This window comes from Tetrao urogallus (assembly GCF_951394365.1).
Source record: "Tetrao urogallus genome assembly, chromosome: 6".
NCBI lineage: Eukaryota > Metazoa > Chordata > Aves > Galliformes > Phasianidae > Tetrao > Tetrao urogallus.
The window spans coordinates 12,011,254-12,133,530 of NC_136819.1; the positions used below are offsets into that span (position 1 = coordinate 12,011,254).

General features: G+C 39.8%; 3 protein-coding genes across 3 annotated transcripts; 1 reads left to right on the plus strand and 2 right to left on the minus strand.

Moving 5' to 3' along the window:
* Positions 1–10,069: 10,069 nt before the first annotated feature.
* On the plus strand, positions 10,070–26,216 carry NUCB2 (nucleobindin 2; the record flags this gene model as incomplete). Its single annotated transcript, XM_079537359.1, has 12 exons — positions 10,070–10,213; positions 11,544–11,651; positions 12,955–13,081; positions 16,150–16,253; positions 17,863–18,048; positions 18,669–18,759; positions 20,282–20,340; positions 21,898–21,990; positions 22,979–23,068; positions 23,620–23,790; positions 24,116–24,197; positions 26,104–26,216. The coding sequence occupies 12 exons, from the start codon at positions 10,070–10,072 to the stop codon at positions 26,214–26,216; spliced, it is 1,368 nt and encodes a 455-aa protein (XP_079393485.1).
* Positions 26,217–43,881: 17,665 nt separating this feature from the next.
* KCNJ11 (potassium inwardly rectifying channel subfamily J member 11) lies at positions 43,882–45,075 on the minus strand (the record flags this gene model as incomplete). Its single annotated transcript, XM_079536928.1, has 1 exon — positions 43,882–45,075. The coding sequence occupies one exon, from the start codon at positions 45,073–45,075 to the stop codon at positions 43,882–43,884; it is 1,194 nt and encodes a 397-aa protein (XP_079393054.1).
* A 4,223-nt stretch (positions 45,076–49,298) lies between these two features.
* On the minus strand, positions 49,299–116,681 carry ABCC8 (ATP binding cassette subfamily C member 8; the record flags this gene model as incomplete). The annotated part of the gene is made up of 39 exons (XM_079537687.1): positions 49,299–49,436; positions 51,262–51,324; positions 52,657–52,790; positions 53,366–53,469; positions 55,020–55,128; positions 56,005–56,083; positions 56,772–56,902; positions 57,065–57,185; positions 57,802–57,915; positions 59,102–59,204; positions 62,640–62,732; positions 64,284–64,441; positions 65,022–65,091; positions 66,221–66,381; positions 67,506–67,753; positions 68,379–68,478; positions 68,955–69,080; positions 71,430–71,567; positions 72,672–72,752; positions 73,669–73,753; positions 74,627–74,725; positions 77,677–77,712; positions 78,969–79,004; positions 83,437–83,542; positions 83,632–83,707; positions 85,396–85,506; positions 85,725–85,827; positions 90,023–90,168; positions 90,483–90,523; positions 92,147–92,309; positions 93,751–93,885; positions 96,751–96,906; positions 98,605–98,769; positions 105,288–105,476; positions 106,287–106,529; positions 108,520–108,686; positions 113,264–113,385; positions 115,564–115,705; positions 116,486–116,681. 39 exons carry the CDS (start codon positions 116,679–116,681, stop codon positions 49,299–49,301), a joined length of 4,788 nt encoding a protein of 1,595 aa, XP_079393813.1.
* Positions 116,682–122,277: the final 5,596 nt, after the last annotated feature.

Here is a 122,277-nt window from a genome sequence, read left to right on the forward strand (position 1 = left end):
TGCTCAAACCAGAAGCTATGATTTCCAAAACCACTCCGGAATTTCAATGCCTACTGTAAGCAAGCACTGAAAACCTGATGGCAGCGCAAGTATTTCGCTGGGACCACACAAATCCCTGAATTTTTCTTATCTGCATTAAGTGCTGCAACAAATTCTTCAGAAGTGACTTTCAGATACTCTGTAAGCCAGCAGAGCAGGAACACTCTACACAGCAATACGAGTTCTCCAAGAATTCATACGCAATGCCTCTGCTCAAAAACAAGCTGCAGGCTCAGAGAAGTAAAACACTCTGTTGACACAACTAAGATCAAGGTTTATTCCAGAAATTTCAGCCGCTAACTACTCTCTAAAAATAGCTTCTCCTACACACGCTCCGCCCGCGGCCGGACGGCACAGCGCTCCCTCACAGAGCGCCCACCCGCGACAGCCTCCTCCCGCCGCCCGGCTCCCACACAGCGCACGAACCCCCAGGCCTAACAGCTATAGCGCCTCCCGCGCAGCGCGAGCCCGCCTCCCGCTTACGCCAGGAGCGCGCGGCCCCGCCTCACGGCGACCGCCACGTACCTCAGCGCTCAGAGTGGCGTCCCGCCTTCCGCGCTATCACGCCGCCGCGCGCGGTGCCGCCCAATCAGAGCCCTCCGCGACGCCCGGGAGGGGGTCAGGGCTGGCCAATCGCTGCGCTCCCGGGGGCGGGATCTGTCCCCATGGAAACGAGAGCCCGGGCCGCTGGAACGCCACCGGGCTGCCGCATCGTGACGCGCAGGTCCTCGGCGGGACCCCCGGGAGCTATTCCCTCTCCTCACTTCCACGCGCGGTTTCCATCTGAGAGGCGGCGGCTCCTCTCACGCCGCCGGGACGCAAGGTAACATCGCCCTTTCGCTGGCGGGCCTGCGGCGGGCGGGAGGCGCGGAGCGGAGGCCGGGCCGCGGGGCAGCTCCTGTCAGGAGAGCCGCTGGCCGCCGCGCGGGGCCGAGCCGGGCCGGGGGGGGGGCGCCCTCCGCGGCGGGCGGTTAACGGCCGCCACTCCTGTCAGGTTAAAAATAACGGTAACGCGGCGGAACGGCGCGCTGATGCAGGGGCTCTGCGACGCCTCCGGGGCTGAAGCAGTGGCGGGGAGGGGGGAGGTGTTGGTCCTCAGGAAGTAACGCGCCGGCTGCCCCGCGGGTGGGCGTGCGAGCGGCGCTCTTCAAAGCAGCGGGGGGAGTTGAGGCACACCTGGCAGCGGCGCGCCTCGATGGGCGGCATTGCGCAACCTCGGGAAAACGGCTGCTTCGTGCCACGGACGGGGATGGTCTTGCTAGAAATGCTTGACGTTGTGCCTGCTACAGTACTACTGGAAGAACTTAGTAAGATTCTGTAGTGCTAGCTCAAAAATAATTCAGATAGTGTGGAATCGTGTTGATAAAGACGAACGCGAGAAATACCTTCTGTTGTCTGAGTTGTGTTTGCTGTAGAGAAATAAAGCCCGGCATTTCTAAGATCAGACCATCACCGCACCAAAACTAGGGCAGCAGGAGTGCATCATGGCGCTGAGCTTAGCCTGGAGAGTTGCTGTGTGTTGTTTGGCATCTACTTTTCTCACACACTGAACAAAAATCCCGTAGGTGACTCAGTATAGAAACACTTCTACCCAGATTCTGCAGTGCCTTTCTCTCTCACCTAACCTGGTGAGCACAGGAAGGCTTTCTACTCCTCAGTCTGGGTAGGAGGTTCTTCACTCAGAGGGCTTTGAGGTCCTGGTACAGCTGCCCAAAGAAGCTATGGGTGCCCCGTCCCTGGAGGTGCTCAAGACGGGGCTGGATGCAGCCCTGGACAGCCTGATCTGTTGGTGGGTGGCAACTCTGCTGACAGCAGGGGGTTGGAGCTCAATGATCTTTAAGACCCGTTCCAGTCTAAGCCTTTTCATGACTATGAAAAGACACTCAACATTTATTTGAAAGCACTTTAATTATAACTTTTATAGACCTCTGCTTAAGGCTCAGGAAAGATTTTGAGAAATGCCCATGTTTGTGTGAATGCTTAAGATCCACTTATATCTCTTACCATCAGTTGCTGCACACTGATCTTGTAGTCACAGCACAAGATCTGCCATGGACTGAAACTATAAATGTGATTAAATACAGCAACTCCTAACTGTGATTCTCTATTTTCCCTTTTACGTGCTGCTATAATCTTTTGGACAGTGGGAATACTTTATTTTATAATTTAAAAAGATAACTAAATGTAAGAAGTAATAACATAAGTCTATTGAAAAAAAAATGTTTTGTAGTAGAACTATGTAGATCTCATTCACTTCTAGCCAAGTTAATTAACATAAAAAATGGGTGGACAGATGGACGTGACACAACGCTATCAATCAGTTAATACTGCCTATTGGTCTTCTTCAAACTTCTATTAGCAATTGTAGGCAAAGGTATCTACCGTAGGCATCAGGTGTGAATTTGCTTCTGCCCTGATGCTGTAATAGAGGTTGGCAACTGATTATTTTGGTATGTGAAATTATGTTGAGAAAAAAACCCTCAAGGAAATACAAACTAAGCAACAACAACAACAAAGGGTGCCTTCCAACCCCTATGATTCTGTGAAAAGATTATTGCTGAATGAGAATAAGGGTGACTTGTATCTTGGCTGCATAGTGATGGCAATAGTGCTAAACATAAACTTTTGAAGCATATTAAGCCAAGTTAAAAGTTTTATGTCTAAAGCTGCCCCCGTGTGATACATACATGATTTAAATTGGATTTGTGAAAGGGAAGAATGGTAGTTCTTAGTGATAATAAAAAATGTAGAATATTTTAGTATCAACTCAAATGTCGGAAGTGTGAAAATATTGACCCATACTTCTAGTGATATACTGACTAAACAAGCATGCTTTACAAAAGAAAGATAAAATCCTTAACTAATAAGTTGAAAGCCTGTATCAATGTTGCCTTGATATGAACTCCTGTGCAGCAGTGGTGTTTGTTTAATAAAGTCCTTCCCTATTCGTTTGCTCAGCAAGCAGCAGAGATGCTGGGAAGCTGCTGTAAGATACCTAACAGACAGACAGATGCCTTCTGCATAGGGATATTCTTACCTGTAGCTTAAAACATTGCTGAGTATTTAAGACAGATCAAATGAAATTAGGGGCAAAATTCATGTTAATTTTCAACAGGAGTAGTGTTGATTCTTATATGCATGGTTTGACAGTTGGTAAAATGAAATAAAATTGTTAGAACACTTTTACACTTGTAAATATGTCTTCATCATAGGTAATTCAGGAAACGTGTAGTCCATTTTTGTTATTACATTTCTGATACTTTGTGTTCTTTATAAAACAAGAGCGAGATCTTTTGGTACATTTGGATTCCTAAATGTGTAGAAATTCAAGTGAATTAGAAAATGATGGCAGCTATCATTAAGTGGTTGAATATTTTTACATCTCCAGGTTATCACAGAATTATTTTACATGGCTCCATGTTATCACAGAATCACAGAATGGCCAGGGTTGGAAGGGACCTCAAGGATCATGAATCTCCAACCCCCTGCCACATGCAGGGCCACCAACCTCCACATTTAATACCAGACCAGGCTGCCCAGGGCCCCATCCAGCCTGGCCTTGAACACCTCCAGGGACGGGGCATCCACAGCCTCTCTGGGCAGCCTGTTCCAGCACCTCACCACTCTCTCTGTAGAGAATTCCCCCTGACATCCAACCTAAATCTTCCCTCCCTCAACTTCAAACCATTTCCCCTTGTTCTGCAGTTATCTACCCTTTCACACAGTTGATTCCCCTCCTGTTTGTAGGCTCCCTTTAGGTACTGAAAGGCTGCAATGAGGTCACCCTGCAGCCTTCTTTTCTCCAAGCTGAACAAGCCCAGCTCCCTCAGCCTGTCTTCATAGGGGAGGTGCTCCAGTCCCTGATCATCTTTGTGGCCCCTCTTCTGGACCCTCTCCAACGTCTCCCTGTCTTTCTTGTACTGGGGGCTCCACACTTGGATGCAATACTCCAAATGGGGCCTCACAAGAGCAGAGTAGAAGGGGACAGTCACCTCCCTGTCCTTGCTGGCTACCCCTCTTCTGATGGAACCCAGGATCCCATTTGCTTTCTGAGATGCGAGGGCACACTGCTGGCTCATGTTAAGCTTTTCATCCATCAGGACCCCCAGGTCCCTCTCCGCAGGGCTGCTCTCAAGGACCGCTCCCTCCAGTCTGTATGGATGCCTGGGATTCCTTCGGCCCAAGTGCAAAACTCTGCACTTGAGTGCAAACCTCATCAGGTTCACCCGGCCCACCTTTCCAGCCTGTCGACTCTCTGAATGGCATCCCTTCCTTCTATCCTATCAACTGCACCACTCAGCTTGGTGTCGTCAGCAAACTTGCTGAGGGTGCACTCGATTCCATCATTGATGTCATTGATAAAGGTGTTAAAGAGCACCAGTCCCAAGACAGACCCCTGGGGGATGCCGCTCGTTACCGGCCTGTTAGTTCTAAACTTACTCCTGTTGGCTATATACTGTTTCCTCTCCAAAGAGGAAAAAGGCTACTGAAGTCCTGATGCAGTAAGTGTTTAATAATTTCTTGTTGTCTAGAGCAAAACATGTACTAGTGAGTGATCCCATAGACTTCTTGAAAGGATGTTTTACTTCAGGTGAGAGTAAAAGCAAACTTTTCCATGCAATACCTGTGTTGCAGGTGGTAGCATACTGGAAATTAGGTTGGTTTTTATGCCAGAAGTGGCAAAATTGCTGTCCTCATTTATACAAAATGGATTTGGATCAGTGACACTCCACGTTTGCTGGTGCATTTTGTTCTGTGTATTTCGTTGTAGTACAGGAAGCTGTATTGATAGTAGGTTTATTTTGTTTTGCTTTACTTTGCGTTTGAAGTGTGTAAGAGTTTTATCACTGAATTCAATGTAAATTTTTGCTTGCATGTTAGTTTCATAAATCTTCTGAGCCAGCTTTCCTGGTAAGAAGTGATAAAATCAAGCAGGTTCCTTTTGAAAACAAGACCAATATTTCAGCATTCTTCAGTTTGCAAGATAGCTGCATAGAAACTGATACTGTTCTTCTAAAACAATGTTTGTAGTTCCTTGGAGGCAAGTATCATATAAACATGTGCGTGCATTTGTGTGCACACGGGTTTTAAAATAATGGACTATTAATGTTGCAGGCTGTGTATTTGTGTGTATGTATATATGTGTTTTTGCTTCTCTGCCATCCATCATTGCTTCTGGATATAGTTGCCTTGTAAATAGTATTTGCTTCTTTCAAACTGGAACATTTGTATTTTCCTTCCCATATAGCATCTCCCATCATTTGGGTGACTCATTTAATAAAATAGCTGAGCTGGTGAGAAGAAAGGATTCTGCCATCTTTATGTACTTCAGTAATATGAAGTAAAGCTGTATTTATGTGCAGTCTTATTAAGTAAATGCTTCAAAAAATGAGAGCATGTTCTTGTGCAGAGCAAACTGACGGGGGTGTACTCTAGTAAAAGCACTGCAGATTGAAACCTGCTGGGAATTGATAGCGATGGATAGAGAAAAACTGAACATCTGAATCAGAAAAAGTAATGAAAGGAAAACTCTTCTGTCTTGTGTGGGAGGGACATTTACTGCAAGAGGAGTGATGGAAAAGAGTGCTTATGTATTAATTAAAGTGCTTAAATCTCATACAAGAAGAAAGTTATGCAGGTGTTTTTGTAATTTGGAAGACAACTTGTACAGCAAAAAGCAGTGCAGATTTTAGCTATTTCAGTTCCCACCTTGTTTTCTGCATGTCTTTACGAAATCTAGTGTTTTAGCATAGCCTTGTGAGCTGAAAGGGACTTTTACACTTGTTGCTCCAAGTTGTTGCCATATTTTAGCAGTGCTAATACCCATTTAACTTACGGACAGACTCTGTGAAGCAGATGCATTACCTTTAGATTCATTAACTTCTGTCTGTGGTTAAGGTATGATAACTTACAGTAGTCATGCATCAAGTCTTCCTGAAAGCACACGAAGGTACTGTTATGTCAGGTGTTTCTGAACAAACAATGTGACAGAATAATAATCTGTTTATGTCTATTTCACACATTTTAAGTATTTTATTAATGAATTGGTGAGCTAATCAACATATATCTTTTCAAATCATTTTTAAAGAGGTGGAAAAAATATGTGAAATTGAACACTATTTAAACTGCAAAATTGTAAGGCAAGGTATATTGTTGAGAGAGCTAGCTGAAAGTTCCGAGGGAGTGCTTTATATGGTTCATGTATCTACTTGTAATATTCCCATTCTAGTAGGGAGTTTAGTATATTCTTAGAAAGATGAGGATCATGAGATCTATTGTATCACCCATTTCGTTTCTGTTTTTTAAGGCAGCGCTTCCTGTGAAGAGTGTTGTTATCTCCCACGTACAGCATTAAAATAGGAAGTCATGGTACAGACGTGACTATTGAGAGTATTGCTATCATCCTGCGTGTGTGCACTGTTGCTCACATAGGTTTAATTATTTGCATATCAGACAGAACACGAGTGCATCAAATGTGTGAGTAGGTCAGCTTATTTTTGTATTCTGCAAGTGTGTGTTCATGATGACGTTACCCATCACAGCACACGGTGGTTTGGCAGGTACAGACATGCAGTGTAACAACAGCACTGTGCTGTTCTGCTTCGAATCATCTGCAGGCACTGTGCACTGATATCACTGTATGAGTTCACCCATCTCAGCCTTTGAAAATTTGACACGGACACTACTGATGTAAAAAATAATTGTTTTGCTAAGGTGATGGAGACATCAGCTGAATCTGTGCTGTTTTCTGGACAATGGTTATTAAGTGAATGAGAAGTACGTCTGAAGCTGTGTAAAATAGGTGCACTAATGCCATACTGAACTGCTTGTGCTCGTGTTGCAAGCTTTAGAAGCTGCATTTTGTGCATATCTTTCAAAGGCCATAGCTCTTTGTAATTCCAGTGCCTGATTCTGTTCCACTGAAACTGATAGGAATTTCTGATTATGTTTACTGGGATCAAGATCAAGGTTGCTGGCAGACAGCCTACTTCTTTTTTTTCTTTTCCAATTCTATTTTTCTGTCCAGGCAAGTACATGGGTAGCTCTGTTTTCTGCTACCTCATTCTTGTACCTCTCACTAAGAGTTTGTTGATTTTTTTAATATACTCCCTGCTTGGAGAAGTTTTGATTTTTTGTTTTCCTCCCCAAAATATTGGCTTTGTTTATGAAGTACAGTATTTATCACCCCTAGAGGGTTACTTTATGAGTAGTTCTCTTTATAAAGTATGAATATTTATCTCCCTAGCATTGTGGTGCTTAGCTAGTTTGGAAATTTAAGTTTGCTTAGTTTTGATAAGAGCAGTCTAGAGTTGCACTACCTTTCCATCTAGGTGAGCTGTGTGTTTTTCTCTAGAACTGCTTGGTTTCCAGATGAAAATTGGATGAAAATTGTAACATTAGCTCTGTTCACATATTGTTTACAAAGTAACCACTGGATTATTAAAGTCAGCTGGGCAAAATTTATGTTTCTATTAAATTATTAAATAGCAGGAAGAAAATAGTAGTTAATAATAGGCTAGAGCAAGGCACCCATGACAGGGCAAGAGGATATATACTCTGCATTATGTATCACTCATGACAGTGACCAAATTGACATGGCTTCTCTTCTGCAGCACTGAGACTGCTGATTGGCTTGGTGGCTCCTAGTCATGGTAAAATGCCTGGGAGGGATGGTCATCTCTAAGTGGGTTTCCCAAGAGTCAGAAACTGCTCAGGGTAGCATGCTGAAGATGGGTTGAACTCTTAATGGTGAAGTGTTAAGAGGAACAAAAACCAAAACGCCTCTTTTCTTCTCAACCTGCCCCTCGTCACTTCCCTCTGACTGCTGAATTTGCAAATCATGCTGAGTTGTCTGTTGCAGCTGATTAATGTCAGGCTTCACAGTGGGACTGACTTGTCTCTCCTAATACCTATCAGAGTAGAGCATGTGACTCAGTTGTGACTGTCACTTTGGGCTGTCACTGTGACTGTCTAAAGGTTGACACATCTTAGACATCTGCTTTTAGAGAGATAGTTTTGATGACTATTGTCTTGAATTACTGGAAAACTAAATACAGTAACTCTAGCTTTACTTAGTACTTATTTTTTTGTTTAATAATGTATTTCCAGCTTACTTGTTATAGCACAGGTTGTATAACCAGGTGAGTTCCTCAAAATGCTACTGGAAATCCTGACTTTAACGTAGTACTCTGCAAAGTCAGCTGCAACATCTTGCTACCCATTTAGATCTTCTCTGCTTCTGATTCTTTGTAGTACTTGTGGAATTTTTTTGGCCTATTTTATCAAAATGCTGATGATAAAGCCATCCTGTGGACAACCTGAAACAAAACTGTCTCATGGGTACTAGATAGTCTTTTTTTGTTGTTTTTTTGTTTTCAGAGCCGTGTATTGCATCAAATAGATGTAAAAACATTCTGTGGTATTGTCCAGTCTTTCCCATTGTGTATAACAGCACATAATTACAGAGGCTGGTACTTTCAAAGGAGCCTAAATTACCTGTGAGCAGAAATCCCACTGAAAGCTAGAAGATCCAGTGGCAATCAGTTTGATTACAGCTTTTGATAGACAAGCTTTGTGACTACTGCGGGGTAGTTGAGGATGATACAGCTCCAGCTGCCCATCTCAGGTCCCTTCTCTTGCCTACATGCCCCATTAATACCCTACAGAATTTCAGCTTTTTGGGTTTTTTTGTTATTGTTTGTGTGTTGTTTTTTTTTTTTTTACTGTAATACTTTCTGTTTAGAGAAGTTATTGTCCTGGTTATTCAACCAGAAACTTTCAAAGGCTCAGGTTTCTCCTAGTTATTTTTCAAATGCACAAGGTTGACAGATACCAAGTGTTTGCCTTACTTTTTCATCTGAAAAGGCAAGGAAAATGCAAAATCTGACTTACTCATAAATGTACCTCAGTCTGCTTTGGAAATGAACCAACACCTTACAAATAAATAAACAGGCAGCAGCATTCAGAGAGTGTCTTTAACACCAGGCATGGCAATCTACTTTTGGAGAAAAGAGGACAAGATTAGATGACCTTGGCTGTGCAAGACAGGTAACAATAAGTGATGGGAGGTTAATGGTTGTCTGCCTGCTAAAGGAGCTGAACTCCTGCATAACATATATTAATTTTCTAATATTACCCATACTAATGAGCTGTTCCACTAATAGATACAAAAACCCAGCAGATAGCTCTAGCACAGTTCAGGATGACAGAGTTTGAGGGCTTTTTATTTTTGCTGTTGTTAGTTTGAGATTTGTTTGTTTTAAATGAATGGCAAAGTCAGTCTGAGTTTCTAATGGGGAACTGACAGTAGTGCTGATGTTGAATCTGATGCTCTCAATGTGTTTTTTGTAGCGTAGCCAAAGACTGCACTTTCACACCACTGGATGAATTGTCTTCAGAGAAAGACTTACAGTTAGATGCTGCATTACCACGTTTACTTTTCTGCCTGAACTCATGCTGTTAAAGTATTTTATCTTAATAGATTTTGAATGAATGAATCTGTTTTCAATCAAATGCTTCTTTTGGGAGTCTCAGTCAACATGAAACAGACAATCTGGCTTATAAAATATTTTGTCTTGCAAATAAAATTTGGAGAGGATCTTGGCTCCAGATTAAGCACTTGCTTCACTGCTGAAGCCTAAGAACTGTAAGCATTACTACACTAGGATCTGATTCTGTGCCCGTGATTATCTGTAAGAATTTGCCAGTTACTTCAGCAAAGACAAATCAGAGTAGAAACTCTGGTATTATTTATCCAAGACTTGGCCATCCTAAACAAGTACATGAACACCTCTTCCTATTTGCAGTGCAACATTGCTGTGTGCACAACGGTCAGCTAATCTGCTTGTGTCATAAAAGCCTTTAAAAATTAATGCTATATTTAATTATTTGAGTTATAGTGTTCCCTGATAATAGCAGAACACATGGAAAGTAGGTTATTCCAGGTGTCATATAGGAACATCAAATAATTCTAATCAAACAGTCTGATAACAACATTCTTGATAATTTTTGTGACTTGCTCTCATTTCAGATGAAGCGGCGATCTCTCCTGCCCCAACAATGTATTTTGCTGATACCATGTCTCCTAGTGGCTTTGGAAGCTGTACCTATAGACATAGATAAGACAAAAGTCAAAGGAGAAGGTCACGTGGAAGGAGAGAAGATAGAAAATCCAGTAAGTGTAAAGAAATAAATCTTCAGTGAGATAAGTAGTTTGTTTTAATTATTAGTAGTCCAGCTATAGAAAGCTCCTATCCTGAAATTTAGATGTCTTTTACCGGAGCTGTATTCAGGGAAGAAAGGAATATCAGCTGGGATTATCAAACATGCTACTTTCTGCTGGGGTGGGGTTCCATTTATATTTGTTCTATTTTCTTGTCACTTCTCTGAGCTGCTGAAGGTGAGATAGCAAACTGAATTGAATTCCCCAGCATACAGTGGAAAGAACTGTTTATTTTTTCACAGGACTTCTTTGAAGTGACTGACTGAGTGGTGGCTTAGGAAATTCCATTCAGTGTTTCCAGTTCATTGCTTCCAATCGAAAAGGAAAATATTTGATTAGAAGAATTCAACTACATTTCAGAAAAAGGAATTTTTTTCAACAGCAGACATACTGTGTTTGTGAGTGCTACAAGCACATCAAATAAAGATGAGTTTGAGATCTCAAATTTCCTGAAGTGCCAACTGTTTTTGTCAAGAAACAAATCTCCAATATCAGCTTTTAATAGCTGAACAGCGATGTTGTGCTATGAAAGCCAAATAAATTCTTTTGTTGAAGCAGACTTTCTTTCTTTCCAGAATGGAATTATTCTGTCTAGCACAGTTGTATTTGCTCTGGATTGGTCTTTTGGAGAGTGTTTAATTTGCACCACACTAACATAGGAAAAATCAGAGCGTAGCATATGCCACAGGAATCTTAGCTGATCTAGTAGGCTAAGTCCTGGGTGTAGCTCTGGTTTATCTGTCCTCAGTGCAGATGAACTAGTGCAGTTTCAGTAATCTTATCTTTGCTTTAAATGTTTCCCAAACAGGCTATCAGCTTCTTTTTTTGAAAGATATGCTGATTAAAGCCAAGTAAAACTTCTGGCTGTTGCTTCTGGCAGACTGAAGGTGGCTGCCTTTAAAGGAGGTTTTCTAGGAAATGCAGCAAATAGTCTCAACGTTCTTTTGCATCTGGAAGAAAAGAACAGCAGTATTCTGAACCACTCTTAAATTCTTATAATTAATGAATTGCACTGTTTTAAAGCCCTACTATGCTAATGTGATAGATGCTTGCATACAACGTAGTTTCCTCAATGCCTTTCTCCTCTTTGTCATCAGTTGCTGAAACCAATTAATTCTAGGTTGCTACAAGACAAAGATGCAGATCACAAAAGTAGAAAATATATAAAAGAGCTGTAATGCTTGTATTGTTGAGAATTGGATTTCACTTATATGATAGTATTTACATGAAATGTATTGTTTGGCAGTATATTCTATTCTAAAGTTAACATTCTTTTTTGAAGGATACAGGGCTGTATTATGATGAATATCTCAGACAAGTAATTGATGTCTTGGAAACAGATAAGCATTTCAGGGAGAAGCTCCAGACTGCTGATATAGAAGAAATAAAGGTAAGTTGAATATATTAATTGAGGCTAATTAAGTCTGTCATAATGAACCCTGCAAGATGGATGTTGTATATATATTTAAAATCTTCAGACCCCTCTCATATTTTGTGAGACACATTTTCTGTTTACCTAGGTATTTAACTCTTTCTGAGCTTTGTCTTTAGTATAGGAACAGCAAGTTTTCTGTTAGTTAAAGAATATCCCATAGAATAATAATAATAAAAAGTACTCAGATGCATGGTTTCTGCCTTCTGCCCATCTATTTAAAAGGCTGTTTCAGGTTCAGCACAGGTAGATACATCCTGATGTATCACAAAAAAGCTGCAAGCCTAGTTCTCACTCAGTTTTTCCTGCTGGGTGATTTGGAGCACTGTTTCAAACAGAGGTTTATATGCCTTCTGAAGTGAAGATGGTGCATCATTTGTTGATATGAAGTCATGGAAGGGAATTACAAGAAAGGAACGTTTTCTAGTCTGAGGAAATTGAGAAGCTGTGCTGGAAGCATCGTCAGTGTGCTGAAGCAGGTTTAAGATAGACTTCTGGCATTCTCTGCTGCTGTCCTTTCTTGAGTACCAGTCCAAATAGCACACGCTCCCAAAACCTCATTGTGTTTTTGTCTTTGTACTCCAGTGGCTCTGTATGGTAGCTGTTCCACGTTCTCCTTTTATGAGCTAGAAATTTTGCACGAGACAGGCAGGAAACAGCCTAAAGCGACAGAGAGGAAATCCTGCCTTTTGCATTTCTTTTAATCCCTCATGTTGCCATTGGCAGCTTTCGATTCCGCTTTCTTCTGTGCTATAACTAGGGTTACTCTTGCAGATTACTATGAATTACCAGAGCCTGATAAATATTCGTGTAGTGCATATTAAAGGCTGTTGCCTTGCTTGTGACTTCTCTCAAGTGTTACAGCTGTCATCAGTGGCTGAAGAAAAAGCACTGTGCATTCAGCTTGCAGCTCTTTTGAATTAGTTTGAGAATGTTTGATCAAGAAATTTATTATTTGTGAAACTCAGAAAGTATTTCTGCTGCAGGGTCAAGCTTGTGCTCTTTAAAAGGAACAAATGTTTCTGGAGAGAGTTTCTAAACCTTTCTGGATTCTGCTCTGTGTCTATGTTGTGCTTATGTTCTGCTCTGTGCCTAAAGTTTTTTTAATATGTTCATTGAAAGACTTCTGAGATCCTTGTACGTATGGGCTACATTATGAGAAAAGCTAGAATTGGTCTGCTGTCTTGCAGCTCATATGCAATGGGAATAGTAAAGGCTGCTTTCTTTTATGTTTTTATAGATCAGTTTTGTTTTTTGACAGAGTGGAAAACTAAGCAGAGAGCTTGACTTAGTAAGCCACCACGTGAGAACACGACTGGATGAACTCAAGCGACAAGAGGTGGCAAGATTAAGAATGTTAATTAAAGCCAAAATGGATTCTGTTCAAGGTAAGAATACAAAATCTAAGAAGGTGAACTGGGCACATGTCCAATACAAGCTAGACAAAATCTAAGTTACGCTGTCCTTGATGTCAATAGTAATAACTGTTATCTGAAAGTAAGAGTGTCCTTTTTGATCTAGACTATGGACAACAAATACGTATCTTTATAGGAAACTGAGGAGAAAATAAAAGCCATCTGTATTTTATAAATAGCTAAACTTGATTTGGGCAGTGGATTTTTCAGATACATCTAATCCTTTCTTAGCTTTTTTGGGTATTTTTGTAGTGCATCAATTTACAAATAACTCACTGAGAAATAGCCACATTTTGATTATTTTAGAATACAAGACTATGTTCCATGTATTTCAGGTAGTTTTTTTTTAATTAATAGTCATTTGACATTATGTTTTCATTTTTTCTTTTTAAGTTCTTACTGGTGGGAAGGGGTGTGTTTTACAGATTTATATCAAATCTTTGATATAAGGATTTATATCAAATTCAGAAGATGATTTTTCTTATTTTTGAGGCAATTTGAAGGTCCTGAGTAAAGAGGAACGTTTAGGGTGCAAAAACTTATCCATAGCATTTTTTAGTTATTAATTAAATCACTCAAACTTATATAGTTTGTTAAAATGAATTAAGTATACATGTTCCTAAATAATCTGTTTGATGTGTACTTAGCTGGCAAATAACACATACTATCTCTTTTTACTTTTTACTGAAGAAGTTTTAAGATTTTTACTTAGAACAAAATCTGTAAGTTTCTTTTTAGGTATCACTTTTTGAAGTGAAATAGTTTCTCAGAGATAAAGATCATAACAAAGGACTGCATGTTCTTGTTTTCAAAATGGTGTTTTTCACAAAGATGATATAAGTACTGAATTTGCTTGAGCAGATTGTTTTCTTGCTCATTAAAAACATTACCAGGTTGCAGGGGGGATCCCACTAACTGGAATAGGTATTGGATCAATTTGAAGTCCTCCAAGAAGAAGGATCCTAATCCCATTAAGCCAGTCTTAGATGTGGCAAGTAGGCCAGAGAAGCACGTATATGCATATATGTCTAGGGGATATTATTGGAGTCAGGAAAAAAGTCAGATTAATTTGGGAAAGGAGGAATTTTTAGCACAGTACCTTTCCAATGAACGCTTTAGATGCTATCATAATACAGTGAATGAAGAATATAGAGTTTGCTGAGAACTTCAATATAACCTTCTTATCCTTTGCTTTCTTTTTCTGAAAGTTTTAGCTCAGAGAGTACAGTCCACCAGCAGCTGGACAGTGCACACCAGACCTCCACAGGAAGTGAGTGCATTGCCTCACATACCTGTCAGACCCTGTGGTTCTTTTTTCTTAAGTGGCTTTTTAGCTGCCAGGAGCCTAATCTCATGCTTATATTGCAAGCAAGCACTCCAGCAGCCGCCACAGATCAAGCATGTTTACACATTCTGTCACTGTGTAAGTAAGTGTGATATTATATTTGGAAAGAACCAGAGCAGATTGTACCTTTTCAGAATATTCAGATGGCTATTAATGTAATGCAATGCAATTCAGAATAATTCTATAAAGTTTATAGTGGGCCCTGCCACTGAATATATCACATCACATGTAATTGTATGGCCAGATTATCTACAAAGTACAGCTGCATCTATGTGCTTATGCAGCACCTTGGGACACGTACAAAAATGCATTCTGTAGTAACAGCAGGTAGAGCTGTTTGATTTCCTTGTATTTGTTCTTCTAATATTTTCCATGTGGTACAACTTAATATCTTGGTCCTTTATCTGATTAAGACCAGCTTTACTTGCACTCATATGGATCAGGTCCAACAGACTTGGACATATGTTTTTCATATATTCAGTCTTGATCCAGATGTGTTTTTAAACATTTGTACCAAGATCCTGCTAGACTGACTAGTACAGGACAAGAATGTTAGGAGTTGGATGACTTTCTCCAGGATCAGCTCTTAGATAATGCAATAATGTGACCAGTAAATACTGTCAAACTGAATGAGCTGTTTCTCTATAAATAGATTTGGGGGGATTTTATTATTTTGTTTGTTTTTAAAATATTCTAATACTCCACTTCCAAAAAACATTCCATGAACAGACTAAGGCGTGTATATTTCAGCAAAAATTATGATCTCATCAGGAATAAATGTGCCCTAGACAATGTTTGCTGCTCTGTGATAATATGAATAAAGCACTGAGTGTGAGAGTAATAGTTTGCCATAGGATAACAAGTTCAGAATTATCTTTTCCTTTAATTTATTTTTTAAGGCAAATCAAGTCTTTTTTACTAGCCCATTTAGTAAAAGCTGTTCACAGTTGTTACCCATAACATACCAAAGTGTATGCTGCTTAAGATAACATTATTATTTAGCATTAACAGTCAGAAAAAGGAACACTTGAAAAGCTTGTAATTGTAGAAATGTACTTTATTGTTAATGCAGTTTGTATTGATATTACTGGATGTCCCTGTTGTAAGAAAGGAGAAATGTTTGCAGCTTTTAGACAAAGGACTTGACTCTCTGCTGTCCTATGTTTCTTGTTTTGCACAAATGAGATTTGAATTTCGGGTTATCAGATTTCATTTTCAACCATGTATCTTGCCACATCTATCTATCTGTTTATCTATCTATCTATCTATCTATACATCACACACACAGCGTGAATGTTTCATTCGCAAAATATACCAGGCAAGTTAGAAGAGTTACAATTCTCAGATGCAAGTTGTTAGCTGTAATAGCTGAAGTTACATCTCATTTTTATAAACAAAAGAAGAACAAAATGTTTTGGTTTGTAGAGCTCAACTGATTGTACATTTCCTTGCTGAAAGGCAACCTCAGTATATTAAATTATTGTGTGCAGTGCAACACCTGGCACACTAGAAGGAGTACAGTGCAAATTGCTGTCAAGTGTACTGATCTCCTTCAGGTAAATCTGCTTTATAAGTACTAACATAGATAAGACACTCAAGGCACAAACACCTTGTGAAAGTGCTGAAATTCCTGATCTTTCTTGCTTTCAAACTTAGTTTAATGTTTTATGTTTGTACCTGTGCCTCCTTCTTTCAGATACTGGCATAGACCATCAGGCTCTCCTTAAACAGTTTGAGCACCTGAACCATCAGAATCCTGACACGTTTGAGCCTAAGGACTTAGATATGTTGATCAAAGCAGTAAGTGCTAAATAGAAAGTGCTGGGGGTTATATTTTATTTGCATTAATTACATTTTTTCATCTGTTAAAGGTGAATGCTTTATATATACTTTTTCTTTCTTTTTTAAAGGAATGAGTTGCAGTTTTCTGTTTCAGAGAAAAGTCAGTTGTCTGCATGGCACGCTTGAAAGCTTTGTTGCTAAAGAGACCATACATTTTGACATGGCATCCTTACAGGATTTGCATTCATGTGCCACTACGGCCAACTTTGGGAATAAAAAACAACTTTCTGAAATCATTTGAATTAAACATAGTATTAAGAGAAGCACATCCCTCCCAAACCTATTTCAAAGTGATTTAAGTGTCTGATAGATTGACATAAATAGTCATCCCTAAACTAGCCATTTGAATTTGGGGATCTGTTATACATACATCTGAAGGAGAGCAGAATTAAGATACCACTATCAAAAGTTGCATATATTGAGCATGGAATTTGATGTCCAAATAGCATCAACAAGTGACACTTTTTTTTTTAAATTCCAGTCAGTGTTTATTAAGACAGTACAGTTAAACTAAGCATGGAATAGGTTTTTTCAACTGCTGTGAAAAAATGTATTTTCCTGAGAGGGAAAAAGAGGACTTAAGTCTCAGTTGTATGACAACACTGCGTTTCTGAGAAGGCATTTTACATTTTCAAAGTAAATGGGAAGACTCTTTAAAAATAAAATCTGTTTTAAGCTTTGTTCATTTCTTGTAGATTTTTCTACCCTTGGAAATTTTAACTTCAATTTTTCTGTAAAATTACTCTCTCTATATATATTTACATATATAGTAAAGTTTCTTGCTGTTTTTGAGAGCATCGCTGCTGAGAAAATTCTTGTTGGTTAGGAGAAGCATATTCTCAGCAGGGCAGTTCTTTCTCTTAGGACATTGTTTTTCTTCTCTTATTGGCAGAGATATTGACCTATTGTAATGGGTAATGGGGGGTAGTGGAGGTGTTAGAATCATTTATGAGGAGGTCCAGTTGATCAAAAAATTACAAATAACAGAAAGACTTTATCAGGTACGAACGTGTTACTTTGAAAAGCACTAGAAGACTAGAACTTTCAATAACTTGAGCTGAAAATGGTACAGCTTTAAATCTTATATATGTCAGAAATTCTCACACTTTTCTCTCCATTTAAATGGTTTTGTTGATTTAATCTGTAATAAGCTGCTGGATAGTAGCATTGTAATACTGCATTAGTAATGGAAAGGTAAACTAGAAATTCTTATACTATTTGATGCTATGCTTATTTTGCCCAGGACGTACTTTATTGTTAACTAATGAGAAAGAATACCACCCCTAAGTGCTTTCTTACAGAACTGTAGTTGCAAAAGATTTCTAAGCAGTCAAACTTTTGCAAACTAAGTTCTTTGAAAGTAACAGAAGGAATGAGGAAAGATGTTTTCTTTCGCTGTCAAGTGAAGGAGGACCACCACCAAGTTTACTTCATGTTTAAGAGGGGAGTGGCAATATGGACAGCCTTGTCCATGTACCTGGACGATGGTTTTTCACATGGTAATGTATGACATGCATTAACATAATCACGTGGTGTTTTCATGTGTACATAATATCTATATTTATAGGCTACAAGTGACCTGGAGAATTACGATAAAACCCGCCATGAGGAATTCAAGAAATATGAAATGATGAAAGAACATGAGAGGAGGGAGTATTTAAAAACATTGGATGAAGAAAAGAGGCAGCGCGAAGAATCCAAATTTGAAGAGATGAAAAAGAAACATGGAGATCACCCTAAAGTTCACCATCCTGTAAGGCTACAGTCTATTCTTATGCGTTTGGAAGGAGGGTTTCCTTTCCAGTTGATAATGAGAAGGATGTATTATGTTTCTTCTCATGATTTGCTTCTTTTCACTGACGTAGAAGCAGAGAACAGGAGTAGTGCTGAGAGCTTTAGAAAACCCACCACTTAACTTCCTTTATTTCTGTATTCTATTTACTGTCAGAATTATTATTTACAAAGTAGCTAAAATTCACGAAAAGAGAAGAGGGGTATTTGAAAATGTAGGGATTCCTGCAGGGAACTGCATCACAGCACAGTTTGCTGTAGAAGCAGCAACTGATTGAATTTACTTCAGCTGTTGATTCTAGATGAATCTGTGTATCCATGACTGATAATTATAGGCATTCCTTTCCTGAGAATATAGCTTTTTTTTGCCTTGTCTTTTCCTTGAGCCTTTCTATCTAGTAAAAGTATGTGACCCAACTTAAAGGGAATTATAATGATTATATTTTGAACATTACTAATTAAAAAAAAAAAAAAAAAGCTGGTCAGAGAAATTGGAGAAACTGTAATAGAAGAATGCAAAGGAAGGCTGTAAAAATACACTTAATCATCTTCTGAATATTTTTCTTTGTAACCAATTTATAGGGAAGCAAAGATCAATTGAAAGAGGTATGGGAAGAAGCAGATGGGTTAGATCCAAATGAGTTTGACCCCAAAACATTCTTCAAATTACACGGTAAGAGATTTTGTTTAACATTAATTTAATTAGCAAACGCTGTGACTTTCTTTTATGTCCTCAGTAAAAGATATGTTCAGCAAATTTGCATTATGTGGGGAAAAAGACTTAGAACTCAAGCAAGTTGAGTGAATCCAGAGGTATAGAGGAGAAAATATCTGCTGTCGTCCACATCTACTGTGGAGTCAAATGGGGCCTACATGTTGAAAATAGAATTTTGTTTAAATGCTCAAAAAATGAAACAGCAATAACCAGAAGTAGTTGCTCAGTGAAGTAAGAGTATTTACAGGTCTGTCCACAGCCATAACTTTGCTCATACACTGTACACCAAGGGTAAGACCTCAGGGGTGTGTTGAGGAAGACCTGCTTTCTTCAGATCTTTGCAGAGAAGTACCAGACACCCCTTATATTTGAAGTGGTCTTGGAACTTGTGAAATTGCTTGACGCTTCTAACGCTGCCTTAAAACAAACAAAGTCCAAAGTGCTTCTCAACGCTTTTTGAGCAGTCTGCAGTTAGAAACAGTGAAATAGTAGCTGAGACAAGGATGCATCTCAGTAGGCATTTTGCTTTAAATGAGATTATTTAAATACGTAGCAGTCTAATGTTGATCAGTGCTTCATAATCAAGTATCCTTAAGCAGAACCTGTTATTATTGGGCTGTTAAGGGTTAGATGGTACAAAGAATTTGACCAATGCCAATGACGATAATTTAATTAAAGTGTTACAGATTAAGTCTAGTCTTTTATTTTGGTTTATAAATATATAGAAAGAAAGCCTTATTTCTTCTTTCTAGAAAGAGATTGTGAAACATAATTGTCTGAAAATTTTTGGTACTTATTTTATGCATGTTATATCAAAACAGCAGTAGCCAAAATAACCTTTTCCTTGGGAGCTTAGGGCATCAAAAACTTCGAATTAAACAAAAAATACTGCATAACAGTCATTTGAAGTAGCCATTCCCTTTCTATTTCAGAGGTTTTATAACATTATTCAGAATTGAATGTAGCATGCAAAGTATGTTGTTACCAAGTAGTCTCTTATTTGCATTGGTCATCAAGACTAATTTTATACTGCTATTTTTTTAAGCATTGCATGTTTATGTAGATTTTTACAAAATTCTCTTGTTATTTTGGAGCTGTACTGTCGGCTAACAATGTTTTTCTGTTCACTTCTGTTACTCTTGGGTCTGTTTACAGATTTAGTTGTTAAATTGGGACGAATTGTTCTCAGCTATGTTTTTTGGCAGTTGCACTGGGTGCAGTCTTGTGACCTAATTCAGCTTGCTGAGGACAAGGGGCAGTACTTCAGACTTATTCAATCACTTGTTAACAGCCAGGTAGTGAAAGGTGGTGATACGGATCAACTGACTCTTGATAAAAGCCAGAACAGAAAAGCTGGCCTATGAAACCAGAATCTCCTTAAACTGTATTTTTGATCTATGTGGGATGTATGCATTGATGCTTAATCCATGGAGACTTTCTGTCCATAATTAACATGTATTTTCAACACTTCTTATTTTAGATGTCAATAATGATCGTTTCCTGGATGAGCAAGAATTGGAAGCTCTGTTTACAAAAGAGGTAAAAAAAAAAGAAAAAGAAAAAAAGACCAACCTGAAGGTTCACTTGTTTAAAAAAATATTTGAAGGAATGCTTGTTTTTTCTTCAAATGCATATGGAGGTTTTGGACTACAAATAAAACAATTTATTTTGATATTTAAGCAGCCTTAATATTTATACGCAATTGTAAAAATATACAAAAGCTGGAAAAATAAAGTATTTCAATCTTAGGACTCAGATAATAGACATGTATTTATGGATGATATAGTCTTTTGCCAGAAGTTCAATTCAGATTTCATTATTAATCCTCTGGACAGTATACCTGTATAATTTGCAGTGTAGAGCTGCAAATCTGCTTTGGCTCAATGTGGTCTAGTAGGTTTTGAAGCTGAGTAGCTGTGCACATTCAGTGCCAGTCATAAACCTTATAGAGAGAGAGAAAAAGGGTCACACTCACTGGAAAATACCTAGGTTGTATTTCTTGACAAAGAATCAAAATGAATTCATTTGCCTCATCAGATGTAATTGCTGTACAATGATGGACAACACACTGTGGAAGTGGCAGCAGGGATTTCACATTATTTACATCTAGCTAGTTTGGATCACAGGTACATTTGGTAAAGCAGGCAATCCTCAGTTTCTTTAAGCTGCACTTAAAAAGCAAAAATATTAGTACTTTTTTGCCTCCCAGAGTGGCATCAAGATACTACAGAAACAGTTAGTAAACAGAAGGCCTTGGCTTTCATTTTATTGGTAGGTTCTGTCTTGTTGTAACAAAGAAAAGCTTCCCATGCAAAGATCCAATATTATAGCTGGCACTAATGAGCTTAAGAATTTGTTAGAATTCCTTTTAGATTTCATGAATCAGGGAGTAAATGTGCTTTAGCATACACATGCAAGATTATAAATCTGAACTACTGTAGAAGTGAAATTTTCAAAATACTATTTTTTAACAGTATGTACTGGTTGTTGTAATCCCTTTATGCTACAGAAATGTACAGCAGTCTTTTTTGATAAGTGTGTCCCAGCATTTCACAGTGTTGTGATTTAAAAATTAATAATCTGGGGCCTTTTTACTTATGACAAAGAAAGCTAAGCTAAATTGCTTAGAAAACTAAAGAGAAGCAAATAAATGTGTGAACTCACCAGAAAGACACTGTTTAAGAAAAGAAGTGGACAGTTAAGCTTAGCACTCAGTTTATCTTGTGATATCCTGAATGCTTACGCTGTGGACAGCATGCTCTGATAAAACAAAGAAGTGCTCTTTCCTGTTCAAGAAACTCTGGAAACTCAACTTGCATTGAATCAAACATGAATGCAGACTGCATGCTGAGGTCAATGTCTAAAGCACTGAATTTCAGCAGACCACATGAATTAACTGGGAACTTCTTCCTTACCAATGATGACGTGCTCACTTGTTACTTAAGTACTATGGTAAAAGAAGTGATTTATACTTATACACATGCTTGGAAAAATGATGAACTCACATTTTCATCTGTCTCAAACTACTGTTCCAAATTCATCAGTTGAATGAGCAGTCGTTTCTCCAAAATAACATTTTCTAAATTTGAATTTCAGCTAGAAAAGGTTTATGATCCGAAAAATGAAGAGGATGACATGGTTGAAATGGAAGAAGAGAGGCTGAGAATGAGAGAACATGTAATGAATGAGGTATAGACTAATTTTAACAAACCTGATGTTTTCCTACTATGTTAAAAAAAAAAATAGTCCTAATACTAAGGATTGTCTAAGTACAGCAAAAGGGCTTAACGCTGTTATTAGTGCTGAGATCAGAAAGCCACAATTTTCAGGCCCTATCTTTGGTTGATGTAAATGCCTGCAGACTGGATCTGTTTTCATTTAAAGAAATTCCAGAGGAAGATTTGTACTATAGCCTCACTTTGCAAGTACTCAGATTTAATACAAATTCCCAGTGAATTTTGTTAAACAGGGAGGACTGTGAATGTCCTCTTACTCTTGGCAATAGGGTAACGTTCTGTGGAAAGACAAAGGAAAAGCACTATCTTCAGTTTTTTGTGCCTTCAAAAGAGTCGTGAGCTCAAGGCATTATCTATGACTCTGAGTATCATTACTGGTTCTCATTAGTTTTTTGTTCAGGAGGCAGAGGAAAGGGAAGAGGATGTTTTGAATCACTCTTTTTTCGAATGTATTTTTTCTCTATTCAACTTTATTTCTTAAGCTTGAGGATTGGAGCAAGCCTGGACTTCTTTTACTCATGAAGGAAGGAATTTCTTCTATTCCCCTTAAGGGTTTCTGACACAGTTTCAGCTTTGTTTGTTTTGAAATCTCCCTATCCAACAGTAGAGATTGCTTTGACTCAAAATTACAGTGTTATTATCAAAAAGCTACAATTTTTTTTTCTCAAAAACATCAGGCATGCTACTATGAAGCACTGGGGCTGCAGCCACACGTTTTTCCGATTAATTGCCAAATGAAACGTGAGGATTTACTTTTTATTTCCATTTTTTATTAAACTATGTGAGCTTATAAGAAACATCTTTAGAAGATGTTACAGGCATTCATTTGAAAATGGGATAATTTAAAAATAAAATGGTTGTATTTGAAGGTATTTATGTAACAAAATTAAATGTTTTCTCTACCAAAACCCATCCTGAGTTTAATTTTTTGCTTCAAACAGGTTGACATCAACAAGGACAGATTAGTAACTTTGGAAGAGTTCCTACGAGCTACAGAAAAAAAAGAATTTTTGGAGCCAGATAGCTGGGAGGTAATGAGAACGTATTCCAAGTGCAACATACTGTACTATTACCATCAGTCTAACCAGGAAACCAAATGGCTTGTCTGACCTTTGCCTTTTTTCAGTCCTGTTTTGGTATGCGTGTGGTTAAATGCCCTAGCTAAATGCAACGTACAAAATGTAACAGACTAATACAATGCAGATGTAATCTTTGTGGTCCACACTCAAACAGAAACAGTCTTGCACTGCCACCACGTGGATCCTAGAAGATCTTGATCCACGTGCTTTTCAAAGATAAAATGCACATTTCATTTATGAATCACTTTAAAGGGGAAATATGAGCTCAGTTGGAAGCAAGAGGATTTTTTTTCCTCCTACCTCTGAACTTGTAATAGAATCTTGCTAAGAAAATAGCTGAGAAATAGCTATTTTACTGTTTAAGTGAACATACTAACTCTTTACATTATGATTTAGTGTCTTCTAGTGAACTGTAAAATTCAGCTAATAATTATTTCAGTGGAAAGATAATCAAAATAGATATGCGTTCCTACCCGAGTATTCCTGTTTGTGTTTTCTTGCAGACACTAGATCAACAGCAGCTCTTCACTGAGGATGAACTGAAGGAATTTGAAAGTCATATTTCTCAGCAGGAAGATGAACTCAGAAAGAAGGCAGAAGAACTTCAGAAACAGAAGGAGGAACTACAGAGGCAGCATGACCAGCTTCAGGCTCAGAAACAAGAGCTTCAGCAGGTACACTTGACACAACAGTATTTTTTCTCTCTCTTCTGTGTTGTCATACGTGTAAAGGCTTATGACAGTCCCCAGCTCTGGAGCATCTTTTATCTTGATTTCTCTTAGGAATCTCAGTTGAATTTTAAACAGCAGTAGTACTGCACCATGTCATAATCCATTACTTCAGATTATAGCAAACAGTGAAAGCATCTCAACTCAGTAGTTTTCCCGCTAACCAAGACTCAACGTAATGATGTGCCTATATTTCCTGTGTGTAGTCACTCATATCAGAGAAAGTTGACAGAGTGAAGTTTTTCAACTGTGTTACTTTGTTTTTCACCAGGTTGTAAAACAGATGGAACAAAAGAAACTGCAGCAAGCAAATCCGCCTGCAGGACCAGCTGGAGAACTGAAATTCCAGCCCCGTATGTATCTTTCTGTAAAGTTTGTGTACTTCAAGATCTCCGACATTACAGTCATTAAAAATACATTTTCTGTTCAAACTCTTAATATAATGTGGTTTTAATTATCTCTGTAGGGAGTGTTATTAAGATAGAAGTATGGAAGCCTTTTAAAATGTTACTGAAATCTCAGCAATTTTATATTTGTAGGGGAAAAAAAAAGTTCTGACTTACAGCACCAGATGGACAGAGAAAAGACTGCATTTTTTTTGGACTGCTTTGCATGTCAGTCTAAAAATAGTGAGATCTAGGATAACTCTGATATTCAGAGAAGAGTAGGGGCATACAAATGACCACGCCTGTCTAATGTCCTATGGCTGCATTACCAGAGATAGGTGCATTCAGTGTATTTTGCCTTGTGCAAACATGTTGTAATATACCTCAATTGAGTAGCAAGAATGTGAAATTACAGTAATTTAAGCTTCATTGCTTGTTGTACAACCATGCTCCTGATCCCAAGATGTCTGCACAAGCACTAATGTTGGTGCACCTATCATTTAATGGCTATCAGTAGTTAGGCAGCTAGATGAAAGTTGTCTCTTAGCTGTTACTCTCTTAGCTGTATCCTGGAATTCCAGATTGTAATCCAGAATTGTGGTCCCAGTCCCTGACTGGGAAACAAATCAAAACATTGAAATGCTTTCATCATGTCTGTCCTCTCTGGTCAGTTTATCTGCATTTGAGCACAACACGATGTGACAAGTTTTAGACAACATGAGCAACCAATTGCTTCAACGTGCACAGACAATAAGGTTACAATAAATCATTCCATGTGATTACTGATAACAAAAAAGTGGTCAGGTATATATTAACACTTCTTAGTTCTGTTCTTCCATACATGCAAACATTTTCTTCCCCATCTAGAAACTAAAGTGACTTTATTGGCTTCCATGTTTATGTGCTAACATTATCAGCACAGCTCAAAGAATTTTTAACATTGAACATGAATCTTTGGGCTGTATCCAGTCAGCCTTTTGAATATTGGAAGGACTTAACAGCACCTTTGGGGCCAACAGTGAGGTTTCAAACCTGAAATGCCATTTTCAGCGATTACAGCTCACTTTGCTGAGTATCCTGGAATTATATCCTCAAGGTACTCAGTTTATTGTGCAAAGCAAGAAACAATGGAATTTGAACATCAGTTTCATTTTGTCTTTCATTTGCTTCAAAGCTGCTTGGGGCTAATATCGATTTATAACCCATAGTTACAATAGCTTCTCTTTGTCTTCCCTTCAGTAAAAACACAGTTTGTGATAGCAGATTCCTTGGACTTGGTTCAGTGATACATTTTTTAACACTGGCAATAACTGATAACATTCTTAAAACTTTACACAAAAATCATACAAAAGTTTTTGTAAAGTCATTAGACAAGTATCCTAAGCTCTCATTTTATTAGTCAAAACTATTCACTATTCATTGTCTGAGTTAAGGAGGTCCCAACTATGAAAGCTGGCATTCTGAGGGAGGCAAAGGGAGAAAGTTGTAAAGATTGTCAGCGCAGTAAGGATTAAAATACAGAAGCAAGTTGTTCATTTTTTTTTTTTCAAGCTTGCTATGTTAGGATTAAAGGTTTCATAAACATGTAGTATGTTTTAGAAAGAACAGATTAGTATCCAAAAAGAGATTATATAAATAAAAACATTTTTACTGAAAACAGAAGCAACTAGTAATCTAAGAAATCCTGAATATTATCATTTTGCAGCCTGTTGGGTAAACTCAATCTGATTTCATTGTTAGTCTTCCAATTACAAAATAAAAACAGGTGGTTCAATTTGATTGTCTGTACACTAGAAACATTACTTTAGAGACTTCTCACATATGGAGCTCATTTAATTGAGAAATTTTAAGCAGTTTTATTCCTGTTTTACAGCTGGCGAACACAAAATTGAAGAAGCACCAAAACATCCTGCAGGAGGTGATCAGCCTTTACCACCAGGACATATCCAAGAACCAGCTGCTAGAACTGATCAAGTTCACCCTTAACCACTCGTGCCTCAACTTTATAGCATCTTTATTATTTTGGGGGGAGGGTAAAAGGCAGGAAAGGGAGAGGGACGAAAAAAAAAAAAAAGGGTAATGAACTCTCCACTTTCTTTCCCAGATTGTAAAATCACTGGGAATGTTAGAGATTAAATATCAATCAGACTTGAATCATAAATCAATTTTCTCTCCAGTACATCAGTAAGAAAGGCAGTGGGGATTATTTAGCAGCTATAATGGAGGAAAAAAAAATAAGGAAACTTATTATTAGAGGTTTTTATGGCCAGGGGACTCAGCTCTTGGACTTCTCTGTTATGAAAAGAGGGAGGAGATGTCTGCCATTGTGTGTTTAGGCATGAATTGCTACCTTTTCTGAGAAGCAGCAGCAAACTGAACTGAATATCAAGTTAGGTCTTGTTTTATGTAGAGACTCTTTCCAGAAATGTTGAGAAGCAAAGTACAGGGAAACAGATCATAGACAAAGGCCTACCGTTCCCAGTACTACCAACCCCTTTCTTTTGAGACCAAATAAAAATGAAAATTCTTACTCTTAACTTTTAGAAAAATTTGCACTTTCTAAAATTTAACCACCACAAACAATTGCATGGAACAGTGAATACTTTTCATGTTTACAGAAGCCTAAGAATTTCATTGTAAGCCTTCAAAAGGAATACTGTACTTCTAGTGGATTGGTCTGAACTCTCCTTGTTAAGATTAATTCTGTGTAGCGTTGGCTCACTCATTTGGCTCTGGGGATAGTTCTTTTTTTCCTGTTTCTTTCATCAGGTGCCAAGTGATCTCAAAATTTTGCATGCGATTAAATAAGCTTTTTATGTTGATGGAAATTTGTACAAAACAGAACAAGACTCACTGTCTTTTTCTGCGCAGATTTTCCTACCTCTTGTGGTAATACCAGATTTTTCAAAATGCACCATGTGCTTCTAAAAGCTGTTCTCAGACATGAATCTTCGACTTATTAAGAGTCTCACTGTTAATATGTACTTGTCTTTCAGCAGTTAGTTGATGTAGGTTTATGAAATGTCTAAAACAAGGGTGCTACTTGATTGTATTATTTTGGTTTAGAACCAGGATAGCTCCCTCATATCATAAGCCAAGATTTTTCAAAAACCAAACAAAAAACCAACAACAAAACAAAAACTCAGCAGCAAAAGTTGTCTTTCCTGTGGGTTTCGCTATAATGTCAAAAAGCTGTGTGATTGTCCTTCCTTGTCATTCACTTCAGACAGAGTGTAAAGCCTCCTTCTTTTTCTAGCTTTGTGTTTGTTTGTTGTTGTTAAAAAAAAAAAAAAAAGGATTGCTCTGATTGTATAACGTTGGCTCTGAACTGATATACACACACCTTGGCAAGCATCCTTTGTATTTTCTTCCACTTCCGTGGCTAATTGCTTACACTGTCATTCAAAGAGATCATTTGGGTTTTGAGCAAAGAAATAGGCACGCATCTCCTAAGAAAAGATGTTCCTTTCAGAGTAATACTCAAACATTTTAGGCAAACTCAAAGACAGGTGGCAGTTAAAGTTTTGTATTGATATTTGATATTTAAGTTTCTCACTGAAGACTTGTGATTGATAGAGGCTAGTCATATTCCTTACATGCTTAATGCTTCTTGCAGCAGAATTGAGCATATTCATGTTCTTTACACAATGTAACAAAACTCATTGCTGGAATAGATTAGGTTTCTTTCTCTGTTTAATCTTGTTAATTATGACATCACATTCATTTCTACCAGTCCAGCAATTAGATTTACTTTGTTGTTGTTCTCTCTGTGAGTTGTCAGTATCTTAATTTGTTTCTAATTTTAGTTTCAAAAAGCCACTGTTTGTTACTTCCATGTAATTCTAACATCAGTTTATATCTTTGTCAGGAGGCTGAAGTATGTTTCTACAACTGTTTGAGAGAACTAGACATAGTTACAACTACAACCAGAGTAACATCATTTCCCAGTGCAGAGTCTTGGCTTTAGGGCTGTAAGCATAATAATCAGGAGCAGAGCAAGGAAAGAGGAGAACAAAGGGTGAGTTATTCTAACATCACAAAAAAAGGAGGGAACGTTTTTCCTTCTCCTTGTACCACATGAAATTTTACAAAGACTGAGTGATGCAGCAGGAGTTTTCAGAGAATCAAGGACTGAAACTTTGAATGCATTTCTACCATACAAATCATTCTTCCTTCATGTTACATCTGCCTCATCACTAATGTTACTATAGGTAATGCAGCATATGCTCTCAAGTGCTTGCCACAGTTCAAGCTTTGTTTTCATTGCAGCATTACATTTCAGTTTTAAGAATCTCACTCTCCCTGAAATGGAAGAAAAGTATTTTATCCCCTTTACATTATTTACTTTTAAATACACGGAGAATTTTATAAAGAACTGTTGTAACATGGGTGCTGAACTCATCTCATGCTAGCCACAGGGTAGTGTAAGTTGTGTCTGAAGCAGATGCCTAGAAGAAGCCAGAGTTTTCATTTATTATTTCATCACGAGTTAACAAGAGTTCCCAGTTTTACATTTCAACTAACCACTGAGCTGCATTCAGCATAAAATAATGCATATCTTTCCTTCCATTGCTGTCTGGTACCTAAATGTTCTTGTCAGTGTTAATTTTATTGATAGGCTTGCATTTTAACAATATACTTAGGTTCATTTTTTAGAAGTAAAAACAGGCAGTTTTCTAAACTTTAGAATTATTGATTGGATTTATTTCTAACAACGATCAAAGTTGTAGTCCAGCTGTCAGATGTTTGTGCTAAATTGTGAGGAAGTCAATGCCTTAGTTCACAGTAACACTTCAGTCTCCTACTGAGCAGACACTAAATTTGCTGCCTAAACATTTTTGAGATGAGAGTTCAAATTACAAATTCATACTTGTCCGTCCAATTCAGAATCTGATATGAATCATTATCTGTTCCACGTGTCTGCATAGATAGCGAGGACTGAGTGGGTATTTTCCCAGAAGATGGTCAGTCAGGTCTGGTCTACCAGCAAACAGGCCTGACCTGGTACTGCCCATCTTGTTGTCCTCTAGGGAAAGGACATTATTCTTCAGACCTAAGCTAACGAGGTCTCAATCTGAGCATAATCAAATTATTTTTGAGGATTAATTCTGAGATAAACTTTATCTCACTGTAAGGAACATCTGACTTAGAAGTTATGCAACACGCTAAAGTCCTACCTACACATGGGGCATGTAACTGATTTGACCCTTCTTTAGCACAGCTTGTTTTCAACGATGACATCTTTCATTAGATTCTCTTGTCCACAACAGAGACTGAAAGTATTACATTATCCACTTAAAGCATGTTTTCTTCTATGGTATGGATTTCTCAGGAGCTTTTTAAAAGATTTTTAAAAACTTCACTTACAGCTATGTTGGAAAGTAGAATGCTACAATTGCAGATAAACAAGGGACTGGAATATCATGGGCACCAGTGCTTTGACCTGTACTCTGTTTTTCCTTTAGGAGGTGATTTACAGGAAAATTGAATGTAACCTCATAGAGGCATCACTTCCAAGATAAATGTGCAGATATTTTGTTCTGTACTTGGCTGGGATTTCAGTAGGAGGATTAAGGGGTAAGATTTGGTCAGTGGTGTATAAATTTTTATCTTCCAGTGCAATATATGTAAGAAAAAAAGCCCCAGTCCATAGTTTGTATTGATTAGTTTTTAACTGGATTAAACTGAATCTCAGTGCAGTCACAGACTTACAGTGTTTTATTTTAACTGGGTGAGAATGAGGCAACTGCTGCCAGCAGGCAGCACCACGGCCAAGGAGCATTCCCTTCTGCTTCCTCCTGTCGGCCCACTGGCTTGGGGACCAGAGAGGGGGCATGACTCAATGCAGCCCCAAGTCTGCTCCCAAGAGAGAACAGGTGATGTTTCAAGGTGCTGACACTGCATTGTTTTTGGGTTTGCATAGGGGGTGAGCATATCCAGCCAGGTATGGCTGGGCAGGCTTTGGGCTGTGCACAAGCATATGAAGTCTTTGTGGCTTTGATCTTGTGTATAAGCTCATTTTTGCCTTCCTGTTTGTTGTGTGCTTTCTGGAAAGACGTAAAAATATTTCACAAACAAATAGACATCTTTTATTCTTCCTGACAGCGGCTGCATCACCACAATAGCTATTCACTCACTAAGTATTTGAATGCTACACTTCCTGTATTCATAAAAAACTAATGAAACTGCACCACCATGAGAAACTAGGTATTAACTTCACATACTTCCCTGAGATGTTCCAGTTCAAAAGAGAAATCCTGGAAAAGTAGAAATACCACATGAGTTACAGTAGCAGATTTTGCTATAGGTTGCTTGTTTTTATTTACAGATCCTGTCTTCAAATCCAGATTTCAGGATGTCAGAATTGCAGGGACAGTGTGTATTTTGGGGAGATGCATGGGACATGATGGCTCATGGAACTTCCATTGTGTACAGTATGTAAGCATAGTGTTGGTAAGCACACACTGAATAAGAAAAAAACAATGTATGGTGACATTCTTCAAGGAAAGGAAGCTCTGAGGTGTATGGAGTGTCCTTTTGCAATGTAAGCAAATGCCAGGAGCTGTCATTAATGTTTACTCTAGAAGTCCTTTCTTGTTTGCATCTTCAAATATCTGTTGCTAAAATTAAGAGGTAGTCATAGCACTGAAAGATGAGTCCCATCTGGAAACACAGCAGCACTTAGCAGACCTAGTTTACATTTCTAAAAGATTTTATTTTGCTACTTAGTAGGAAATAGAGAAGTAGCTTGAGTCCCGTAATTTACACAATTGCAGATAGCAGGTACCAAAACAGTTTACCAGTGCCCTAATTTTTTATGTTTTAATGCCTTAAAGCTGCACTTAAATTATGTGTTAAACAGCCTGCATACTTGCTTATAGAGTAAAGCAAAATATGATGGAAAGAGGTTTTCTTTTTTAATTGTTTGTTTCTCCCCAGATATACCCAAGTTTCTAAACCTGGTACATTTATCATTGACGAATACACAGATAGAGCAGCATTACAATGCTGATCTCTCCACACACTGCATCTTTTCCATCATATCAAGAGACTCTCAGTCTGAATGACTGCATCGTGGCTGCTGTTCAGCTGCCATTTTAAACAGCTTACGTTCATTCAGACTTGCATTACTTTAACACATAATAGTTCACTAGAGCTATCTTCTAGGCAACTGCACATAGAGCCATTTCTGTATTATAGATGGAGGGAGCATACAGTATCCCTTCTAATACATCATTTTACACTTTCCCACTAACCTATAATTACTATCAACAGCACATTAAGAGGGCATCAGTTTCTAAGTTCCCCACAACAGGTGACACTGGAGAAAGCAGGATGGAGGCACAGGCAGCCATCTACTATCTGTATCATACCAAGCTACCCTGCTTCATGAATTCAGAGCCCCCGTAGTAGGAGAGGAAGTATTATTCAGCCATGACTTTGATACTCTGTGCAAACTTGTATGCATGGAAATTTCACAAAAAGACTCCGTATACTTTAGTAGTAATGAGCGAAATTCTATACTGCATCTATACTAGAGACTATTCAGACATTGCCAGTGCATTTAGTACCACGGGGGAGTGACACAGCATCTGTTATAAAATCGAGTGATTTCTAATCATGTATAGTCACATACCATTTTTTTCCACTAGAGGGAGTGCGAGAGTGCTCAGTAATCCTAATCTCAAAAGCACGTTAAAAAGCAGTCCGGTGGCATAATAAAACAGGAGGGTGAGAACTGAATGATCCCTCAGAAGCCAAATTAAAGCTGCCATGTTTTAAAAGGGCTCTTTCCACCCTTAGGGATTTCTTAAAATGTGCTGTTTCCTTTCTGAAGAGACTCTGAAAGTAAGAACTAAATGAACAATGTTTTTCCTGAGCACAGACATCTCTACGCTGTATCTGATCTCCAAGTACAATCCACCACATCTGGATATCAACACCATGTGAATCACCTCGTATTTTAAAAAGCCCAAGATGAGAATCAGGAAAGAATACTGTTCATGTTTACAGATGAAAGCCCTTGTCGTTCTAGCATAGGATTCTACTCATCAAACAGCAAAATAAAAAAAGGTAATGCTGCAACATTTCTGTCAAAAATACAGCTAGGAGATGCACATACCAAGTCATGTCATTCCCAATGCTGCTTAAGGACTAGCTTCTTCGGCAGTAGTTGGTAAGCTATTTCGTATCAGCATTTTGGGGGGAAATCCTAATGGTAAGAACTGCATACATCAGAGCCAGTTTAGGAAGGCTAGTTTGTTCAGTCTTTAAAGCTTGCCTGGAAGAACAGTTACCAATAGTCAAATGAACTGATAACATCATGATGTTATGAGAACCAGGATAAAGGGATAGAGTGTTGTGGTCAAAACATGCCTTAGGTTTTTGATAACATTTCCCTGTTTCTCTAGTTTAATTGGCTATGGTCAGTGTTACACTACTTAACCATAAGGCCACAGCTCATTTTCACCTACAATAGCTTTACATTTCTTTAATTAAATACAGTCTTTCTATGCATTTTACTTCTTTAGTGAGAAAGAATGAAAATCTACGCTGTAAGTGTTCACTTCTTGTTCACTGAATATTACAAATTTATCAAGAATTTAATATTCACATATGATATTCATGGTGCAAGTCCCTTTGCTATGTTCTTAACTACAAGAAAATGTTAGATGTAACGACTCCTGTCTTCAGTGCACGTATCTAAGGTTCAGCTCATATGTGCACGTGTGTACAAATGCAAAATCAGCATGCATGAAGAGAAACAGCTTCACTGACACTTATTTCCAGGCTACTCAGCCATCACAGTGGAGTCACAATAGAAAGGAATAAGACAGCCTTTGTATACCAACTCAGAAAAGGCTATCTGCATTCACCTGACACCAAGTTGACAAAGATTTCCAAGAAGAATCTGGTTACTACTGTGACTGTTATCTGCCAACAGTTAAGGGTTCAACTGTCTTTGCAAACAACAGCAGTGTTTAGTAGATATTGTGAATCACAGATCACTAACAGATAACATACTTGTTGGGTGCTATCTTGAAAGTCACATGTATTTGGGCTCTCAATTGCTGCCATCCACAGCTTATGTTCCTTCAGGTTGTACACCCAACACATCTGTTAGGAAGCTGAATGATTTAAGTGTTGTCACATGTTGGCCTGGATATCTTTCTTCAAAGAATTATTTTCCAGGCAGACAGAGAACATTCAGGTTTTGTTGGGTGGGTTCTGTGTTTTGTGCTCACTTTATTTATTTTAAGACGGTAGACGTAAGAAAAAAATCATAGTGAGCAAATAGAGAACTTTCAGGAAGGTTCTACTTGTTTTGGATCAACATGCAGCAAGTCTGCTTCCTCTGCTCATAAGCCACCCTGTTTTCAGGGCATGTGGCCACTGCATCCTTCAGTAAGGCACCTTTTTGCAGAAAACAGCTATGCTGTAGACAGTCAGCTTCACATCCACAGATGCATGAGGATGATGCTGAAGTGGATCATCCTCGTAACATTTCACAGGCTTTCTCACAAACTACCTTAATTAAGCATTATATAAATATATAATGGCATATATACATATATACCATCCCACCCAGATCTGATTCTCATTTTTCCCCAATGTAAAACACCTACACAGCACTTGCAAACTAAAACATGCAAGATAATAATAATATACCAGATACAGATTGAAACTTAACTTGAAATGTAGGTTCAGCTTCAAAGTTAGCTTGAGAATTTCAGCTTCCACAACATCTGTATTCCTAAATCTAGAAATCTGGGAACCACGTTCCTTGAGCAGACTTGAAAGGTTTTAGAGTTTTTAAGAAATGCTTCCAAACATAAATAACTAATTAAATGCATAATTATTTGAGTTCTTGAAGTATATTTTTGAACACATGCGAAGCTATTTTTGAGTAGTATGACACTGCTGCTTTACCAGAAACTAAGTAGACTGTTTCTTCTGCAGCAGGAAAAGTGCTTATACTTCATAACTCACCACCTTTTAAATTGTGCTGGTGTAGCTGTTCTGTGGACTGTGAGAAGCATTAGTAAAGAAACTTCATGAGTCAGATTAATTTCCAAGGAAAATGTAGCATGTAGTTACGTATTTTGTTACAGAAGCCCTGCACCTGAACAATTATTGCACTATTATGTGTTCATTTTCTTATATAAAGAACTAGAAGTATGTTGTGTTTAGGCTGCCAAAAGAACATCATGCCTCATGCTTATTGCATTTCTGAGTAAGACTGAGCAAGACTGTATAAATGCTTCCTGTATAAATACCCAAATATATAAACACCAAGGCTGTGAAGAGCTCTATATAATTGAGTTTCTTTGACCTCCTTTTCACATTCTTATCTGCTTATCTGGCATTAGAAAATACTATATCATCTGGGCCTTTTGTTTTCACATGTTTACTAAAAGCCACAGATACTGTTCTTGGTCTGTGAGCCAGAGTACAGAACATGCCTATCTCTGAAGTGATTCAAACCCAGTTTCTGAAGAAAGGCACAGTCAAGGATAATGTCAGCCAGGAGTTTCTGGGCAACTGAAATGATTGTTTCCACATAAAAGCCGTGCTTCAGATAATTCCTACAGCTTTCATGATTGACAAAAAAGAATTTGTTTCCAAAGTAACGCAGAAAGCCCTGGGAAAACTCATCACAAAAATCTACGTTTTTAAGACTTCCAGAAACGTATAGTACATTTTTAGGTCCTTTCCCTGCAAAGGAATTATAGGACACTATTAAATTTAACTTGAAGGGAAATTATTTTTTTCAGATGCACAGAACCATTTGGGACAGGAAGGTGTAACTCGTAGTCGCTGAGCAAGCACGACTGAGCCCCAGTTTGCTATTTAATTAGTCCACAGTGTGCTCAAGCTGATATATTCTCTTGGCATGTCATTTTGCCACTGAGACTCTTTGCAGAAGTTCCAACAACCAGTATAAACAGAAGTTGAAATGGATTTACCGGAATAGTTTAATTTCAAATGAGAGAAAAATGTTTTACTCCCTACTACAGAATTTGTGTAAGATTGTTGGTTAAACGTTAAAGAGCTCCAAATTGACACTGTTGTCTTTAATGCGGCCACTTTAGCACTAGTTTGCTTTCTGAGGCATTCCCCATTGACAGAAGCAATTTCACTTTCCCCTCTCAAGCCCAAGATCTGATTTCATACTGTAGTATTCTAGTATTGAGAAAATGATATTGATTTTAGATTTTGTACTTAAGAAACAAACTCAGGACAAGTGTACAGTGGTAAAGCTTCTTAACTAGCTTAGTGTCAAACTACAGTGCTTTCTCTTCACTCTTATTTTTAGTGAAGTAACAGGATATTTTGATTGGTAGAAGTGATGATGAGCGGGCTGGAAATAGCTTGCTCAAGGTAAGTGCTTATGTTGATACATAATTCCTACCTTCAGTCTTATTCCTGCTGCTGAGATGATGGAGGGATAAATGCATACATACATACATAGAAGAAACAACCACTCTTTAACAAAGAGCAAAATTTCTCTATTCTCACTATATGCAGTAATGACCATGCATGCATGTTCAGGACCTTACTGAGAAAGGTTATTGAGGACTCCAAAACTAGCAGATGAATCCTAACAAACACTCTTAGCTTAATGTCTCAGGAGTATCTTATTTCAGCAGCTTTCTAATGGAGCTTTTTCTTCAGCAGTCCCCTGTTGACTCAGAGATGAAATTCTTATACAAAGTACACCTAGTAAGACAGTTTTGAAGTTTGCATATGCTAGGATCAGAGGATATTAATCCAGCAGCACACCAATGTGTGAAAAAAGCTTTTCAACTCAAATTTGCAGGTAAAATGTTTTATTATTTATTATATAAAAATGTATTAGTTTAAATCTGACTTCTATTTAGCAAGTACTTCGATTTATTTTAGAGCAGTTGGATGAGAGGATGAGACATTCTTCGGAGTTATTATAGATATTGGAGCCTTAACTAAAAGCGGATATCCTTTTTATGTATTTCTATATGTCATAGGAATGTGGAAATCACTGAACTTTCCATCCCACAGTTATGCACTGAATAGCCACTCCTTACACTTGAAACGCAAACATTACTTTTCCCTATAACTCCTGAAGGATCAAATCAAACCTGTCAACCGATGCTGATCAGCTGTAGCTTTATTTAAACGCTTTCTGAAAATGAATTTAAATGTATGTTCCAGCAGATCATTTTAACCAGACATTCTCTGAACTGCTTCCACGTTTTTTAGAGTCAGAAAAAAGGCATCTGCTGAATTTAGAATATTTTGGAGCAGTTTTTCTGTGAATTGATGTGAAAACCAGCAACCACTGAATATAGGGGAGTGAGAACATACCGTTACGTATCGTTGGACTGATGTTAATTTGGCAGTACATCCCAGTGCAGCACTATGGATTTGTGTATAGGTACATTCATTCCCTTTGTGACAAGTCAGTAAAAAGTAATTGCTATTTTAAATCATTGTAATTCTTCCTATTCGCTAGGAGAACCTAGCAGGTTCTTAACAAGCTGCTAATAAGCTATCTCTGGCTGCAAATTAGAGCCACACACAACCCTCTGAAAATTACTTGTTTTAAAGCAGGATAGCATTGATTTATTTAAAAATTCTCTTAAAAAAAAAAAAAAAAAAAAAAAAAGTAATTCTGGTTCTTCTGGTCAACAAGAAACTACTCCTTAGAAAATATTTTCCAACATACAAAGAAGTAGGAACAGAAACCGGACCATCCTTGTAATCAATTCCTAAGTAACTACAGAAAAGTGAGGCAAAAAACATAGGATCACATGTAATGTTACTACTAAAGAACAAACTTTTGATGAAATCTATGTTTTAAAACTTCACTGATCTCCACTTAATAAAGGAATCAGGCTCTCTTCAGTGAAGGCAGATGCACACAACTGTAGAAAGAACTAATACCACAGAAAATACTTGTAATGGTGAGATTGTAAGAGTTCTGACTGCAAATCACAGGCCAATTACAAAACAGTTATTTTTCATTTTTCCTTAAACAGATGCTGTCCAAGAACACAACAAAAGCTTTTTAGACTCTATACAGCAGTGAACCAAATAAACAGAAAAATCAAGCACAGGAATAACAACTTAGCAGGAATAAAAAACAACAATATTACAAACTGAATGATCATATTTACAAAAGTTTGTCGAACTATATAAATAATTCATTTAAGAATGCATTACACACAGCTGCTGAGTCTAAATATTTCAACCTAGGATGTCCAGACAACATCCAATAGATGAGAACCTGTGAAAAGATAGTGAATACTTCTTACAGACATTTGTCTTTCGAAAAATATCTGCTTACTGCCTGTAGTTCTAGATGAATGCTCAACAAGCATGAACTATCTTCATATCCTCATTCACTAATCCTTGGTAAAGCCAACCATTAGGCCCTCCAAATCAAATCACCATTATGCACTCAGCAATCAGCATGCCTACAGAGTGCTTGCCATCATTACAAAATCATCGTTAGAACTGGCTAGAGAAGGCAATTTCTTTATTTCCTTAGCTTCTTCAAGATCTAAATTTACTGTGATGTTCTGTAAGGAAGCTGTTCTTAGGCACATCTTGCTCTTATAAAACCCATACATTTGTTTGAGAAACATACTAATCTTCCTACTCATTTCTCCAGTCCTTGTTTCCACCAGCCCTCTGAAACACATGTTATTTTACCAGGAGTCTTCCCTCAAGTTTAAAGCTAGAATGGAGCTACCAACAATTGAAAATTGCATCTGGGGAAAAGGCAAGATATTGAGAATACTGGTACACTGCCTGGGAGACAGCAAGAGCTCAAACAACAGATCTCAAACCAAGTTGTGAACGTTCAAGCAATTCAAGTTCCTCAATCAGTAGGCATATACAAAATGCACAATAGACATAATCCCCCATGTCAGAGAAAAAAAGTTAAGACTTTTACTTACAAGACAGAGCAAAAATCTCCTATAGGCTGCTAGAGAAGAAATAGACTTTCAACATAAAGTACAGGGAACAGCATGTTTTGATAAAAGCGCCATCAGAAACTATTTGGGTCAGCTGCCCACTCCCATCAACTTAATAGGAGTCAACCCCAAGAGAAAAATCCCAGTGCTAATGAACCTGGCAAACTCTTGGATTTAAAGGCCTAGGATTTAAAATGGGGGCCTGATTTGAGACTTGTTGAAGATAAGGACTTCTGCTGCCACCCCTGATATGCAGTGATATTTCTCTGTGCCTCGGCTCTGCTCAGGGATAACTATCATAACTAAAAGTAATAAAAATGCTGTTTACACATTTTGTCTACCATGTCCTGGATAGAGGAAACAAATGCCACTTAAATGGCAGACATGCAAAGAATATCCAGGGGAGGAAAAGGGTGACTTCACGGCCACCGCTGTGTGGCATTGGGATGAGTCAGGATACTCAATGCCTCCAGCCAGGGCAAGCTCCAGCAAAGAGGGGGCATCCCTCTGTGAGGCCACCACTGTAACACCTCTGACTCTACACCAATTCACATAGGATTGCTGACTTAGAGCTGCTCAGCTTGAGGTAGCCTCCTGTGGATATGCCTTCTGCATTTAAACTCTGTAAGCCAGGTACAAAAGCAGAAAGCGGCAAGTGGCAAAGAGGAGCTGCACAGTTTTAATATTCTTTTGAAGAATTTTTTTTTAAATGAGTCATTTTCCTGTGATGACTCTTTAAAGTTGCGTTATGCATCAAAATAGCAGTGTAAGCAAAAAGACCAGGCAGTGTGCTGTGCTGTCTTCCATGGGCACCTAGCAGTGCTACAAGCAAGACTGAGGCAGTGGTATCTACAGCCTCTCAAGAATGTCTTCTGCACTTTTAATAGTTCTACTTGGGTGGGGGAGAGGGGGAGGTGGAGGTTTGTATCACATATCTTTCTCCTGTTGCTGAATCAAAAATAGTACGCTGAGTCATGTGTTATAGGCAGCTAGGCAGTCACCAGCCACACTGAGCACGCGTCCCAGGTCTGGATTCACCACAGCCTCCTTCCCATAAGGGTCTTCCCATCTCAAACAGCAGCTTTTCTTGAGTGACATGTGTAGTGCTGGTTGAATCCATCTGAATGCTGCAGCACAGGCTTTCAGCAGATCCTTTGATACAAAAATGCATTCAAATAGGTGGGAATTCTTTTACTGCCTTCTGGGTCAGAGCTGTTGTGTTCAAGGTATCCATCTTGGGATGGAGCATCTGCCATTTGATGAATGCAGGGCAATGCAGGAACATGAACTACAAAGAACACTGATCCTTTCCATTTTTAGTGGCAACACCTATATGACTTTGAGTACAGGAAGAGAGAAAGGTGTGTCAATAATAACCAGGAAACCTAAAATGCAGCATTTCTTCTCTTCTCCCTCAACCAGTACCTGAAGAACTAAACCACTTTTCCTTCTGCAGCAACCTGTAAAATGAACAGGAAATAATCTTTGGTGAATTTTCTTCCATGCTTTGTACAAGAAATAACTGTGACAGTTGCAAGCTTGGCAGTTTCACAGATTGTTCTCTAATATCAACTTTATTTTTATATTTTATTTCTCTAAGCACTTTTTCCTTATCCCACACTGAAAGTAAGCTGTGCCATCTGGCCTGCAATAATTACCTAGTAGGGGTGACTGACATACAAAGAAAGAGTGGAAGAGGAAGGAAAACACGAGGAAACCAATTCAGCTTTCAGAGGACTATTAATTTTTCATTAGTTTGAGATTATTAACTATTAATAAGTAACTAGCCACAAGAATCAGTCACCACAAATGCTGCCTCCAGAAGGGCTCTCTTGTGACTGGTAACTTGCCCAGCACACAGCAGTATTTACCCACTGTCCAGATTGAGCAATGAGGATCATGGCTGGCCTCCACTCACCTCTCAGGGCAGACTGAATTTTGACACTGACCCTTCTGCTTATCTATCCTAATATGTAAGCACTGGTCTAGTTAAACACTTTTATGTGAAGCTCTCACATCTACTTTAACATCTCTGTTCTCTCATTTCAGCATCTTCACACCTTTGCTGGTATGAATCACTTCAAATGAAAACAGTTTACTGCTTCTTGACATCTTCCCACCATGTCACTGGTGGATTTAAAATCTGTGTCTCTGACCCTCCTCTGCCATAATACCCAGCTTGCTGAGCTCACCTCTGGTTTTTATCTGCTTCACAGGGAGGTTTTCCTGCTGAAATGCACTGCCATAATACTGTATTTATCGTATGCCTAGGGGGATAAGGAGACCAAATCAAACCTTGTTGTCCTCTAATTTCTTACACGTATGCCTCTTGATTTCATTAGGAAACGCAACATAAAACAGATATGCCCCATGGCTATGCTGTCACTGCAAGTATTTTAGAACGATGACAAACAAATGTTCTTCAGCTTCTGTTTCTTATTAATAAACCCCACAATTCTTTTGTTCCTCTTATCGACCTCTAAACTAAGTGCATTAAACAGTGTGAACCATGTGTATAAGCTGGTAATGGTCTCTAGATTCCATAGCACATGAAAAGCAATTTGCATGGACACAGCTGGCTTCACCACACCCTTAAGAAATCGAGCAGTGGGTCACTACAAAACTCAAAGCTTCCCACTGTCTCTGTCCATGTTCTCTTCCAGTCAGGGCAACCCCCAAGCACGTCATCCGCAGCTTCCCTCCCACAGGTTTCTGTGCAGAGGAAGTGTGGAGGGAGCAGCAGTAGGAACTGTGGCACACCGCCCCAAACTGCTCCCTCAGCAGGACCCCAGGATGCCACCTATCAGAAAAAGAGTAGCAAGTTCAAAAGCTTGCTCACGTTGAACCTCAGCTACAGAAAATGCAGCTTTGCTCGTTGCTGAGAATGAGGACTTTTCTACCTCAAAAGACAGCACTGATGTGTTCTTCAGAATGCATCATACAGAGGATGTGGGTGGTCAGCGTAAGTGCAACTTCATGAAAATCCTCAGAAATTTCTGTTCTCAAGTACTTAGTACGTGGCAAAATGAAAGAGCCCTCCAAAATAAGCAGTGCCCCTTTTTCTTCCTTGCTCTGCCCCTGAAATACTGCTGAATGTTAAAAGTGAAGAAAGAATAATTTAAAATTACAAGATTTCTGAGATTCAAAGTCACCAACAAATGGACTGAAATAATTAGCTAGTGATTTTAATAGAACAAATCTGCCTTCCTCTTAATATGATCGTGCCTTTTTTGTCCAAACTTCAGAAAATTGAGCAGCTTCTTGTAAAGGGAGTGACATAAGAGCTGGTTCTGAAAGCAGCCCAACAGAGGCAAGCTCTTTCCTTCCACCCATCCCCTCCCCATCTCACAAAGAGAACTTTCTACCTCTCTGTAGCACAGATCTCCCTGAGGGAAAAGGAGGCTTGCATCAGGGCCTGAAAATAGTTGCTGAAATTGCTTCACATTTAGGTCAAATACTTCTCCATCTGAAGAGGTTTTATGTGACAACATTGAATGTATCTTACATGTTAATGCAAGGCACTCTGGAAACGGAGGAGAATCCGATGGTTTAAGTCCATGGAAAGCTAATGCTAGAATTGTATCTGTGAGCATTGTAAAAACAGAACAGGGATAAAGAACAATGAACTTTCAAAGGAACGAAGGTGCTGAGGAAAAGCAACTGGCTTTGCTGCCAGTGCCTCTCGATGAGTGATGGAACTGGTGCAGAAAGAGGGAAAGCTGGAACATAATGTGTCAACTGGACTCAGAGAATAAATGTAATACACAAAGGCACTGCACCATTCCCTATTTGATAAAAAAAAAAGGTTTCTTTTTTTTACTATTACAAATGTAAAATATGCCTTTTCCTGTTTTCTTTACTAACTACTTGCTAATGCTAGTTTCACTGCTTTTTCATTGTGAAACACAACAGTGCTGGTGTATGGGGCATTTGGAAATTGAATGGATACTTATTCACCTAACTGCAGTCTGATAACACTGATACTGACATTCGTGGATCTGAAATAGAAAAGTATTGAAAATATAGATACAATTTTATCATTTTAAATCAAACTGTGATTCTACCTGACCACAATTTCATTTTATTAGATTCCTGAAGGTGTTCTATAGTCAGAAGGGAAGTTCTGTGGCTCTCTGGAGCATCAGTCCCATTGTTACACTGACCAGCTGTCAAAAATGCGGCCGTGTTATCGCTCAGACGGATCACCGAGCACACAGGGATCTGATCAGGGAACTCCTTCAATCAGTGCCCTTCAGAGGGGATTTGCTGCCATCTCTGTGAAAACAACTGTAGTCAGGCATCAGGTCAGTTCCATAAAGCTTATTTAGGTTTTGTTTACAGAACGTTGTATTCTTTAATTGAGGGCAGTTTGTCCTGTTAATAGCATACTGCAGTCAATGCTACCGCTACCCCCTAGTAGCGCAGGAATAAAGCTGCTGCTGGTGCTGCCATCCCCACACAGAGGAGCGTGCAGAGAGGAACCACTCCTGCTGTCACTGGTGGGGCTGGCAGGGTGAACATGGCTCCTCTGCTCTTGAGTTCAGCTAAACCCTCAGCAGGCACCGGCTGTGCAGAGGTCGGGATGTGAATGGAAAGGAAACCATTTCCTCAGCAGTAGTATTTGTGACCGGCATCCCAAGAGAGACCATGCTGTCCTGCACAGCCCTCCTTCCTGCTGCACAAACCTCTGCTTCTTTTACAAAAGGGAGAGGAGTAAAAGCTTTTGTCTGCCGCATGCAGATACATTCCAGGATTCAGCACTGCCCTCCCATTCAAAATACCGGATTCTATTTATAGTCCCTCATTCTCTAGCAGAGTTCACTCCAACCTAAAGCAGAGATTCACTTCCTACTGGGTGTCCCTACTGCCATGTGAGAGGGGGACGTTGCTTCTCATTTAGACAATTAGAATACAGAATGTTTCCTATTTATGATTAGCCTCAGTTGCACGTTTTCTGCTGTTCTTTTTAGGGGAAAGCGATGCTTACTATCAAGAACACACAGCCCAAAAGGTACACTTGACTGTTTTATTTTGGAAGTGTAAAGGGTTTTAAAATAAACAAAAGGAAATGTCCAAATACATTTCGTACTGCATGTGGTAGGAGTGGCTCCATACAATACAATATGGATGCAGCAAACCCAGCCATTTATTTAAGACATTGAGTATAATAGCACAGACAGTCCCAGATCTGCTCTTGTGTCGCTCTACGCTGCCTGACCTTCTTGTTACTGTTTAAATTCAGCCTGCTTCATTAATTATTAATACTTTATTTCTCGATATTGATTGTTCAAGTTAGAAAAGAGCAGTTAAAAACTACCGACTTTAAGACAGACACTGCAATACGCCCAGAACTGCAATCTCTGAGGATATAGAAACATTTGTTTTTTGAGAAAATACGTAGTTACCTAGAGATTAATGAATGCAGAATGATCGTGCAACTCAGCATGACAGTCGGAACCAAAATTTAAAGCTGCAGATCGGGATTTTCCTACTCCCAGTGCTGCCAGAAATTTCGCACCTTTAAAAAAATATAATTAGCTTTACATTTACCCCGCAATAAATAACAGCAGAACATACCTTGTGCTACCGACCTGAATTTTTTAAAAAAGTAATAGAGGCCACCTCAGTGTTTTGAGTTCATGAGATCTTTCAGACGCAAAGCCCTACCACAGTTTCCCAGTCCAAAGGCATCAGGAAGGCTCGTCAGATATGGTGAACTTGGGCTTTAGCTTGATAGATCTCTTCTTTATGGTACTTCTAGGGGAAAATGGCACTGTGTCCATAATGCTCTTGTCCTCCTCCAGCTGCCTGGCAGTGCACGAAGGGGTGGGCACTTTCACCGTGTTACCAAATTTAGAGTAGTCCACAGAGTATTGCCCATCTTCCTCGGCCACGATGGGCACAAACCTCTGGCCCCAGAGGATTTCATCCGCCAGGTAGGAGGTTCTGGCTTGCGTGGTGATGCCGGTCGTCTCCACCACCCCTTCCAAGATGACGATGATCTCCAGGTCCTCGTGGTGGTGAAGGTTCGAGGGGGAGATGTCGTAGAGGGGGCTGTTCTTGTCTATCACGTGGTAGATGATGAGCGGGGAGACGAGGAAGATGCTGTTGCCCCCCACGGGGTTCTCCATCTGGATGTCGATCTGGTTGAGGGGCACCACTTCCCCCTCCAGGCTGGAGGTCTTCTTCACCACCTGCATGCGGATGGTGGCACTGATGATCATGCTCTTCCGGAGGTCGCCCACCCGCAGCATGAAGCACAGCTTGCCATTGCGCAGGGCGATGACCGCGTGCTTGCTGAAGATGAGGGTCTCGGCACGGCGGTGGGCCTGCGAGGTCTTCATGAAGATGCAGCCCAGCATGATGGCGTTGATCACCAGCCCCACGATGTTCTGCACAATCAGTACCAGGATGGCGGCCGGGCACTCCTCTGTCACCATGCGCCCTCCGAAGCCGATCGTCACCTGCACCTCGATGGAGAAGAGGAAGGCGGAGGTGAAGGAGTGGATGCTGGTCACGCAGGGCACAAAGCCGTCCGGGATCTCCGTGGCCGGGGTGCGCTGCAGCCGGGTGCCGTGGTCCAGGTCTCCGTGGGCGAAGGCAATGAGCCACCAGACCATGCCGAAGAGCAGCCAGCTGCAGAGGAAGGACATGGTGAAGATGAGCAGCGTGTGGGGCCACTTGAGGTCCACCAACGTGGTGAAGACGTCCTGGAGGAACCGGCCCTGCTCCCGGATGTTTTTGTGGGCCACGTTGCAGGCGCCGTTCTTGCCCACGAAGCGTGCCCGCCGCTCCCGGGCGCGGTACCGGGCGTGATCCGGCACATCCTCGGCCAGCCGGGTCAGCACGTACTCCTCGGGAATAATCCCCTTCCTCGACAGCATGGTTCCCCGCCGCCGCTCCGCCGCTCAGCGCCGCCCCATGTCCGCTGCCGGCCGGGGGCGGGGGCGGCGGCCGCGCCACGGGGCCGAGCGGGCGAACGGCGCCGCCGCAGCCCCCGCCGCAGCCGGACCGGCAGAGCGGCAGCGGGGACGTGACGGGCCGGGCCGCGGCCACCAGGGGGAGCCGAGGAGGCCGAGAGCCGGCGTGCGCGGCTGGGCTCGAGCGGTCGCGCCCTCGCTAGGGCGGCCCCTGGGCCGGTGCCGGCCCCAGCCCCGGGCGTAAGGGTTAACCGGAGATCTGGAAAAGTGCGGTTCCCCGCCTGAGGGCAGCTCGCAGCGGTTTCCAGCATTTTAAAGTGACCGTAAAGAGGCTCTGCTCCATCACTCAGTACTCAGCGGTGACGATTTGCGCTCTCACAGTGATGGAAATAGTTACACAAGAGGCAGCTGTGCCTTTGGTGCCTTTTTTCCCTTCTCGTTTCTCATCGTCTTATTCTGTACCTTATCCTCCAGAGGGCGGCAACTGCATGAATATAGAATCAAAAAAATGTGTTTGGGGGAGAGGCTTAAAGAACGCGGTTGTTAGGAAGAAGCTTTTTACAGTAGGGTGGTGAGGCACTGGCACAGGTTGTCCAGAGAGGTGCTGAATGTCCTATCCCTGGAGACAAAGTCCAACTGGATGGGGCTCGGAGCACCTGATCTAGTGTAGGTGTCCCTGCTCGCTGCAGGGCTGTTGGAGCAGGTGGCCTTTAAAGGTCCCTTCCAACTCAAACGATTCTGTGATTCTAACATGTAACCCAATGGTGAATCGCTTCACAGTCTGGTTGATGATGGCATGACCTGTGCAGCCCAGTGCAACAAGGAGTGCTGTGTGAACGCACCACGCTGCGTTTAGGAATCCCAAACTCCACAGGGCTAGAAGGGCGTTCCCTTGTTTCCACTTCTGTTCTTTATTGAGATTGTCATTTTCCACTTACCTCCTTTTGCCTTCACCTCTTGTTGGCTGAGATAGGACAGTAAAGCAAGTGGCTTCTGGTGGAGAATTTCTAGAGCAGAATGAAAGAAGCCGTGTCTTTGTGGATCAAGTAACAGATACTTAAAGTGACAGATCTTCAGTGTGAGCCAACATATTTGTGTTAAGTACTGCATGACAAATTGGGCTCATGGGAAAAACCCCATACTTGAAGGCTGTGTACAGAATCATGATGGGTAGTCACGAGGGGTAAGTTTTTGAACCCTCAAAATAGGTTTTACATCTCAAAATTTTTTTTTCTTATCATTTTTTCCTAATTGTAGTAACTATTCCTAATTGACTTTTCCTAATTTATATTGCCATGGTAGAATGAGGGGATAAAGTTATAAAGATTTTTATTAATTTATAGATGCCAGCAGGGTGGAACAACCCATATTTTCATCACTATGAGCAGCCCATCCCACCAGTATCTTTGGGATAGAGGCCAAGCCTCAGCCCAGAGAAATGAACGAGTGTGGATGGGGCAGTTCCCCCATGCCATGCTGCTGCTCTGGGGCTGCTTTGCTCCCATTTCAGTACAGCACTTTGATTTATTGCCATGCTAACGTATCTGTGAGTCTTCTTTGGTAATAACTTCTGGACCATCTATATCAACGCTAAAGGCTTAATGACTCAATAACAGCAGTGAGCCTCCCATCTTCTGGGGCTTTACAGATCCCACCAAAGAATAACCTCCTTGGAGATGGCTTCTGATCACTGTTGAGACTTCAGCCCTTTGGAGTTAGGGGGCAGAAAACCCCTGGGATTGGATCCCATATAAAGGGACTAGGTAAAAATACACTAAGGAAACGTGCAGTGTATTCGAGCCAAGTGGTGGCTAAGAGGCATCTTGTTCACACGTTTATCCAGCAGTGTTCTACCATTAAGAAGATATATAAACTTTGGGCATGAGCTAATTCTACCACGCTATTTTCCCGCAGTGACGCCTTATGACATCTAAGCTCCATTTACAACAGAAACCAGTCATTTCCTCTTTGAGATCTTATGTCTTCATACTTCAAGATCTAAAATAGTATTCCACTTTCGAAATCCATGATACGTTGGCTCCTCTTCTCACTTCCTTTCCATGCAAGTCCGTAGAATAGGAGCTATGCCAAATTGCAGTCTTTGATCCTAGGCACATTCTTAAAAGTGTATGAAACCTCACTGCCCTGTATTTTACCTCTTGCCATTTCATTATGGGATCTTCCATAGATGACTGTAAAGTTTCTGAGGGTATCTCTGTTCAACACGAGGTTCAAGACGCTCTGCAGAATGGTGTCTTCCTAAGCCTTTATGGGATGAGCTCCTGCCTTTTGCCAGTGCTGGGCAGGAAGGAGACAGCACACGTGGTGCAGCATGGGGCAGCCGTGGGGTAGCTGCAGTAGCAACCTGCTTGGCGCTTGCTGTGCCCTTCTGCTACCCTGGAAGGAAAGCTACCTGTCTTCAATTTCTGCCCCCACTAGGCCTAATAGGTGCTGAACACACACCAATACTTCAGCAGCTGGTTTTTCTTTGAAGCTGCCCAGCAAAATGATACCCTGGAAGAAGAGCTCTCAACTGCCCATTTTCTCCATCTACAGTCACAACGACAGAACTTGTGCATTTTATCTGCATAACTGCATTCTGCCTCCCCACTTCTACCACGAGTGTAGTATTAGCACAAGCCACATTCTCCTGTTCTCTGGGCCCAGTTTAAAGCCTTTAGATAGCACGCAAGTAATAGAAGCATAGAATTATCTGGGTTGGACCTTTCAGATCACTGAGGCCAATCATCAACCAGACCTCTCAAGTCTTACCACTAAACCACATCCCCTGTGAAACTGGTAATAGTATTTCCTACAGGAAAACAGTTCTTCCATTTCCCTGTTCTTTGCTGTGGTTCTAGAAGAGAAGTAATGCATTATAAATATCATGTATCTCTTGATAGTGTGCATCTAGAAAATACTGTTAAAACAGCATCCATAATTAATTAATTTGGCTAAAGAGGAACAACAAACACACACACACACACACACACACAAATCAACCAACCAACCAAACGAAAAAAAAAAACAAACAAAAGACTAAAATCAATCCACAATCCACTTCCCAAATGCTGAGCTCTTCAAAAAGGGGAAAAGGACAAAAAAAGATGTGAAACAAAAGTTGCTGTGAAAAGAATACCAGTGAAGAATTCCTTTTAATCTCTCATTGCAACTCTGCCATTTTAACTGCTAGAACGAATGTTACAGTCAGGTGACAGGGCAGGAGCAGCTGTCCAGTTAAGCCACGATAATTTCAGTGACTACAAGTTTTCTTAAGTGTACATAATTTATAGGTAAGGATCACAGGGCATCCAGAAACAGTATCGGTGGGTGAAGTATGTGAAAGGAGCAGAGAATGAGTCAAGTCCCCAGGGCTCTGAGCTACACTGAAAGGTTTAATGCTTTTTGTTTACCATCTCTGGAGGGATAATTTAGAGATTAACTGCTGTATCTGGAAACGGCGTGCATTAAATACTGATACTTCATCACAGCCTCCCTCCTCTTAGCTTCCTCGCTATTTGGGAGGGAGTCTGGCCCTTGGGAATCAGTATAATATAATTCAATAGGGGTAGGTGCAAGGCAGCCTAGGAAAACCTAAAGAAATCAAATTGTGATTAATTTTTTAAAGACATTAAGGGAGAGACCAAGAGACACAAGTAGTATCAACGAACCGCAATGAAATGTTTTATAGATTTTATATTTAGATATTAAAGCTTTACATAGTCGCATCATTAAAAGAGCAAATATGCTTTCCAGAAATACCTTTGGTATATTATTTTTTCCTTCTGCATTTAGTCAATAATAAGCATTATCTATGGTGGGGCTACAATGCATATAAAATCACACAGTAACAAAATGACAAGAGAGATGTAAGAGTTACACAAAAGCTCCATGCTGGCCACGCTTCTGTTTGATGTTGTATCTTGTCATATTTCATCTGTGCAGGTTTGGTCAACAATACTTCATGATTCTTTGGTAGCAAAATAAAAAAGAATAGTTGTATACAAAAAAGAAAGGTACATGGATAATTTATTAATGCTTCAGGTGGAGACACTGCTCATTTTATTATAAAAGGAAAAGTTCGGATTTATTATGAAATAGTATTTACATTTTTACATTTATAGGTATTTTACATTGTTAGAAAATGAATAATACAACTGTACTTTAAAATGCTTCATTTTTTTAAATTACTTATCTGCTTGTACAAAAGAAGCAAATACACTGTCTTCTTGTTCCAGCAGAACCTCGGGTTTGTCATACTCCAAAATAAGCCCTCTCTTCATTACAATGACCAAATCCGCATTCAGGATCGTGTGCACGCGGTGCTGAAAACAAATAAACAACATGCCAGTTCTGGGTATCCACCAAATCTATTCCCGTATACGACAGCCTTCCAGAAATTAATCTTCCTATCGAGTTTAAGACCACATAGTCCTATTTTTCATCCTGATTTACCATGCAAACACAGCAGACAAATATGAAGACAAAGAGCCACGCAGGTATTCAAGTACTTCACTTGTATAAGGTACTTGAGTGTGAAACGTTCTACGGGTTGAGTTTAAGGACATCCCTAGCCCAGGGTCCTGTCACTGAGTGTTCCCACAAGAAGGCAGTCAGGAACATGGGAATGGAGCAAGTGTGTGTGGTACTGCTCTCCAGTGTTCTCCCAACCCTGTACTGCTTCTACTATCAAAGCCTTCTTGACATTGCTCTCAATCTCTCTCTTTTTGTTTTGTTAGCCCCCCTTATTTATTTTCACATCATTTCTGTTTTTATCGTTTGGCTGTGGGTTCAACTTTTATAACAGCAAGTGGTCACATGTGTAACCGTACCTTCCGCTTCTCCCTTATTTGAGCTATTCCTAATAAAATAGTATGCACTGGCCTTGGGATTGTTTTAACTCATACTGTTCAGTAATTTTCACTATCCCAATCAAATTCTTTGCTTCTTAGTTTTTTCTTTTTTGTTCCTCTACCGTTTCTCCATTAATTTTTCTCCATTTTTATGGAATTCCACTTTTTAGTGTTGAATGTAACCGCACTGCAGTTTTGGCTTGCATTAATCCTGCAGGGCTGTTTTATCTCAGAACTCTACAGTACCCTTTACACAGTCACTCTTCAGCCATAAGGTTCTCAATCAGATTCTGGGCACCCTTCTTGTCAAAACAGGACTTGTGCTTCCTTCTTTGCCTTCCTAGCCAGGTGTTCCATAAAATAGCCACCGATAGCATCTACACATCTCATGCCTGCTGCAGTCTTTGTGCGACATTGATCCAATCTGCAGTCAGGGGAGGGAATGAAATCTCACATTCCAGTGCAGCACCGCTCAGTATTTTCATGGAGAGAAATCAGAAGGTTTTATGCTTCTTATTCATTTGCTTTTCTTATAATTGCATAATAACACAAGATAAATCAGGTTTTCTGTTATACATTTGGTAAGTGAAAAGAAAAAGATGCTGTAAGATTCTTGAGCATACATTTCTTGAATCGGGCTTTATTTTTAAATGTAAAGAAGCAAATTTACTTTATTTCACCTCCCTGCAATACATGTATTTTTAGAAAATAGAGGACTAAAAGAGATGTGTAGTTCTGACATATTTGTCAAGCCAGCTGCTTTGATTCAGGTCAATAAACAATCTTATTTATAGATACTTGAGAGCTTTGTACAATCACTTCAGGAGTATGCAAACCTAAATTCGATCACATTAAGCAGGGATGGAAGGTTTATTTATATAAGTCAGTAAAATTCTCTTTCACTTGTTTAAATACTGAAACAAAATTGATCCCTCCAGTGGCAGAAATAATCAAGTAATTTTCCTCTTCCTTAGTTAAATGATTATTGTGCCTTGAGAAAACTCGTATTTCACAACAGCCAATGTCACGTTATATTTGAAATTAGTGTAAGATATGTAACAGGAAACAGACCACACGCTGAATTGTCTTCACAGGCAATCAGACCCAGCACTGAGCAATGTGGTTAAGAAGCTGTTTGTACGTATTTAAATAAGAAAGCTGTTTAGATGGTTAAGCACTTCATTTAAAAACAAAAGAGTAGTGGCCAAATTAACAGATTTCTTAACACTGACAAAAATGAAGAAATGCAGCATTTCTAATTCTTGTTTGGATCAGAATGGTAGCAGAGACTACTTACTGCTATTGTAACCACAGTACGATCAGCAAATGCAGTCATGACCACCTTCTGGAGTATGTTCTCCTACAAAAAGGAAAACGTTTGCTGCTTTTCAAAGAGCAGAAGTTACACAAACAGGCACATAGATACTAGAAAGTTTAAGTAACCACTGATCATTACATGCTTTTATTGATCCTTTGCAGCAGAAATGAGAAATGAACTCCACGGCAGAACTTTGGTCAGAGCCTGGCCCCCAGGTGGCCCCGTTTGCTGCTGCTGCCCTCACTGCCCCTGGCTTCAGTGCCATCGCGCTGTCCACAAATGGGCTGTGCTCTGGCTCCCAAAGAAAGGCCTGCTACCTAAATTCAACCTCATACAGAAGGAAATTGAGGACAAATTCAGGGTGCTGCCCGGCTGCCTGCACACTGGCCCCTCTATGGTATGTTCTTCACCCTGCTGGAAGCCCAGGAATGTCCCAGCACACTGGGGACATCTAACACCATGAGGTGCAGGGAGAAGCATGGGACTGTACCTGGTATGCAGTGAAGAAGAATCTGTGATAGTTTGAGAGTGCATAGTTCTCACTCAGCAAGTACTCATCCATTCCTATTTAGGAAACACATTGTTGTGTACCAAACTCTGCTTACAGATGTCACTAGAATGGATATCTTTATTTGCTATTAATTTTTCACTACACGCATATCCCAAGGAATTAACTGTGTTCAAAATTCAAAACGTGTTTCAATTGTATGGTGCAATTCCAACCTTACTAACACCCAACTCATATTTTAGAGAACTAAAAATTCTGACTGCTGTAATAACCCACTTTCATTATATTCTTCACTTATAGAATACTGTCATTATGAAGAACACTGAAGCTTATAACCAAGGAAGAATCTTAAGAATGTACTGTTCCATTTGGCTAACATCCACTCAGTGTGCTATTGCTGTGTGGTTTAACCTCTGTCCAACAATTTCTGGCAATTCATGCAATCACCCACTATGTCTTTTCTTTGTCCTTATTTCTTCACCCCTGTTTTCAAGACTTCTAACTTCCTGACTCGTCCTGTCCACCATGTTGGGGAAATTTCTCTGCTCACCAACTTACCCTCCACTGACGACTGCAGCTGACCTTCCAAAGCTTTGTTTGCTTTAGGAAATCAAACTGCCAATGAAAACAACACACACTTCACTTTCCTAATGCAAACAGTGTTGCAATAACTTTTCAATTCTTAGTAAAAGGATTTAAAAGCACGTTAGATGAGTTACCAATAATGCAGAACTAAATGAGTCCACAGTAAATATGGTGTAAGTTAGTTACAGCATCGATAGTATCATCTTCCCCATTTTTCTTTTCATGTAACAGCTGTCACCCACTTCAATGAAAACAAGGAACTGGAGACACTTCAGACTCACGGTTGCCATGTCAATAGATGCTGTGGCTTCATCCATGATGAAGATGCTGGTCTTCCGCACGAAAGCCCTTGCTAAGCAGAACAGCTGCCTTTGGCCCTGGCTGAAGTTTTCACCCCCTTCTGTGACAATAGCGTCTGGAAAGGATACAGCAAAAACATCACTTCTATGCTGTGGACATAGGTGTGTTTATGAGAGGCACAGGTCAGAGCAGGGCAGACATCTCACTGTCAAAATTTTCCAATATTTTCCGATGCTGACCCAGTTTTATGTGCTTATATCTATTGTTCCAAACAACCATAACTTCTGACTCACTGTAACTCAACGTATTCTTTATTAGATATTAAAGTAGCCAACCATGTTTAAGAGTAAATTTCTCTTGGCCATGTGCAACCCAGAGCACTGCATCCCTGTCCAAGTGGCCTCCATCCTTTTTTTCCACTCTAAGGCTTTATAAGTTAGGGACACCTCCAGCTCCATCAGGCACTCACAGCCCCATCCGTCCTGGCCTTGAGTGTCTCCAGGGTTGGGGCATCCACCACCAAAGTTAGATGGATCTAGCACCCGTGCCTGCAGGAAACCATTTTTTTTCCACTTTCCATAAACCTAAAAGCTTTTTCTTCAGCAACTGCCTTCCTTATAAATAGTAAAATGTGAAACAGAAAGGTTGGGAACAGAAAAAGCAGTCTTCTCCAGCAGGAGGTCTCATTACCTAGGCCTCCAGGCAGTGCCTTCACCACATGCTTGAGCTGAGCTATTTCCAACGCTTCCCACAGCATGCTGTCAGTGCACTTCTTCTCAGGGTCCAAGTTAAACCTACAGTTATGTGCAATTCAAGAATATCAGTCAGCATCAACTTCTACAGTCCACATGTGTTTCTTTCAGTGTGCTTAGAAACAAGCCTGCAAATAATTGGAATCATGCTGGAGATCTGGGCCTAATTCATATCTCTGATTGGTATAAATCCTCTGAATTAAGCAGACTTGGTCTGTACTTACACTGCTAGGATTAAGAACAAAATGCCACTTCCCCAGTTCAGCAGAATGGGAAAGAATGTCCTGTTTTGCAGGTATCTCCGCTTGCAGAATTTACTTTATTCTGAATTAAGTCAAGAAATCATTATGCTTTATTACAAAAAACTCTGAGGAAAGAAATGTTGAATATAATCAGGCTTTTTCTTTCTTTTTTTTTTTTTTTTTTTAATTGAAAAATTCTACCATCCCTCCTTTTAGATTCAGTATGTCCTTTTGGTCCTTACTGCTACGGAAACGCTAAACAACAATCGAGCTTCACACTGAATTATGAAACGTGAGTCTTTACCACAACTGAATAAATCATGGATTTATGAACGGATGAATATTATTGCAGTTTGCTGTGGCCCAAAAATGATAGCTACAAATGTGACTCTTGGATCATATTTGTATACAGAGCAATAACCAGAAATAAATGATTCAGTGCCAGGTGTACTTTTTTTGGTTTTACTTTTTACTGCTACTGTATGTGCTGTGAACAGCCAATGCTTACCTAAATGTATTTCTGAATAGCTGAACGATTAAAACAAAGGGATACAGTCACTCTGTCTTCTGCCACAAAGGAATCATGCTGTATTTCAGCCAGTTCAGGAGATAATCCTGGGACCCGTATTAGTCTCAAGTCAGCAAACTCAGAAGCCTGTATCATTTCCATTCAACTCCAATGACTTTTCATGCAGAAACTACAGCTGCAGGTGCTGCAACTCTGTACTGAGGACCGTACTGTTCCTTTCTAATGCAAATGTCTCAGACATATGAAGGGGCAGTTTTTGGAAACTAGAGCTTTTTGCTCATTGTTTCTACTGCATTATCAACTCAAAGAAGAAAGAAGAGAAAAAAAGAAGAGCCCAAAAAGCTGTTTGATCATATAGATGAAAGAATGGCTGGCTAGAGGAGCAACAGAGGATAGAGGCTCCGGGATACAAAACCCCACAAGTCCTACTTGTCATATTGTTCTATTGCTTCCCTTTCTCTGCATTAAACCTGCATTTTCTTCTTATCATTTTATAAGGCAGGCAGATGCAAAAACATGGAGGAGGATTTCAAGAATGGCTGTATAGTTATGGATCAACGCACTAAACTCAATCCTAAAGGAATAAATAATTACTTTCTCTTCTTCCCAGGCACTGCATGCTTCATGGTGACAGCACACTAAGCAGGCACAGGCAGTGAGGAGGTGCACTCTGGCAGGGGTGGATAAAAGCACCAAAAAAAAAGCCAGCGATCCTCCGAAAGGAGACCCAAATCTAACAGCTTGCTATCAGCAGTTTTGTACAAGTCGTTAGGATTATGCACACAGTGACTGTTTTTTTATTGCTGGTGCTTAATGCTTACCGGATTGTTCCGCTGAATAAAATAGGATCTTGGAGAATGATTGACAGCCTGGATCTCAACGTCTGTAAGGGGAGCTTAGCGATATCTATGCCATCAATGATAATCCTTCCTATGCAAAAGAAAAATGACAGTCTGCTAGACTGCTGGTCATGCCACACAGCCACTGACAAAGACATGGCTCACTTTCCGTTGCAGTACACTGCAGCAGGAACAAACCTGGAGTTGCATATCCCTTTATTCAATAACAAAACAAGTGCTGATTAAGCAACAAGTACAGTTCTCTTAACACTAAGCCTCAGCCATAAAGAATGTGAAGTACACCTGTAAATTTTAAGGAATGATTAGAAATGTTACTTATCTGCTTGACCAGCACAAACACATAGCAAACAACAAGGTAAGAGGTTACCTCAAACCAGTGACTAGTTACAGAGGGGAACAGTCGTTTCAGGAAGCCAAATCACTATTGAGTACTTGGAAATTTTATCCCCAGCCACAACTGTCTGGCTTTGCACAAGGGCCCCGTGGACATCATTTTTAAGATGCATAGGAAGGCACTCTGTGTGCAGGTGGCTGTAGTGAACACCAAAAGAAGTATGGCAGGAAATTCCAGGGCAGCAGGCCTCTCTGCAGACAAGTCTTCCAGACCCAGTGAGTCCTATTTATTATGCCTTATGTGCAGATCCTTGGTTGTACTTGAACATTTTCTCATTCTGTTCTTTGCTCCTGCTGTTGGGAATTAACAGCACTGTCACCCTCTGTCACTCTTGGACTTCTTCTGTTACAGAGACTGAGAATTTTTATTGATCCAACTCATCAACGGCACAACTGTTAAATGGCAGATGACAACACATTTACTCAAAGGTGGCCAGACAGTATATCTCACAGATTCCAAAACTGCACTTCAAAGCTGCTGCTATTCAAGAAAGGCATATCAATGTATCTCCAGAAGCTAAGCTTGATGGATATAGAAAAAGTGTAATCTTACCCTCAAAAGTGTCAACCATTCTGAAAAATGCAAGAGAAAAGGAAGATTTTCCACTGCCTGTTCGGCCGCAGATCCCAATCTGTGACACAGAAAGATGAACATCAGCTGAGTGCAAACGAGCAGTGTGTTCGACACTTAAGATGGCTGGATGGAGATGCTATTCCAATCCACTGAACAGTTCCATCAGACTGAACTGTTTACAAGAGAGTCTCTAAGCTGTCTCTTTGTCTTTACAGGTCTGAGCGTTTAGTTATAAATCAAGGCCAGTCCTGTGTACAGGAACCGTTGGAGAGTGATGGAAAGGAGCTGGCCAGTGCTGCCAGCAAAGGACAGAATCCAGAGGTGGCTTTGCTGAGCAGGAAGGACGCAGGCAAACAGAATTCAGGAGGGAAAAAAAAAAAAGAGAGCAAAGAGATGCAGCCAAGCGATAGAGAAATGATGGGAATAAGGGCAGGGGAGCGACATGGGAACGATGGAAAGTAGGTCAACGTAGCATGGGGTCACTGTCACTTCTTTTGTCACTGCGTGCTGAGAGCAGGGCACTGGGATACTGACATGTGGTGTGTAGTTCTGACTTCTCACTATAATGTACTTCTAAAAACTAAGACACGCAGCAGATTTCTTCCCAGTGCACTACATTCCTTTACAGAAAAAAGAATATATCTGTGATTCTGTCCTTAAAATGAACAGCGGTATGTCCTTCCAGAGCTACGGTTTCTATGGTGTACTACTCTAAACATATTTTCAAACTCACTGCATTTACTTACCTTTTGTCCTGGAGAAATATGAGCATTGACATGCTTTAGCACTGGCTTTAGGTTGCTGTCATATCGGACACTAAGGTTCTGGATTTGGATCTCGCCTCTGTCTGGCCAGTTCTGAGGAATCTGTGAGGACGCTACACCAGAAACACAAGGGAAGGAAAAAATAAACCAACAACCCTTCTATGATAAATTCATCAGCTCATTAAGTGATTTACTAAGTTATTCATGGTAATACACTGCAAAATCATTAAAATTTCAGCAAGCTCTTTCTGCATGCTGCACAAAACTGCACTTACAAAGAAGCCCTTCGTAATTTTCAGCTTCTGTTTTGAGAAGGCCATGGATTCTTTTCACTGCACCCAGCTGGATCTCCATGTCAGCCAGGTTACGAACCATCCAATTCAGATAGTTAGACACCTGATGTAAAGCAAATAAACTCCTGAATTCCAGATTTTTAGTAGTTGGCATCATTTGACCAGCATGCAGCTTATATTTCTCCAAAGCAACAACTGTTCAGCCTCGACGAGCTGAAGTGGTGGACAAACAGAATGGTACACATCAATAGGGTGACAATGACTTTGGCTTAAACTTCCTAACTGCAGTGCACAGAGACTTTGGTACTATGGATATGAGTAGAGAAAGAGAAAAAGCAAAGACAGGTGAAAAGACATCATCTTGCTAAATAAAACACTTTGACAGTCCAGAATGATGTACTGGGACATAATTACAACTGATGCACTGAAACATTATTCTTCACAATGGAAGATAATACCAAAAGTAATGCAGCCTGGCCATATTTTTATTGACATATTTGAACTACTGTTTCAGTGAGTATTTTATCTAGAAAATGAAAAAGCATATACTCAAATATGTCAACCTCTGAATGTGCATTGAAGTTAACACATGGTTTCAGTGATGTTACAGTACCCACGGAGAGATGTATAGACACCTTCAATCTTCCTGTTCATCTCTGTGCCCTGAAGAATTATAAAAACATGTTTGGGAGAGACAAGAAGGGTCCTAAGTTTCTTACCATAAGAGCATAGGTTAGTCCCAAGCCTACAAGTCCTGAAGAGAGTTTACTATACAGGCAACTGGTAATAGAAGTGACAGCTGCTATGAGTACCACACATGCTCCAATGTACTCCTGAAGGAACATGAATAAGCTCCATCACTACAAGTCTAACAATGATGACAACGTTCTCATAACTGCATAGCAAAACACAAACCCATTGCACAGTTCAACATATAGGCAGAAAACACCCTGTAACTTTATACAGACCTTGCCTGAGAACCTATTTGTATTGCTGTTAGCATAGATGTGTTGTTTGGAAATGCTTTTGTAGACTGGAGTTGTACCAACACTCCTATCTTCTAGAAAAGTCAATACAGGTATGTTAAGCATATGATGGAGATGGCCGAAAAAACTTGAGGTAGGTGAGAGAAATGCCCACATGATCCTTTGTGAGCAGATCCTCTCTAATGAGAGACAGCTGGGAAGCACTGTAGTCTCTTCTGGGTGCAACCATCACATTTGTTCAAACAAGCTGTTCTTGGACAGAATGCAACTATTAGATTGTGTCTCTCCAGGATGGCTTTTGCTGCTTTAATTAAAACTGTGATTCAACTTCTCACAGAGAAGTCTTTGAGTAAAATTATATAACAGACTAGAAAATGACCTCTGTAGGAGGGAAGTTGTTATTCTTCTATATGCGTACTTTGCATTCCTCTATGCTTTGTGAACCATTAATGGCAGCACTGCATCCTGCCATTCACAACACAAAACTCCTTGATTTACTTTTCAATGATTTATTTTTTATGTATTTTTTTTAATGCCAGGCCACTTTGTTGGAGAATTCTAAGGAAATGGGCTCTTGAGTATCTCTGGCATTCTTCAGAGGACCCAAACCAAGCAGAAACTTGCCTACATCGTTCTGCTTATTAAGAGTTTCAAAGATGTTGAAATGTTCCTGTGGAGCGACAAGGCAAAGGCCCGCTAGCAGTGACTGACAGTTTCTCAAAGGCATTCTAGCTGGCAACACTGTCAGACCAGATCTCCTGATACTCTTCTGTACACAAAGGAGACAGTGGGATCTTTAAGAATTATTCCAGTCTTGGAGAAATAGCAACAAGTTACAGGAAAAATTCACACTCTGTTCAGACTTCTGGATAGGAGGGCATGTGTTCATTACAGATACACATAGAGGTAAGGGTACAGCATCAAAACTCAAATGTGGCTGCAAAACAGCTGGACATTTTCTTAGGTTGCTTGGAATAAAGTGAAATCAATTCACTGTGTATACAAGAGAAAAACTAAACATAAAAGTACTTGCCATGCGGACTTCCAGCCAGCGATTAGCAGCTGTAAGGAAAAGGGAAGCAATGTTGTTGGAATCTGTGTATTCAAGAAGCTTCTGGCGAAATTTAGCTTCATACCTTAAAAAAAGCAAAAACAACAACAATTAAACCGATCAGAAAACAGTCAGGCCTTGGGTCTTGGTAAAACAGAAAGCAAAATTAATTTAGAGTGGCTTGTGTTCATGGAGAGCTTGACTCAGAAGTTTTAAGTCCGTAGTTCAAGAACATCATGCACAGATTTGTATTTGACATATGTATACTACATTTGTAACTTCAGGAGTAAATGGGTTCTATTGCACTGGTAGAACTCCGTGCACGACTTCTGAAACGTGGGGCATTTTCTAATTATTTTATTACATGGCAACTGTGAGAAAGACAAACCTGAAATGAAAAACAAAACAGAAATAGGCCATGCATGTACTTGTGAAAAGAAGTATGAGTGCACATAGAATGCAGTTCTTCTCAGATTAAATTTTAAAACTTCAGCTCACATTGCTGTAGTGCCTACAGACTCTTCCATTTTTAAAGCATAGACTTAAAGTCCTCTGGTCATGGAAGCTCCAGTGTTAATTACACGTTTATCCTTATCGCTAATGAATGGAGCACTTCAGAAAACAAAAAGCCAACAAAATGCAGCAGAGTGGAAAGAACCAAATTTTTTACCTTCAGAAATGAACTAGCCAGAGAACACAAACTAAGAGCAATTGCAGACAGGTCTGTTTACAGCTTCTGATGGTGGATCTGCACCCACTCATAACAAAAGCTGCATGAATGAATTCTGCCTTGAACACAACAGATAAGAAACGTGATGACTCCTGGCTACACATATTTAGATGGGGTCTTGGCCAGCACGCAAGTCCACCAGTCACCTCTTTTAGCTGGGCATATTTATTTGCACAGGTATAACTTCATGTGATCTTAATAAAGGTGTCAGTAATTATATCTAATAATGAAGGAAAGGTATCACAGAAGTCTTTTTCAGGGTAGTAACAGAGGTTTGTAGGCCTGAAGATTATGCATCTGTAAGCTGACCGTTTTATAAACTTTGCCCTACTTACATCCTTCAATATGATGCTTGTAACAAGCACTGCTTATTTATAAACTCAGCTCCTGGTACACTGATATGAAGGAATTATACATTTTGCTTAATTATGAAGTACGTTTCAAATTTGTCTGCTGCAGGATACCCAAACCGTTATTTTGAGTACAGTGTAATAAAGTTCCAACGTAAATGGTTTACACTTTTCAGACAAAAAAGCATGATTCTGTGCAAATGAAGTAACAGTTCACATAGTATAGCCGTGTGTCCACACATAACAGACGTGTTGGCTGTATGTAACGGAAAATGGCTGCTAAGGGCCTGGGCTGGCTCCACATGTATTGGTGTGTTTGGACAGTGTAGAAAGGTCGCTCCTGAAAGCAAGCAAGCACTCACGTCACACCATGTTGCAGCTGGAGGGCCCTGCCTGTCCACAGGACACACTGCCCTCAGAGCTCTACCACCGGGAGACGGCCGTGCTGCTTCTAGAACCCCCCCTATTTATCTTTGGTACCTCCGTACCACAAGGCAAAACATGATGTAGATATGAAGTGCGCATCATGAGTCAGCCACAAGTACGCATGCGGAGCAGTGGTGCAGACAAAGTTACTGTTGTCAGTGGGGCACTGCAGAAATACCAGAATCTGTCCACAGAAGGTATCCCTAGCTTCTCCGGTTTCTCTGAGTACAGCCTTGTCTTTGCAGAAACCTTCACATTTACAATTTATTGATTACTTAGCACCAATGCTATTTGAGGTGCCAGACACACTTGCAAGCTATAAATCAGCCCATGGCATCTGCTGAAGGTGTATTTATAGCTGCAGCAGTAGCTGTCTCTCTGATCTCCCTCTGGATTTTTGCATGTTTCTTTCCCTATGCATTCTCAGTAAGTACAGGATGGAGAGCAACTAAGGAACAACTGGCACCTAACTAGATGACTAGATTCCTGAGTTAGCGTTATTTTTAGGGCCACTCAAGCGAGCAAGTCTGAACTGCACTCCCACTAATATGTTAGGCAGCCGAGAAGCTTCGCAGGCCTATAAATAGGCAGGTTAGCAGCTGATGCGGGAGGCTGGCAGGCAGATGGAGTACAGGACTCACAGAGCACACAGCTGCTTGGGTCACAGATGCATCGTTAGTGCAGGGTACAAGAAAAAAAAAGAGCACAGAAAAAAATTCTTTAAAGGGGGAATTCATCCCAAGGTGACAGGAAGGACCAAGAGGGAATGGTCCAACTGGCTGAGAGCGTTAGCCAGATGGTATTCAATAGAATTTACTGCGTCAACAACTGAAAATATACAGTCATAATACTCTAAAGATCCCCTTGATAATGTGAAAGATTATGCAGGTAAATGAGAAAAGCAAGAATTAAAAGAGAAATTGAATTTCCTTAAAAGCGAATGCAGACATAGCTACAAACTACAGAACACTGCTGGCACTTAAAATAAATATCTAATAATAGTAATTTGAAAATATTATGCTGTTCTACCTCTCTTTAGGAGGCTATCTTCAGCCAAAAAGAAACACGATTTTGTCCTGGTAGTTCCTACATTCTGCTGTTTATATCCTATTTAGAATTGCTTAAAAATAGTCTAATTTTTGCATTAATTGTATTATAAAATTAAATCTGCAGGTTAAGAAGAATAAGCAGCACTGTTTCAAAGAGAGAACAGTAACAGCATTAATTAACTGGCAAAATGCGTAGATATCTAGATGAGATGGGCGTGGTAGACATTCAACTGCATTTGAATCAACTGGGAAAAGCCAGGAATAGCACCAATGCAGAGAGAAAGCAGCTGGTGAGCGCCGCAGTAGCTTCATTGGAACTCTGTGAGTAGCAGCGACTGCCATTTTGTAACTGATACACAGCTCAGGCACGTTATCAGGTGTTCCTAGGCTGCTCCTGTGAGCTCACCTTGGCAGAAAAATGCATCAGCACAGACGATAAGGATTGTATCTCCAAGTTGCATATTTTCAAAATCAATCTGAACAACCACGTTTTCAGCTAGCAACCTTGAACTATAACTTGTAGCTTCTGAAATTACCAGCGTGCACAGTTTATCTTACCAGGACATCGGCCCATACACAGATTATCCTGGCATAACATGTTGCTGCATATTCGTTGTGCCATGGAAACTGTCCAAATACACAGCCTGCCACAACACACGCTGCGGTAATTGCAAGCCAATTTAGCTCCTTAAATCACATTTACCCACAAAGTTTTTTTCAGGTTGCGTGTGATTGTGTGCAGGGTTAGTACAAGCAGAAGATAAATTAGCCTGGTTTTCTATAGTAGCTCCTTCACATGCAAAATATTTAGTCCTCGGTGTTTCACTTTCCCTTAACAGTGCTTTGGGGACCATGGATTTCTGGGTGATTCAAATGACAAATACCTGCACCTGCACACTTGCAGAACAGAACCAAAGAAGGACGCTCAGAAGAGAGGTAAGAAATGTTTTCTTAAAAAACCGTACCTGAAGGCTCGGATGGTGGTCAGGCCTTCAACAGTCTCTGAAAAATGGGAAAGTAATGGGAGCTGAGTGCTGTCATCCAGCTGCTGAAGGTCCCTACAGAGGGTTACAAAAATAATTTTGTAAAAAGTCAGTTCTGTTGTCCAGTTATTCTCCTGGGAATATTAGCACAATAATGACACACATAGCATTCAGATGGGCTGCAATGCAGCACTGCAGGTCTCTAAGCAGGGAATGAAGTCCCCAGGAGGACTTTTCTCTTTAAACTCGACTACACACAGTGCTGGACTTCCGGATAGATCTTTCCCCTTCACTGCCTTCCCTCTCTTCTCTCTTGTTACTAATTCTTATATTCAATATTTTATTCATTTAAACATAATTGTGGCTCAATGCTGAATATGAATTTAATGAGATACTGCAAGTAGGAGTTCCAGCTAAGCAGAAGGCAAAATGCAACTTCGTCTTCGTTCTCTCCCCACCCCCAGAGGACAGCACAACTTCACACTGAGCTAACAATACACAGACTCTGTAAATGAGAACTTGCAGTTCTCAATTTCATGTTTAGTCATCAAGACAGTGGAAGTACACATTGGGTGAAATTCTATTTAGACTCATGTCCTTCCAAGAGGAACTAAGAATTGCTTGCAAAGAGTCCTTCTTGATCCATGCATACACAAAAGGAAAAATGCAGTGCTGCTGCAAATGCTTGTTGAGCACCACCACAAGGGAAGCAGCACAATTGTAGGAGAAGAAAATCACAGATGTGGCTAACATTCTTAACTTGCTGAATGCTAAAAGACACTCAGAACAAGTGAGGATGTTTCCACGTGCAGGAACCACCAGGAATAAAGGGCAGTACCAGCAAGGCAATGCTCCATTCTGCAGCCTCTCTGCCTGGCTCTATGGACTTCTGCTTTCAATTGGACAGGCAGGTGAAACATCAGCTTCTCTGTTCTGTCCCCACATTTTTTGGACATGTCCAACATGCAACCCCTGGGGAGGACAGAAGCTGTTGGTTTTTATTTTTTTGTTTTGATTCGTCTTTCTTTTCTTTTTCACAGAATCACAGAATGGCCTGGGTTGGAAGGGACCTCAAGGATCATCAAGTTCCAGCCCCCGCCACGCCACACACAGGGTTGCCAGGCACTAGATCAAGTATTAGACCAGGTTGCCCAGGGCCCCATCCAACCTGGCCTTAAACACTTCAAGGTATTGGGCATCCACAAACCTCTCTGGGCAGCCCGTGTCAGTATCAAACTTCCCCTTGACATTCAACCTCAATCTCCCCTCCTTCAGTTTAAAACCATTTCTCCTTGTCCTATCAATATCTACCCATGTAAAAAGTTGATTTCCCTTATGTTTATAAACTCCCTTTAAATACTGGAAGGCTGCGATGAGCTCTCCCTTGTGTCATGTGAACTGAGAGAAACTTTCATCCTGGACAAAGACCTGCTCCTGCCTCCCAGGTTTGGTTCAAAGAGCTGAGCCAAAATGCACTTGTAGAACAACAAATTTTACTAGATTGGATTTTGCTCACCTTCAGCTAAGACAATGCCTTTGACAAAAATAAAGGCCCTTTGCAAATCTGCCATCATGCACTGCAAAAGATGTTTCAATAGCCAGAATGACACAGGTCTATATTCTCACCGTGATGCGACTCGGAAGTATTTCTGGATGAAGTAACACATGATTGCAAGGGGAACCAGGGCAATGAGAAACATTGGTGTGACGTACGAAATCACGGCCAGAGCAGATACACACAGCAAAGTGGAGCGACTCAAACACTCCAGGGTGGCAGGAATATGCTGGGTACATAAAGAAGTACACAGAATCAGAGAAATAAATGCATAGCATATAAGACTCCCACAGTTACAAACAAATATATATATAAAATCGAAGCTTTGAAACATTAAACAGACAGGTCTGCTTTTGAATTTACCGCTGGATTTTGGGAAAGCATTGCAGCCTGGAATAAACATGGAAATCTGAATTTCAGTCATTAATATTTGAAGCAACAGCATTTGCCTTTTTCTCAATTCATTCGTTCGCATATCTGAAAGGAGCAGGTTTACCTACTTTTTAAATGAGTGGGTGCTCTTAGTTTAAGGATATTGATATTGATCTATTTTCTCTTCCCTTTTCTATAAGATGGAAAAAAAAATAAGCAAAGCTTTTTATGACTGCAGGATATCTTAATTAAATAAATGTTTTTCCAATGTGCATTTAAAGCTGAGGAATTCATTTGGAATCCAGAAAGCTGTGAAGCAAAGTGATGCAATATTCAACATTAGAGATCACCTGCAAATTTCACCTAAATAAGAGAATGCAATTTTTCAGACTGAAAAAATAAGGTATCATGGGAGCTCAAATGTATGTATTGAGTACCTGGTCGATGGTGTTGCAATCAGCTGAAAATCTGTTTAATATACTTCCCAGAGGTGTTGTTTCAAAAAACCTGAAATGAGGCAATGAATGGGAGAATCATACCACCCATACTAAACTGGTTCTTAATTTCTTTTCTGTCTTTCATAAACTATGCACTGTGCTACAAACACAAGGCAGTAAATCGACAAACATGGCAAAGTTTCTCATGTTTCCCCATAAGCACAGCTTCCCCAATAGAACAGCAATCTTGACCATCCCCAACAACAACAAACGTCTCCTCAGCTGCCTTTACTGCCCAACCTATGTAAATCACATGATTACATCTGCTTTCACGTTTGCAATTTTAAACTCTTCAGTTTATCAAAAATGCAAGCAAAGCTCAATCCCAAGTTTTGACTTTTTCCTGAGAATAAAAATGCATAATAAGAACAACTGCTGGCATAATGCATCACAAGTCCTTTCCTTTACACTTGCCCATCCAACATACAAACTTCATTATTGCTGCGTAGTTGTTAACTGTCCCCTAGCTTATGATGAATCTAAAGTCTAATTCTGTCTTGGGGGAAAAAAAAAAAGTGCTTGCTTTTTTTTAATGACATTTTCAATATTTATCCTTTCCTCATGACTTCTGAGCTAAATATGGTTAACACTAAAATAAGTATTCTTCCAAATGTTCAACACTTGCAGGTTTGAATAAAGCTACAACTGTAATGTGGCAGCACTGGAAATAAAACGCACCAAGGACAAAGGCCTTTCCTGCTATCTGTGCAATCCCAGTGTGCTCCACTGAGGCCTGTGATGACACTTATCCAGGCTCCCTGACTTTCATGGGCTTGCACAATCACTGCTGACAGTAAATACTTCCATGTTAAGATTATGACACGCACTCTGCATGAACTGCACCACGCATCTCCAATTATTGTGCTTTCTCCTTAATTAAAACAGCAAAGAGAAATAAAAGATGCTAGGAAGTAAATATCTGCAGCCACAGTCAGACAGGAGAGGCACTTGACTACCGTCCAGGAACTTGAGGAAGTTGGGTACCATTTATCAAAGTTTGCTCAGTAGTTTGATACTTGGTGACCTTCAGTGATGCACTATAAAATGTGAATCACGACCACTTTATAGAAAAAGGAGACTGCCTTGAAGTAAGGAATACAGAATGATGACAATTGTTTGTATTACAATCAGAGGAATACCTCATTGGTGCCAAAATAATCTTATTCAATAAAGAAGCGTGCAGCTTTTTGGTGACTTTCAAGCCAGTCCACTCCACTGCTATGGATGTGACAAGACATAACACAATCCCAAGGCAGCAGAGAATGCTGAAAATTTTTGAATATGGAGAGTGGTTGAAAACCTAAGAAACAAAGAAAGAGCAGCACATTATTCACTGTAAATTAAACTTAAAAACCAATGGAAACAAATGCAGGACTGAAAAAATGTAAGGAGTAAATCCTTCTTTCTTCCCCAGATTTTCCCAAAATTAAATTTCCAGTGATTTCACGTTAAGCCCAAGTTTTTTTTATCCTTTGGAGAAGTGACTGGTTGCAGGAAAGTAAGAGAAATTCAAAATTTACAATGATAGAACACTACAAAAAGAACTGATTGATAATTTTGAAAATCTTATCTCAAGAAAAAAAACAACAACATCTTCAAAGCATTTGCTATGGCTCTGGTGACTGGGCCTATCCTTTGAGTGAGATAGAATAGAATAGAATAGAATAGAATAGAATAGAATAGAATAGAATAGAATAGAATAGAATAGAATAGAATAGAATAGAATAGAATAGAATAGAACAGAACAGAACAGAACAGAACAGAATAGAATAGACTATTATTTTTAAATATTAATTTCATATTAAAATCCATCATCAATAAAGCTTTTAGAGAAGAAAACTTTTAGAGAAGAAAAAGTGATCCCGGTGAAATCAAACATGAACCTCCCAAACATCTGTGTGGGATTATTCAGAGGCACTCAATTCCCACGAAGAAAGCAATCTCAGTTCTAACAAAATCCCTCTGCGACAACTTTGTACACACAGAGAACCCTGCTAGGTAACCCTGAGGTCAGCTCCATGTGAAATTTATCCGGAGAACAAGGAAAACAGGATAGTGATCTTAAAAATCAGGGTTCCTCATATATTACAGAACCTGAATGCCCTACTGTAGTGAGAATTCTATCATATGGGGAAAACAAAGAAGTACGGTAATATCAAAATCACTTTAGAGACCAAAGAGTAGGGATATCAGCTAGATGATGAAAACGTAATCAGTCTGGCAACAGGAGAACAACAATGCACACAACTTAATTGTTAGCTTTATTGTGTTGTGTGCCCGAAAATGCATTAATGTCCAAAATGCTCTGGAGTGGCTCCATTACTAGGAACATAGCACACTGCATACAAATCTTGGAGCAGAGGCTGAGTGTGGGAGTTCTGCACTGCTTACACCTGAGGAGGGGCTGTGCAAGGTATCTCGTACCTCACAGTGAGAGCAGTTCTTCAGCTCAACCTCCATCTTCTCAGAAATGGCATCTGAAGTCCAGCGCGCCAGGCAGTAGTCAATGGCCACCATCACCGTGTGCTTCAGCAGCTGGGACAGAACCAGCAGTGGCAGGAGGAGTATCCCTGCTGCACTGAGGTACTTCCCACATGCTCTCCAAGGCATCTTTGCTCTCTGATGTAGCACAGATGACAGGTTGTCTTCATCATCGCTTTCTGTTGCTTCTTCTGCAATGTCCAAAAAAATAAATAGAAAAAAAGAGTACAGTCACACTGACTTCCTCTTATGCACCTTTCACAGGAGCTGGCAAGTGGCAACTTCAAAATACAAGTTATCATACAGCAAAAAGGCTTTCAGGTGAAATTATTCGCTCAGGTAAGCACGTATTACCTTGCTAAAGTTATAATAATAAGTAATACGTGCTGAGAAGATGCACTAAGCACAGTACTAGTTGTTCAACGTCTTCAGCCACATTTGGCAACTTAGAAGTGCTGGCTTGATTTAAAAAAGGAAGTGATTTTTTCCTATGTAAAACCTTAAACAAGTGTGCTCAGCTGTTGACAGGTTTGAAGCTCATCCAACACGAATTAGTCAAAATTAATTCATCTCTCACTATCAAATTATTTTAAGTATATTAAAAATCCCTCAAAAGTTTGACAGATGCTATGACTTCTAATGGTTTGAAAACATTAATCCAGAGATAAACTCAATGGAAACAGCACTCTTAGAAACCACGACCTACCTGAAAACCAAGGACTCTCCTGCTGGTTTGAAAGTTGTTAATTCATTGTAATATAATTAAACTGTAAAACAGCAGTGTAGTGGTGCTGGGCATAAAGGGTGCCCTTTTACCTTCATCTTCTTCATCATCTTTCAACAGTGCTTCACGGGAATACATAGTCCTCCGGAGATTTGTTCTTTCCAGAACAGTTTTAGTTTCAATTGTAGTCTCCTAAAAAGGAACAGTTTGCGTGCTTTCAACCACAGAATTCATCAAAACATGAATAACTGTGAGGAAATTTGTTTTCAATCAGAACATCAATGAAAAATAAAGGAAGCGAGAATCTTCCATCATGCAGTTACAAAGGACTGATGTGCCACTGCTGCATAAAACCAAGGGCATCCATTATGTAACTGACATTCACTGCAGTTTGTCAATGCCAGCTCTCTGTCGTGGGCTCTCAACTTGGACAGATAGTTCTAAATTAATAAGAAATAACACTAACATCTTGTTCATTTGTGCCGTAGTATTAAAGAGAAAAAGCGATTTGGAGAACCTCTTACATGCAAATGTGAAAGAACGTCACCTAATGCAATTAGTAAATTCAAGTACATCCTACACAAACAGCTGTCAGCACTGTGCCTAAACAATGCTGTTCCCATTACGTGGCCCAATTTAGTATTCCTTAGACAGGACCCAACAAAAACCTTCTCCAGCTCCTGGTCCTGTCGATTCATTAGTGTCTTCCAGTGTTCGAAAAGCTCAGTCTCAGATTTCTGTATGTCCTTGAGTGTTCCTTCTCTCTGGATGTAGCCATCTTTCATCGCTATTATCTAAGAAGTCAGAAACAGAAGTTGGGAGGTCACATACATCTCTATTTTAAGGGTACACTGGTTTTGGTCAGAATTTTTCAACAGAATATTTCTACGAACAAATTTGTCTTTTAGAATCAGTCTAGTCATCTCTCAACTTCATCCCTTCTACTTGAGAGGCTGAAAAATACAGAGCTTCCTCCACCTCACTCTTTCCAAAAGGAAGGCTGCTGTTAAGTAGGAAAAAAGAATGGGGTCCTCTTCAGCAGACAGTAGAAAGCACTGCTGTATAAATACAAGTCATTAGCAAGATAAGATGTTAGAGTTCTCTTGCCTCCTAAAAGGAAAAGGCTTTTAGCAGCACACTGCGCAGCGTGTGTTGCCCTCATTCAGGCAATTAGGTATGAGCATACTGGCTCCACCGTCTGTTTGATACCATGGGCCTGATAAGGAAAAGCTCGGGATTTTGAATCCCTAAAGCTTTTAAAAGCATAAATAGTGGACACAGTGTAAAAAAAACTTATGTCTACAAGACAAAGTCTGAAGAGTGAGGTTTCCGGGTTTGTATCAGCGAAACCACACTGTACACATAATGCAGCTACCTTAACTTGGTATCTGACAAGGAGAATTGGAAAATGAGGCGTGTGGGTTGTAAACTCACATGACATCATTAGAAGATGGTTAATGCAGTGTTTATTTTCTCCCTAGAAACTGAGAAATTGAGATGGAAATAAATAGGAAGCGCATTTCATTTATTAGTGAGAATTTTTACACCGCAGGAAAAGTAATAACAAAAAAAAGCAAATGGGTCTTTTTGTGGTCGATTTATTCATAAAGTCCTGAAATAGATGGGACTCTAAATTCTTCAAAGGGTTTTGCTATGCACATACAGGAAGGCCATCACACGTTTCAGATATTTCTATTTAAAATTCCTTAAACTAAACCAAAATAAAATATTTTATCTGCACTGTGCTGTATAAAACTTGCTGAGGCTTATTGAGACTTTTGCTTTGGTAAAAATTCTCAACTCTCTCTTAATAAATAGTAATTATTAATAAACTTAACTAATACAAACCCTTCCTGTCCTACAGAGTATTTGAAAGTCTATTTCATGAAACATTACTGAAGCCTACTTAGAAGGTAATAAAAACCTTCTCATTGATAAACTCATAAAACAGAGACACCTAGAAACGAGTCTGACATTTGGAAAATAAAATGAGAAAGATGATACTGGATACAGGAACATAGCTGTGCACATTAAAAAGCTAAGGCAGACTTCAGATGGAGAGGAAGACAAAATTCCTGTACCCAGAGACACCAGCAGCAAAAGCAGAACTGCACTGAGAACAGTGTTAACTCTTAAAGATGTACAGCCGAGGGCCAAGGTCACAGCAGACACAGTAGAAGATAAATGCTTCCCACTAAACATATGACCAGAACGAGATTAATGGCCATCTGCAGCTTTACAGCAGGCCAATATGAATCACAGAAAGTAGCCGAAATATGTTTATTGCTTGAGACACAAAATAACTGCTTCTATAGTCCATGCGAGCTGCAAATGACTGAGAATTCCTGCTGGGAGGCAGCACTGCAGTAATCAATCTTGGGTGAGGTATTGTGGCTACGTAACTGCAGGAGAAGTGCAATGGTGAGCCAAGAAACTAAAAGAATTCCAACAAAATAAATCTCCTTATCCTACACGGTCTGTTTTACCTTTATCATTTGTAACTGCAAACTGCTACAGGAAGCACGCTTTCATTTTTTTTCCTGTAAACTTCAAGATGCAGCAAAGAAACAGAACTGAATAATGCCTATTTCTTAAAATTCCGTCATCAATGTGAAGAAGAGTTTTTGATGTGCTATCTACTGCTATCAAACCCAAGGAAATGCCATTTTTCCTTGCGTTTCCACACGTCTCAACAACCAAAAACATCATAAAAAACACCTTTTTCTGTGATACCACAAACAAGTTCCTGGCAACATCACAGACAGAGGCAAATATGTCACTCCAGCATTTTGTTGTTCTGAAAACAAAATTTTACAATGTTAGAAATGGGTTGAGATGCTTGTATTTTAGACACAGCCCATTTTCATGAGACCATCAAGTATCATCTCTAGGAAAATCAGACCTGTTAAGGTGTTCTACAACAGGAATTCCAAAATCACACACTCCAGACTCACTGTCTAACTTCTGCAAGACCTTAATTGTGACTCTTCTCACTAAACTACCACTTGGTAGAAAGACAAAGTGAGAGTCTTCTTTGTAGAAGACATATTTGTGCCACTTCCTTGCCTCCTAATATATATATATATATATATATATATATATATATATATATATATATATATATATAAAATGAGTTTTCTTACCCAGTCAGCATGGGGCAAGTATTGCAGTTTGTGGGTCACCAGCACAACTGTACGCTTGTCTTCTCGTAGCATTTTCAGGATTCCTTCTTGCATGAGATGGTCACTCAGGTGAATATCCAGTGCAGAAAATGGATCATCCTGTCATGAGGAAGAAAAGGCCAGCTTGTGAGTTGTTTTAAGGAAACTGGTGCATGTTATTACTGGTAAAAGCAGTTAGATCAATACAGACAATCAAAAGAGGTCATCAGAAGATCAAAATTGTTCAAAGGAGAAGTCTTCTGAAAGTTCCCACCAGAGCTGCAGGCAGTCTGTTGTTGTCTTTGCAGTGAGTACTCAGACATACAGTAACATCAGCTGTGCAAATGCCAGGTTTCCCGAGGCCTTCTGGAAACTGCACTTCTTAAAAGATGCACTTCACAGCCTTGGTAATTGCAGTCTGTGATTTCTGTACGACTCAAGACAACGAAGCAGTGTGTACTGATGGCATATGTTATCTAAACTGCTCCAGAGACAGTGACAAATAGAACAGTTTCGTTTTCCATACTCTCCATCTTATGACTTTTTAAATTATTTTTTAAATCCCTATGATGAAACTTTATTAACAAAGCATCACAAAAGGAAAAGTACTGATCTGTTTGATGATCCTCATCAGATGATTTATGGCCTATGCTAACTTCATCTTATTAAAACAACCCATTACAAGCAATTAATTTAGGAATAAGCTAATCTGCATCATCATCTATAATTTTTTTTTTCACTTAATCTACTGGGCTTTTAGAGCCTGCTCCCACTCTTTTCCACAGTACATCTGCTGAAATTTGGACAGGATACACAAAGAGCAGTTCAGGGCGGGAAGACAGCTTAGTTTGTTGCAGAAAGGAAACACCTCTGACACAAGACAACATTCATTTTATGCCTGAGACAGCTTAGGAATGTTATAAATATTGCTGAGACCACCAAACTTCTGGGTACAGATTTCTGGATAAATACAAGACTCAAAATAAACTTCAACAGAGAGAGGGTAAGCAACAGCCTTTCAATTTGTATCCTAGTATCTGCCTGTCCACAGCATTTACGAAACACTCCATACCTGCAGGCTAGCTAACAACAGATATAAAATAAACAGCTCACGTTCAGCTTAGCTTAGTGAAGCACAATGTTCTGTGTGCCTCCCATGAAACACTGTAAATGTTTACATCTTGGGCTTCTGATTGCAGCATAAACATAATGGCATCTACTCACCAGGAACACAACATTTGTCTGCTGGTACAGTGCCCTTGCCACACTGATACGCTGGCGCTGCCCTCCAGACAAATTAATACCCTGGAGATAAGCAGGAAAAATAACATCAATTAGAAGAACATCAGCTGAATATTTATATTTTGATTTGATTATCTGAACAAAAATTCAGAGATATTTCATAACTGTAGGCCTGCAGGGGAGCTGGGAGCACAGTATGCTGACTGTTGGAGAAGCCAGAGCAGGCCATCTGAGCTCTATATGGAACAGGGGTGAGAAATGTTTAACGGCTGATGGCAGCACAATGGTGCAGGCAGCACGTGGATGTTCTGCAGGGAGTCTAAACCGGCATCAGAAGTCTGCTACATCCTATCTGCATTTTACACCTGTACGTCACCACACCGTGCTAGGTCCATCAGGCTCTGTATCACAACTGCTGCAATCAGTAGCTCCTGCAATCCAGCTGCAGTTTTACCAACACCATAAGCTCTCACAAGCCAACTCTGCTACCAGAAGGTCTGCTCCTCCGCCCTGCCACTTCATCCCATCCCTCTACTTTTCTCTTTCTGTTCTACATTCATTTAGCTACACAATGAACTAATGCTCTGCAAATTAACATGGCAGTCAGTATGGCAATTAGGCATGGAAACGTGTCCTTGTTGTTGCTGTGTGAGTGCAAGTGTCACTATGTGTCTGGGTGTACTGTTGATGGAATTGGCACTTATTTTTAGATTACCCCCAAATAAAGCAAAATATGTGCTGTCAGCAGAATTAGTCAAACACTTTGATAGCAGCACATTTAAATCATGGCACCTCACATAAATGACAGTGTCTCTTCGTTTACCAAGCAACCAGCTTTCAGACTAATGACTCAAATGTACACTTACCAAAAGATGACCTTTCTTGTCAAATAGCTGGTAAGATTTTAAGAACATAAGAAAATAATAAAAAACCTCTACATATCTAAAACAAAAATAGAAGCCTGTAGCTGTTTACTGACCCTCTCTCCAATCTGGGTTTGGTCTCCGTGAGGGAGAATGTCAATATCAGGCTGGAGGGAACAAGCATCAATTACTGCTTTGTACCTGTGGGAACAAAAAAGGTAATGCAAAATCCACACAGATACTGCCACAGAAGCACATTTCCTACCTGAAGAGGAACAAAGTTAACCAGCTGGAAAAATCACACGGTGGAAAATGTATTTGTTAGCCACTAATTGTTCTAATGGGATCTCTTTCAACTGCAGGCAAGCAAATACCATTTCAGCTAAGAAAAAGAATCTTCCCAAATACAAATACTGAATAGCTAAAACCAGGCAAAAGAAGAATAGCTTCTTCTATACCATATCATTACTGTTTGGCATTTAGATGCATTTCTAACCAGAAGCTTTGTTTCTTGTTTTAATACCCAAGGATGGTAAAAGCAAACAAACAAAGAAAACGCATGCAGGATGTGAATGAGAGGCTATCTACTTATTTTAGGGTGGGAAGAAGGGGGAACATCATGGAACAACCACAGTAACTTCCAAGTCTCTTAGAATGCTTTGTGGTCATTTACACAGAATAAAAAGGCAGCCCATTAATCCTTCACAGTATACCAAATACAGAAATCTTAACAGACATTACCCTTGCTCACAACCTACCACTGACCAAGGCAATTAAACTTGCCAATGAGGGATAAGGAGAAAATACCACATGCTGCACAAATGCGGCCCTTGGAAACCAAAGTAGTTCTACACTCCAGGCCAAGTGAGACCAAACTCTGTCTCGTGTCCTTCAGGAAAATCGTGGTCCAAGCTGGCTGTCCAGGACTCAGTGCCTTCTGTCATGTTCAGACAGGTGAACTGTTCGTTACCGGAGTGGGATGGGGCCAGTGTGTCAGTGCAGAAGGTGCAGAAGTATGCAGCACCGCAGTTTAGCTAAAAGAAGAAAGCACACAACAGGGCTGAACCCTATTACCTCTGTTTGTTGAAAGAGCTTTCAAATGTGATATTCTCTTCCACTGTGGCGTTGAGCAGCCAAGGCTTCTGTGATGCATATGCTACTGATCCTCTTTTCCTGGAAAAACAAAACAGGAGTTTCCAGCTTACCACTGCAGTAGGGATTATTGGAAACCTTTTTTATTTTTGTGTAGAGACCAGTAACAAATCTCAAAAAATGCTGCCTTTCCTTTTTGCTCTTTAGGACGATTTCCAACAGAACACTGCAACTGATCACCTAACTCGAGAGCTGGTTCTCTTGAATGTCAGTTTGCTCCCTCATTTTCTGCTGTGAGAGTGTTTTGCAGAAGCTAACTCCTTAAGCCTGAGCAGTGCAGGTGACAGGATAAAAATTACAAAAAACAGAATCCCAGCTCTGTCTGGAGAGATTAATTAAAAATGCATAGCAGATGACACCAGTTAGGCAGCGCATTTCAGGAGAGGTGTTCAAAGATAATGTTTCTAATGTATTAAAAAAAAGTATTTAAAAAATATAACAACTCCACACTTAAGCAAAGGCAATTCTCCCCTGAACACATTTATTTTCCTCGCTATCAAAAGAGAAATTGAGTCATAAGGATTCCATGGTTAACATTTTTCTATTTATTTGTCTCTGTGAAGACAAAAACAAGGACACAGACAAAAACAAGCCGCTAAATCTCTGCTTGTGGAATTGCCCCCATCATGCCACAAAAGGGAACGCTGTTCGGAAGATGGCAAACGAGATCTCTTGATGCAGATTTTCTTTAATCTGTGTTATTATTACTACGACTTAAAATGTATCTGCCTGCTAACAGTGTTTCTGTGGCTATCTGTGCTCTGAGGGCTCAGATGGCAGAGCTGGGAGAAAGGCACGATGCTTTATTAGAACACCTGATACTGCTGGAAAAACAGACAAACTCATTGGCACATCATTGTTTCTCCAGAAAAGGGCCAAAGGAAGGATCATATGCCTGAAAGTGTATTTGTTTTCCTCCCAGCGATATCAGCTAATCCAACAGAAAGCTCTGACCTCTCACCCCGCACAGCCTTTGTCTGCTAGACAGCCTCGTTCCACTTAGACCTGAATGCAACTCGAACCACAAGGTGGAGGAAAAAAAAATGCTTTATAATTTTGTGGTAATTCCTATCAGGAGGTAATGTCACTTGCCCTGCTCATTTTTTAGCCTTTCCCCAAGCTTGCTTAGGCGTCATTATAGGATCCAGTTTTCACTGATGATCTGGAAGAACACAGTTGTGCTACCTTGGTAGCATGCTTCCCAGTTCAAAAATCTGATTGCTCATTAAAATTTAATTTTGTTCTGTGAATTCTCTTACTGGAAAATGAAACACAGATGAACACACACACACACATACACACAAACCCCTATGCAGCTCAGCCTGAACCCTCAAAATCTAATTCAGAAAGCACTAATTACTGACTCAGGAGGGAAAGTATTTTTTCAATTAGTATGCAGTGCTCAACTCCGTGATTGAGACAAAATTGCTCTGAGCGTTCCAAGATGAACGTCTATTCCCTTCCCCTCTTTTTATTGCTTCAAATTGTGTTGTGTCTTTCCTGCTATTAACTCTCAAAGCAATCAAAGATTTTATCTTTGAAAAACGAATATTGAAGTTTTGAGGAAAAAGGTCTAAGAAGATTTCTAGGCAGTTCTCTGTCTTTCAGAGGTACACTCAGTCACACTCACTCCATGCTGAGAGCCATCACAATGCCTGCATACACCACTCATATTCTGGCTAAGATTCTGCTGTCAGGCTACTGATTGCACTGCAAGGAACTGGGGAACAAGCACGGAACTGGGCAAAATTCCTTACAATTTAGGAATTTAGTAAATCTGCCTAATATAATCTGAAGTGCAAACTGACGCTGGGATGACACATCAAGGCAGGAAAGACATCATGCTTTTTACATGAGAAGGGAGCTTGATTGTACAAGGAATGTACAGTGTGTCTTCAGTGTTTCTCACAGTGAGCACACAGTAAAAAGAACTTACTGAAACTGTGAGATAAACAGAGGCACGAATTCAGAGAACAAAATATTCTGAAATGGAGCGTGCAAGGTTTTTTCTCTGAAAAGCTGCCTTGATTCTACCTAATATTTCATGCTTGGAAGACTTATGGCCGGCCAACAAATGGCTTAGCAGACAAAAACTTAGAAGGAATTTATTTTTGTAGGTGGAATTAATTGCCTCCTACCTCACAGGACTGCATAAACAATCATATTTTCATCAGTGGAGTGTAATATTTCTCCTCTGATAATACATGATATGCTGAGCATAGCCTCTTAACGATCACAAGGATGCAAACAGCAAAACCCAACCTTAGAATAATCAGGGAAACCCTCCCTGGTCACCCTGGAGAGGACTTTTTTCACGAGATCAACTCTGTTCGTTAATTTAGTAACAGAGTGACAACACTGTCAGGACTGTCTGAAGCTACTTATCTATCTACCCTCACACATCATCTTGCTAAGTCCAGTAGGCTCAGAACTGAAAATAAGATTAGTTATTGGACATTCATGCAAGAACCTCAGTGCTCTAGCAAGCATCAACAAGTTTAAAATGATGGTGATTTTTAAAGGAAACAAAAATGCAGTTATAATGGAAGTTAAATTGAATTATAATGCAAGAGGAAATATTACACAGTGGAAGATTTTTTTGTGTGCATTGGATTGATGACTACAATTTTATCACCGTTATTTTGCACAGTTCAGGAATTTCTAGCATTAACTCAAAACTGAGCATTCTCCAGACACGAGCAAAACATACCCTGTTCCTATATTACTGTTGCATCTACATAAAGAAAAAAATATGCTTCCATTATTTTCAGCCTGATGCTAGGATATGGAACATTTTCATGCTGAACACCCTGATTATTAAGGAACAAATGCTTTTGCCATTACTGAATGGTGAGGTCATTGCTAGTAGTGTGGTGGTTGCATACAGACATGTTTGGCTTCTAAAGAAGAACAGTTCATTAATAGCAATCACTTCTGAAGCCTATTACCGTTCAGTTTTTAAAGTGCTGTACCTGAATTCCATTTCGACAGGAGATTCTTTCTCTGGGCTGCAAGAAACAGATACAGATTGTTATAATTATTTTCAATTCAATAATTTTAGACAATCCAAAAATGCCTTAGGGTGCTATCTCTACATTGTAACTAAAAACACAACAATTTAACTACTCTCTTAACTATGCTAGAGTCATATAGACCTAAAGCTGGTATGGTTAAAGCTCCAGTTTTGACAAGCATTAAACAACACTGCACAAAGTATTTCAACACCTGTGAGCTAATGCTCAAGATCTCACACAATTTTAGCTCAAAAAAAACCACAACCCACCTCTGTTCTGAGAGCACCAGAAGCATTCTATGAGATGCCAGTGCAACAAAGCCACTACACATATTCCTACAGCTTATAGCCAACACGGCAGGGACTCGCAGAATCTATGATAAAGTAGGCAATTGCTTCATATAACCTTTCATGGCTTTTTTAATGTACTTACACAATACATACAGTTTTAATGTACTTACTTACACAGCTTTGTGTGTTACCTTACTTGGTTGTACCTCTTCAACAGTTTCAAACCTGTAAATGTCTAATTCTGATCGTATTTCTTTTGTACCCTAATGAGTTCAAATGGTTTCACTTTTATTCATCCCAAAAATTGTCTCACTTATGCAGAAAGAGCTACAAGATTTCCAAGTACCCTTTAGCCATGAGATTTAGGTTGGTGCACCATGTGAAAATGACAGAAAAACATCAAAAGAATTTGCTCTCTAATAAGTTGCTAAGCATTCCCAAAATATAAGCTGAGCTATGTCAATCAGGTAGAAATAATTTCCACCCAAGTATCCCTTGCCAACAGATGGACTGATCTGCAGCTTCTCAGACTTCCCGTTTTGTGTGTGTCTGAGGAATGCTAGTGTGAAAATGAACTCAGGACAGGATGCAAACAATGAAGAGAAGGGTAAAGAGGAGAATTTGCTTTAATAAATAAAACCTTTAAAACAACACTTGATACTATATTCTCAAGTGCAGCATTAGGAAATTACCTGATGACCAAGAGTGAGATTTTCAAAAACATGCAGAAAAGTTAGGATATGATTTTCAGAAAATGGAAACATTTTCACAAAGGAAACCCAACTCCTATTTTCATGAGTCATATTGGTGGTTTAAAAAACTGCATTGTAAAGCAATGAAAGTTTTGATGAGTTTTAGAATCCCGACTCAGAAAATCTGAAGTGGGATTTTAGGAATCTTTGGTTCCTCCTGCTGTGATGAATTCAGTCAGAAGAGCAACACGCGTATGTGAGACCATACCTGATATCTTCCCCCATCTCGCTGTCAGAAGTGCAGCTGCATCACAAACAGAAAGCAAAATTGTTTACTTAAGTAAGCAAAAGCAATCTGCCCCAGAAAGGAAAGCTATTAAATTCCATTTAGTGCACACACTGCAAACAGTATTTATCACAGAGCTGCAGTGCAACATCTGTTCCTTCTGCAGAAACTGACTTGATTTCAGCAGTCCAAAAAATTGGCACCTTTTCTTTCCTTACAAACATTTAATTTGACTCAACAAGTGAGTTCACCTTGATTCTTTCCTGGAGGTGCCACCAGAGCTGAGAAGCTGTAGTGTGATGAGAACAGAGATCCATTAAGTAGACTACATTTTTAGGGAAAACAAACAGATAATTTGTGATGTTGTATTTTTCCATGACAGGAAATGCACCTTTGGAGGTCAGCATGAAAACAAAATCCCACCTGCAGATGACTTGCACTGTGCTGCACTCTGCAGCTGCGCTATCCTCGGGGATGCCTCTGCAGAAACAACCGTGGGCAGGTCTGAGGGATGAACTGATTTGTGTTTTGTGATTTCTGAGCATGTGCAAAGATGCTGACGGAAAGGGCAGGGCTGTCTGACTGAATGATCAACCAGATTTACTACTGAAGGCAAAATCACTTCCGCTGAAAAAAATGTGAAAAATCTGTGCTCGACGACAGGAACAAAATCAAGGAAGAACAGAGCTCTTCATGCTTTAAAGGAAGCTTCAGGCTAATGTTACTAGATTGTAAGTGTGCAGGAAGGAGAACTATACCTGCAGTTTAAGAGGCTGGCTTGAAAAACATTTAGAAAAATGAATACGTAGTAAAAAATGACTGTATCTGAATTCAGTCTACTGTAGAATCTGAGAGACAGCTAGCACTGTACAAAGTTACATAAAATGAAATTAAGGGTCTGGACATTTCTGAAAGTTCCAACAAAAACATGTTTATAAAAATCGATGTACTTCTTAGCCATCAAAATCACATCTGTGCTTTCATTTGACGAAAACAAAGAGACAGCTCCATATTGAGTACAGCAGGAAGAAATCCACTGCAAACAACCTTAATGAAGCCATGAGCTCCCTCACATTATAAGACTCACATGAGAGTATAGATGTCTTGTTTAGGAACAAATGATGTAACACTGTGCTCATTATTTCTCATTTAGTTCCATCTTCTGATGTTACTTTTTCCAAAAAGACACTGCAGACTGCTCCCTGGAATTGGAATGGTGCTTCTTAAAGTGAGATACCGCCCAGAAGAAATCAGCATGGGGTACACTATTTTTTACTCAATAACCAGTCAAATCAATACTATTTGCCATCTGTTCAGAATGTAATCATGTCTTCTCTATTTTTATAATCTCTGACCACACTATAATATATTCATGCCACACATGTTCTCAGCCTGCTTTGGAAAATGGGCAGTAATGAGTTGGATATTCCTGGCATGCAATCCAATACAAACAACAAAATAAAATACAAAATGAGCCAATGCTCACATCTGATTAGCTCATTCCTATTCCAGTAACAGGTTATTACAGTTGAAGGTTTTGAAATAAACCATTTTATAGGAAGCAAATAAAGTTGATATACTGTTAATCCTGTTTTATCAACAGAGCGTGGAATCTCAGAGGAGGGAAGAAGATTTATACAAGGTCATCCATTAGACCAAGGGAAGGGCCAGGAATAGCACCCAGATTTCCTGGGCGCCGAGTGACATGTCAGCAGGGTATATCCTTCACATCCATAGCTGCAACCTTGGAGGAAAGGAAGGGGACAGAAATTTGGAGTGAAATAATGCAGGACCGTTCTGTAACATGAATGACTGAAGCTAAGAGTTTGTTTCATCCCAACGAAAGAACTGTAACAAGGATCTTAATGATTTTGGTGACACACTGTTGCTTCATCTAAGGCTACACAGCCCGGTGATTACTTGGTAAGATCACTCTCCTTGCATCTATGATGATATGGCACACACCTGCTCAGGCATTAATGTTTTCTTATCAAATTAAGGGAGCACACAGGTGCACAGCCTATACCAACTACATCCATCAATCTGATTCTACCACTGCACATGACGGCAGCTCTGAAAGGTGACTTGAAAAAATAATCTGTGCCAGTGTTGCCAGCAGTTACGGTGCTAAGATTCTTTCAGCTGCACGCCCCATTGTGCTTGTTGGACAGATGGCCAGGCTAATGTGATAACAACTGAATTTTACCTTGTGATACTTTGACACATATAAAAGGTATGAAAACAGATTCTGACCTTTATGCTGTTTAGAAGTATGTACTTCATAACAAGTGCTATTTAAAAACACAGTCTGGTCAGAACCATCATGTCATCTGCTTTAGTTTAGTATCAGACAATCAAATTACTCTTCTTACTCATGTAATCTCATACACAAAAAATTGCAGCCTTGCTGAAACGTAATTAGTTCACTCAATAAGGCTTTTCCTAGCTATACTCTGTTTAGCAAAATTTGCATTAAAGGATATTCTGCAACTTCGGCTCCCGTTCTTGACACCCTCACAAGCCAGAAGGGTCACCCTTCCTCTGTTTCATTTTCCACAGCTATAAAACAGGGAACCTTCCCCCCTTGTTCTACCAAGGGATTTGGTAGTTCTGAGCAGTGTGACTGGCATAAGCACAAAGGCTAGATATAAATAATGTCTTTACAAACACTCCAGGAATTTGTGAGAACAAGTTCACAGAATCAGCACAGAAACCATTAAGTAACAATAGCCTTCTGTCAATCAGAGTGACTTAGGGTTGTATTGCAACTCAGTTCCAACTGAATTGTTCCTGTTCAGCTGAAAATAAAATTGTTTCTTTAGATTCTCCCGCAGTTCATCAAGCTTTACCTACAAGTAACAGCAGGTTAGCTATAAACTGCAGATCTCTCAGCAGTTTGTCAATGTTTACCTACAAATAATTGCATCCCTAAAGGCAAAGCATAGTCTGTGTAACTAGCAAATCTAGTAAACAGCCTCATATAAACAAGCCAAAAGTGTTCACACACATTGGTCAGATTATGAACTAGAGATGGCACCAATTATCAAAAAATATACTTAGGAGTTGCAATACATGATGCAATCTGTCATTGAGTGCAAGACCAAGCTCTGGCAGCACAGCCGTTGGACTGTGGCACTGTTTCCTCCTTTCACGGTCAAGGCCACAGTCAGAAGTATAGCCCAGGACAGACTGTATCTGGCTTTGGAGCACAGCTGCTGTGCTGGGAATGAAGGCCATGACTATCTTCCTCTCGTCAGATCAAGCAATGCATAAGCAGGATGTAACTGGGGACTATCCTGAGGTCGCTGCCACTTATAAAAACATTCTGAGTTTCTTATGCACTGAACCTGTGCTACACTGGAGTACACACCTAAAAGCGCAGCCCAAGACATCTCCTGGTGAGCTGTTATCTCTTCACAGCGCTATTCAAGGTCCCAGGCTCAGGGCCTCAAAGCAGAAATGCCATTCTGTAGCAGCATATTTCAGCTGATCACTTCTAATTAAAAAGTATGATGTTGCTAACACTGCTGGAGTGCAGAATGTCCACCTATTTCATGGTGGAAATATGGAAAATATTCATTTTCCCCTATATTCAGCACTAGTGAGGCCACACCTCGAGTACTGTGTCCAGTTTTGGGCCCCTCACTGCAAGAAAGATATTGAGGCCCTGGAACGTGTTCAGAGGAGGGCAACAAAGCTGGTGAGGGGTCTGGAACACAGGCCATATGAGGAGAGGCTGAAGGAGCTGGGAATGTTCAGCCTGGAGAAGAGGAGGCTCAGGGGAGACCTCATTGCTCTCTATAACTTCCTGAAGGGAGGCTGTAGTGAGCTGGGGGTCGGCCTCTTCTCTCGTCTCATTAGTGATAGGACCAGAGGGAATGGCTTCAAGCTACGGCAGGGGAGATTCAGGCTGGACATGAGGAAGTATTACTTTTCAGAAAGGGTGGTCAGGCACTGGAATGGACTGCCCAGGGAGGTGGTGGAGTCACCGAGCCTGGGGGTGTTCAAGGAAAGGCTGGATGTTGTGCTGAGGGACATGGTTTAGTGGGAGCTATTGGGAATAGGTGAACGGTTGGACTGGATGATCTCTTAGGTCTTTTCCAACCTTGGTGATTCTATGATTCTATGATTCTATGGTGGATAGAGATGGCCAGGCTGAACGGGGCTTTGAGCAACCTGATCTAGACAGAGGTATCCCTGTCGACAACAGTGGGTTGGAAGCAGATGATCTTAAAGATCCCTTCCAACCCAAACCATTCTATAATGATGATTCTATGACGATTCATCCTAGCTAGGGGCTCTTTCTGAAGTGCTCACCTGCCATTAGGGCAAGGTTTTTCCTCTGGACTTTACACCTACAAAATCCTTGACTCCACAGATTCCTGGGACAGATGTCGGTCTTTTTGTGCATTACTATTCAACTCAGGTTCAATTTTTTAAATAGCACTACCTGCTCCAGGATACGTTGCCAGAGATCTTCTGCATCTCACCAAGTATGGCCAACAAGAGAGATGACTTACCACAGCCAACTTGTCCTACAATCATCGTTAGCTGACCTGCAAGAGAAGGCAGCATATAAAGCTTCTGATTTTCCAAGTGCTCATGGAACACCATCTTACTCTGTATACTTGATGTCATTTTGTACCTTGAGGGATTCGGATATCAATGTTGGACAATGCTGGAGGACCTTCAGGTGTCCAAGTGAAGAACCCATTCGTAATCTATACCAAGACAGAGCAAAATAAGAAAGAGAAAACCAGCTTTAGGACTGACATCTTTTTTCAATGAAGAGACACATCCATTGGTTTCATCACACTGAGTATCAGAACAGAGTTAGCTTTTTCTCAACACAGGAAACATTCGAAACATTTTCAAGTGACTGATTTTCTAAAGGCTTGCATTCTCTTGTGCTACAATCTCTGAATTCAAGCAAGCACAATAATAAGATAATTGTGGAAAATTCCCAGGGGAATAACAAAGTTTCTTATTAGGGTTTGTTTTGTTATTTGCTAGATGAGCACACAAAATAAGTGAAATGATTCCAACATGACTAAGCTTCATAGAGGGTCATGGTTTGCTCTCTGCAGAGCACTGAATGTCAGCCTAGACACACTGCAGCATATTCTGCAATTATGCATTCCAAATTCTGAGGAGACCTGCAGAACTGTGCTCAGAAATTAGATGTTGCTGCCTTTACATTTCTGATGTTGTTTCCTTTATATTTCTGATACGATTCTCAGACAATCTAGGCTTTGTTAGATATAAACAACATTTTCATTTAAAAAGATAAAAAGAAACAAATCTGTTCAGGACTCTAGCTGGAGATTTCCACCTGATACTGTGAAAAACAGGAAAGAGGAGACAATTTTACAGCTCTGTACTTCTACAGGATTTTCTTCTCTAACTTTTCAGAAGCACTGAAGCTCTCAGAGCCTTCCAGCAATGTAAGGTACAACATTTTTGATTCAGGAAAAGAGTGAAATGGCACACTTGTACCCTACCCCCAAATTTTATTTCTGCTGGGGAGAAAGCCTTGATGGCTGTATCATCTCGGGAAACAACCTGAAAAATGAGCAAAAGAAAATACAGTGCTCCTCCCTCTAGATTAACAAAAACAGGCAGAGAGTCCTCTCTCAAAAAAATGCCCTTTCTAGAGCACGAGCTGCAGAAAGCACTTGCTGCAGAAGTTCCTTGACCCCAGTGCAGCCTGTGACAACGATGACAGCAGATGGAGCCAAAGATTATGGATCCTCACCTTCCATACAAGATCTTAAAATTGCTCCTCACAGAGCCTACTGCTCTGTCCCACTCCTTTGTCATCAGTCCAGGCTGATCTGATCTAATTATCCTCTCTCCCCACCCCCCATGCTTCTGCACTAAAGCAGGATGTCGACAGCCTCCAGAAAACCCTGAAAGCACTGAACAATTATTATACTTGGTCCCACTAAACCAAAATTACTCATTCTCTTGTGACAGAAATGCAAATGTAATAGCCAACTTCTTAAATAAACAGTATCAACACTGTAACAACCATCAGGATTTTTCTTAATTCTGGTCAATTCTATAGCTGATCAAGAGCATCAGTTTCCAACCGGTATGAGCAATTTTAATTTGCCTTCAAAGAAGTGAGAAATTCTTGTAATGAAAAGAGGACGTTAAATATCACAAACAGAAATTTGCTGAGTGAAATTCAGAAGGATGTACACAATCACAACGTACAGGTCAGTAGGCAATGGTTAAAATCAAAAGGCATAAAAAAGAAAGGTGGAGGGTGATCTTTGGTACGAGTACAAGCATCTGACAGCTTCAGATCAATTACTGGATCTTGAATTTGAAGCTCTTACTGGAATTCAAAAGCGACTGTTCATGTGCTATAGTAACAGTGTTATTACAGTGACCTTCATATCACCTTTACACAAAAATCATCCGGTTCTGTGATGTTAATTGGTCTTCTTGTGTGAGAGGTGTAATTGTTCCACTCCTCCCTGGCAGGCCTCTTGCGGTTCACCACTTTGAGTGGCTGTGAAAAAACAGAAAGGCAGAAATAACAGTAATTGGTGGCAGCACCAGCAAAGCATCCTAAGCACCAGCAAGTGTGTCGCCACCTATACTTTAGAGGGTGCTGAAACAAGTTTTTATAATCGCAGTAATAACCTGTAGGAGATAGAAAAGCAAAAAAGTTACTCTGGGTAAAAGTGACTCTAGTCATTTCACCTGCAATTAAACATTATTACTCACCACTGCCTGATATTTGCTCTGAGCATCTGCACTTCTTAGCTCTGGACATTTATCATGTTCTTCAATCTCATCACTTGACAGGAATTCACTCAGTTTCTGCACACTGAAAGGAAAAACAGAATTACAGCTTGAACTCTGGTTCAATACAACACTTTTGTCCACTGCAACGAGCATCCCTTCTTGTACTTCAATCACTGTCTGTTGTGTGGTTTGTTTTCACCTTGTTACAGGCCTACGAAAACATTCAGTGAGACATTACTGCACCAAAGCTGAGAAAATGTGCTTGATTGTTTTATAAGAGCTGTGACTTTCTAGTGGTTTCTGCAAAGGCTTCTCGGGCCTTTCAATTTCTGATGCCATCAGAGAGGTTACACAAGATTTTTTCAGGTACTTGTTGTGATGAAGACTAGCCCCAACAGTAGCTGGTTTTGAAACCACGTACTGATGTAGGATTTGTTAGCTGTATTACTGTAGCAGTGCACAGACAGCTCTTCCAAACAAGCACTAAGAATCATGAAATCTGCATAGCATGAGGTAACGTGAAAAAGAAGAGCGTTCAGTAGGTAAGATAGAGAGTAACACACCAACTTTTCCCAAGCAGTTTAACATTTAATTATTTAAGAGACAGTGTGCCTTTATTATGGCATTTAACAGATCATGACATCATTTTGATCTCTTTGCCCGACTCTGTAACATTTATGTCTAACCTTCTTATAAAACAAGAAAATTGAATTTCTAAACCTACACAGATTGAACTGTGAACTTAATGGTAAAGGGGCTGGAAATAAGTTAGCAATCAGTATCTAAATTTGTAAGGTACAAGAAGGCCCTAAATTCTGACCTGTTGGTATGCGAATCTAATATGTATATATATACAAATAAATAAATAAATAAATAAATAAAATCAGCATTTATTTTGCATTCCTCTACTGGGGATTCTTTCTTCATAAGGAAGAAAGTTTCTTCTAGGAGCCTCATAGGATACTATGATACTCTGCTAGGTGCCAAAACAGTGCATGGACAAAGGCTTTAGGAGATCACCTAAGTCTGGCTGCCTGTACAGTCAGCACGTGTCCTGCAAGCAGGGATTGTGCTCAGCTGGGAAGTGCCCAGTGAAGAAGTTGTGCTATAGGTTTTCTATCAACCTGCTCACTTGGATAACTGCAGCTATCTGAGTACTGAGAGATACAGTGGGTGGATTTGGGTACAACAGGTATTACAACCTAAGAGTTTTAAGAGAGGAAGAGGAACTAATTGGGATGGGACAAAAGGAATAATAAAAGAATAATAAGTAATTCAGGCCTAATGCTAGACCACAGTTTCTTAAATGTAAAGGCCTATTACTTCAAAGGAAGAGGTGATAAGCCTGTCTCTAGATATTTACACAGGGCTAGGAATGGCCCAGGCCCCTTTTTTCAGTGAACAAGATGTTAAACAGAACACCTTAAATGTTCTTAAATGGACCAAAACGATGGTCTAGCCACCACCTACATGGAACTGGGACTCAGCAGCAGGTGAACTCTTTACAGGCATACATTAACATCTGAGTAATTGCTCTGAAATTGAAAAGAGCAGATACAAAAGACCTCTGCTTATCCTCTTCACGACAAAGAAGGGAGGAAGAAAAGACAGAAAACATATCCTTGCATCACGAACCCAAACAAGACCATGTCTTTATTAAGCTATTTGATAGTTTTGTTGGTGCTCACTGCCCATTGGTTTTATATTAAGTTTGCTGTACTCTAAACACCAAGACTTTTCTCTACAAGCAACCTGCCTAACGTTTTTCTTAAATCTGGTATTACTGCTTCTAAGACAATCACTGAGGACATACAGTGACAAACAGCTGTGAGCAAATCTTAGAGGCACCAACTCCTACTTCAGAGTGTCTCACCACTGTACACTCATGAAGAATAAAAACAAAGAAATTGTGCTCTCTGCAGAGCTCCAGCTGACACAGCAATTTCACCAGAACTCCAATATCTCCACTGGGAATCTTATTTTTAAGCTCCACGCTCGAGATATTGATTAAAACACAGTTATTTGCACAGCTGACTAAAAAAGCAGTTTCATATTAAGCTCAGTAAGATACATAATGCCACTCTCACTACTTGACCTTTTTTGATAGAAAACTCTACACTGGTCCTTGAAGACTTCACATGTAAGAAATAAATGAATTGGCTGTTTAAAGACTTTACAGCGTTTTTCTCTCTTACCCAGGAGCGAACACCTCGGCCCCCTGAGTTGGGAATTTTGCAGTATCCTTATGTGGAACATAAGCTTTAAATCTCTTCTGCCACTGCTGTGAATCACACCGTTCTCCCGGGTGTCAACCACGATCCAAGATGATGTTTTGCAATTAGGCCGCTATCTTTTTGTCACATGACACATCTGAGTTCATTTGTGGAGATTCTTGTCTTTAAGAGCATCTGGCATTAGAGATTCTAGCCAATATTAACAAAGCAGTGACTGTGAAATGCCCAAGATTCAAAGCCAGTAACACATTTCTTAATATCTTTTCACAGGCTTGTTCCACTCCTGGATCATTTTCTGCATCACTCAGCCAATTCCTTTCTGCCACTGCAGGACAAGCTGTTTTGTACACTTGCTAAACACAATTAGAATATCTGAGCCTAATGAAAGCTAAGTAATAGCTTCGTGAAGTTAATTACCCTTATCAAATCTTATTGATCAGCTACTTATAGGCAGCAAGGTGTAACAGCAAGACACAGTTACAGCAAGTAGACATTACTTGTGCTCAATTAGTTCAGACACAGCTCTCTAGCATCTGTTTTACCAAGATATTTAAGTAAGCATGTGTTTGTATGGGCTGAAAATATCTGGCATTTGCTTCCAATGAACTGCACTGATTGTTGGGGAATGCAGAAGTCACATCCAGAGCAGCACCAGTAGCACTGGTGAGCAATGCACTCTGTAGCACTAAGTGAACCACTAAGACAAAGACAGCCAGGAAAACAGGCTTCCTGTCTACTTTGCTGCACAGTTTTAACTGGGGACTCCTGCCTGCACAGTAAACGGCAGGGCAATAGCCTGCCAGGAAAAAGATAACTAAAGAATCACTCATGAACTTGGCTAGCGGTTGCTACTTGCTGACACTAATCATTTTAGCACTGATTTGTGGCATTACCAGGCACAGAACTCAATGACAAAAAAAAAAATATCCATCCACAAACCCAAATAAATGACCATTACCAGCATGAGTCCCTAGATACTTAGCTGGCTGCACTCCTAGCATGACAATTTGCCACAGCTCAAGGGGCTACCACTGTGCCTGCAAAACATTTCAGGCCAGATGCTGATGCTCTCAGATTTCACACTTGTTCAGAGAGTGGAGACAGCTGTGACTTCGCACAGTCAGGGAATTTTTAAACAGTGAGGGCAATCTCACGTTCCTGCTGTAGTCTCCTTTCCATCTCCAAAGTGGCACAAAGACCATTAAGCTAGAGCTGGTATCCAGTATCTGTCCAATACTTCAGGCAAGATTTTAGACAGCTATATTTGAGATCACAAAGGAGTGTAATAAAGTAAGAAGCCCAAAGTGTCCTTCACTGAATACGATAAGTATCAGGAGTTGGGACTTTTGTTGTTGTTTCAAACACCAAGCTGCTGATAATCAACGGAAAACTAGTAAACACGTTTTACTGAGAAAAAGACTCAAGTACTGGTTATTATTTCAGGTGTTGAATGCTAAAGCTAGTGAGTTCATAATAGAGTTAAAATTCATCCCCTCTAGAGTAGATGTTCTGTCATTTGCTTACTCCCACACCTAATATTGCCACTTTTATGTCCACAGTGTTATGCTTTGGTTTTGTTTGCTTGTTTTAAGTGCAACTCTCTAATAACAGGCCAACATGCAGAGGTGGTTGGGAGAGCAAAGCCTAAATGACACACACTGAAACACATGCTTTCCTGTGATCATCTTCTACATGCTTCATGTAGGAGGAATCAATTGGGTGGTTGACAGAACCACACTCTCAGTAAGTTTTCACCTCCTTTCTTGTGACCACGTGTATGTCACATGTGGTATCAACACAGCTCAGCCTATTTTACACAATAAATTAGTAATGGCAGACCACAAAACATTGTTTGTGACAATTGTACCAGTGAAGAACTTGGCCTGCACGCTACAGCCAAGGGCATTATGCAAGGCACAAGGTAAGGAAGCAACTTAGAGTGATCACTGATAAAGAATCACAGTGTTATTTCTAAAATTACAATTGCAAAATGAGCTGTAGTCCAAGAAGTGGAAGCAAAGGTATTCATTTTATGGTTCTCACCTTACTAATGCTTTGACAGTGGATCTAACCACACTGGAGAGCAGGAACAGTGGAGACACGAGAATGTGAAACAGGGAGAGGGAGGCAAATGCCACAGATGGAGAGAAGTCAGCCTTTCTTGTCAGATGAGCATGGACCACAAATGTCTACAAAGATATAGACATTATCATCAGTATTTAGTCATAAAGAAGGAAAAAGCACAAAGACTTCAAATTCCACAAGCATTCTGTTTACCCTCTCTTATTTAAGAACCATTATTTATATCCTCTTAACAGTTTGGAAGAGTGCTGCATACTCCTTGTTGCCTCTGGACACAGACATAAAGTGAACATCTTCCATTCTCTCCCAGTGGAAATGCAAATGTGTCAGGTTTGCATCTTTTCCTTCTTCCTCATCTCTACATCATTGACACTTGAAAATGTGTTTGCAATTAACATTACTTAGAGAAGTCTATACTTACTATAAGCACAGCTGCAATTGGTATTGCTGCATTCATAAAGACTGTGAAGGAAAACATGTAGAAATGTTTAGACAATTTCCATTCAGACAAAGTAAATGTTAAAATACTACTAGCTGTTTTATAATGATTTTTTCCATGTTTGAAATAGGGAAAAACGACAATTATCCACGCACAGAATTCTTCTAAATACCTTCAGTTTATTTCTCCAGTTACCACAAAACTAATCTCTTCAGTTACACAGAACCCAGCAGTGCAATCTAGATGAGATGAACAATGTATGGATTTTAAAGCACACTCCACTCACTCATACAGTTCAGGCATGGGACACCAGCAGGAAGACCGAGCTGGTTACGAGGTCTGGCAAGCAGCCCGAGTGCTTCACAGTGCAAGGAAGGGAGTTCCAGGAGAGATTGTGCAGGTCATGCCACTGGGGCTGCCATGGAGGCTGGCTACTTCAGATGCGAACTTGCACAAGACCTCATGCTTCCATACAAATGCTACAGAAAGTGGAACTAGGTGGATTATGCCATTTGGTTAGGTATAATGACACTGGCTTTGTCAGGCTTCCTACTTTGATTATGAATATCCTCAGCAGACTGACAGACGTTCTAATAGCATCCAAGCATGGTAGAGCTTTGATTTCAGATGGGCCTTGAGTTACTTGAGTTAAAAGGTAAATAACCTGTTCTCCCCTTTCCTGTAACAGCGTTTGTCTCAGTGCCCTGGATTCTCTTACTGTAACTACTCATACATCATAGCATTTACAGTTTATTTAACAGATGAAGAGGGAGAAGCAAGCCAGTAACATTTGTGTACAGGAGTCTTTTTTAGATGGGGCAGGAATATGGGTTAGCAGTGTAGTAATAACCATCCATTCATGCTTTATGTTGAAACGCAACAGAAGCATTTCAACACAACACTCCTACAAGCACAGAGAGCTCAGGATCCCCAGAGAGAAAATCTGGTTCTTGTCAATGCAAATCTCAATATCAGCGGAATTCAGTGAGATCAAGATCTTGCCCTCTTACTCACATGATCACTTGGCAGAGAAGTCAGACAACTGCGCCTCTTTTGGGCAAATGTAAGCAAATGACACTAACTAGACCAGAAGTTATTTTCCCAAGTAATTGGTTCTCCTTTATTAGTCTAGAAGGTATTAGTACAGGTAGCTTGTAGCCTTTGAATACTTCCTGCTCAAGTTTCCAATTCATTAATATGTTGCAGATTATAAAAATAATGTTCTTCAGCATGACTTGACTGCCTGTTAGAGCTTCAAAACAAAGGCATTTTCTATCACTGGATTGTGCAGGAGGGAAAAAAAAAAGATAAACATCAACAAAGGCTTCTATCTGAATGTTATATTATAGGAAAGAATAGTACTGGCTTGAGCTAGCCTCTGAAATGCTTCTCCCTTAAAAGCTCTTTAGAAAAGCTAATGCTATGAAGCTTTGATTTGACTCTCTATTTTAGGCTTATTTCCTGTACAAGCAAAGCAAAAACTACTTAAAGAAGTGGAACGTCTGACTAAATAGAAAGTGAGGAGTATGGGATCAGGGCCTAAAGCAACCAAAAATGATCTCAACAGAGAAACAGCAAACTCGTTAACAGCTAATAATGCAGTTGTCCTTTAGCTGAGTAGTGGATAAAGAATGAAAAAGACTTACTAGATATAGAGGTATAAAGGGCAAAAGACTTGAGGCTAGTCATTTCTTTTTGTCTGGTTTCCTCCACACTGCTGTGAAAGATGTGTTCCCAAGCATAGAGTTTAAGGAGCTTAATGCCTCGGAGCATCTCATTTGTCTTCTTCAGTCTCTCATTGGAGTACTCCTGCAACATTGGCATACACATTTACTTCAAGAGCATAATTAAAGCACCTGGCCCTTAAACATAAGGACCACAAAAATTGTATGCAGCCTCTTGTAATCAGTCAAGCATTCTCTACTATTTGCTATATCTATGGACACACTTTGTTTATTTGGATGTTCTGCTGTTCTTTGCAAAGATTAGGAATCTCACCTTCCAAAGGTGAGAGTTTGAAGGAGAAGTCAATTGGCTTATACCCCTAGTTCACATACCTTGTTCTGAAAATTTTACTCTTCTGAAAGCTTTCTGATCACTAGTACCCTCTCATGACTTCATCTGACAAGCACACTGGCTGGATTTTCAACAGGCACTCTGAATGCGTACAGAGGAGATCAGAACAAGCAGACAAGCTACAACTGGGCACGCTGCACTGCCAAATCAGCATGAAGTGGAAACAATGGTGCCAGGCTTCAAAGCAGCCAGGCTGCATTAGCAAGAAGCTGTGTTTCTGTAGGGAGCCCTGATTCTGAGCAGGGCTGCTTGGCTTTGGCACTACAATGCACTGTAATTACTCTGCTTCCAGCTTTCAGGCAGGCTCAATGATTTTTGTGCTGCACTTCACTGCACAGTACAGACAATCCAACCACAACATACTCTTTTCCCATTTGCAGGAACTTCTGATGCTGACTCTCTGCTTGGATGATACAGGGATGAATGCTGTCTACATGACTAGAAAGTGTATACTGTTGATGCATTACATTCCTCACAGGAAGGCACACAAGTTTCTCATTACACATTATTTGTTTCAGAAGAGATTTCAACAACTACATCCTGCTGTCCAGCATCATTACAGGTTCATAAGGCCTCCCTGGCATTGCAACAGTTATCAAACATGGGGAAAATGTTCTGAATAAGGTGGACAAGACAAATTTCTCAGCAGTGATACAAGCAACTCAGGCAAGATAGGAACCAAGACACAACTCATGACTAAGCAGATCTCAAAATTCCCCAGCTGAGGAACACGCTGCGGGAGACAGGCCTCAGGTGTTAAATAAGCTACATCCATAGATTTCCACATCCATTTCATCCTGAGGTTGAATACAGCTTTCCTACTTTCTTGAACAGATAAACCTGCATGATTTATTTATTTGGACATCATCCGGCTGCACAAGGTCATTTCAGTCAGTGATCACTGATCACTTATATTTGCACGGCAGAAAAATCTTAACTTTTTCCAGTTAAGGAAAGATGTACTGGTTAAAAAATACAAACCTAAAGACAAATTGCATCTTTACTCCTTGTCATTTTTTCATGTTCTTGCATTTCATATTCTTGAACGCTGCACAGTGTTTGAGAATCAGCTTTTGGTTAATTTCACAGCATCTGCTTTGTAATTCTAAACACAGACCAGTGCATAAAGATCAGTGGTGATATTAATATCATATGCCAGTGTGAGGACACTTACCAATGTGCTTCTCTGGGCCTGTGAGAGTTTTGTTGCTACAAAGTACTGAACAGGCGCAAGTACTATGATTACTGCTGCTCCAATTAAGGCACTGATTCCTAGAAGGTAGTAGAGGAGAAGAACTCCTACAATTATCTGTTGGGAGAGAAGAAAGTGAGTGAAAGACTTGGGTTGACTTCATTTGCTGGATAAACAGGCAGCACACTCAAGCCACCAGCACTGCAGCCAGTCCTACCCCCAAACATCCTACATTCTGCATCACTGTCACGGTTTGATCAGTCAAATATTCTGTCAAAGGATCAAATATGCCTAGAGCAGTTCTCCCCAGCTCGTGGATTCTCTGACTTTAATCTTACACTGCAAAACAATTAGAAAACTCCAGCTAGCTACATAGTTTAACTTTTCATGGACCCTATGTGATGAACAGTAGAAAAAGATGTGCAGATTTGTATATCCTTTATAACAACTTCCACAGCTACCTAAAACATTTTTACTTAAAAATAAGAACATTAAGATATTTAAATAAAATACAAAAGTTATTTTAAGATGCTTGTAAGTAAAACATCAAGCTACTTCCCTTCTTTACTACATTTCCTACTAAATATTCTCAGCTGACCAGATGACACAGCATCTTTCTTCGACATTTAAGCCTTTTTAGACCCAGGGAAGAATCTGCCTTTTCCAATATGATTGGAACCCACTAATCTACAACACCTTCCTTCTCTGCAGAATTCTCATAATTCTTTGCTTACTATAGAAACTAAAATGCAATACCATTAAAATGCAACTGATATATTTTAAATGTTAATTGCCTTCAGTGTTTTTGAGATTATTGCTGAGGAGTACCCAAAAAAGTAACATCATAGGCATATTAGTCAGAATCCCCAATTCAGATAAAAAAACTGTTAAAAAAAGGTTAGGGAAAAAAAGTTGTCTTTGGATAAATAAGGATTTGGAGAGCAAGCCAGAGTCTTGTTCTCTGGAAAGAGATGCACAAGCTGCTCACATTAATTACCACTATTCTAATGTCTGACTCCTGAATGATCTAAAGCACTGACACTCTATTACATAAAATATAGTAATAGCTAATAAATTAGTCAGATCACAAGACACAGTAATAGAAATTTAACTGAGTACATCATTGCCTTTAATTAAAAATAATAATTTGGAAATTTCCATAAGCCATTATCTATGACTCCTACAATATTTGCATACTCATATAACCCACATGGAAACACAATTTTCCATCATTCCAGAGTTCAGCAGTCACAAGCTGATCATTTCCCATATATATTCATGTCAAATGGGTGCTTCCATGAAGAAGAACAGCATACAAACTTCACCCACTCCCGTATCAGCACTTCAACAAATGAACAACAATTCAAGGTGCACAGAGAATAAATCAGTTTTTCTTAGTCATCTTTTGATGCCTATCTGCAGACGAACTAAATGCAAATCTTAAAATGAGTCACAGTGTGAGCAAGTAATCTGCTTCCAAGTGTAGTCAGGGATTTCATGAGGGTATGAAACCAACAAACACATGCAAGGACCTGCATACCATAGTCCTGGAAGAGCTCCCCTCCAGAACATGAATTGTCTTCAGGGATCAAGATATTAATTCCCAACTGATTCTCCACAGGCTGACAACTAGGCACTCAAATTACAAGAAAGCACTGAATAGCATACGGTCAGTAGATGCTCAAAAATACAAAGTCTACATGCAAGAGTGACATCTTGATTTACTGCCACCCCATCACTGGTTGGGACTCCAGTCACTACGGGACACACTAATTCTAGAAACAGAAGCTCAGCTTCTCACAAACAAGGGGAAAGCTTCTCTAGCTACTGGATCCAGAGGGAGTTGTTAGTTCGATTTATTCTTCTCTAACTTGGCCACTGAAAGGGAGAATCTTTGCAATAAAATTTATACATTTTCAACTGATTAAACATGACCTCAGTTCAATTTTCTCTTTTATACTAAAAAGACTTTCCCCTAGGACTATATATTTATCATGTGTGGAACAAAAATATATTCTCAATAGAAGTACATGGATAGAAGGATCTGAAAAGTACTGAAATCTGTAAATGTTAATGCAAGTGCTTCTAGTCTTGTCATACACACACTACAAGGCTGACAATAAGCAGTAAGTGGTAACATTTGATTTGGCAGAGGACAGTATCTGTCAGCTGGGAAAGCTCTCATCAGTAATCCTGAGAAGGTAACAATCATATTTTTTTTACAATTCTGTCATGAAATGCTTTGCTTACCTTTCATCAGAATCCCAAAGCTCTTATCTGCCAGAGATATACACCATGAACTTGGTGATACCTCTGATTACTTTTAAAAATCAAAGAAATCCTTGTGTAGTGACTGTATTACTGAAGACAGCAAGCACTTATAAGCAGAAATTTCTTTCTGGCCCGTTTTTAAAGAGACAAGTTATCATTTCATTAATTCTATAAACTGTCTCTGCCAATAAACCAAAGATGTGAAAGCACAGGATTTTTTAAAATAATCCCAGTGGAATCAAACACAAGTGCTTATAAAATGGAAGGGGAAAAAGCCTTTACAGGGGGCTCCTTTTGCTCCCAGGGTCTGATCAAATCTAGTGAGGGCTTCTTTCAAGTAATAAGCATCCTCAAGCCTCTCTTCAACTGCTGCTTCTCGTTCTTGCCTCTTCTGCTGGGATTCAGAAGGTAAATGATTGCAATATATTCCAGTTAACTCCTCAGACATAATAAACAACAGAATAGGAATAATATAAGCTACTGCACATTATAAATCCTTGTTACAAATGCACAACATACTTGGCAGCAGACAAGATGAAGATCCTAATAAAATCTTAAATACCTACAGTCCTCTCACAGATATGGATTATGGTATCTATAACATCTATGGATATTAACAGCATGAAGACTTTTTTCAAGCTTCAATTTCAAATTCGAAAGCAAACAATCATTACAAATCTATGTACATTAATAACAAAAAGACATGCTCACCTGTACTGGCATAGCCCAAAGGTTAGGGCAGAGGAAAAAGAACCACATCAACTGGTTTGTGTCTATGGCAACCAAATTACAGATCTGGCCTGCAGTCATCTCCCCCATAGACATGTTAGAAGTTGAAAGCTGCATAATCTTATTGTATATTTTTGTCTGGAAGATAGATGAAATACTGTTAGCATACAGATATAAAATAAGATTTCTAATTCAAATTAAAACACAGGCACCATCCAGCATGTCAAGGAACCAAAATCCTCAGGAACTTGAATGTAAACAGGTTAAGTTTTGCCTTTTGTGTTATGATTAAAAATTTTAAGCTAGAATCCTATTGCTTGCCCACAGGAAGCACAGTGAACAATTAGGTACATAACTGTTGTCTTAAATACTCCCTTTTTGCACCCCTGGGGATCATTAAGAGAATGAAACTATATTCCAGGTTCAGAGCTGAGAATATTCTTAAATTTTGGCTAGAAAGCCTAGCCCCATAGCAAACATTAATTCACAGGCAAATAATGTAAGGTCTGATTCTACACTGAATGAGTTACCTTAGTATAGAACCAGGCACTATGAATAAACACACAAACAAAATGAACCACATAACACAGTAATGAAAGGGCATTTTTACCAGCTTGTTAGCTAAAAGGCTGCACAATCATGCTTTACAGTCATGAAATTTTACTGATAGGTGGCACGTTGACTCAGAAAATGTCTTCTGATCGAGTGCCAACTATCCACCATGAAGCATGAAGTCATACTGGGCATGTGGAACAGGTGTAGATCCATACAGGGGAACAAAGAGACAAAAGCTCTAAAGAAACTGAAAAATTACAGAAAAAAGAATTTATCACTAAATACCGGTTGGGAGAGTGCCATTAACATTAATTATGCTGCTTCAAATGATGCCTAAACATTTTCCAGCCTGAATGGTATGACTGTTGGCATTATTTGAGCTTCTGTGTAATATCCGAGTGCACAGAATGAAGATTTTCTTAAACAACATTGATGGGAATGTAACATTATTTTCTTGCAATTCCCCTTTTACTATTTTCTAGTTGCTGCAGTCTGCATATTTTTCAGTCAGTTATCCTGCCTCTGCTTGATATGTTTTGTGCCTTGTATGCTTTAAGTTAAGTTTTTATTTCTTCAGGTATTTTCTACTACACTCTAGTAAAAGAAAACCAATAGGTGTAATCCAGAAGTCTGGCAGCTGACAACTGCTTCTAAGTGCACAATCAAAAGAGGATTAAATAATTAGGCTGCTACTGAAAGTGTCCACCTATATCAAGACTCTCTGAGGGTCTATGAAGTTCAGTGGATAAACACTGTAACTTATAGGGTTGGCCTTCAAGATGTCAAAGGACAGATATCAGCCAGTGCAATTGGAAGTGTCACACTGTAATATAACTCCTAAATCTCCCACTTACTCGTCTTTCAGGCACAGATTTTTGTATATTATATACAACTTTGACTGACTGTTCACAGTTACTCCATTTTACAAGGCCTCCATTTTACTGATCTGAAGTTCAGTAATTACAGACTTCACAGCACCTAGTAGTTTGATGGCATGGCCCATGCTACTCCAGGCATTGTAAACACAATCTACCCTTATGTCCAAAGTATATTTATATGTATACTACCAAATATAATAAATGGGTATGAAAAATATCATATAGAATAAAAGCAGAATCTCAGTTGAAATTAAAGCAATCTAACAGCAATGGCTATGTTCAATTTATTTCGGGAGAGCATTCTTTCAGTTGCCTTACCTGACCTGAACTACTACAGATATAATATATATTTACAAATATATATGTGATTGCATGAAAACAAGCCACATGATACATTGGCTACCTGTATTGCACCTCTCAAGTTGATTCCCGTTTCAATAGCAACATAGTATGATGCTTGGAGAAACGTCCTTTGCAACAGTAGGGCAAAAAACAGGAGTACAGCCAAAACATATGCATTGGACAGGAACTCTTGAGATGAAATGAAGAAAACACCAAGAATTTTAGTCTAAAAAAAAAAAAAAAAAGTTAAAAAATTAGAAATCAGGTGCAATTGTAATTTACTCATCAGTTTTGCTTAATTAACAAGCAGATAACCGTTGTTTATTACTTTGGAAGTGCTTACAACCTGACCTGAAACCTCACCATTTAACAGTTCAAGGTGACAGTCATACAATTTGCCAGCTCAGTAAGTTCTGTTTAAATGCAAAGTGACATTCATAGGATTTCTGATATCCTTCCAAAATTCTAGGATGTTTTGAGAAACTCAGTATCATCATTTGCTAAAGAAATGCAATGCCCGCTGTCAGAAAGGACTAGTTAACACCCTTCAGAAAAACTTGCCACCCTACTTTGACATCTAAGGTTACCAAACGCCAAACTGACCTTCTCCACTTGCTGTAAAACACATCCTTCCAACTCCTGGAAATACACACGTTATCTCAGTTTGTGGTATTTAACAGGTTTGTTCAGCACTAACTTATTTATTTTATTTGTGGTCACTATCTCCTAGGATGTTTGTGAGGTCACTAGAGTGCATTTTGAAGCATGTCTGCAATCCACTGGGAAAACAGTGCATTTATTCGACACGCTCAGTGGCACAACTAGTTCAGAGTCAGCCTCATTTTGAGGACCCCCTGAAACTAGAATGTCTCTTCCTTCCTCTTCCTCCTCTTGGTTCCTTCAAAACATTGATCGTTGGCTTACGCTGCCATTAAAGGCAAAAGAAGGAAGCTGCCTTCTTCTATTTCCTCCTAGCAGGCTTCCTCATCATTTCCATTTCTGCTGTACTCCTCACTGAGCACATTTCTAGTCTAGACGGTTTATGTGCTGTTAAAGCTTTTAAGACTGCTGTAACACTTCATAAACCACATTTCATAAACAATCATTGACTAATACATCTGATTTGTGTCTTGCAGTTAACTCTTTATAAAAATCCCACCTGAGAAATTAATACAGAGGCTAAACCTAGTTTTAAAGTTGTGGTTTTGCAAGATGATGTTGAGCCAGCTGAAAGAGGAGTGCACATCTCTCTGCCTTTAATTGCACCAAGGCTGCTCCAAGCTGCATGCTTCTGTAGCTTACTACTCTGGGATCTTATGGGATCCTTCACTGAGCCAATTTGAATCACTAACAAGAAAAACAGCACAGGAAAAATAACCTGCTAGCTTCCTTTTTATCTTATGGGTCAAGAATGGGGTGATGGGTACCAGAATTAAATCAAAGGGGGAAAAGAGTGCAGGGTCAACAAGAAATATGAAAGGAGGGGTGAGGCCTTATAGCTATGGCAACCCAACAAGTCACTTCGTTTGCCTGAAGAAGAAGAGCTCTAGGACACTTTTTCCATCTCTTTCTATTCCATCTTACAACAGCCATGATGGTTCCTGCCATTATGTAACAAGCACACCATCTATCCCCTTGACACCACTATGGTAATTTATAGTCTTAAAAGCAAAGAAAACTATGTTTGCCTTTGCAATAAGTAAACCAGTTAATGAACAAAATAGCTTTTGAAAAGATCCTTTGCATTACTCTGTCAGACACATAAGAACACACCCAGCACATGCTTCCTGACACAGTGCCTTCCACCATTCCTTCTCAAGAGAGGAAACTAGCCTGATCCACACACACAACAGCTTAACCATCTCATGGGATGTCCAGGAGGTCATCTATTGACACCAAGGAGTCATTCTCCATAAACATCTGATCACTTAAAAATGAATTGTGGTTGACTCTTCGAACACTAGCCAAAGTAGACACCAGTCAAAGGACTTTTTGTCACCATGCAGCACAGATGTGACTAGATAGTTTTATTTGTTACAAGCTACTAAGATTCTAACCAAGGCTTGGACACAAAGCTAGTAATTATGATTCCATTTCAGTAAGTCATTGTTGACTCAAATGCTCCTTATTCATGTCAGGAGGCTTCTTCATGGCCATATTCTTTTAAGCAAGCGTACAGTGCAATACCTTACAACAGCATGGAAAATTTCCTTCAGCATCAAATTCCATATTTGAAAACAGGGAACAAATTCAATAATTTATTTCCAGCTCAGCCAGGTGCTTTGTCTTCAACCAGTTTTGAATAGGAACACTGAACTAAAAATAAGGCATCAGCACTCGGAAAAGCCTTCCAAGAAAGCATTCAAACACACAGAATCTTCCAATTCAAAGAAAACACAGGCAATTGCTGGATGTGCTTTTTTCCTTCAATTTTTATCAGATGTAAAACTTTCTGAGCAATTACAGTACATGCCAATAGTTATGTTCAGATACAGACTTTTAATTATGGATTTATTTGTGACTTAAATAGATTTTAAGCCATAAATGACCGTCACTTCTACAGTAATTCAAACAGGCAATAGCAGCATTATATACTACAGAAGGTCTGTGGTGAAGTAAGAGCAAACTCTTCCAGATTACTTATAACCTTACAAGTTCAGCCTTTCGTGTCAGATTAACTTGCCTTTGACTCCTGCAAGATGAAACAGTGAACATAAGTTCTTCATGCTGTAATTTTTAAAAATAAGACAACCTAGGACTTAATATTTAGCTGGAAATGTACCACTTTTAGAAAATGTACCACATCTGGAAAATTTTAAGTGTAACTAAGTCTTCTCCTGTGTTATTTGTAAAGCGTTAACAGTGGAAAAGAGAAATTGATAAAGTGGCCAAGTCCATGGCCAATTACATGCTTCCAATTTATTTTCACACTTTTTAATATCTATGCTCCTAAGCATAAGGCACACGTAAGGTGGACAAACTGTACCTAGTACTTAACTGACCAAGAGCCACCTGTTGTTTCCTGTTCACTGCATGCATTCTCAAAGTAGAATATAACTGCGTAAGTCATCAGTTTGGGTGAAGAAAGAAAAAAAGACACATTTGGGATAAACCCAGCATCATTTACATTTGTTATGTAAATGTGTGACACGTCCTCAAGCATAGCTTAACTTGTAACTGTGACAATATTTCCTCTGAGCTGCCCTTTCACAGATCAGCTATAATTTCTGCAGTTCTTCTCCATAATTACCTTTTAATTGAACACAGGCTCACCCAGGGTAAAAGTCATATCCAACACAACAACATACATGTTTGCAATACTGAAAGATTACGGCCGTCAAAGACATCCCTTTCTCTTTGCTATCATGTTAGTGTTATCACAGCCACAAAGCTTGCAGATTACAGTGTATTATACAAAAGGCAGTGACAAAGGCAGTACAATTTTAATGCTGACCTACAAATACTGCTAATTACTGCAGCTAATACTACTTTTTCACTTAAAAAAATTTTTTTACATGAATACATTTTGTCAAATCATACTTTCCTAGCAAAGACACTTTGACTTAATGTTGATTCACATTAAAACATCAGATAATAGGTAAGCAGGGAGGAAAAGGGAAATTAAAGTTCTCATTTTTTTATTCTAGCATACAAATTGAGAGAAAAGGAGGATGTACACATACACACACACACATATCACATATATATATAAATATAAACATCACACACAGAGACATTATTCACCAAGATATGCACAGTTTCACGTGCACCATCAGGCTGTGACGGTTTACAATGACTGAGCACCTGTGTAACTAAACTACAATAACTGTCTAAGCACACTCACAAAGCCTCTGGGAAGTATAAAGAAATAACTGAACAACTGCTGAACCTTTTCAATGTATGGCAAATAACTTTGAAAAACGAATAAGATAGAACTAATTAGGTGTTTTGTTCAAAAACAAAATGGTTCTGGAGACATTCAGTATCCCACCTGCCTGATAACTTCAGGATAACATAATTTCTAAAGTTGTAGCAGGCACAGCCCAGAGTAAGGCCAAGCAAAAGGCCACTGTTCCAAATATTTACAGTCCCTTGACTAAAATAGTCTTAAATGTCAATGTTGGGCCTTTTCCTACACTGACTCCTATGCCTTCTTTTTAAATAATGATTCTGTAGGTTTAATGTATCATTTCAATTTATTATGTCAACAGGTACTCCTCACAGTACAAATACCAATCCTAATGCTGCAAAACAAAAGACACTAACATCAAAACATAAAGGTTATTGTTCTGACAGTCTCTTCTTTGGTGTGAAGTGCTTAACACTCCGACCAATTCGTGTCACAGGAACGTTCCAGGGGTGGCCATAAATATTGATACTGGAGTTATAAATAAACATGAAGAACGTGACAGAATTTAAGATGCTGTCGTGGCTAACTGTAGCACAAACTAAAGCAGTTAATACCACCCGTGACACCCACATGATCTCAGAGCTCCAGCTCTGTGGCAGTTTTCATTTGTCACAAAGGACCTGAAGGACAGAGCAAATGTATCTTAAGATTTATCTCTCTGCCTTCAGTTTCCAAGACAGAACCTCTGTTTGAAAGATACAGGTTTGCTGCAATACCCCCCCAGTACACTAGGTCAAGTGAAGAAAGATCAGGATAAGTGATGGCTAAGTAGATGCTCCCCACTGCACTCACATCTTACTTTGCTTGTCTGATTCTGTCCAACCGCATGGAAATTCTCTCCAAATCCATCAAATGCAGCAGCACATCAGAAACAAGCAATTATTCCCAGTAGCTTTACTTTCATAACACGTTGTTTTAAATGGTTTGTTTCCTACAGCTATGAAGCTCTCAGGAGCAAATAATTTAAAAGGCATGGTTCTCTTTTCTGATTTTTTACAAGTAAAGACATAATATCCCTAGCTGTGGAGCAGCTGTAGATTTTCCAGACTAGGATCAGCTGACTAGCAATGTGCATATATATATGTAAGAGATTTCCCTGAACACACCAGTCTATTTACAAACAGCTCAAATAGAAAACCCTAGTACATTTTAAAAAGGTAGTTCATCTAATTCAGAGATAGCAGTTTTCAGTCAGAAAAGTCATTAGGCTCTTACCAGAAAAACAACATTATAAATCAGGCTGAAACAGAAGAAAAAGCCTTGGTGGAGCCTTTTAATCAAAGGTAAAATGAACTCCTAATGGTCACTCACGGACTATCACCATCAGTGAACACTGCTGCTATGTGATCCCCCAGTGGTATACATTACAACCACGAGGCCACACTTAGCCAGACGTGGTGAAAATATCAAAGCTGGATGACACTCCGCTAGGAGCCTATCTACCAGACGAGCATTTTAACAGGGGAGTACTAGCAGGCATTTCAGTAGGAAAATTAAACAGGATAGCCTGTAGATATTTGGTATAATTTCAGCTGAGACGTTTAAGTGTTCCAAACAAATTATCAAGAAGCACCTTAAAAGCTTCCATAGCATTTTGCCACTACATATCCTCCATAGCCTTAGTTTTTTAATTTCCTGCTTTGACTGGTTTTCACTGAATCTATTTGGTATATAAAACTCTCCAAATATTAGGACAAAGATTGCAACATGTATAAATAATTCATTTCTGCTTAAGGCTTTTTTTTTCTGAAAAGCATTCAATGTATTTCAATATTTACAATGGATCTAATCCAAAGCCTACTTGAGTGAATGACTGTATTTCCAGCACTGTCAATAGACTTCAGAAATCAATCTTTTACCAAACAATAAAGGAGCTGCAAAAAAAAAAAAAAAGTGTTATTTCTCAAAAATGAGGACCAAGTAACCCTACCTTCTGAAAAAACACTTCCAGATATTTTTCGTTTTTTTTTAATATTTATAAATCAAGAAGTTTCTTCTTGGGGATCATTCAATTAAATAGCGTCTTTAAAAACTTTGCTTCAGTTGATCTTTCAAAACAAATACTTCCAGAGCCATTAGCAGAGATTCTTTCTCACACCTATACCATTTGGTATTTTATCATGATGTTAAAGGCGCACTTTAATCCTCCCAGACATCTCTTAATTTTGGAAAGAAAAACATCCTTTTGCCTTTCCAAAAGCACTTAATCACAGTTGGTTCAATCTCTGTAACAACTGTACCAAAAATACTGACAGTATGAGCAAGATTCTGAGTGTTTCACCATTATCCTGAATGAGATTATCTTCCCAAATGCAAGCCTGATGAAATGTGTAGGTAACACATTTATGTTCACCACCCAGGTATAAATGTAAGTAGCCATTACATACATACTAGCAAACACTTCTAGTATTCAGAAATACGTTGCAGTCACTCTCTTCACAAGGAATCAATAATATACAGTTTTAGCACTACTTTTTTTATTCCTGTTCTTATGACATTTTTACAGTGCGATGGTTTCACACATAAACAGCTGATCTCCACCATACTGCTCTTGCTCTCCCTCCTCAAAAGAACAGAAAAGAAAATATCTTGAGAAAAAGGTTCATGGGCTGAGATAAGGAGCATTTTAACACAAGGGGAAAAAAAAAAAAAGGAAAAGCTGTGTGGAAGTAAAATGAGAGAACTATTACACTTGATGCTGTGCCAGAGTTGCTCAGGAATAATCACTGGTACAATATGAATGCTGTTCTAGCTACAAGTGCAAAGCACAGCACTATGTGGGCTGCTGTGGGGAAAGTTAACCCCGTCCTGGCCAGATCCAGTACAGACAGTACCTGTGGGCGGATGGTGTTATTTCCTTTACCAACATTGTGAACAATCCCAGAGATGCAGAGGGGACCAGCGAAGCCAAGCAAGTCAGCCAGAATACGGAATGTGCTACTGAGAAGTAAGGGTCTCCCAAAAGCACAGCACAGAGCACGCCAAATTGACCCGGATCCCTGTGGAGAAGATGGCCTTTTGTTCTGTCCAGAATATGAAAAGAAAATCTAAGGTTATATAATTGTATTCATGTACAATACAGTATTTTCCTCCTGCTTTAATTTATTGACAATTAGTTGCAATCCTTGAACTAGAAAAGCACAGAAATCACAATTACTCCTTCTACAAAGCCTGAACTTGTACTCTTCTCCACTTCACAAAAAAAAGCTATTATTTCTTTCCTGCTCTTAACAGGCATCAAGTAAGTGATGTTTGTGTCTTGCCAGAAGAGTAGGAAAAAAAGAGAGGGAACTGACAGGTTTTGTTTTCCCGTGAACACAGAGAATGAAAAGCTTACCCTCTTCTAAATAGGCTACAAAAGACATTTCTGAATACACTTGGTTCCCAGTAGGGAGCCAAGCAGAATCTGAGCTAAGGTAGTTTTGGCCCTAAATTCTCTTATGGACAAACCGTAGCTCAAACAACATCATAGAACAGTGCTATGAGACCTCATTAATATTGACTCTGTTATTGAATGGCTTCAAGGTTTTATTAGGAATAATGCTAATGGTGTTTTAGAGAGTACAGTCAGTAACTACTTTCTGCATTGTAATAGAGGCCATATGGATTTTACATGCATTTAACTAGTAACGTGTTTGATCTGCATACTTTTTTAAAGAAATTTTATCTGTTCAAGCTAAAACTGAGTGACATTTCTGTATAGAGAAACCTATATTAATGGATACTTCATTAATACGACTGTTCACACAGTTTTATATCACAGTCATAGCATAAAAAGCAGTGAAAAATGTAAACAGTGAGAAAGTTGACTGACAATTCTATGCTTCACATACCTTCTGTGCTTCAAAAGCCTCATTAAGGAGAATGTAATTGGTCAGAGCTCTCATGGCAATGGGAAGCTTGCCTATGGTTTTCAAGTCTATTGGCTTTTTATGGGCAGTCTTGATGAATGTGTTCATCCACCAATACGTTCCTTTGGATAACAGGTTCACAAACGGCTGTAGGAATCGAACGCCAAGGTCCTGGAGATCCTCAGGAGGTTTAACTTCTTTAGGAGTTTTGAAGAAAACATATCTCTGAAATTCAAAAAAATCCCCCAAAAGAATCACACTCATATAGAAAATACAAGTCTACAACGAATACTTAAGAGATAAGGACACAGCAGATCATCAGGGAATCAAAGGCTTACATTCTCAAAAGTACTCACGGAATTTAGGCATTCAAATTCAAACAACATAGCAATCCAGGTACCTCCAGTACCATGGGAATATTGGAGGCATCTAGCCCAGAAATATATTACCCTAAACATTCAGCATCATTTTCTTTACGAGGCACAAACTTGTATACTTGAAGAAAAACACAACAGTGCAGTAGTGGTTCATCTTCTTTACCACAGAGCCTCACCTTTAGCTAGCTCAAAACACACAGTGACCTGAGCTGCCCCGAGTCCAGAAAGCCACTGTAACACAGTGCATATGGCACTAACAAATGCTTTCATTGGCTTAAATGCTGAAAAAGCAAAGGAAAACTCCTAAGAATAAGGGAAAATTCCTAATTATTTCCTATTGTCACGATAAAACTTTTTCAGATGCTGGTTTTTTTTTTTTTTCAAAAATGAAACATCTCTTAAAAATACACCTCTTAGAAGTTCTCAGTCACACACTTCACTCCACTTCTACTATCTCTGTATGTAAATCACACCAGTATTAGTAGGATTTCTGGATATGCTTCAGTGGTATACTTTCTCCAGCCATAGCCAAAGAAATAATTCACATTATCCTAAAGCTGGAGCACCTCCCCTACGAAGATGGGCTGAAGGAACTGGGCTTGTCCAGCCTGGAAAAGAGAAAACTGCATGGAGACCTCACTGCAGCCTTCAGTATTTAATCGGAGTTTATAAACATAATGGAGATCAGCTTTTTACAAGGGTAGATAGTGATAGGGGGAATGGTATTAAACTAAAGGAGGAGAGATTTAAGTTGGATGTCAGGGAAGTGGGTTTTGTTGTTGTTGTTTGATTGGTTGTTTTTTTTCTAAGGAGAGAGTGCTGAGGTGCTGGCACAGGCTGCCCAGAGGGGTTGTGGATGTCCCCGTCCCTGAAAGTGCTCCCAGCAGTTGCTGACTCTCCATTCAACCCAATCCTTTCCTTCAGCAGCTGTAACAATAAGCCTGTCTCTCCAAACTTTGGCATAGACACAACAGGCAGTAAAAAAATCCATGCTAATGGTTAATTTTTATGCACCACTGACATCCCTTAACAATTAATTCCAATTAAAAAAAAAAATTAAAAAAATGACAGTAGACAGTGACCATTTTTATTCCTCTTTGTAGCTTGTAATTCCACAATGAACAAATCTCATTTAAAATGCAGTTTTATTACATGAATAAAAAATATATATATGACACACATGTACATCTCATGTTGCTTATAGTATTACTGGAAATAAAACATATATTAGTGTGAAGGAAGCAGCAAGAGCATTTACACGAAGAAGTTCTCTTCCCTCCTGAGAGTAAGTTTAACTTGCACATACAGTTAGGTGAGAGAACAGCTGAAGGCAAGAACTTTGGCAATTATCTACCCAGCCAGTTCCAAAACCACCTCTTTTTTGGCTTATGATTGGATTATGACAGGAGACACAAAGAAATGCACACACCTGGGAGGCTGTATAGCAATTTTATTTGCCCCAATTAATCAGCTACTGAAATTATCTCCTGCAAAATGAAAGATGTTAATTGTGCGTCTAATACTCTTAGAGTAGACAATTATTTTCACCCAGTCTTTTCTTGTTTTAGATACATTTGTTTTTGATAATTGAAATTGTGAATTTGTAATATACACTTAAACAGGTGAAATTTATCTACAGTTGATTCTGGCATTTTTAAGCTATGACCGAATAAAACTGGGTTCCTGTTTAGCTCTCAAACATATTCCTATTTAGCTCTCAAACATATTTCTATTTATCACTGGATTTTCTCTCTCTCAGTTACAAATGTGTTTCATACTAAGCACCTGGCAACATGGGAAAAAAAAAAAGGACAGGAGGCTTACAACACTCAACTTACCCTCACTCTGATTACATTTATTTCTACAGCCAGTAGCATTCCATATAGAACAACCAGCAGTCCTGTGAGGCAAAATCGAAGCTGAGAAAATCCAACTCCATTATCACAGAACTTTACAAATTTGATGGTTTTAGTTATGAAAGCTAAAGTCCAGTAGAACAACAAAGCTGTAGGGAAGAAAATAAAATTAATCAGCTGCGTAATTGCGAAAATACACAAAGGCAGTACTTATTAAATACTCATTCAAAAAGAATGCAACAATGTATAAAACCAGAGTGGACATCCTCATGTCAAAACAGAATCCTCGTTCAATTTTGCAGTCACAAAAATGTTAAGATAATGTTTGATCCAAATTCCTTTCCCATTATATCTGGTGATCCTTGGAAAGCTTTACAAATTGAAATCTTATGAAGGATATTTCTATCTGTTGTAAGAATGCAGCCACACTACGAGCTTAAGGGAAGAAGCTTCCTCAAAGAGAAGGTGGCTATAAATGATGTTTTTCAAATTGTGTTAATGCTGCAAGGCTGATACAAATTTGGTTTGAAGGAAAACCGACCTCATTAACCCTGCAAATCTCTGGAGTGTATGTAGGAACATAAAAGTATTTTCTCCAAACTGCTGCTGCTCTTCATCTTTATTGCACAACGCAAATTCCACATGTAATTTATAACAAATATACATTCACGAGGATGTTCAGACCTTCATAAAATATAATTTTAACTTTTCAAAGTACATAGAATGGCCTAGGATGGAAGGGACCTTAAAGATCACCAAGTTCCAAGCCTCCTGTCATAAGGAGGAACATCTGCTAGATCAATCTGCCCAAAGGTCCATCCAACCTGGCCTTGAACCTCCAGGGATGGGACACCAGTAATCCTCTAGGCTGTTCCAGTGATTCATCACTCTCAGAATTTCTTCCTAACATTTAATCTAAACTACTCTTTGAGTCTAAAAAAAAAACAAAAAAAACAACACATAGTCTCATCACTGCACTCCCTGATAGAGAGTTTTCTCCACCTTTCCTGTAGGAGCTTTTTGGGTACAGGAAGGCTGCTAAAAGCTCCCTGGAGCCTTCACTTTCCCAACTCTCTCAGCCCATCTTCACATGCTCTGAGCATCTTCATGGTCCTCCTCTGGACCTGCTCTAAGAGCTCCATGTCATTCTTATGCTGAGGGCCCCAGAGCTGAACACAGTACTCTAGGTTCTAGAGCTCTCCTGAACTTCTTGTCTAGAAGTGCTTGTGCACTAAGTGATAAGTGTAATCCCTGCAGTAAGCCCTGGTGATTTTAGAAATGCATTCCATGTTATTTACTACACAATAAACCAGCTGCTGATCCCAACTCTAAAGGAAACAATCTATGGGGTTATGATATTCTACATGGTTTTTGGGTTTTTTGCTGTTACGTTGTGCCATGGCACAACAGCTGGGATGTGCTCTAAATGACAAGAAAGACATGTATTTGCTTTCTCAGTGTCTTGTTGCAACACTAGAGAAAGTGCTCTAAGGCATCAGCAACTGTAAGTCCAGCTTACAAATGTGGAGAGCCATCAGCAGCTTGCTGATGCGAGCGAATGAACAATGATGCTAAGGTACAAGATATTTAAACTAGAAAAATAGATTATTGCCAAGAATAGGGAGGCAGTCCTATAATTATGATTGGTAAAACAGAAAGAAGAGCAGAAATCCTTATTGAATTAAAAGAAAAGTCATGTGTCCTCATACTACTACCTCATTCAGCATAATAAGTCCTGTTATTTCATAATTTTCCCCAAATGTTTTATTTCTGGGGTTTATCTGCAAAACAAATATTAGCTCCAGAAACAGTGCAATCATATGCTACCATTCAAATACATACTTTGAATGTCAAGAAAGCTAGCAGATTTTCTGTATGAGAATTATTTTAAAATGTGTCCTGCTAAACTGTACAACTGTTTTACATCTATTCTGCAACACTACGCAAAAAGTCCCAAAATCAGCATTATTACGAAAGCCACATATTATCAGTGTCGGACTGGAAAAGCTATGTTTGATGCAATATAATTACAGGTCAAGATCATACACAGAAAAACAGGCTCAGATAAGATCAAAGCACTCCAACAGTTTGGATACCCTGGACTCAATCGTTAGCTTCAGAGAACAAAAACACTAAACCTTGACAACTTTTACGATAGAAGATAAAAAGAATGACTACTTTAAAGTAGCCTGAAGCCTGGGCACAGAGCTGAGAAGCAGGATCTGTACAAGAATTTGCAACCCTTGTTCTGAAATACCCCAAGAGAATGTGCTAATTCCCCGAGTTGACAGGATATTCATTCCCTTGCTTGCTTATGTACAACAACAAATGGATTTGATTTGTTTACTGTATAGAGTGAAAAAGCTTTCAAAACAAACAACAAAACCTCCCTTGGACAGGATTGGAAAATTGTATCTGTTCAAAATGAATGGACAGATCTGTAAGGGTTTCTGCATAAAAGAGAGCTTCCCCACTGAATGTGGTAAGTTCTGAATGAGGCTCTTTAGCCAAAGAGCCTTTGCTTTATGCTGTTTCCAGTTTAGCCTGCTGTTTTATACTGCTACCAAGTGCAACTGCAGGCACTGATCCTCCAGCTGAGGCAGGTGACACCTTCAAATTAGGTGGAATTTCACTTCTCTGTGCGTGTAGAGTATTACATCTCCTCTGCAACATCTTAGTAAAGAAGAACCCTCTTTTGGTCTCTCTTCTTGTACACTCAACCATAATTATGATTAATATAAATTCTTCCTCATTGCTTCCATTTACCTTATTTGTGTTAGGCTCTAAGAGAAAGCTGCTTCATGCACGCACTGCACTCTAGTGAGTTGACAGATTTAATTATAGCTATATTCAGCTCCATACACTGAGCTAGTTTGCAGAAAGGTATCATTGCCTAGTTTCAGCTCTCAATACAAAGCAGTTGTAATTAACACTGAAAGACAACGACTCTTAAGGTTAAGTAGTAAAAAATTTGTACAACTAAAAAAAACATAATTAAAACTTAAAAATGTTTTTTTGGCATTCTCACAAAAATATGACAATGAAGAGAAAAACAAAAAATACTCGGAACAAAAATCTGGGACTCAGTTTATGAAGACTCTGGATTGGGATTCAAATTAGGTTAACTAATTAGAATAGAATGTAGTTTAATTTTTTTTTTTTTTTTTCCCTAAGAGTTAGCATTAAGATTAGATTTCCTAACTTCCTTGGAAATTCTTGCAAAACGAAAATTTCTTATGATTAACTTTAGCACCATAGTTACTAATTGCACTTATTTAAGTTGCTGACATATTTGTTTATCATTCAAACACTGTCCAGAGCTCATCCAGCACCAGTACTCAAAATACCAAACAAAATTATCATGAGAGAAATCTTTACAAGGAAAGGATTATACAAATAAAGGGTAACTACTGGATCCATGCTTGCGCTACTCTTAGTGATCTAACAGCAAGAACATGGGAACAACACTAAATTATCAAAACCTCTATTGAATATCTGAAAACAAACTAACAAAAAACAACTCAATAACAATGAAAGCTTGCTTTCTAGGGGTGATTGTAACACGTGGGCCATGCTCTCCTAAAACATAACATGTAGAGCTAGGAGAAGACATTAAAAGTAGGCATGTCAACTTACCAAACTGTGACTGTATAACCCCACCTAGTCATAAAGACAGAAAAGATCCTACTTAAGAGAAGAGTGCAAGAAGAAAAGCAGTCCCAAGTAAGAAACCATGAAGGCTGCCATGCCTAGATAGAAACCCTCGTTTAATTTCTTATTTGCTTGTAGTTGTTGTATTCTTTATCATCTAAATTAGACCTTTCAAAAAGGAGTGACTTCGTTAGTGAGAGATACAGACTCCCGCAGAAAAGGATGCCTGCATATTGCAACATGCAGTCTGTTGGTGTTGAAAAGCTTTCTCAAATCAAACTGTTGCTGACTTTTTACCACTTGACAGGAATTACAACAGAACGCCGATTCACAGCCACAACAACAAAATGACAAAGCCTAAGGATCCATTAAAATAGAAAATGAGCTGAAAGTGAATCGAATGAGGTGACAGGAGGCTAAACACGTATTTTTCCACAGACTGCAATCTACTCCAACTGTTCAGAACCTATCACCAACTGTGATTGTCAGCAGTAACATTTCCTACAGTTAGCTACAGCTTATTTACAGTCTTGCAGGAAATACGAGGCAGTTCTTATATGTCCCCAATGGAAAATGCCCTGACTTAAAGCAATTTAGAAAGGATGTTTTAGGAAGGAGAAGAAAGAACCAGCAAAGAAAGAAATACATCAAAGTCACTGGCATCATTCATTTCTCCTGACTCCTCACATATTTCAAGAGATCACAGACAGGAAGACAGCTTCAATTTTATATCATGATTAAACATAACATGCCGACAAGCAGAGGGATACTGATAGCTTTTAGAGTTTGATTTCTAACGTGCTACTTTTCCCACAAATCTAGTTTCTCTTAAAGAAGCATTCAGCCCAATGGATCCCTGGAAACACACTGCACAGAATATAACTGTAATTCAAAAGCACTGAAAACAATGAGCCATTTCAGGAAAACTGCTCTCTAGAACTGAGACTGGTAATGGCAACCAGCAGACCAGAATACAGGTGCGGCTTCACTCAAGCTGAGACTGCAGTGACAGATCACAGAAGGAGCAGGTGCACAGCACCAACATTCACACTTGCAAGCTTCTCGAGAAACGTACCGATTAATAACTTTGGGAAATTGGATGTTTCAATGTTATGGTAATAGACAACAGACGTGATGGCTGCCAAGAACGCCATCCCAGCCGGCATGTACAGGTGTAAATGGCGGGATTCTGAAACCCTAAAAAAAACAAACAAACAAAAACCAATTAGAATCAATCTCAGCTATTTAAATGCTGCCTTTTAAATTTATGAATTCTGTTTTGTACACAGTTTGGAGGTAGGACTTTCTAAGATGGTTTATAGATGCAAAGTTATCCAATTTTCAATGGGATTTGTGCTCATAAATCACACAGTCGGATTTCAAACTCTTCCCCCACACTGAAAATGAAATGTGCACACTCTTATTTCCTACTGAAGTTAGCGGGAACACTGTTTAAATTAGAATAAGCAGCTCAGTTCCAAAATGAGAAAAGTTAATTTAAGCTAAACTAGTTTGGGAGCTGTCCATCAAATAATGTAGAGAACACCAAGTGACAGCACCGCTTAAGATTTCCTACAGAAACATTCCGTGAAAATGCTTGATTTTCCTTCTCCAGTTTCAGAGAAGAAAACAGCATGACAGCACAGAACTTACTTACACAGTGCACTGTTTTCAGTACTTACCATTCATCAAACAAAATCTACCACAGAATCATATGCCTCTAAGTTTTGTCCTATAAAGCAAAAGTCTTGACACTTTGCTTCACATAGGAGCGGACAGTATTCTGGAAAACACAGCCTTTAGGAATATGGGAACTCTCAGCCAGCTTTGTCAGTTTGTATAAAGAGAAATACAATCATTCCCCCCCACCTCTTTCCCCCTACTTGTCATTTTCCCCCTCTATTCCTTCTTTCACAAAAGCAATAATGTTTCTTATACTGTCAAGAGGTACAGTTTCTCTGTCTCCCACTGCCAAAGCCTTTAGCAACCAATCACTGTCACAAGGACTTAGCAATATGGTACATTTTGGTCTCAGAAAGCTGGTGAATCTTAAAATCTGTTTTTATAGACCGGCATGCTCACTAGCCTGCTCACAGCTTGGGAGGCACAATTGTGGGCTGGCACTCCCTCAGGATAGTTAAGAGCTTAAATTCCTGTCAATTGACACTTATTACTGAACAGCAGCATTCTGAGCCAATTTAAGTAGCAAGTGATCATACTCTCCCATTATCTTTAAGAATAAAATAAAACAGAAAACTCAAGGCAGGAGATGTTGCTTTGAGCCTCCCACATCCTGATAAGCTTGAAAAAGACTCTCAAAAAACACATCAAAAACCTGGCTCTGAAAAAAAATAATAATCCTATTTATATATATTGAAGAGAAGTTATAATAATAATGGTATCAGCTTTTACAGCAGAATTCTGCACTGTGTCTCACATGGTGAATGGACATTAGTTATGTAAATGGATAAACTTCTATTTAACGAGCAACTTCAACCTCATAACCCTCAGGATGGAAATTCATGCTATTTATGAAAATCAGACCTTTCTTTAGAAGACGATGATCACAGTGACCAGTACAGGCCTTTACCTTTTTTCACAATAAATCATTTTCCTGTATCACTTGTTTTACTTAAAGTAATTTTCCCCTTCAGCTAACTGTTGAAAGATTTTCCTCACTTGAGTAACAAGTGATGGATTAAAGGAAACACGGAACAGATGTTCACATAATAGCCTTTTCCCCTCTATAACACCTAACTCAACTGGGGAGGAATACAATCAAGCCACAATCAGTACCAATCAAATCAAACGAAGGCTCTAACAGATTTAAATTTGGGGAAAACAAATCTTTTTCATCAAAACAATGCGAGATGTTCTGCTAAGGCAACAGATGTACTGCACCTTCTGGAAACTCAAAAGCAACTCTATCGGGTGAGATGATGACCTCCAACAGACCTGCTCCTTTTATTATGGTGAACAGGACTGAGTCTGGGGGGGAAATGTTGTGATCTACTGCGCTCATAGAAGTTCAGCCTGAGCAAAGACTGTGGGACTGGATCCTCGGACATAAAACACATCAGGAAAATGTCACCATCTGCTTGAATCATTAGGATTTATCTCTGATTATTCTTTGGAAAGATACTGTCATTAAGCTGAACTAAAAATGATTAAGGTCAATTTTGTGTGTGCATGCTTGGCAAGGTCTGTGGGATTTCTGATACAAGGTCGGTAGGTTAATCATCAAAAATACAGATTTCACTTTTATAATCACAAGGAATAGAATATAGGGAATACAAGAATTTAAACAGGGGGGAAACACCCTGAAATTATTTGGAAACGCTCAATGCTATCAGGAGAATGGAGACATACACTCACCCATCAGACACTATGCCCTCCGCAATTTCACACACCAGAACAAACAGAAGGATAAAAGTTAGAATCCAGCGGAGATTGTGGCCAGGAAAATGAAGCCATGTGCTGTGATGGATATGGACTTTGGAGCTCTGACTTCCCCATCCTGAATAGGAAAAGAGCTTTCTTTACAAAATTGACATATATACTTTTCTGCACACAGGAATTATATGTGTAAGAAACAAAGTGTACTAAAACAAACAGAACCATGATGTTAAACATGCACACACTCGAATCCTTTCAGAACTGCGTTCTTGTTTCTTCATCTTCACACAGGATGAAGCAAACAAAGCAGACAGGACACAGCCTAAAATTCCCATACTGTCGGCAGCTTACTGCGCAAATTAAATATTTTCCAAACATTTTAGCACATAATAAACTCATAGAACGGCTTGTGTCGGAAGGGGCCATAGAAATCATCCGGTTCCACCCCCCCGCCACGGGCAGGGCTGCCTCCCACCAGTTCAGGCCGCCCAGGACCCCATCCGGCCCTGCCTGCAGGTGCTCAGAAGCAGCGGCGGAGCCGTGCGTTAAGCGACTGGGCCACCTACCGGCAGCCCCAGTTTCAGGTCATCAGATGATAGCCACTGCGGACACGGCAAGTTAGGGCTGCCCTCCCCCGTGGTTATCAGGGCTGATAGCCACAGGGCTGCCGCACGGGCCGGCAGCGGGTTTACCCGATCGCACGACGCTAACTTGCCAGGTTTGCGGCAGCGCTTCACAGCCGCTCCGCCCTACCCCGTGTCCCGGGCACGAACCGCGGTCGGCGGCACAGAGAGGCCGGGGCATCCCGCGGCGGGGAGCGGGGCACGGCCGGGCGAGAAGGGGAGCCGGGGAGGGCGAGGCGAGGCGGGCACGGGGCGGGAAGGGCCGAGGAGGCGCTCACCGATGAAGAGAATGGGGAAGGTGATGAAGAGCAGGAAGACGTGCGGCACCACGTTGAGCGCGTCCACGAAGCAGCCGTTGTTGAGCACGCCGTGGTCCACGTTGTAAGCGGTGGAGTTGCCCTCGTCGCCGCAGAACGCCAGGGCCATGACGGGACCCTGCGCGCAGCCCGGCGCAGCCTCCGCCTCCGGGCACATCCAGGCGGGGCCGGCACGGGCTGCGCGGCTGCGGCTCGCCCCGCACCTGCGGACGGCCGCCGACCGCCCCTCGCCGCCCTCGCGGCCCCGCCCCGCCGCTCACCCCGCCTCGGGGACCGCCCCGTTTCGGTGTGCTGTCGCCGTTGACGGCCATCAGGGTTCCGCGCCGGCTGAGGGAGCCGAGATGCCGCGTAGTGTCGCGGCGGCTCCGCCTCACGGCCGCGGGCTGTTTGGGCGGGAAACGGGGCAGCGCGCGGCCCGCTGTCCTCAGCGGGAGAGCGCTCTGTAAAGGCGCTGCGTGAGCGGTGACCGCGGGCCACAAGAAGTAAATTTAGGTTTGACCTTGTCTGGCTTGAGCTTTCCCACGTGTCTTGAGAAGTTAGGCTCAGCTGAACCAAAGCTCAACAAAAACTAATCAAATACTGACAATAAAAACGTGCCGTGCACCAGAAACTATTATCTGGGAAACTGCAGGCCAGTCAGCCTCACCTCCATCCCTGGAAAGGCGATGGAACGGCTTGTTCTAGGCGCCAGCTCCAAGCAAGTGAAGAGAAGGTCATCAGGAACAGTCAGCATGATTCACTAAGGGAAAATCATGCTCGACCAGCCTTGTAGCCTTCTGTGATGGCTTCAGCAGCTGGGTAGATAAGGGGAGAGCAGTGGGTGTCGTCTACCTTGACTTCAGCAAGGCTTTTGATACCGTCTCCCACGACATCCTGATAATGAAGCTGAGAAAGCGCGGGATAAATGAGTGGATGGTGAGGTGAGTTGAGAACTGGCTGAGCTTAGAGGGTGGTGAATAGCAGTGCAGAGTCTTGTTGGAGACCCATGACCAGTGGTGTTCCCCAGGGGTCAGGGCTGGGTCCGGTCTTGCTCAATATCTTCACTGATAACCTTGATGAGGTGATAGTGTACACCCTCAGCAAATACAGCGATGATATAAAGCTGGGAAGAGTGATGGACACAGCTGAAGGCTGTGCTGCCATTCAGTGAGACTGAACAGACTGGAGAGCTGGCAGTAAGAAACCAGATGAAGTTTAGCTGAAAGCAAGCATCGAGTCTTGCACTGGAAAGAAATAACCACAAGTATCAGTTCAGGTTGGGACATAACCTGGCAGAGAGGAGCTCTGCAGAGAAGGACCTGGGGGTTCTGGTGGATGACAGGTTGGTGATGTGCAAGTAGTGTGCCCTGATGGCCAAGAAAGCCAATGGGATCCTGGGGTGCATTAAATGGAGCACAGCCAGCAGGTCAAGGGAAGTGATCCTCCCTTTCCTGGTCAGGCCTCACCCAGAGAACTGTATCCAGTTCTGGGCACCTTAGTGCCAGTTCTTCACAGTGAGGGTGACAGAGCACTGGAACAGGCTGCCCAGGGAGGTTGTGGATTCTCCTCCTCTGGAGATATTCAAGACCTGCCTGGACACCTACCTACATAGCCTGCTATAGGGAGACTGCTTTGCAGGGGAGTTGGACTTGATCTCTAGAGGTCCCTTCTAGCCCCTGCAATTCTGTCATTCTGTGATCAGAAGTTTGTACCTGGTTTATTTACGTTTCCAAGCACAGGTTGAGTCACAGCTTGAGATCCAGCATCTCTCACAGCATGAGCTGTGAAATACTCTCTGCTGAGATTCTTAGCCAAAAAAAAGCCTTGTCTCCAAGCTCCTCTTGCTCCCAAGTCACACTTACCAGTTGCTCAGCCAAGTAACTAATACTGCCACATCCTACAAACAATATCTGCAGATCCAGGTGTAACTCTTCAAATTGCAAGGGTATCAGCTGGCTCAACATCAGCACTGTGCTCTTAGGGAAATGACCCCAAATGCAAACATTTGTGTTTAGGGAATGTTTCCTTGTCTTTTATTTAATGATGAACTATGAATGTTCCACAAAACAGGAAAAGAGCATCTGACTTACAGGACAGACAGTCCTGAAATTACTGTAATTGCTGAAAAGTCCTGTAATTACTGAAAATTACTCTTTGTTCATCACACTGCTTTTATTGATCTTGCCATTAGACAGGAGGAAAAAAAAAAAAAAAGAACTTTCTGCATATGGCATATTATTTCTTATGTATGTTCTTTGGGGGCCTCAGCAGTGTGGTTAATAGTAATAATTAAAAGCCAAATCCCCTGTGTTTGTATTAACAAATGTTAGAATTGCTCCCACACCAGGAAGACTAGAATTATTTTAAGTTTTGGATGGAACCCAGCATTCATTTTAGCTTCTGGTTAAGCTTATCTCCGTTATACTAATAATTATTGAATAAACAAAACAGCATGTGGATTTTAAACATAGATAATTTTAAAATCATGTACTTTAGAGTATCCTAAGGCCTCAAGCAACGCAGGAGCTCTGTATTACAGAGAAACAAATAGTAGCAATGACTTAACAGTTTATACTCTAGGCTAAAATTGTAGGGTTAGAGTTGGAGGGATGAATCAACAGTATCTTCACTTTGTGCCTGGAGAAGTGAGCACAGAAATGGAACAGTTTGGCAAAGTCTCCACAGGAATCCAGGAACTGCGCTCAGATCTCCAGCCTCTGCATTGCCTCTGAAACTTGAGATGATCTTTCTTTACTACATGGTATCAAGAACGGTATTTCTAAAAAGTATTTCTTGAATTATAAATCATGAGGAGACACTACAGATTGGAATTTGAAATGTATCTTTTCAATTATTTTCAGATGTGACAGATATGTAATTAATACAACAGGTACATGCCGGTATATATCCAGTGTATCTCAAATTCAGGTCCTTCAACAGATTGGCACTAATCAAAGAGCTATAGGTGAGTCAGTGCTGTGCTAGCAGTCTGAGTGGAAAGGTGGTGGATGAAATGAGGAGGGGTATTGGCTTACAGCTGACTACTTAGGAAACACTGGGGAAAAACAACAACAACCCACACTGAAAATCTTCCACTAAACTGAAATTGGTAAACTGAAGATTCTTAGCAACAAACTCACATGTGCAAACTAAAAGAATTTTAACAAACTAAAGAATTTCAACTTCCAGTAGCAGTACCATAATGTTGTCTCCACTGTAACAACAATGAAGACAAAGAAGAGTGCTGAATTTGGACAGCTTCAAATTCAAATGACAGTTTTTTGCTCAAATGACAGTTTCTTTGTGGTCTCATTAAAAACCATGCTTTGCAATTTCAGATCACTGCACAGGCTTTAATTTTCTTGTGCATCTGGAAACACAGATAAAAAAAACAAAACAAGCTTTTTGAAGTTCTGAACCTGTATTAAAAATTAGGCACAGAAGTTGAGGCATGGGACAGGCAAGTTTTACTTTCCTGTATATTTTGAAGGCCTTAATAGGACCAAGAATCAAGAAGAAATCTTGATCAGAAGAATCTAATACGACACCCTAATCCTTACTGTGATTCAGAATTTGCTATACAAGATGTACTGATCTATCCCTTTTGCTTGCTATTAGATTCTGCTCTTAGAAATAGAGAGGAAAAGAAATTTACATGAATAGGATGAAACTTATGTCTTTCACAAACACATTTAAAGAGTTGAGAGGGGAAAAATATGCAGAAAATCATAACAAGAGAAAACTGATATTTTATTCTTGTGGAATAAATAACTCCATTCTATTCATTGAAGATACCATCTTACATAGCAAATTAAATATCTTTGTAAAAATAGCCTAAGGTACAACTATTAAAAATAGTGTAAGCAGCACAACAAGGTACTGTGCAGACAATCACAGAAATGGCTGTTTTTCTCTAAATAGATCTTATTAATTTTTAATTGCCAGTCCTCATGAAAAATGAAGAAAGAACTTCCGAGTAAGTAGATCTATCTTAGAATGGAAACAAAGCCCAAGCTTTGTTGGACAGTGACTGTCAAACACTAGGCAAACACTCGTAAGTGTTTTAGAACAGCATATGTTTAAGCATGTGACAACATTCTAATTTAATTAATGAATGGGCTCTTCTGCACTCACTTGTAATATCACTAAAACCGCACTACAAAAAAACCATATATATCATGTATGATTCAACTGTTGAGTTGGTTTCCTTTTTTTTTTTTTTTTTTTAACATGCGAAGAATGTTAAAACTGCATATTTTACCCACCTGATCTGCACAGAGTGGCATTCTCCTTTACCTGCTACCAAGGAAGCTATGCCATGTTATTGTAGGATGATGCATGCAAGCTCTTATATACTCTTCTGACCTCTTGTGGCTTTAGCTACTTAATAAAACGTGACCTGTATCATTAAGTTGTTTTATGAAGCATGTTTGCCAGCAGAACATTGAAGCAGCTGTAATTGCTTCAAACAAACTCTTCAACTGAAAATCAGCTTCCTAGTGTAATCTAGTCAGTGGAGCTGACTTGGCAGTACCACACTTAAAATCTGGGAAAAGGCTTATTCTTCTCTTCACTCACTGTGCTTTGAAGTGTTAAGGAAACACTTAAGCATTTGGTGAGACCTGACAAAACAGTGAGCCAGCAGAAGGGTTGCAGGATAATTCCCTTACTAGCATGACCAAAGCCTACACCTGATGCTCCACTGCCCTTCTGCATGAGAGTTCTTCACAGCAATTAAAAGAATTCTCTAATGGTGCAGTGCTTTCCCTAGGTGACAGTATCTTGCACCCTCTGGATAGAGAAGTTACTGTCATGCTCATTATTTTCTCTCTTATAGGCATCCACTTCTCATCCCAGAAGAGCAGCCAGCATTTTCTCTTAAAGGTTTGCTTCTTTCCTGTCTACTTCTTTATTCCACCTACCGCTCTGATTCTTCCTGTAAGGTTTTCTGTTCTTTGTTTTTGTTTTTTTTTGAAAGTAATCAGTTACCTCCATTTCAGTTAGCTTGAAACTACTTGAAAATACTTGAGTTGATAAAAGCATGAGGTGCCATAAAAGCAGCTGTCATTTTTGAAAAATCAGGACTCGGGCAACTTCCTATTCACTCCTAACCATCTTAGTAAACAAATGTAAGCTTAGAATTTCCACACTGTACCTTATTTTCCAGCACTTAGATGGTTAATGTCTGGAGTACTCCTTGAAGTACAAGCGTTGTGTTTATCCTTGGGAGAACAGTGCTGTGAAGTAACACATGCCAATAACAGCTCACCTGCTGGCTCTAGTGTGGTATTCTTTAGTAAATGTTATTTTAGTTACTTATTATCGTAAAATGTCATGTTAGTTATTTAGTTACTCAAAGTGCCTTTGTGATTCTTGTATTGTATATAGACTCACATATCTAAAAGATCTTTTTGGCCTGTTTATACTACAAGAATCAGGTGCACAAACAAATAAACATATAATCAGTGTTAATTTCTGAAAGACAGCAGGGCTAGAAGTCACCAGTGTCTTTAGGAAGTCCTCAAAAAACAGGAACTGGGTTAAAAACTGAAGTTTGAATTGCTTATGTTAAAAACTTTTAGAGACAGCTTCATTTTATCATATTTACTTTTCAGAATAGAACACTGTTTTCTGATTAAGCACAGTACAGTTATCATTAGTTGTTTTGTTTATTCACCACCCGGGAATTGACCCAGGTTATTTTAGATTTAACCAGCGATTAGCGATTTAGATTTAACCAGCAATTTAGATTTAACCAGCAATGATTAGAGCTA